This window comes from Patiria miniata, unplaced genomic scaffold (assembly GCF_015706575.1).
Source record: "Patiria miniata isolate m_02_andy unplaced genomic scaffold, ASM1570657v1 HiC_scaffold_29, whole genome shotgun sequence".
In the NCBI taxonomy this organism is placed as follows: Eukaryota; Metazoa; Echinodermata; class Asteroidea; order Valvatida; family Asterinidae; genus Patiria; species Patiria miniata.
This window is the reverse complement of record NW_024037068.1, coordinates 14,651,366-14,795,544: the sequence shown is the minus strand read 5'-3', so window position 1 is coordinate 14,795,544 and position 144,179 is coordinate 14,651,366. Positions and strand designations below refer to the sequence as shown.

At 39.9% G+C, this 144,179-nt stretch overlaps 7 protein-coding genes and 1 long non-coding RNA gene across 11 annotated transcripts in view; 6 read left to right on the top strand and 2 right to left on the bottom strand.

Moving 5' to 3' along the window:
- Positions 1 to 2,622, bottom strand: part of LOC119735198 (vascular endothelial growth factor receptor 2-like) — an 11,716-nt gene extending 9,094 nt beyond the window's left edge. Inside the window, exons 1-4 of the mRNA XM_038208904.1 lie at positions 2,418 to 2,622; positions 1,880 to 2,014; positions 1,224 to 1,610; positions 41 to 292 (exon numbers count right to left, since the gene is read on the bottom strand). Coding sequence (XP_038064832.1) covers positions 41 to 292; positions 1,224 to 1,610; positions 1,880 to 2,014; positions 2,418 to 2,622 — 979 coding nt within the window. The remainder of the gene's footprint in view (positions 1 to 40; positions 293 to 1,223; positions 1,611 to 1,879; positions 2,015 to 2,417) is intronic.
- Positions 2,623 to 18,174: 15,552 nt separating this feature from the next.
- Positions 18,175 to 31,651, top strand: LOC119735197 (basement membrane proteoglycan-like). The gene is made up of 21 exons (XM_038208903.1): positions 18,175 to 18,208; positions 18,875 to 18,931; positions 19,090 to 19,116; positions 19,838 to 19,864; positions 20,726 to 20,782; positions 20,955 to 20,981; positions 21,345 to 21,380; positions 22,348 to 22,377; positions 22,665 to 22,709; positions 22,888 to 22,914; positions 23,283 to 23,318; positions 23,813 to 23,839; positions 24,126 to 24,182; positions 24,297 to 24,323; positions 24,701 to 24,757; positions 25,704 to 25,835; positions 28,511 to 28,528; positions 28,930 to 28,974; positions 29,907 to 30,038; positions 31,161 to 31,178; positions 31,584 to 31,651. Exons 1-21 carry the CDS (start codon positions 18,175 to 18,177, stop codon positions 31,649 to 31,651), a joined length of 984 nt encoding a protein of 327 aa, XP_038064831.1.
- Positions 31,652 to 32,642: 991 nt separating this feature from the next.
- Positions 32,643 to 35,692, top strand: LOC119736098. Its single transcript, XR_005272273.1, has 4 exons — positions 32,643 to 32,689; positions 33,655 to 33,780; positions 35,331 to 35,359; positions 35,662 to 35,692. It is a non-coding gene; the product is annotated as an uncharacterized LOC119736098 (long non-coding RNA).
- Positions 35,693 to 39,221: 3,529 nt separating this feature from the next.
- Positions 39,222 to 39,713, top strand: LOC119735196 (C-type lectin domain family 17, member A-like). Its single transcript, XM_038208902.1, has one exon. It carries the CDS (start codon positions 39,222 to 39,224, stop codon positions 39,711 to 39,713), a length of 492 nt encoding a protein of 163 aa, XP_038064830.1.
- Positions 39,714 to 41,020: 1,307 nt separating this feature from the next.
- LOC119736188 lies at positions 41,021 to 49,384 on the bottom strand. The gene is made up of 5 exons (XM_038210213.1): positions 49,213 to 49,384; positions 46,584 to 46,688; positions 46,068 to 46,208; positions 44,091 to 44,244; positions 41,021 to 41,475 (listed from the first exon to the last, which is right to left on the bottom strand). The coding sequence occupies exons 1-5, from the start codon at positions 49,268 to 49,270 to the stop codon at positions 41,379 to 41,381; spliced, it is 555 nt and encodes a 184-aa protein (XP_038066141.1). The 5' UTR covers positions 49,271 to 49,384; the 3' UTR covers positions 41,021 to 41,378.
- Positions 49,385 to 52,452: 3,068 nt separating this feature from the next.
- LOC119736187 lies at positions 52,453 to 59,083 on the top strand. Its single transcript, XM_038210212.1, has 5 exons — positions 52,453 to 52,801; positions 53,646 to 53,744; positions 54,124 to 54,264; positions 55,251 to 55,404; positions 58,614 to 59,083. Exons 1-5 carry the CDS (start codon positions 52,744 to 52,746, stop codon positions 58,696 to 58,698), a joined length of 537 nt encoding a protein of 178 aa, XP_038066140.1. The 5' UTR covers positions 52,453 to 52,743; the 3' UTR covers positions 58,699 to 59,083.
- An 18,408-nt stretch (positions 59,084 to 77,491) lies between these two features.
- LOC119735488 lies at positions 77,492 to 81,453 on the top strand. Its single transcript, XM_038209193.1, has 4 exons — positions 77,492 to 78,398; positions 79,178 to 79,303; positions 79,696 to 79,785; positions 81,161 to 81,453. Exons 1-4 carry the CDS (start codon positions 78,083 to 78,085, stop codon positions 81,412 to 81,414), a joined length of 786 nt encoding a protein of 261 aa, XP_038065121.1. The 5' UTR covers positions 77,492 to 78,082; the 3' UTR covers positions 81,415 to 81,453.
- Positions 81,454 to 87,278: 5,825 nt separating this feature from the next.
- On the top strand, positions 87,279 to 129,589 carry LOC119735477 (microtubule-associated protein futsch-like). 4 transcript variants are annotated; one of them, XM_038209183.1, is made up of 10 exons: positions 87,293 to 87,624; positions 89,658 to 89,731; positions 91,318 to 91,544; positions 104,690 to 104,954; positions 115,908 to 116,096; positions 116,532 to 117,062; positions 119,692 to 119,769; positions 125,347 to 126,549; positions 126,886 to 127,809; positions 128,164 to 129,589. In XM_038209183.1, exons 1-10 carry the CDS (start codon positions 87,471 to 87,473, stop codon positions 128,365 to 128,367), a joined length of 3,849 nt encoding a protein of 1,282 aa, XP_038065111.1. In that variant the 5' UTR covers positions 87,293 to 87,470; the 3' UTR covers positions 128,368 to 129,589. The 4 variants fall into 4 exon arrangements, with proteins under 4 accessions (XP_038065109.1, XP_038065110.1, XP_038065108.1 ...); XM_038209181.1 differs by having other exon boundaries at positions 87,279 to 87,624; positions 116,559 to 117,062; positions 125,347 to 127,809; XM_038209182.1 differs by having other exon boundaries at positions 87,280 to 87,624; positions 91,318 to 91,511; positions 125,347 to 127,809.
- The last annotated feature ends 14,590 nt before the right edge of the window (positions 129,590 to 144,179 follow it).

Sequence of the window (144,179 nt, the reverse complement as noted above, 5' to 3'; positions counted from 1 at the left end):
ATGGGACCTAAAAATCCCACTGGACGTTGGGTCCACAGACTTCTCGTTGCAGCACACGATATGTACTCTCCGCTGAGTTCTCTTGATGGCGTGAATTCCAGCGAGCTCGTGAATGCAAAGCGATCGTCCGATTGATACGGGCTTGTAGTTGAACCAGTTATGACTGAGCTTCCAATGGACCATACCAGGCTCCAGTCTTGCGGGTAACCCATGTCAGCTGTGCATGTCAGCACGGTGGGCTCATTCTCGGTCACGATTGGGCTGCCGGTTATCACAGGGGTATCAGGAGGACCTAAGGAGCCAAGTTCAATTAGTCTAATTGTACAGCTCACTACTGCTCATTTGACTAATATTTTGGTTTGACTTTTTTCACGTCAATGGATTACGAAAATATAAATGACATTAAACATTTTCTTTTAATCTTTGAAACTATACTGGTACTTTTAACGGTATCACGACCAGGGTATTTTGATTCTTTGCGGGGAGTTGCACATTGTGCCCCTTGCTAATTTCTATAAATGACGGCCCATTCTCTTACAATTTGGCAGGAATGTTGTTTGGCCGCTATAATGTATTCATGGATCGTCCAAAGTCATATCGTGACGAGTTGGTGAAAAAAACATGATTTTGACTCACAAACATGCAAATGTTCATGTTTCTATAATGGAATGACTGACTTTAATGAATATTCATAAATACCTGAGATAGTTTACAAATTCCTATTGACCTGTCGCCGTTTGCGAGTTAGCCACGCCCCTTAGAGAACCCTACGCGCAACGTGCGGCAATTTCCACATAATAGACCATTATCATGTTGTGGCCATCTTGATTTTTTTCCATTCAAATCAACGTAACCAGGGCGAGGCTGGAAGAAAAAATAGTCTGGTTCCATTTTGCACCAAAACCATTATCATTCAGTACTGTTATTGGATACAGGGAACATGACTGAAATGGTGGCGGCATGATAAAGGTCTATTGGCTTTTTAGCACTACGAGTGCGAGGCGCATAACACAGAGATGACCAGAGAAGTGTTTCTAAAAGATGAAGTAAAATTGACAACAAAATCGTTGGCAATTTGCAAATGTTTTATTTGTTCTTGGTTTTTTTTTCTACCGAAATGTATTTCTGAATGGGAATGCATTGTAGTATTAAACAAGTGCGTTTAAAACTAGCTGGAGGTCTGCACGCGGATAATGCCCATTTAAAATAAGAAGACAACATACCATTTACTTCCAATGTGACCATATCCGACGGGTATGGCTCATATGAATCTTCCGTGCTCGCCAGGCATATCACCGTTTGCCCGTGGTTGGCTCGGCCGGGAGTGAATGTCCAGTTGCTCGAAGCATTGACCAGCCAATCCCCTTCTCCAACGGTCGGGCCGATCGTACTCTGTGGGTAAGTGCTCGCACCAAGATTCCACTGGATGGTAGCTGCTGGTCTGGACTGGGCTCGGCATGTAAAGGTGTAGGATGTACCTTCGTCAACAGTCACTGAATCTCCAGCAATTGACACACCGCTTGAGTCAGACAGTAATATGTTGGAGACCTTCGGTGGCACTTCAAAACGTATCATAAAAGCCTTTGTTTGTGGATTACACATAGACTGGACTGAATAACAAATTAACAGGAAAAGAATATTGGAACATTTCAAAGCTTTTTTAAATTTATATGCCTACCTCGAACATCAATCATCAGAATACTCTCAGGTGGCTCCACAGACATTTGGTAAAAAATGGGGGACCCGGGGTAACAGCCGAGCCATGCACCAGGTGAAGTCCATGGTGTGAATGTGAAGCTAGAAGTGACGGTCGTCAAGCTATTGACCCCAAGTTCTCTTCGTAGTGTCAAATTTGAAACTATCCCACTGTAAAACATACCCCAACCAAGATATGGATTGGTGTCTGGTATCACGCACATCATTTGCCGACTTTCTCCCTCTACAAAGTATGCAGTGCCACCTCTGAATGGGTACGCTCCCGTTGAGTCCGATAAGATAACCGTGGTTGGAAAAACTAATGCAGAAGGCAAGTTCATTCAAAAAGGAAAACAATCAGCATATTTCAAGCAAAAAATTGAATGTGTTGAGCTTCTCTTAATCGTTAGACAAAATAGAATATTTCACCTTTGAGGGTCACAGGCATGGGCCTCAGAAGGTTGGTTGGGGAGGAGGGGGGGGGGGCAGAGGCAGGTTTCCCCACCCAACAAGGGTATTCCTTATTTACAGAGGTCCCTTCTCAGTGAAAAGTCAAAGAGTCTCTAAATTGCAAAAGAAAGACCTGACATATCTATAAAAAATACCAAATCAACCCAAGCCACCCTGAGACGAGACAAATTTAAGGAATCAAAACATAATGTAACGAAACACAATTTTCCTCAGAATGTATCGATTGAAATCAACCAACTTTCTTGACTTACCCATTACTTCCAGCATCGTTGAGTTGGAACCCATGGCGTAAAATGGCTCACTGGCTCTGCCAAATTCAACTTTACACCAATATCTGCTTTGATCAAGCGGGAACTCCAATGACGAAATATTCAGCACACTGATGTTACTGATGGTGTCTACAGTCATCGCATACTTATTAGGGTCTGCTCCACCGTACAGATATCCTGACACCATGTTGTAGCTAACTACGGCGGCTGAGGTGTCGTATGTACCGTCCTCTGTACCTTTCCTCCAATAAGCGGCAAAAAACGTGTATCCGCCACCAGAAACTGAACTATTACACACGATTGATTTTGTTTTCCCCTGCAAACTTCTTACGAAAGACTCCATTGTTACTGTTACTGTTTCACTAGTTCCATTGCAGACTGCAAGACAAAAAATGGTGTGTTTTTTGGCAGTGAGAATGTAAAGGCACACATCCCCGAACAAGGGACTTTAGATTTATTTCCAAGACTTATTATTGATACATGATGGGCGTATTGAATGCCTACGTTTGTGGTTCGAAACAGTCACATTTTAAATCACCATACCGGATACCGGACCGGATACATAATCCAGCCGTGTTGTTGCGAAGACCTAAGCGTCGCCGTTGTTGAACAAATGTAATCCTATTACGTACTTGGACACTGTAACAGAGCAGTGATGTTCATGCAACCCCCCCCCCCCCCAAAAAAAACCATTGCTTTTTGAACGTTGTGTTTCTCAGAAAATATGCTCAGTATGATATAAATGTTAAATTATAGCGGAAGAAGAAATTCTAAACTTTATGTCAGTAAACAAATCGCCGTCATCGATGCCGAAACGTCAATACTGGTTACTGGTAAAGCTGACCTTAAAGTTGGGAAGAAATCGTTCGAAAACGTCCCCAAATCTATGTATTTATCTCAACTTCTAGGAACCCCCTCAAGTTGTTATTTCAATATATCGTCTATATTCCGAATTTCAGATCAATCTGTTGTTGCAAACGCTTGTGTAACACCATAAACTATCTCCAAGGGAAATTAGTGACGAGGATTTTTTTTTAAACAAACTCACATGCATGGTTTTCAGCTTGACCGATTTGGGGACAACAGTGCTGACGAAGCGCAGATTTCGCCGGCGAAAATCCACATGTCTGTGTGCATGTTCTTTCATTCAAAATAAAGTAGTACGTAACCTTTAGAAATCGGCCTTCGCAACCACCGTTGATCGGGTGGGCGTTTTTATAAATAAGGGAATAAATGTGTGCTCTGGAGGTTGTTTTTTTTCACTCTGTTTAAGACCACTTAGAGTCTGGGTGCTGATAATTACCCGAGCCGGAGGCGAGGGTAATTATCAGCACCCAGACTCTAAGTGGTCTTAAACAGAGTGATAAATACCGACGGAGCACATATTTATTCCCATTCATAAATACCTTTTCGGTAAAAAAAAATCATATAATTCGTTCAAAACATCCCGATTTTGTTCAACAAATTCACTTTATGCTTTTTGAAACATCCCTCTTGCAAAATAATGGAGTGTTCAGCTGGCGAGTAAGATGTAAACAACCCTTTTAAGGAGATTGACGCGCGCGTATCATGTTCTGCGCGATGTCGCGCAGAACGCACCTTGCGCGTTGCGTTTTGAATTTAGAACTATAAATTTCTGACTCCCTGGTAGTGTTGCGCATGCCTACGTGAGGATTGTGAACGTTCAACCAATGAAACGATAAGAGGTACTGGATTTTTAGGAGTTCACATTTTATTGTGACACTGGAAAAGTGTTTAAGACCAGCTAGCCATGTCTTTATCATCCGTTTAAGACAGGCCACGTGACGGGCTCTCGACCAATAGGAATGCGTAAACTGTCTTAGGTATTTATGAATCGCTGTTAAAACACCGCTGAGAAGTGTTTAAAACCGGCCAGTTATAAAGATGGTCACTCAACAAGAAAATATTCATTTCGGTTTTCGTCTGTGTATTTATTGTTAACGAGAGAGAATAATATGTTCTTCAGAGCAGGGGCGGCGGAACCGGGGGGCTGGGGGGGGGGGGGCGTTTGCCCCCCAGATTTTCCCAAGTGCCCCTTTTGCAGCCATGAATGTGCCCCCTCGAGATACATAAAAAAAAAACACCTTAACCCTAAAGGGGCCGGGTTATTTTGACTATCTCTCAGCCGGGGGGGGGGGCGGAATCCTAAGATCTCGGCCATCGAGTGACTCTTCCTAAACATACCCAAGAAATTTCATGACTATAGGTAAAAGGGTTTTGGAATTATGGCTAATTAATTATTAATATGTACGAATGGCAATTCTGCTCTGTGTACACGACGTATATGCGAAAATTGAGTAGGAAAATTGTTCACTACGCGGCAACCCGTGGTCCGATTTTTATGTTTTTGGTATCAAAAGATGCGCAAAGCCCGAGGCTAAAAAGTCATAACAGCTCGGGTCGCGACAAAATTGAGGCTATCACGGAAAATGTTGAGGGGGGGGGGGCGAATTCCGCCCCCGGGCCCTTTAGGGTTAAAGTATCTTAGTATTTCTTAGAAGTAACCATTTCGCAATAATGGTAGAGATATTTTTGATATAAACGAGGAATATGAAAACGAAGTCCCGAAACCCATACAAGACGCCCTGAAAATGGTCACATAATGTATGTTTAGCATATAATCATTGGTTTTGAAGAGCGCCCCCTATGTTGGAAGATGGAACAAGTCCCCCCCCCCCCCCCCCCCCCCCCCCCCCATTTGATTTTACGGAGGCCAAGTGTCCGGTGTAAAAAACTTGGCGACATTTCAGCACGGGTTTGCAAGTGCCCCTTTTGGTTTGCAAGTGCCCATTTTGGGTGCTGCCCCCACCCCCCCCCCCCCCCCCCCCCCCCCGTTTCAAACCCGTTCCGCCGCTGCTGCTTCACAGTTTGTAGGTGTCAGCGACAAGGTTAATTTTGGATAATGTTTTGTTTTGTTTTTCTTGTACACGTACTCGAATAACAGTACTCGATAAAACAAAGTACTCGTACTCGAATAGCGGTACTCGATGAAAAATGGTATAGCACTTACGTTACCACGGCCTTATTTTATTGATACTTTCAGTTTAAAATGTTCGATTGCAGAGAATCGAAATTTTCTCTATTCTACGTACGTCCGGACAAACACAATCAACAGCTAGCCGTGACTGGTCTGTATATAGGTCTGACTGGGCCTGGGCCAATTACGCACAATGACCCATTTGCCGTGGGCAAAATGACCAATAATTGTACACACTGTACGCCGAGGTGTTCCTCAAAATGGGCGTTCGATTAACTTGGGTGATTGGAGCAAAGCCGTTTTCTGAACCCCGATTTCGGACCTATAATACTGGTCAAGCCCCATTGCCAATTTGCATGACTGGAGAAATAAACGGCTCCTAGTCTGGTTACGGCAGCAGGTCCACAGCAGCCTAGCCTTAAACAGAGTCATATGGATGGAAAGCAGACTAAATGCGTAGACACCAAGAACGCGAATCAGCTGGGGTTTTTTTCACGCACGTTACATGTACTTTTGTATGTGTACCGTCAACATATTGGATGAATGTCCATTGTTGAGGGAGACGCAATGTACACATGTGATAATCGCTGCCACATATCTTGCAGCATGTACAGGCGCGCGCGCCACGCTGCTGCTCTCAGTACCTACTGCATGAGGACACATTTACCAGGGGGACACTTTCACCGTTGGGCAGGGGGACATTTTTACCTGGAGGGGGACAAATCTACCCGGGTAAAAGTGTCCCCCGGACACATTTACCGGGTCACGAGCCGGTAAATGTGTCCGGGGACACATTTACCAGGGGGACAGAATTACCTTTCACACCGTATTCGGAAATACTCGTACTCGGAATACAAGTACTCGTACTCGTACTCGTACTCGGACGTTCAAGTACTCGTACTCGGAGACCTGTTCTTTTCCTCGGAAGCACAAGTACTCGTACTCGGCAACTTAAGTACTCGTCAGTACTCAGTACTCGGGAAAAAAAGTACTCGACTACAACACTGGAGTGCTGACGAGATTGTGTTTTATGGTCAAAAGGTTAACTGTACATGATATCGCACTTTTTTTCTCGAAAAAAAGGTAATGTAATATTCCCTCAACTTAAGCTTCAACGGGTAAGATTGTGACTATTCTTGTTTTGACTTTGAGATGAGTTATCATTAGAAACGAACCAAATGTGTGAAGGGTTAATGATCAAATTTCTATTGAGATCGAGGCTAAAGAGTTATTTAGTGAACAGGTCCCTAACCAGTTTTAAACCAGAAGTTTAAACTGCTCTGCGACTCTAATATTGGTCAGTCAACCGACCTCTCCCTGGCGCCATTCATAGTTATTAAATATGCAAACGAGACATGGAAACAACATTATAATGATTCTCATGTTCCCGGTCCTGGGAACCATAAACAGTATAGTCAGACTACGCGACAATAACATAAGAGTTTAAAAGGTCAGGTTGATAACATATGCACGTACATTCATCCTGATACAGCTCAAATTAGTATACAAGATAAGCAAGAAGGTATGCACCATATCATGTTAAAATGAATACAGCAATAATTTCACTCTATACAACTCATACAAGGCCAAGTTTTCATACATGGGATTCATACAAAGGACATGTTTTCTAACCTTGCGTAAGTAGGCAACACAAACCCGCAATAGTTATGCAGCGTGCGAGGGGCGATGCCATTCTTGATCCAGTCTCGTTAAGTGTTCTCGTTAAGTTGTTTATCGCGAGATTCAAACAAACGTTGCGAAAAACACCGGTGCAAATTTTCCAAGCTATTGCGAGTATGTCCGTTTGTTGGAGTAATTCGAGTTGAATAGTCATCACTCTGACTATCGCAGTGAAAATGTTTGAATATAAGCAAGTACTTCCTTGTGGGAATGCAGGTGCACGTTTAGACCGAGAAAGAAAAACATGGACACAAATGAAACTACCTTAACCCTAAAGGGGCCGGGTTATTTTGACCATCTCTCAGCCGGGGGGGGGGGCGGATTCCGGCCCCCCCCTAAGATCTCGGCCATCGAGTGACGATAAATTTTGAAACTCAGCACATGCATAGAGCAACTCTTCCTAAACATGCCCAAGAAATTTCATGACTAAAGGTCAAAGGGTTTTGGAATTATGGCTAATTAATTATTCATATGTATGAATGGCAATTCTGCTCGGTGTACACGACGTATATGCAAAAATTCAGTTTTCACGGCGCGTAGCGCCGGAAAATTTTTCGCTACGGGCCAACCCGTGGTCCGATTTTTATGTTTTTGGTATCAAAAGATGCGCAAAGCTCGAGGCTAAAAGGTCATAACAGCTCGGATCGCGAAAAAAAAATTTTTCTAGAAGCTATCGCGGAAAATGTTGAGGGGGGCGGATTCCGCCCCCCCCCCTGGCCCCTTTAGGGTTAAAGGGAACAAGGTCGATGAAGCTGGCTGGCTATTTTGAATTACACATTGTTGTCTCTTGCATAGAGCTTTATGCCGAGTTATTAAAACAATACGTGTACAAGGATTTGTACCCGTGGGTTAACAATGTATCGTGTAATCCTGTAGTGCATTCGAAACTCATTGCGAAACCGATACAAAGCTACAAAAAACGGCAATCAAAGAGCTGTGATTAATTTTTGAAATGAAAACGGACCCGGGGAGACATACAGCCGTCGTACAAAGTCCCCCTACTCACCCACAGGCAGTGTTTAAATGGGAAATATTGCACTTCCTCTAAAACTGTTTCCATTTCATGAATTTAATGATAAAAAGACATACTGATCCATAGGGTATATGATCGTTTAGGAATTTTTCTGAAATCAAACACAGCTCCTTTGTTTCGGATGGAGGGGGATGTTGTGATTGTGTGGTTTTGAAGGGGGGGGGGGTAATGGAGTATGTGGTCCAGAAATGTACGCTTTGATTCGAACCAATTTAGGCTCATGTTTTTATTGAATGCTCACTATTAAATAAAATCTCCGTTATTAGTGACGAACATGTAAAATCACATGTTCTTGCCGACGTTTTTGTTATTTCTTGTCTTGTGATTATTGTCGGTTGTCGTCGTTCTGCCTTGTGCAATCGCAACATCATAGCAAACATGCAACGGAAAAAAAGTCCATGCAAATGAACGTCCTCGGCGAACACAATTTTAATTCAAAACAATTTTGAAATTTAAAAAGGTTAAAAAGCAGCATTTAAAATCCGTACGGTAGACCTTGGATTCAATACAATACAATACAGTGAGTTAGTGAGTTATTTCAATCGGCATTTCATTCACAATGTTTAGTTTGGTTTTATATATATATTACAAATGTCGATCAAATGTATGCTTAAGGTTCCACATTCGTGTGTCCTGAAAATAATGGTGCATGTAAACCCCGCCCTTTTTGCCAATTTACAACCGGAATCTAATGCAATTGTTAACACGATCTTCAAGGTTACAGATTTAGCTTGAGAATACCGTTTGTTTAATTATGATTGCTTTTGTAAATCCAAAGATATGCTTGAATAGCCACAAATTAAAAAAAAAAATCTGTGCTACTTTTAGGAAGCGAGCGCTTCAAATATTAGACAATGCCAGAATGGCTCTTTTTAAAACCGTATAAAGGCTTGCAAATGCAAACCAGAAAATGTATTCGGTACAGGACATTATAATTATTCCTTAAAACAATTTCGGAAAAGACTTTTGAAATTGATTGAAAAAGTACGTATATAACAGCTTCTAGGAATGTTAGCGTTTTCTCCCTATTTATCTATTACAAGTTTTCAAACACTGTTTACCAAAACCGTCAGGTGGGCGTTTTTATAAATCGCATTTCAAACACCGAGAAGTTTAAAACCAGGCTGCGATAAAGACGGGCCCTCCATCGGACATGTAACGAAATAGATTAATATATTCTACAGAGTTTGCAGGTTTTGAAATGCTGAAATGTTAGTATATGATAAGTAAATTGATTTTATTTCATTTTTACTCATTCTCATACTTAAGCGGAAGAACAAATTATGCACACGTAGCATAATTTGCATTATCCCGAAAGTAACCTATCGAATTATTATTTTTTTTAAAGACGTTTGCTTGGATTAAAGATATGACTGGTACTAAACAATCAGTGAAGTTGTTCCATCTGGCTAGCTGTCGTTTAATAATATTGGTCAGTCTGCGGTGGACCACAATTAACCTCCTTCCCAACAAGGGCGGATCCAGAACACAATTTTTTGGGGGGGGCAAAAAAAATCCCTTCAAGATCTTTATTTCAAACAAATAATATAAACATATAGGCCTTAACGTGTCTTGAGGTTAATTCATTTCAAATTAGTGTACAAGATAGACAGGTAGATATGCAACATATCATGTTTAAATGTTTACAAAAATAATTTCACTCCGTACAACTCATACAAACACAATTTTTCTTTGAGGGATATGTTTTCTAACCTTGTGCAAGTAGGCAACACCAACCCGTAATGGTTATGCAGCGTGCGAGGGGCGATGCCATTCTTGATCCAGTCTCCACTGTGTTCTCGTTAAGTTGTTTATCGCGAGATTAAAACAAACTCTGCGAAAAACACCAATGCAAGGTTCCAAAGCTACTGCGAGTATGTCTGTTTGTTGGTGTAAGTCGAGTTGAATATTGATTTAATGCTGTCTGACTGTCGCAGTAAAGTACATGAATATCAGCAAGTACTTCCTTATGGGAATGCAGGTGCACGCTTAGACACAGAAAGAAAAAAACATGGACACACATGAAACTACCTTAAAGGGGAAAAGCTCGATGAAGCTGGCTGGCTATTTTGAAAAGCACATTGTTGTGCTCTTCCACAAGACTTGATGCTGATTTATGAACATAACGCGTAGAAGGATTTGAACCCGTGGATTTACAATGCATCGTTTATTCCTGTAGTGCATTCACACTCATTGCGAAACCGAAAGCTACAAGACGACGGCACACGAATCGCAGTAGGGCCTACATTGTAGGCAATCACAGAGCTTTGATTAATTTTCGAATGAAACTGGAATGGGGAGACATCCAGCCAGCGTACAAAGTTCCCCTACTCACCCACAGGCAGTGTATGGATGGTGAATATTGCACTTCCTCTTAAACTGTTTCCATTTCATGAAATAACGATAAAAAGACATAGGCCTACTGATCCATAGGGTATTCATTTAGGCAGTTTTCTGAAATAAAACACAGCTCCTTTTTTTCGGAGGGAGGGTAGCCTTGTCAAGGCGTTCGTCATTATCCGTCTGTACGGTATATCCTCACCGCGCGCTGCCTGCTGATCGCTATGCAGTACATGCAATATAAATTGCACCTTCATCATGCTGCCACCATTTCAGTCATTTTCCCTGTATCCGATAACAGTACTTAATCATGGGAAATGTTTGTGTGCAAAGAGGAACCCGAATATTTTTCCTTCCAGTCTCGCTTTGGTTACGTTGATTTGAATGGACAAAATCAAGATGATTGCAACATGCTGATGTTCTATACAGCGTAACGAGCGACATCATGCGGCCACTATTTATGTATGCAAATCATTTGGATCTAGTTTGATTTGCAAATTGTGGCCGCATGAGGTCGCTGTTCGCGCTTTATTTTTGCACTGCATAGCGAGAATGTGCCGCCGATTACCGTACGGACGGAAGACGAACGCCTTGACGAAGGCTAGGGGAGGTAATGTTTTGGTGGAGTGGATTTGAGGGGAGGGGGGTAGTGGAGTGTGTTGTACAGAATTGTACGCTTTGATTAGTACCAATTTAGGTTCACGTTTTCATTCAATGCTCAGCATTAAACAAAATCTCCATTATGAGTGACCAATGTATAAAAATCACACGTTGTTGCCGAAGTTATTGTTATTTCTGGTCCTATGATTATTGTCGGTTTTCGTTGTTCCGCCTCGTGCAACAATATAATGGCAACAAAATAGCAACAAAATACACACTTTACATTCAAAACGACTTTAAAAATTAAAAAAGGTCATCAAGCAGCATTTAAAATTCGTACGCTAGACCTTGGATTCAATATAATACAATAGTATAATACCCTTCGTCATTCAGTTTATTGCCCCTTAAAATTTTACGTCTTCATTAAACGATGGCATGACTGGACATAAACATACAAGTCGTTGCAATTTTAACGTGGATTTGTTCGATTTTTTTTATGGATATCATATCGGTGGTCTATCCTCACTTTGTTGCGAGTCAATTGTTCGATGAAGTTCTCTTTGCAGCCTGTTGTAAATCGACACTATGTTGTGTAGCGCGCTAGTGAGTTTGATCCTTATTGTCAGTACCAGAAATGCGATTGGAAACAAAGATGACGTGGTAAAATAATTTCATTTATATTTTGGAAAAAAGGTCCTTTTTTCATTTCTTAGCGAATGGCAGTGTTGTAGTCGAGTCCATCACAAGTCCTAACAAATCCTCAGTTCATAAACGGAAAGCTCAGCACGATTCTAGCCTCAGTGAACATCGCTAATTTTTATGTTTATCCGTAAAAAAAAATCTAAATCTCGTAGAACGAGAGGCGGCATACATTTAGCAGCAACAAGTTGAAAAATGGGAGAATCCATCTGCCATCTTGGAAAATCCGCAATCTTGGGGGAGGGGAGGTCTTCTTCCCACTGATCTCTAATAAAGAGCCGCACAACGAATTTGACGCCATATTGGTGAGACCGGCTGGTGATCTACAAAGGACAAGTTGCCGTTTTTATAGACAACATGATTTCTTTTGTAACGTCGCGGTTCACTTGACTTATATTTTGACCACCACCACTGACCAAGGTTAACTACAATTTTTCTAACGTCGTGGTTACTAAAATGCCGCAAATATAACTTTTTCGGCGTTTTGAAATAATAATGACTACGGAAATGTGTCCTTTTTAGAACATCATAAAAATGTGTACGTGACCAAAATGCGCGTCAACTGTTGATACAACGCGCGCGTATTTACGCGTAGAACGTTCGTATTATACGCGGCCATCTTCGTGAGACCGGGGGCGAATTGGTCAATATGCAAAGTCTACTGTGTGAATGTTGTATGCATATCCGCTATCCAGTCTTTATATAGAGATCAGTGGGTCTTCCCCTTCCTTTTTCAAAAAGCCCGGACGACAGACCATTTTTGTTCTTTGCCTAATAGGCACCAACATGCATGTACCGACTTTATCCCAGTCAAATACAATACTAACTACATTAGGCCAAAAAAAAAAGTCTCCGGTTTCTGGTATGGAGCTTGCCCCAAAAGTGGTGCGGCGACCCGGCTTTTTTTTTTTTTTTTACCTGTTTTTTTTTTTTTTTGGCTTCAAATGTCGGCTGATGACTGCAAATGGTGCCCGACTAAACTTAGTGCAAATATATGGGAGTCCAGAGAGGCCACATAAAGCTTATTCTCGATCATAACCCCATCTAAAAACACGTTAAAATTGTGCAGCAGCAGGATTCCAGTCAAACCAGTGAGTTTGGCGGTTTTGAGACATCATCTTGTATTGAAAAAAAAACTTTTTCATTTGCCGACGCGCATGGCTATGGCGACGCGCGCGCGTACCAGAAACCGGAGACTTTTTTGGGGGGGCCTTATATCGCGACCATATACTAAGAATCATATTTCTCTCTTAAATTGGGTTTTGTGGTCAATTTTCTCTTAGTACAGGCATTGTAGCCGAATGTGGTCTCAAACTCTGTGTTTGAACTAATATTTCTGAGAAATGCTGGATAAAATTAGCTGGATAAAAAAAAAGAAATCGCTCTTTCCATTTTATGCAAGAAATAAGTAGGCCCATAATAATTTTTATGAAAAGCAAAATTCATTTTGGAAACAGTCAATTCAGTTCTTCTCCTTGTCTTTTCAAAAAAATGTACAAGTAAAAATTGCAATTACACTGTAATTTGAAGTACTCGTCGTCGCTTATAAAACCAGAAGAAGGTTTTTTTTAATTGTACCTGCGATGTGCAAATTAATGACCGCCGCGGGATCTGTAAAATCCTCTTCTGCTTTCCTTTCCCCTTTTGTTTTAAGATTACGACCTGGGGCAAATGCAACTTTCCTCTCCATCGTATGGCTCAAAGAGTGGATTCGTATTCCCCTATTTTGCAGCCAGTCCCGTGGCAAAGGCGGTTAAGCTACATAGGCTGTGAAGGTATCTGTCAACAAGATGAAACAAATCAAGCCTTGGCAATATTGGCAGCGTTACCCAGGACATTCCGAGCATAGCTCACGCGCATGCATTAGCTTGAGTATATACAGCGTGCTCGAGGTATGCTCGGAATTTCCTGGGTAGCGCTGCCAATATTGCAAAGACTGGACTTGATTCATCTTGTTGATAGCAAACCTGCTTAAACGGACCGGCTGAATAAAGGGAAATAAAATCCAAAATTCAGTCTTGAACAAAGACTATGCCCACCCAATCACCCGCCCCAAAGATTCTGGCAAGGCAGCAAATCTGAGAGAATTGTTGGTTGGGAACTAATGGAATAATGGACGGTGTTGACTGGATTGCAATGAATGCATTGATTAAAACAATCAACATGATACGTATAAAAACTTGCTGTTTCATATGATTGCAGACATTATCAAAAGAAAATTTAGATTTGTGACCCTCACAAAGCACAGGTGCTAAACGACAGGGAAGGGGGCAATGTTCCTCCGCCACTTTTTGAAAACTTTAAAGTTTGCGTCACCCTCTCTGCATCCCAAAAAAGAGTAATCAAAACTACAAAGAGTATGTACAACAAACGTATGCATGACCGCACATACATTAACTATTAGGATGTTCAAACAAACAGCGCCACCAAGTGTTCACTTATTCCTTATTGTAGGCATGGTTTGTAGGCGCGCTGATAACCAATGCAGTAAGTGACTGCTTCATACACGCAGCGCACATTTGCTTTCTAGCTATGGCCGACCGACTGGCTAAACACGCCCCGCCCCTTGTTCTACTTCCAGTTTCAATGGTTCCAATGCTACTCTGTGCGCAGCGGTCGTGGTTTAAGTTGATATGACGTAACACTTACGAACCAGACAGCAAAAAGGATCCCTCACTTGCATTCCTTCACCACCCCCGAAATACTGCACGAATCTGTGGATGGAGAGCGGATGATTAGACTACAGTACAGTTGAAATAAAACAGTGGTCCACAATGGTTCTTTAGTTTTTTTATTTATAAATATATATACTTGCATCATAGCTTTTCACCAGAGCGGTGTCCGAACACACGCCAACACGCTTCTCTTACCTGGTACGATTCCCTGCTTTTACTAATTATCTGACTTGATTTTGCCGTTCTCAGTTGATGTGATGTTTTGTGTTTTTTAACCTGAATACCTTTTGCCCTTTACGGTTTTCTTATGTTGTCTTTTCGGTTGTTTTGTTACTCTCAGGTCTGACGAAGGGAAGTAATACATCTCGAAATGTTACCAATAAGTCAACGCAGCGATACGCAATGTTCTCTTTAGTGTCCTCTTCTTTTTCTACTATATACTTCTTTATGTTTTTTGGGGGGGGGGGTGGAGCATGGCCCGCGCCCCCTTCCCAAAAAAATTCCACCAATGCGTCAAATGAAGCCACGAGTATCACGTAATGGCTGTGACGCACTCGTGTAAATTAAGATACTCGTAATAATACGCGCCCATACGTGATAGGTGGGTTCGCAAAGAATGTCAATTCAAAGTCGACAAATTTACAAATGTTAATATATTTACTCGTTTATGTAGTCGATTTCCATTGATGTTTACTTTTTGTATTTTGTCACCACTATGGATTTTTATAAAACACTGTTCAAACGTAGAGCATCTGGTGAACGAATACAGCCAAACACAATCGATGTAATAGCATATGTTTGGTATCGACCCCCTGATTGCAAAGATACCAAAATAAGCTTCCTTCAGCATGGATTGTGATTTCCGCGTGAACAATAAACTTATAACGAATGTGATGTGTATTAATATTTAAACTGAATTCAAAGAAAGTTGGGGAAAAGCTCGCTAAGTTTTAAAATGTGACATATCGGAAGTCAGTTTTAAGAAAACTATTTATTATGATACTATAACATATCAAGAAAAAGTATCAAGAAAAACTCATACATCGCCAATTGCATTACCAGATTGTAGCGTTACCAGAAAAGCCTCGTCATTAGACACAAAAAGTGAAAGTAAAAATAAAAGAGAGCTGACGTCAATGTTATACTTTCAATTGCACAATATAGACTGCGGGGGAAAGGTTCCCTTTTGCACAAAAAAAGTATCATTCAGTATGTTTTTGGATACAGTAAACATGACTAAAATGATGTTAGTATGATACCGTTCAACCATAAAGGTTAGAAAACATGGGTGTAAAAGACGTGAACGCTTAGCGCAATCATGCAATATCATGTTCGGTCTCGTTTTCAGTTTTAGGTCGTATCTAGCGTTCACAAGACGGTTGTACAGACACAGATTTACAAATTGCCTCAAGAAGTTTTTCTGATTTTTTTTAAATTATGTAACAACAATGATTATAACTTGAACATCTGCCGTAAGAACTGTATGTAGTCACCTTTATCAAAACTCATATCAAAACAGTGAACAGAAACTTGAGCAAATAAACAATTTCTGTACTTTCTTTGGAAGAATTGAGCACTGTTAATGTTACCCAAACTCATAACAAAACGGCAAAAAAAAAAGAAACTAAAACGCTAAACCTTTTGTGCATATTTCTTTGGAAGAATAGTACACAATGAACTTTATCATAACACAAACCAAAGCAATGAAAAAGAAACTGTCTACAAGTTTGTCATTTATTTTTTCCATTAACACGCGTCAGGGAAAAAAAGTTACAAAAGAATCGATTTTCTCTGGACGCAAATGGTTTCGGTTCGTTTTGTAAACCAACCGGAAGCGTGGAACAAACACAAAACTCTGTATCTGCCGTTTAACATACTCAACCCCACGCTTTGTAAATATATTTGGTTAGTGTTTTATTGCGCCTACAGTTGGCAACCGAGGTGGGAAATTTCTATAAAAAGCGGGCTTTGAGGCATCTTCCCATCATTTGTTTGAGAGCCATCGATAACACAGCAGTCGTTCATCATGGAGCCAGTCCGCTTTGCTCTTCTCCTTGGGATCGCCTGCATGGGTGAGTATAGCCTAATATTTTGTGTCGTCGCTCAACTTCGTTACCAGGCTTTTTGTTCTGCCTCCTCTGATAAGAAAATTATCAAGGCCATTGTGGTGGACGATTCCGGCCGTAGACCTTTTCAAAGTTAATTTCCGTATATGCATGTGTGAGACACATCACGTGATAGAAAGAACACATAGCTCATCACGATATTTCAAGCAACGCAGTGCCAAAATGGGTTTAGCGTCCGCGGTGGTACTGTAGATACCAAGTTTCAATTTGTAAGATGGAATTGTTTTTGCGCCGGGGGGATATTGTTCAAATTAGGTTTTGCCCTTCACCGACTTTTTTTAAACACTGTATACTCAGTGTGTTACCTCCCGAGTGAAAGTTGGAAAAACTCACTCGGGTGGGACACGAACCCACGACCTCCTGCTTTCTAGTGCAGATGTCTTACCACTCGACCACCGGTTGGTCGGTTCGAATCTGATGTACATAGCAGCGGGTACCGCACAAACTATTATAAGATGGAATTTTCCAACTCTCACTCGGGAGGTAACACACTGAGTATACAGTGTTTAAAAAACGTCGGTGAAGGGCAAAACCTAATTTGAATAAGTTTCAATTTGCATACATTTTAGAAGTCCATACTCAACTGCTACCATGTACTTTCGTACAGCGCCTTATCCTTAACTCCACTCGGGATTTTAGAGGGGAAAAAAAGCAAAGAGGGAGGTGCTGGTCAGCCAGCAGGGTTTAAATTTTTGAGGTTTGTGTGATTAAATTTTTGAGAGTCTATTAAAGTTTTATTCAACTTCTTCGCGTCCCTGACTTACAATAGAATAAACAATAGCTAAAGATGCATTTGGGAATAACTGTGTTATTTTTTCTTGGGTTTATGTTGATTTTAGTGAGCACGGCAAACGCAGCTCCCCCAAAGAGTAAGTATACTCACTCCTAAATTTATGTGAAGTAATATTTTGTGGGCAAGGCAGGATGTTCACAATGAGAACTAGATTTGGATATTCAAAAGCAAATATGATTAAAACTCCCATGCAAGGCATGCACTGTATAAAACACTCTACACGCAATATCAGAATTTTCCAAAAGTCAATAATGTTGTAAAACATAATTTATTTTAACTACGAACAACACTAACACTAGTGGCAACGGATAAGGCCAAAAAAAAAATTCTCGGTCCCTGGTCAGCGTGCGCGTCGATTTTAGTCATGCGCGTCAACCTTTTTTTTCTTCAAATTAACACGGAAGCTACAACAGCGCCCTCTATTGCCGCGCCTCCTCAAATTTTTGTACCAAGGAGCACCAAAGAATGGGGAAATTGCACCAAGGCAAATGATAAAGGGCACCAAGGCAAATTATGGAGGACACCAATGTATAATGAGGACACAAAAAAGCAAATAAGTACCCACCTTGTCTGTACAATACAAGCTTGAAAAAAAAGCCAAAAAAAAAAAACCGCGTCGCTGCATCAATTCCGGAACTTCGGTCTGACCAGAGACCGACTATTTTTTGTTTTGGCATAATAGAGCCTATAGATTTTACCCAACAAAATAATATAGACGAACAATTCAGGAGTTCTGTGCATCAGAGGGTACAACTCTGTCGTAGAGGTTAACTAGCTTTGTAATGGCTCATAATAATGCAATTTGTCAACACTAACGGAGCAAAACCTTGTATTTTAAGTTGGCAAGTACATTCGTATGTAAACTCTATTTGTTTTACCTTTCATAAAAGTACGTCATGAGACTATGCCACAAATGCTAAGAAAATAACAGAAGGATTAGGATAGAGAGAACTGACAAGATTTAGTGTTGGTCTTTGCAATAAAACGATGCCGCTATTTTCTTGTACTATTTCTGTAGCTTGATATTATATCATGATTTTCCATCAAGAACCTACCCGATTAGATAAGCCTCATTCCCGGATTTGAGATTCTTTTCTTTTCTCACTATCCTTTTCTTTCATTTTATTACAAGGATCACCTTTCGGACCCTCCTATTCGCAGTGGTGTTTCTCAGATTATTTTTGTAAGTAAACACATAGGTAGGATGGGAAACTACGGATGCCGACAATAGACGTTGTATTTGGCTTACAATAGACGTTGTATTTGGCTTAGGGTAGTGTGCTCATGAGTCAGGGCAAAGGAGAAAGTAATCGGCTACAAGAAAAATCAAACGATCTAGCTGTAAAGATCCAATCGAAAGAACCAACACCCTTATTGCCACTACAGAATATCAGACGATTGGTGGCAGCAGACTTCTTTGTTGGAATATTTGTTCAAAATAAAAGTCATAAACATACCACTTGATGAATCTTATGTATCACTGCACCCTTTTTAGGGGGCTGGTCGGATAGTAGTCAGACGGAGAGTATGGTGACTGAAGGATTCACTGAAGGTAAGATGGCGAGTGTTTGATATTTTGGAAACAATTTCAAACACAAATGCTCTCGTGTATGAACGTCAGTGTTGCACGAACATTACCTAATACCTCAATTGTAGACGACCTTTAATAAGATATTAACTCATGTATTAATTTGTGTTTGGTCACTCTAGAGCCGTCGCCAGATACAACAACCATAGGTAAGCCCATTCATTGAACAAGTGTAAGACAGTCGTGATAGATTTCCAATCAATGCTTAATTAAACGCAGAGCATTAAAGCCAGCGTATGGCAAGCTTGTACATTTCTCTAACCTGACTTGTTATTTTGTTGTTAAAATTAAACGAAAAGCACACAATACAAAAGCAAGCCGACGCTTGAAAGAAATGTCCACTACAACCACGACGATTAAGTTTGCAAAATCATGTACATAATTATCATTTACTCTCTTTTACCTTCTTAGTCTGCACGTCGGATTACGATAGTGTGATGACTGAAGACTACAAATGTAAGGAGTCGAATTTTATATTAATTATTTCAACTTTTTTTCAAGGACTTATGTGAAAAAACAGGTGTTGATTCAGCTCCAACTGTCACTTTCAACGGAGCTAAATTTTCTATTTCAAGTTACCTTCGAATGTCAGCTCTATTTTAGTTCAAGTGACTTTTCCTAGAGATAAGTCCTCAGAATTTGCGACAATTTCCAAGACAATAACAGAAGGATGAGGCTAGAGATACAACTACAAAGATCAAATATTGGTCTATTTTAACAAATCAGTGCTCTGTTTTATTTTTAATTATACCTTGTCGCAGTCTCATATCATGAATTGACATTGAGAACGAACACCTGGTTAGCTAAGCATTATTCTTGCACTCAAAGAAATCGTGTTTTTCCCTTCTTTTCTTTGATTTTACCTACAAGGGTCATCGGACTATGGAACTACCGAATGTAAGTAAACAATTTGGGAGGATGGGGAACTATGGATGCCGACAATAGACATTGTATTTACCTCAGCAGGGTTGTCGGATTATGAGTCAGAGCAAAAGTTGAAAATAATCGAGTGCACGAACAACGATCGAGCTGTAAAGATCCAGTCGAAAGAAACAATTCCCTGAATGCAACTGCAGAACATCAGACGATTGGTGGCGGCAGACTTCTTTGTTGGAATAATTATTCAAAAGTCAAAAACATACCACTTGGTGATTCTTGTTTATCATTTTTACCCTCTTCAGGGTATTGGATCGATTATAGGTAGGTCAGCAGGATATACAACAAGTTTTAAGAAAATAACAGAAGAATTAGCATTAGATATACAACTAAAAAGATAAAATGTTGGTCTTTTCAACAAAACGGGGCTCTGTTTTTGTGTATTAAACCTGGTTGCAGTTTGTTATCTTGATGTGACTTCGAAAATCTATACCTGATTAGCTAAGCATCATCCTTGCAGTAAAAATAATCGTGTTTTTGTGCTTTTCTTTTCTTTGATTTGACCGACAAGGGCCATCGGACTATGGAACTACAGAATGTAAGTAAACAGCTTGGGAGGATGGGGAAGTAAGGATGGCGACAGTAGACGTTGTACTTACCAAGTTAGCAGGGTAGTCGGATCATGTGTCAGAGCAAAAGTTGAAAATAATCAAGACATGAAAAACAATCGAGCTGTCAAGATCCAGTCGAAAGAAACAATTCCCTTAATGCAACTGCAGAACATCAAACGATTGGTGGCAGCAGAGTTCTTTGTTGGAATAATTATTCAAGTCACAAACATACCACTTGGTGATTCTTGTTTATCATTTTCACCTTCTTTAGGGTATTGGTCGGATTATGGTCTGACGGATGGTATGCCAACTGAAGGATTCTCTGAAAGTAAGGTGACAAAGTGTTTATTATTTCGGTAACAATTTCTAATATAAATGTTCTCGTTATGAAAGTCAGTGTTGCACCAACAGAAACTACACATTACCGTTTATACTTAAACTGTAAACATCCTTTAATCAGATGTGAACTCTTGTTTTCATTTGTGTTTGATCACTCCTAGAGTCGTCGCCAGATACAACAACCATAGGTAAGCCTATGAATTTTAAAGATGTAAGAGTGTCCTTAATGATTGAAAGAAGACACTCTTTTGTTTTCTCCTTTTCGTTATATTTATATGTTTATTAATATATATTGTAGAGGGGTGGGGTTTCCCAGAAATGCTTAATCAAAAGCAAAGCACTAAAGCCAACGTGTGGCAAGCTTCTACACTTCCTTAATCTGACTTGATATTTTGTTGTTGAAATTAAAAGGAAAGCACACAGTACAAAAGCAAACGAATGCTTGCAAGAAACGTTCACTACAACCTTGACGATTAAGTTTGAAAAATCATGTAGATAGTTTAACGAAATAAGTTGCAAACCTTATTTACTCTTTTTTACCTTCTTATTAGTTTGCACGTCGGATTATGACAATTCGGTGACTGAAGGTAAGCAGACGGATTTAATGTAAATTATTCAAACTTTTTTTACGGAACCTAATGAAAAACGGTGCTGATGTGAAATTGTTTCAACTCCAGCTGTCAACTTCTACGGAGCTAAACTTTATATTTCAAATTCGCTTCGAATGTAAGCTCTATTTTGTTTAAAGCAACCTTTCCTATAGGTCTGTCAGCAGAATATGCGATAATTTTCAATAAAATAAATAAGGATTAGCATTAGAGATACAACTACAAAGGTAAAATCTTGGTCTTTCCAACAAAACGGGGCTCTGTTTTGTTGTATTTAACCTTGTTGCAGTTTAATATCTTGATTTGACATCAAAAACCTACACCTGATTAGCTAAGCATCATCCTTGCAGTAAAAATAATTATTCTTTTTAACAAAGTGGGGCACTTGTTTTTCTTTAATTAAACATAAATTGTCTGATAGCATGATTTGACTTTGAAAACCTGTACCTGATTAGCTAAGCATCATCCTTACAGTAATAATAATCGTGTTTTTGTCCTTTTCTTTTCTTTGATTTGACCGACAAGGGCCATCGGACTATGGACCTACCGAATGTAAGTAAACAGCTTGGGAGGATGGGGAAGTAAGGATGCCGACAATAGACATTGTATTCACCTTAGCTGTTAACTCCAATGTAGAAAAATTTTCTATTTAAGTTACCTTCGAATGTCAGCTCTAGCTTTATTTTGTCTTACGTTACCTTTCCTATAGATATATTCGACAATTTCCAATAAGATAACAGAAGGATTAGGCAAAAGATATATAATATGAATATAAATTAAGGCTCATTTTAACAAAATAGAGCTCTTTCTTTTTCCTTTATTAAACATTGTTGCTGTTTGTTAACATAGATTTGACATCAAGAACCTGTACCTGATTAGCTAAGCATCATCCTTGCAGTTAAAACCTCGTCTTTTGTGTTTTCTTCTTTTCTTTGATTTGACCTAGAAGGGCCATCAGACTATGGAACTACCGAATGTAAGTAAACAGCTTGGGAGGATAGGCAAGTAAGGATGCCGACAAAAGACGTTGTATTTACCTTAACAGGGTAGTCGGATCATGAGTCAGATCAAACGGTGAAAATAATCGAGTGCACGAAAAACGATAGAGATGTAAAGATCCAAGCGAAAGAAACAATTCCCTTGATGCAACTGCAGAACATCAGACGATTGGTGGCAGCAGACTTCTTTATTAGAATATAAAGTATTCAAAAGTCACAAACATAGCACTTGGTGATTGTTGTTTATCATTTTTACCTTCTTTAGGGTATTGGATCGATTATAGTCAGTCGAATGATTTTACAACTGAAGGTAAGTTGACGACCAACTGTTCAATATTTCAGTAACAATTTCAAATACAAATTTCCTCTTAATTTTATTAATGTCAGTGTTGCACGAACAGAGACTACACATTACCTATAACTAAAGTTGTAAACATCTTTGAACAAGAAATGTGCTCATGTATTCATTTGTGTTTCATCATTCCCAGAGTCGTCGCCAGATACAACAACCATAGGTAAGCCTATTCATTGAACATTTGAAGACTAAGTCGTTCGTGATGAAAAGAACGCATTTTTCTGGTTTTCTTTTTCTTTTTAAATGTATTGTTGTACTTTTTGTGAAGAGAATTACCCAGCAATGCTTGATCAAAAGCAGAGCATTAAAACTAACGCGTGGTGACGGAGCTGCTACACTTCCTTAATCTGACTTGATATTTTGTTGTAAAAGTTAAAAGGAAAGTACACAGTACGAAGGAAAAACAATGCTTGCGAGAAATGTCCACTACAACCATGATGATTACGCTTGAAAAATCGAGTACATAATTAACAAAATTACTAAAGTATATCGGTTGTTGGAAATCTTATTATTCTTTTACCTTCTTAGTTTGCACGTCGGACTATGATAATTCGGTGACTGAAGGTAAGCAGACGGATTTCATGTAAATTATTTTAACTTTATCTACGGAACCTAATGAAAAACGGTGCTGGTGTGAAATTGTTTCAACTCCAGCTGTCAACTTCTACGGAACTAAACTTTCTATTTCAAATTCCCTTCGAATGTAAGCTCTATTTTGTTTAAAGCGACCTTTCCTATAGGTAGGTCAGCAGAATATGCGACAATTTCCAATAAAACGGGGCTCTGTTTTGTTGTTTTAAACCTTGTTGCAGTTTGATAGCTTGATTTGACTCCGAAAACATATACCTGATTTATTAGCTAAGCATCATCCTTGCAGTAAAAATAATTGTTTTTTTTTCTAACAAAATAGGGCTCTTGTTTTTCTTTTATGAAACATAATTTCAGTCTGATATCACGATTTTAACTTTGAAAACTTATACCTGATTAGCTAAGCATCATCCCTGCAGTAAAAATAATCGTGTTTTTGTCCTCTTTGTTCTTTTCATTTCACCTACAAGAGCCATCAGACTATGGAACTACCGAATGTAAGTAAACAGCTTTGGAGGATGGGGAAGTAATAATGCCGACAGTAGACGTTTCATTTACCTTAGAAGGGTAGTCGGATCATGAGTCAGATCAAAAGTTGAAAATAATCGAGTGCACGAAAAACGATAGAGATGTAAAGATCCAATCGAAAAAAACCATTCCCTAAATGCAGCTGCAGAACATCAGACGATTGATGGCAGCAGACTTCTTTGTTGGAAAGTTAGTACTCAAAAGTCACAGACATACCACTTGGTGAATCTTGTTTATTATTTTTGCCCTCTGCAGGGTATTGGTCGGATTATGGTCTGACGGATGATATGCCAACTGAAGGATTCCCTGAAGGTGAGGTGACGACCTATTATTTAATATTACGTTAACAATTTCAAAGACAAATGTCCTCGTGTATAAGTATTACGATATGTACTCATGTATTCATTTTTGTTTGATTACTCATAGAGTCGTCGCCAGATACAACAACCATAGGTAAGCCTATTGATTTAAATGTCGTTTTTGATTAAAAGAAGACACTCATTTGTTTCTCGTTTTCTTTTTATTTATATATTTATTTATATTTTTTTGTTTGGGGGGGAGTCGGGTTTCCCAGCAATGCTTAATTAAAGGCAGGTCATTAATGCCAGCGCTTGGAAACCTTCTAATTTATCTCTAATCTGACTTGGTTTTTTTGAGGGGTTTTTGGTGTTAAAGTTAAAAGGAAAGCTCACGGTACAAAGGAAAAACGATGCTTGTGAGACATGTCCCCTACATCCATGATTTGAAAAATCATTTGCAAAATTTAACAAAATTACCGTGTATATCAGACTCAGTAGTTGAAACCATGTATGTTCTTATCTCCTCCTTAGTTTGCACGTCGGATTATGACCTGACAGATAGTATTGGGACTGAAGATTCCAGTATAGGTAAGGAGACAAATTCATATTCAGAGGGGTGGTAACATTGTGAGACTACCACCGCCAAGTCTTCCGAATGTAAGTAAACAGTTTGGGAGGATGATGCGGTAAGGATGTCGACAATAGACGTTGTATTTTCCTTAGCAGGGTATTCGGATCTTGAGTCAGGACAAAAGGAGAAAAACTATCGACTACAAGAAAAACGATCGAGCTGTAAAGATTTTATCGAAAGAAGTAATCCCCTTATGCATCTACAGAACATCAGACTTCTTTGTTGGAATAATTATTCAAAAGTCATAGACATACCATTTGGTTAATCTCTTGCATCCTTCCATCTTCTTTACGGCATCAACTCTTTTCACGCTTTCGTCATGAGCATGCAGAGCCTCGATCGGGCAACCTTACACAATAGATATAGCCGGTTCAGTGATTCCCATGTCGGGGTTCAGTGATTCCCGCGTGTACCCGGGAATCACTGAACCGGCTATATTTATTGTGTAAAATTGCCAGATTGAGGCTCTGCATGCCTATGGTGAAGCGTGCAAAGAGCGAATTGGTCGGATTATTGTCTAATAACAGTTGATATGGTAACCGAAGGATTCACCCAGGCCTGGATTATCCAATAGGCACAGTTAGGCACTGTGCTTAGGGCCTTCGAGAAAATTGAGGGCCTACGAAAATACCACAGTGGGCCAACAGGCTTTTAGAGCTACCAGTTTGCCCTGGCCTGCTTTGTACAGCTTAGCATCAACATGAAACTGGTGTTGGTGCCAAGTGCAGAGTATAGGGCCTACGGAACACTGGAGTCTAGGACCTACGGAACACTTTAATCCGGCCCTGATACACATATATATGTTGCTCCTTTTTGTCTGTTAAAATGGCCTGAAAGTGATTTTGTGCCAACTAAAATGCTGTGACGGACATGATTTATTGGATTGTTTGTTCTCTTGAACAGCACCAACTACACCCGATATGCCTTACTGCACACAAACTGAGTTTCAGTGCAATAACGGACACTGCATTCCCTCCGACTGGAAATGCGACGGCGACAACGATTGTGGAGACATGTCTGACGAAAATAACTGTGGTGAGTTTTTTTCTTAAATCTTTGAAATTGTGCCTACCTCGTCCCCCGGCCTCCCCGCCCCATTTAAGATTTGAGCAACTGCATGATGAGCCGTTTTGCGGATACTGCCATCTTGCTTAAAATCGTGAATGCGCAATGGCGGAGGGGGGGGGGCACACGTGACCCATAATTAATCCGTAACGTAAAAGGCATGGGAAGGTCAGACCTGTTCTGAAAAATTTCTCTTTTTTCCATAAAAATAACACAATTTCGGATACGGAGTTTTAAAAACTGCTAAATGGGACATTAAGCTGTCCATGGTTGAAAAACAAATATTAAAAAAAAATCACATGCAACGGCAGCAAGTTTGAAAAGGGAAACTTTATCGCGAAAAAGTAGTCACGTGACCACGCACGTCGCGGACAATATGGTATCGTACTGACGGTCCGGGCACTCCTCATGTCCGGATCGTGAGTGCGATACCAAACTTTCCGCAGCGTTCATTGCATGCGCGATCACGTGACTACTTTTTTCGCAATAACTTTTCCCTTTTCGAGCTTGCTGCCGTTGCATGTGATAATTGTTGCCACATTTTTTACACCCATGGACAGTTCAATGTCCCATTTATCGGTTTTAAAACTCAGTATCCAAACTTGTGTTCTTTCAATGAAAAAAAAAGAGAGTTTTCCAGAGTGCACGTCAGGCCTGGATTTTCATATAGGTGTAGTAGGCACTTTGCCTGGGGCCTACGCAATAAAAAGGAGCCTACGAACAATTTGAGGGCCAACGAAAATACCACAGTGTGCCAACAGGCTTTTAGAACTACCAGTTTGGCCTGGCCTGCTTTGTACAGCTTAGCATCAACATGAAGCTGGTGTTGGTGCCTAGTGCGGAGTAAAGGGCCTACGGAACACTGGTGCCTAGGGCCTATACGGAACACTTTATCCGGCCCTGGATTCACCGAGTTAAGGAGACGAATCTCAATAATGTTTTGGTAATACAAATGTTCTCATGCATAACATTCAGTGTTGCATGAACAGGGACTAAACATTAGCCTACCTTTTACTAAAACAAAAGTTATCATTTCTGTGATATACTTATTCCGTACCAATTCGTATTTACTTATTTCATTCATTTTGTGTTTCACATCACCAGATTATACAACAGTCATAGGTAAGTCCATTGTTGAAAATATATATATATACATATATATACATATGCAATCCTGTCGTTTATGATAAAAAGAAGATTTTTTTTCTTGGGATTTTTCCCACGAACGCTTCATTAAAAGCAAAACCTTAAAGGCAGCGCATGGAAAGCCTATCTTAATTATCTCCAGTTGGTCTTGTGTCCTTTTCGAAGAAAAGTAAATACCAAATTGTAAAAGAAAGTCGATACTTGCTAAACGTCGACTACGGAGATTGGTGCCTAGGACCTACTGAACACTTTAATCCGGCCCTGATACACGTTTATATATGTTGCTACTTTTTGTCTGTTAAAATGGCCTGAAAGTGATTTTGTGCCAACTACAATGCTGTTACGGACACGGTTTATTGGATTATTTTTTCTCTCGAACAGCACCAACTACACCCTATATGCCTACCTGCACACAATCTGAGTTTCAGTGCAATAACGGACACTGCATTCCCTCCTACTGGAAATGCGACGGCTACAACGACTGTGGAGATATGTCTGACGAAAATAACTGTGGTGAGTGTTTTTGTTAAATCTTTAAATTGTGCCTACCTCGTCCCCCGTCCTCCCAACCCCATTTTAGATTTGAGCGACAGCATAAGCGTTTCGCGGATACTGCCATCTTGTTTGAAATCGTGATTGCGCAATGGCTCGTGGGGGGCACACGTGACCCACACTTAATCCGTAACGTAAAAGGCATGGGGAGGTCAAACCTATTCTGAAAAAAATCTTTTCACAATTGTTCGATACATACGTTGCGGACAATTTGGTATCGCACTGACGTTCCGGGCACTCCTCATGGCCGGATCGTAAGTGCGATACCAAATTTTCCGCCGCGTTCATTGCATGCGCGATCACGTGATCCCTTTTTTCGCGATAAATTTCCCCTTTTCGAGCATTTTGCCGTTGCATGTAATATTTTTTAAATATTCTTTTTTTCACCCATGGACAGTTTAATGTCCCATTTTTCAGTTTTAAAACTCAGTATCGAAAATTGTGTTCTTTCAATGAAAAAGGGAGGTTTTCCAGAGTAGCTCTGACCTCACCATGCCTTTTACGTTACGATTTTCAGTGTGGGTCACGTGTGCCCCCCCCCCCCCAGCCTTTGCGCAATCACGATTTCAAGCAAGATGGCGGTATCCACGAAACGGCTTATGCCCGACTTAAAACACTGTTTACACGTAAGGCCCGGATTATTAAATAGGCACAGTACGCACTGTGCCTACGGCCCACGAAAAAAAATTGGGGCCTACGAACAATTTGAGGTTTAAAGACACTTGTGCCTAAGACTATACAGAACACTTTATCCGGCCCTGGATTCACCGAGTTAAGGAGACGAATCTCAATAATGTTTTGGTAATACAAATGTTCTCATACATAACATCCAGTGTTGCATGAACAGGGACTAAACATTAGCCTACCGTTTACTAAAACAAAAGTTATCATTTCTGTGATATACTTGTATATACTCATTTCATTCATTTTGTGTTTCACATCACCAGATTATACAACAATCATAGGTAAGTCCATTGTTCAAAATAACATATGCAATCCTGTCGTTTATGATAAAAAGAAGATTTGTTTTCTTGGGATTTTTCTCACGAACGCTTCATTAAAAGCAAAACCTTAAAGACAGCGCATGGAAAGCCTATCTTAGTTCAGTTAGTCTTGTGTCCTTTTCAAAGAAAAGTAAATACCAAATTGTAAAAGAAAGTCGATACTTGCTAAACGTCGACTACATTTTTGGTTAAGTTTGAAAAATGAAGTGGATATCATAATAAAAATTACCTAATTCGACCTTGCATTCAATCAAAGAATGCCAAACGCTTGATGGCAACAGATGTTTTTTTTTGTTAACAGTCTGAGAGAGCTGTAATATATCAGTAATATAAACTTGTTTATTCTATTACCTCATTCCAAGCTTGCCATTCGTATCATGACTCGTGGGATAGTGGTGTGACTGAAGGTAAGGAGATCAAAATCATATAGATTATTTCAATTTTTTTCAAGGAACCTCAAGGCAAAATAGGTGTTGATGTGAAATTATTTCACTATGACAGGCTACAAATTCAAAACTTATTCCAAATAAGAAATATCTTATTTCTTTACTTTACTTTTTCAACTTACAAATATTTCTTTTGAAAGCGTTAAATGTAATTGATTCTAAACGGTGAAAAACAAGGTTCGAGATCGATTATTTTTCTAAGCATAGCTTTATACAGAATGAGTTTAAAAAAAAAAGTGACCTGGATTAATGATTTTGTTTCTAATAAGGCAATCGAATTTGATACAGAAAAGAAGTTTAACTTAAAAGAGCATGTTCTTCCAATCAATCTGGAAAAAAACACCAATAATTACTGAAATCGATCCATGCTATCGGAGGTTATTCCTGTTTTCCAAAAAGAACATTTTTGTTTTACTAAAAGAACGTTTTATAGCTGTCCATGGAATGCCATTGGAAGCTGTTGAGCTGAGTGAGAATTACAGATTACACAAAGGCATTCAAATACAAATGAGACTTTAATCAGTTGAGTCAAGACTTAAACATTTTGTTTAACTTCAAGTTTAGAAGATGTGGAACAAGTCAACCCTTTTTTCCGAAATATTGAAAGCGATTTTTGTCCGTTTTCCTTTCAAGTTTTTGATCATTCGTGCAAGTGAAAAAACGTCTACGTTTCATTGTATTTAATGGATATTCATCAGTTCGTAGGACAGTAACTGATCAGTGGTGGACAGATAAATTTTGTGTACGGAACCCTGGTGCCTAGGGTTACGAGACACTTAATCCGGCCCTGGTACACGTATATATGTTGCTCCTTTTTGTTACAATGGCCTGAAAGTGCCAGCTTAAATGCTGTGACGGACATGATTTATTGGATTATATTTTCTCTCGAACAGCACCAACTACACCCTATATGCCTACCTGCACACAATCTGAGTTTCAGTGCAATAACGGACACTGCATTCCCTCCTACTGGAAATGCGACGGCTACAACGACTGTGGAGATATGTCTGACGAAAATAACTGTGGTGAGTTTTTTTTCTTAAATCTTTGAAATTGTGCCTACCTCGTCCCCCAGCCTCCCAACCCCATTTTAGATTTGAGCGACTGCATAAGCTGTTTCACGGAAAACGCCATCTTGCTTGAAATCGTGATTGCACAATGGCTGGGGGGGGGTGGCACACGTGACCCACACTTAATCCGTAACGTAAATGGCATCGGGAAGTCAGACCTGTTCTGAAAAACCTCTCTTTTTTCCATGAAAAGAACACAATTTCGGATACAGAGTTTTAAAAACTGCTAAATGGGACATTAAGCTGTCCATGGCTGAAAAACAAATATTAAAAAAATATCACATGCAACGGCAGCAAGTTTGAAAAGGGAAACTTTATCGCGAAAAAAGTAGTCACGTGACCACGCACGTCGCAGACAATATGGTATCGTACTGACGCTCCGGGCACTCCTCATGTCCGGATCGTGAGTGCGATACCAAATTTTCCGCAGCGTTCATTGCATGCACGATCACGTGACTACTTTTTTCGCAATAACTTTTCCCTTTTCGAGCTTGCTGCCGTTGCATCTGATAATTGTTTCAACATTTTTTTTACACCCATGGACAGTTCAATGTCCCATTTATCAGTTTTAAAACTCAGTATCAAAAATTGTGTTCTTTTAATGAAAAAATAGAGAGGTTTTCCAGAGTGCACGTCAGGCCCAAATTATCATATAGGTACAGTAGGCACTGTGTCTCGGGCCTACGCAAAAAAAATGGGTCCTACGAACAATTTGAGGGCCAATGAAAATACCACAGTGTGCCAGCAGGCTATTAGAGCTACCAGTTTGGCCTGGCCTTGCTTTGTACAGCTTAGCATCAACATGAAACTGGTGTCGGTGCCTAGTGCGGAGTATAGGGCCTACGAAACACTAGTGCCTAGGGCCTATACGGAACACTTTATCCGGCCCTGGATTCACCCAGTTAAGGAGACGAATCTCAATAATGTTTTGGTAAAAAAAATATTCTCATGCATAATATTAAGTGTTGCATGAACAGGGACTAAACATTAGCCTACCTTTTACTAAACCAAAAGTTATCATTTCTGTGATATACTTGTATTTACTTATTTCATTCATTTTGTGTTTCACATCACCAGATTATACAACAATCATAGGTAAGTCCATTGTTCAAAATAACATATGCAATCCTGTCGTTTATGATAAAGAGAAGATTTTTTTTTCTGGGGATTTTTCTCACGAACGCTTCATTAAAGGCAAAACCTTAAAGGCAGCGCATGGAAAGCCTATCTTAATTATCTCCAGTTGGTCTTGTGTCCTTTTCAAAGAAAAGTAAATACCAAATTGTAAAAGAAAGTCGATACTTGTTAAACGTCGACTACATTTTTGATTAAGTTTGAAAAATAAAGTGAATATCATAATAAACATTACCTAATTTGACCTTGCATTCAATCAAAGAATGCCAAACGCTTGATGGCAACAGATGGTTTTTTGTTGCAAGTCTGAGAGAGCTGTAATATATCAGTAATATAAACTTGTTTATTCTATTACCTAATTCTTAGCTTGCCATTCGTATCATGACATGTGGGATAGTGGTGTGACTGAAGGTAAGGAGATCAAAATCATATAGATTATTTCAATTTGTTCAAGGAACCTCAAGGCAAAATAGGTGTTGATGTGAAATTATTTCACTATGACAGGCTACAAATTCAAAACTAATTACCAATGAAAAATATCTTATTTCTTGACTTTACTTTTTCAACTAACAAATAGTTCTTTTGAAAGCGTCAAATTTAATTGATTCTAAACGGTGAAAAACAAGGTTCGAGATCGATTATTTTTCTAAGCATAGCTTATACAGAATGAGTTTAAAAAAAAACGACCTGGATTAATGATTTTGTTTCTAATAAGGCAATCGAATTTGATACAGGAAAGAAGTTTAACTTAAAAGAGCATGTTCTTCCACTCCATCTGGAAGAAAAACTTAATAATTACTGAAATCGATCCATGCTATCGGAGGTTATTCCTGTTTTCCAAAAAAGAGCATTTTTGTTTTACTAAAAGAACGTTTTATAGCTGTCCATGGAGTGCCATTGGAAGCTGTTGATCTGAGTGAGAATTACAGATTACACAAAGGCATTCAAATACAAATGAGACTTTAATCAGTTGAGTAAAGACTTAAACATTATGTTTACCTTCAAGTTTAGAAGATGTGGAACAAGTCAACCCTTTTTTCTGAAATATTGAAAGCGATTTTTGTCCGTTTTCCTTTTCAAGTTTTTGATCATTCGTGCAAGTGAAAAAACGTCTAAGTTTTATTGTATTTAATGGATATTCATTAGTTCGTAGGACGGTAACTGATCAGTGGTGGACAGCTAAATTTTGTGTTCTGTTTATTAAAATAGACATAACCTGGGAACAAATTATGCAAATTGCGTGAAATGTTCACAGTTACTAGTAAATACCATGTTTTTTGTGTAACGTTTATGAAATGGAGCGAGCAACAAATTTTATTTTTTTGTCTATTTCGGGTCACTTTCTTTTTGACTCAGCATGTACAAGATCTTTCGTTATGGTTATCTGTTCTCTTTTTTCTTCTTTGCATTAAACATAATAGAGCCGTCGGAACCTGAGACAACGACCGAACTCTTTTGTGGTGGGCCCCCATGTAAGAATGCATTGTTCATCTTTAAGAAAATTAGGCATGAGTTACTTTAAGATCCAAGGTCTTTAAGATCCAACGTAAGTACTTGTGCATCTCTCTTCAGTTGAGGTTTCTTAATTTCACTTTAAACAACAATTATACTAATTAATGATCAATTAATATTCGGGCGTTTTGCCAATCAGGAAATAGGATTGTTTAAATCTTAAAAGTCGGTCGGAAAATACAGTTCTCATTTTCGCGGCCTTGAGGTAGAAATCGAATTCACTGATAACAAGTCGCGCTTACTGCGCGTGCGTCATGGGTGACCCAAGATGGCGGGTGCTTTTGCACATAATATTATGGACACTAGTGAACAATGTTAAAAATGGTTTAAGAAGTGCATATCAAGCAAACCTTTATTTTACAATAGTTGAATGAACGCGGAAGGTGCGTGCTGCGCCCGAAAGCTTCTGAAGGAATGCAGGATCATCCCTGATATCATTGCACAACTCCTCAATTGCTTGGCACCACACACGATCGAGGAGGTGTGCAATTACATCAGGGGTGGTTCTGCATTCCTTCAGAAGCTTTTGGCCACAGAACACGCCTTCCGCCACCGTCTCCAGCACTGTATCGACATTCTAAAAGTGAGTATTTTTTTCGTATGGCGTAATCTCACCGTGTTGCACAAAACTGAAGAAACTCTCTCCATAACATCTGTCGTGCTTTGTTTACATGATGTTAAATTTGGGTTTAGTTCCATTGGTAAACAAAAGAGTTTCTTTGGATCAAAGCACATACTTTTATACAATTATGCTCTATAATGTGATTACATTCATCTTTATACAGCGCCCTTTATGGTCATAATGGCGTCCAGCCCCAGCCACTCTTTCCCCCTCCCCGTCCCCCCTCCCTCCCTCAATGTTGCCAAGAAATCGCCACAGCTGTTGATGAGATTTCCTTAACTATCCGTCTGATTTTACTTTCAGTAACTTCTTGCGACCTCTATGGTAATTGCCTCAACGGCGGGTGGTGCAGACCGACCGGAGAAGAGGAGTATATCTGTCTGTGTGCCCCGGGTTACTACGGAAAGAATTGCGAGTATGAAGGCGACGGTAAGCCTGGCATTTGATGCAAGTGTAGGGCCCTTTGCATGCTTAAAAGTTCGAAGAATGTCGACGCTTATTATGTAAATCACTCAGCGGGGTCTACCCGATGTTCCCAAATACCTAAGTTTCCCAATACCTTTGATCTGATACACCGTGCCCTCTGGAGACATGCACACAATAGGGAACAGAAGATCGTATACGTCTCCACAGGGCAATTTCTATAGATGAATACGTCTCCACAAGGTTATTACGAAATAGATATATGGACTTTACACCAAAACTAGGAATTTTCAAGGTATGTTGATAGGTCGCAAATCGAAGAGTTTTAGAAAAAGGGTATTAAGTCCGAATTTCAGCCAAGGAAATTAATTCGGGTTAAAAAAGGAGCATTTTGAAACTACAGTTTCAAACTCGAAAACTTTACTACACGAGAACAAAGAAATGTCTCCACAAGGATACAAATTCCAGTATGGGTATTTCCCAAAATCTTTAGGATTTGGATTAGGATTAGGGTTAGGGTTAGGGTTGGGGAACATTATGTATTGGGGAACAAAGGTATGCACCCCACTCAGCGGCATACATGTATTCTGTTTGCAGGGTGGGCGCTTTCTAGAGGGTCCCTCGATCAAAGCATTTCAAATGAAAAGCCATTATTTTTTCTCAAGCTTTTGAGTGGGGGTGGGGCCTCGAACGGGGGGGGGGGCATCCTGCCCCTTTATTTATGCCTCTGATACAACCCCTACAAAGTCATGCAAGACATAACTTCACATCATTTCTAGTTTTTTTCTCCTTATGTTAAAAATGACGCTTTATCAGCCTATGCATTTTCAAAGTGTAGTATTTGCACCGAAAAGAGGATAACCTTCGACTGAATAAAATGTGGCATTACAGTTACATTTGTAATATTACCAAGGTTACAGCCCGGTAGTCCGAAGGTTCATTAGTCCGAAGGTTCTTTAGTCCGAAGGTTCAATAGTCCAAAAGTTCGATAGTCCGAAGGTTCGATAGTCCAAAGGTTCGATAGTCCGAAGGGCCCATTAGTCCGAAAATAGAATAAGGCTATAAATTAATCCGAAGGTTTGATAGTCCGAATAGACGAAAGGGTTCCATAGTCCGAATCGACAATAAGGTTTGATAGTCCGAATGGGCAATACAGTTCGTCAGTCAGACACTTAGGACTATCGGACCTTATTGTCGATTCGGACTGTCGGACCTTATTGTCGATTCGGACTGTCGGACCTTATTGTCGATTTGGACTGTCGGACCTTATTTTCGTTTCGGACTATTGGACCTTCGGACTGATTCAACTTATTCTAATGATTCACCTTATTCTGATGAATGAACCTTCGGACTATTGCATCAATTGGTCGGATTAACGAACCTTATTTCATATTCGGATTAACGAACCCCCTCTTACGGAAAAGTTGGGCATTTGGACTATCGAACTTTCGGACTATCGGACCTTCGGACTATCGGGCGGTCCCCATTACAAAAACTACGAACTACCCAAACATTTATTTCACGGTAAACATTCGTTTTCTTTGTACCATTCCCAGAGCCCTTGTCCGGGACTACCATAGCATAGGTAAGAGACATGTTTAATTATATGAGACGATTGTTTTAAATTGTTAAATTTAAATATGATGATAAATATTCCAGGGCAATTTCCATAAGTTCCGTCATATTTCAAATGTGTGTCACTAATCTGTAGTCATTTAAATGGAATAATAAACGAATTGAATTTAACAAAACTCAATGATTTCTTACTGCTCTTCTTGTTAAAGTTATCCTTGAAAAAAAAATAGTGTCAAAAGTGTACCGGCATGTTGTTTTTAAAGCCGTTTTAACTTGGAAAGAACTAACACCTTTGTATGAATTTCTTTCTAGGTTATTGATCGGATAATGAAGCAATGAAAGGTAAGGGGATACATTGTTGAATACGGCACCTCGGCTAACAAGCCTAAAGAAAAAAGAGAGATAACAACAAAGAAATGTTCACTTTTATACAATTTTATTCAGATGAAACCAACAACAACATGCACTAGAGGGAGCAATACAAAGATAATTAACTCAGTTGATTTCGTCTGGGATAAGCCAACAATGCAGTTGCAGAGGCTCTATTTCCTTTGCGATCCCGAAGAATGTACGAAGAATTGCCCCATATCGATATTTCTGGGAATAATTCCACGGCATCAGGTAGAGACTGAAAGCCAAGCCACATGTTCATGCCGGGCTTCAAACCCAGGTGACAGAGATGGAAAGCCGAGGACACCTATTATGTTCAAATTCGGGCGCTTCACAATGCAGTGCGCCACCAAGAGTTTGTCATGAAGAGTCCATTTTTTTCAAATTTACGATCAACAAAAATGGCCCATTTGAACGAGTGTCATTTAGACAACTTGAGTTAATTTGTTTTAGAATTGGGCATAGCGTTCTGCCGCCTTATATAAACATAATATTGATCAAAAGAAATGAAAGAAAAGGGCATTACTCGAATCATACGCTTACGAAACTATACTGACCGGGAAAAAAATTTTTTCCAATGTCCCGCCCTGCAAAGTTGTCGACCATCTCCCACAATGCACTGGGAAAAATGAACTCTCCGTGGCAAACGCTTGGTGGCGCACTGCATTGTGAATTGCCCGAATAGTGTATTAAGTGACGATAATGCATGGATAATAATATTTCTAAGCTTAAAGCAAAATACGAATTTGTGGTTATTTTAGTGACTGAAATTCCGACGTTTTCTTTTTGCTCTTCATGAATAGGCCAATAGTCCTTGGAGGCGTTCCATACAACTCGTCAGGATAGCCATTCAGCACGCGTACAACTAGACCTGTTTAAAAGTTAGTTTAGGAATTTTTCTATAATTTAAACTGTGATATCAAGCGCTACAGCAGAATCAACGATACGCTGGTGCTTTCTTTAACACAATGTTTCTAGATTGATTTGTTTTTTCTCTTTGTGGAAAATCCACCACTTCTATTAAGAAACAAAATGAAACGTAGTCAGAAAAATAAATTTTAGTAAAGATACTTTATGAAATGAAAAAGCGCAAAGCATACATGAATGTCACTAAACTGTCAATATAGTCATAACTGCAAATGTAAACATGTTGCGAAGTATAGAGGAGAAACATATCCACCTCAAATCAGGACTCTTCAAGTCGAAAGCTTATCCGCAATTGCTAACTACCCTTATAGTGTATAACTCATATTTGAGGCCACTTCAACAATTTCCTAAATCAGACTTTATTTGAGAGTAACGAGTAGCATTACGGACAGCATTTTAACAAGGGCGGATCCAGAACACAATTTTTTGGGGGGGGGGCCAAAAAAATTTGTGTCTCCCAAAAAGTGGGTCAAAAAACCACGGCGTGGGGTTCGGGGCCCGCCTAAGGGCCCCAAACATTTTTTGGATTCTCGATGCTCTGTGGTGCGATCTGAGGCAATTTCTGACCACTTTAGCCAATGTTTTTGAGGAAAAGATGGTGGTGTACTCATCGCCTGCCTTTATTGCGACGTCACATAACAAAAAAATTGGTTCCGTTTTTTTTTTGGGGGGGGGGGCATGGCCCCCTTTGGCCCCCCCCCCCCCAGGATCCGCCCTTGCATTTTATAGATGATACATGGTGTATCGATTTGTATGCATATCTGGTGCATCACTACAGCCTTTTCAAGCGGAACCTTAATCAGACGAATTGTGCACATGTGCAGTTAAAATACCGATTCGTGAATTATTCAGCATCATACAAACAATTGCAATTACATGTTGTGTAATAAAATGGCACAGGAAGGTTAGTGCGACAGTGCAGGCCTATATACCTTCCGGGAGTAACTGTTTCACCTTCGTGGGACTATTTGACTGTTGTATTTCGTTAGACAAAATCGTTTAGAATGGTCTGTAAATTGTTTTCTCCGACCTTTTTCCCATTATTTCTATTTTTGTCTAAATTGTACTGTCAACTTTCATCACCAATGAATTGTAGGTAGGAATGTGTAATCTAATAAAGAAACAAGAGAATAAAAAGCATATGAACAATTTGTCAGGGTGGACACTTTTTGGTTTTCTCGAGCGTTGTTCACAACAAAACACAGAGCCGTTTTTTATGTTGTGTTGTGACGAGTTTGAAAATCTCTGGACAAAATATGACCAAAGTGTGAAATAGCGTTACCGATTTATCAGAGAAAACCTATTCGCCTGTTACTTATCATTTTCAAGTTTGACGTCTAACAATCAAATGACATCTATGTTTTTTTAAGCTGTGGTGCAAAAAATGGTTTCACTCAAAATGAATGGGGGATATATACCCTCCCCCGGATTGATTTACGCCGCTGCAAATGACTTCTGCGATCCTATGTGTACGCTATCAAGTCAGTTTTTAGATCAGTGCTCCCAGCGAACACTTGCAGTGACGTCATAATTTCGCCTTGCAAATGCACTGTACTACGATGAGTACAGTCGGTGATCACTAACATAAGCTTGTAATACATAACAACAAATTCCCCTTCTTATTACCTATAACAAGAATGGTTTCTTCCCTCTAGCAATGGAACAGCCGAGGCAGAGCGTACTGCATCAGTCATGTGCGACCCTAACCGCTCCCAATTATTGCTCGTGCTGACTGATTCGCGCTCGAACTTGACTTTGATAGCTCGTCTCTTTTCTTCTCATGAAAATAAACCATTGTATTAAAAACAAGGATCAATATAATTTACAACAGTCAATTCAGCGCGTGAGTTGCTCACGCAATCAATACTAATGATTTTGCTTGTAATATTTATTAGTAGTTCTTCCCCCAAAATTGACAGATGAAATGAAGTATTCAGTATGTTTCCCAATGCTGTTCCGTTCCCATCACATACAACTGCAGACAAAGGGCTGGTGAATGATTGGTTTTAGACATCGAATAATTCAGTGCGCCTCAAGTATATATCGAATGATAACTCTCCCAGGCTCTTCATAAGGAGAGGCCGTTTGGGATATATTGGATGCACCAAAAGGAGCTGTCACTGTGCATTCGCGATTTCAATGGTGAAAGTGAGAACAGTTCCTGGAACATGGATTGTCAGGTGAAATGGCTGAAGAGGGAAACCCGATTCGTCTGAGAGGAACACATACTTTACTTGATATCGGAGACATGTAAGAGCTGCATTGCTTATAGTAGCACATATACCCGGTTTGAAAAAAAATAGTACAGTATTAAACGTGACTTCAACTCACATCAAACTAGAGATAATACTACATCCACGTCTCTTCTAGAAGATGAACGAATGGTGATGTTTTTTGCCTGTCTTTTATACCAAGCATAACTTGAACATTACTGTGCACCTGCGTCACGCACCAAAAGACAGAGGCCCGCCAACCCGGTTTTAACAGTCTTTTTACAAGATTTGCGCTGCAGAATTTAAAACAGTTGTGTGAGGCACCACTTGTTTGGCTTGAAAATGTCCATTTCTTCGATAAACATCACCATCTTACTAGCTGTTCTAATCGTTCAGCCCACTGTGTATTCGCGGTGTCTCTGCCCCGATGGTTGGGCTGCTCACGGCCAGCACTGCTACCTCTACGTGCCGCAGCCGTTGAGTTTCTACACCGCGGAGAGAATCTGCGTCGCCCGGGGCCTGCCCGGCCGTCCGTCCCACCTGGCCTCGGTGCTGGACGCGGCAGAGGCCTTGTTCCTCGCGGAGTTGATTCAGCAGTCCGGTTCGGCCAGCTTCGCTTGGATCGGCCTAACGGATGCCGCTAGTGAGGGGTATTGGGCCTGGCTGGACGGATCGACATCCCCGTTTTCCCTCTGGAGGCCAGGAGAACCCAATAACGTTGGTAACGAAGACTGCGGAACCCTGCACACCACAGCCGACTGGAATGACTCCCGTTGCGGTAACTCGGCCAGTTTCATTTGTAAAATGCCGCAACGTTATCGTCCTACTAGATAACTCTGCAAAGGGCGGTTATTTAACACAAGTGAGGGCCTAATTACATCGTTTCTGTCTACAAGCAGAGCAAACATCATGTTAATTGAAGCAGTGTAGCTGCTTCACTGTAATCTAAACATTAATCACTGTAAATATAGTTTAACTTAATACCTTGATCACATTTTTTGTGTGACCAACTCTTACAGCTTATCCGCTAGAATGGTTCCCGACCCCCCCCCCTTAAAACTTAATTGGGACCGGTAGCTAGTTCCCATTGAAAGCTATTGATTGGATGACCTCTGTGCGCGTAGTGTGATTGTGTATGTTTATAACTATTCATGTATGCATTCCAGTTTGAAGTTGTACCTCATCAGACCAAAACACAAATTTAACGTTCAATTTAAAAGTAAAGCATCTTTGTGTTGTTATTTTTCAGGGCAGAGTTTTTCCTCATTCAAGACAAGCCCTAGGACCGACATTTTGGGAGAACAAATCGGAATTTCAAACTTTGCATCCAGACCGACTATTGCTGAGAATTAACGAATCAAAAGATCATAATCCTCTCTATGCTAAGAAAAAAACCGGGCTTATTCTACCCTTCTTAGCTAAATGTACGCAATATTCCTCACCAATAATAACATAATTGCAGTGCACAATGTTAACATTACTGGGTTTTTTTTCCATTTCTCTTCGACCATTGTTTTATAAATTGCAATGTGAATTCACAGCGATTGGCCTTAAAGCAGGATTGGTGTTTCCTAATCTCCCGCCTCGACAAAGTCTATGTAAAAGACCATGGCGAAAGCCACGGTCTATAACATGTGAGCATATTTGCTAATTCATTACGCAAGACAACCGCATCTTGACCTCTAGATTTTGACCAATCAGCGGGCTCTTTCTATATCGGGTCTTCGGTCGTTCCCTTTGTCACGTCATAGACATGGCAACACAAAACTACCCTCGACACAGCAACAGAGGCTGTGGTCACGCGCTCTGTATTATGTTACGCGATACCCGCCCAGCTGTTGTTGCCACTACAAACCACTGCATTCAAATTGGCCAATCAAACCTTTAGTCCTTATTTGGGATTGAAATGACTTCACGATTTAGTAAAATTGACTCCGATTGGCCGAGGCGCAAGATGAATCTTTTACATATCAGACGGTATACAGGAGCCTTGGCTCCGTGGATAGCGGCTGATACTCAGACTACCTCAACAAACCTCCACCCCCCCCCAATCCCCACCCCCCCCCCCAAGAAAACACCGTTAAAAAAACTGAAAATGAGCAAATAATTACTAGATAAAAACTTTCAAGCACTCTTTTGGATTCATTGCAGTAATTCAATATTTATTTATATCTGATTTCAAATGTTTAGAGATGCTGGTATGGCTTGTTTTGTAACACACAGACAACATTATAAATCTCAGATGTTCATACTAAAACAATTCGCTTTTAAAACAGGTAAAATGTCTACGTTTACCAAATTGTGATCTATTTTTTCGAAGCAAAATCGAATAGAACTTGTTAAGAAAATGTTAATAACACGAATTCAAACATTAACATTTTTTTATCTGTGTCGTTGGAGGAGCTATATCTTCAATGCTGAAGATGATAAGACATTTTTTTACGTGGATTTTGTTTTTTCGTATGATGATGTCGTTCGCCGGGGCGGTGTTCGTCAGTTTCAATAATGTTTGTCGGACAGAGTCATAGCTGCCATATCGTAGATCTCCATGTGGATCCTCAGGCCAGTGGCGTGCCTCTTCCAAATCATGAAAAAACTGTAAAATAAACAAATTAATATTTCATGCCGATTTTAGACGATTGATGACTGATGAAGGAAAGATTTTTGTACACTCTTGCAAGTCCGGGTAAGATTTGCCCTGGTATCAGGGTCATTTATGACCTAATAAACTTCAGGGTCAATCTGACCCGAATCTGGGACAAAATGACACTTGTGCTATGGTTTTGGGGTCAAAATGACCAGGAAAATGATCAAGAGAGTGGCATTTTGACCCTGCAAGGTGTCATTTAGACGCTGAAATGTATCAGGTCAAATCTGACTAATGGGGTTTGTAATACCTGGCTTTGTGCTCTCCTGTTACAAGGCCGAGTCCAGGACAAATTTTATCTTCTTCTTTTTTAGGGGGAGGGGAACATTTTTGTTTTGTTTCCCGAAAAAGTGTGTCCAACATTTTCTGCCCCAAATTTAATATAAAAAGCAAGTACTAGGACTCTTCATGGCATTGGTGCATGGTAGCGCACTCGTAATACTGTACGAAGAGGCTGCGTTTGTGACGTCACTTGTGGGAATGCCCCCCCCCTCCCTCCGTTGTGGTGTTATGATATTTGAGTGTGAGGTTGGGGGCTCTCCTGGCATGAAGTTCTTGAGCATGATAATGTACAGCTATATTTGTTTTCAATCATCACATTTTTCTAACACGTTTGTCCAAGCTGTCAGCCAAACAGTGTGTGTGTGTGTCTTCTTTTTTTGGGGGGGGGGCACGCGATTTGTTTACACTCCAAACCAGTATCTCTGAATTCGTAGATTACAACTGCAGAACATGCAGCGTTTTTGCGCACTCCCTGACTATAGAGCGCCCTCATGGCGTTAATTGAGATCCAGCTCCTCCAATTCGCTCGTACCCCCCGCCCTGCAAACAGGACGCTGGGATACGATGATGAGCTTCACAGAACCTTGTGAAGGAAGTGGCCTATGACCTATGTATAAAGCATCTGGCTGCAGCTGTTCAAGACCGCAGTTAGACTATGTGCGCAAATGCTATCCGAAAACTTTCCACAGAAATGCACACGTTCCATACCGGATGTGATTTCTGTTGCATTGCGGACCATGTGGACACAATTTTGAACGTCGCATAATGCAATCCGACCGTTCGTGATTCGAAACGGAGCCTGAGAAAGTGACGGGAATTGTAAATTTACAACACAGATAAGTTTTACATAATTTCCTACATTATTACGCTTTTCAATGAAAAAAACGGCCGTTTCAAACCTTGCAGAGTCATGACCGTGATGACGCGCAAGTCACTGGTCACGCAAAATCCAACCAATCAGAGCGTGAATTCATCAGAGTATCCCAGCGTCCTGTTTGCAGGGCGGGGGGTACGAGCGTACTCCTCCAAATTCACCGATCACCCCCTACTTTGTTATCTCGAAATTGATCTAACGATGGCCTATCGGACCTTTGAATAGTTTGTGAGCATTTGTTGCAGATCCGGCCTTGGTGACCCCTATAGAAGAATTTGACAGTATAACTTTTATTCATGAGCTCGGCGGACGGATGTTTGGCCTTTTTACTCGCTTGCACCCGTTAGATCAGAGGAACCTCAGTAATGGAACTATGGCGCTGTATGACTCACTGCACTCCAAAAAACTTCAGAGATTGGTATACTTGCACAATACAGGCATAAAAAAACAGTAGGCAAGCGGCCAGACCACCAGATCTAGTGGCCGCAACAGGAAACAGCGCCACCAGCCGACTGGTGGTGCTTCGTTCTGAGGATGACTAGTGAAACTAGTCGAAACGTAAACGAAACTACGTAAGTAATTGGCTGTGTTTATAGAAAATTTACTTACAAAGTAGGCATACTTATTGTTGGCATTTGAAGTCAACATATCTGTCACAGTTGAGAAGACCACTTGTACGAAGTCCATAGGCTGTATTACGGACTCCGCCATCTTAGTCACTTGGTAACGGGGAGGGGATTGCAATGCTATGCAATATCGGCCCATCATGCGTAGGTTACAATGATATGGTGGGATGCACCATGTATTTATTTCGATTGCCCAAGAGGTTCCCACGTGAGGAGACAGATGGCGATATCCGTGAAACGCTCTAAGGTTGCAGGCCAGTATATAGGTCTAAAATTGCCCTAGCCGGCCAAATCACTATTTGCATGCCCTCAAATTCTTCTGTATTTTAGCATATTTTGGGCCATGAACTCGAGGTTTTGTAAAAAAAAAAAAAAAACGGGTGAAAACCGTGCTCAGGACTGTGAGCTTGTAGTTCTGTGCAATTTGGATGAAATTGGAGCCCTAAAAGCGCTCTATTTTGCAACGGAGTGGTGGCATCGTTTTTAAAATGGTGATGGGCTTCAGGACTATATTAAGGGGTGATCATCTTCGGATGAAAATTTCTCCTAAAAGTCATTAGTTAACCCCCCCCCCCCCCCAAAAAAAAAAAATTGAAAAGAATATGAAAAATGATGAAATAAGCCTTAATTTGATGTGTGTCTCGAACACCTTGGAGAGATGTGAGTGTTTTTCCTGCATTTCTAAAGCGGGGCATTTATCATTGGGGTCTATGGCATTTTTTTTTACTGGTCTGCAACCCTAAAGCAAAGCAATATGGCGTTGGCTGATAACTGCTACTTACTGCCCCTCATGCATGAAGTTTCCTTCGCGGTCAAAACCCTTGGACAAGACGTGCTGGAAGACGAACCTAGCGTCCTTACCCAGGGGTGCGACAGAGAGAGTGGTCATGTTCATGGAGCCAACTCCCTCCAGCGCAGCCAGCACAAACTGGATAGCTGTGAAGTCAACATTAAAAGAAGGTAATTAGTGTTCAAGCTCGTCACATAGTTTATACAAAAAGCAGTCACAATTCGGGCACGTGTGATGCACAATGCAGTGCGCCACCAAGAGTTTGCCATGGGGAGTCAATTTTTCAAGTTTACGGTAGACAAAACATGGCCCATTCAATGAGTGTCAGTAGACAACTTGAGCTAAGTCACTCAACCAAAAAAGAAAGTGCTCCCTACTAATTGTTTTGTCTAACTCAAAAAATACGGGGCACATCTTGCTCAAATTACGACTGATCAGCACAGAAATTCCTTAACAATCCAGCTATACTCTTTATTTGGCCCAAAACAGTGACAATGTGTACAAAAATGATGCAATTTACGACAAGTGGTGTACCAAAAAAAGTTGCACTTTTGTATACGTGCAAGATGAGTTTAAACCACAACTTGCACGTATACAAAGGTGCGACAGCTTTCGGTATGATTGGTCATAGCTTGCATGAATTCGTACACAATATCACTGTTTTGGGGCCAAATAAAGAGCATCACTGGATTACTAAGAAACTTCTGAAACTGTTGAGCGGAAAAGCTAACAATTTCAACTGTCCCTCGCAATTTGTCGACAATCTCCCACACTGCACTGGGTAACAATGAACTCTCTGTGGCAAACTCTTGGTGGCGCACTGCATTGTGAAACGCCCGAATTCAATCAAAAACAACGTCACACATCACGTTACAATTACCGGTGAACTGATGGGAGACGGGAAATCTGAATTACAGTCAGGCCACATTTAATTCGAAATTCGATAGGGATTTATTCCGTAACCACACCTCAGGCAATGTGCTTCGGACGATGTCCCAAAGGTGAATAACTTTGGTATACTGTCATGATGAAGTTTTCATCCGGGTTACTATTATTTAGGTATCAAAGTGGTAAACAGTAAGTTTGTTTCTGCATTCAATAGAGGACGTTGAACTATAGAGGACAATAGGGTGCACAGTTCCCGAGAAGTGCCCAATTTGGATTCGTGTACAAAACATATATGATGTCTTCCTAGTATAAGTTAACCCTAAAAGGGCCGGGTTATTTTGACCATCTCTCAGCCGGGGGGCGGATTCCGCCCCCCCCCCCTAAGATCTCGGCCACCGAGTGACGAAATTTTTTTAAACTCGGTATATGCATAGAGCAACTCCTCATAAACATACCCAAGAAATTTCGTGACTATTGGTCAAATGGTTATGGAAATAATTATGGCATGGAATTATTAAATTATGGAATTATTGCTAATTAACTATTCATATGTACGAATGGTAATTCTGCTCTGTGTACAATGTATATGGGAAAGTTCAGTTTTCACGGCACGTAGCGCGGAAAAATGTTCACTGCGCGGCAACCTGTGGTCCGATTTTTATGCTTTTGGTATCAAAAGATGCGCAAGGCTTGAGGCTAAAAAGTCATAACAGCTCGGGTCGCGAAAAAAATTTCAAAGCTATCGCCGCCCCCCCCCCCCGGCCCTTTTAGGGTTAAAGTACGAACAATAGAGGGACAATATGGGGTCCCCGATTGCGGGCAAATACACACAGGCACAAGTGTAACAGCACAAGTTAACAGCCTTTGTGCGATTCTGTTTAGCAGAACAAGAAGTTGAACATAATGATGTTCCAAAGACATGGATTTTGTGTTGAATATTGGAAATGAATGACACCGTTGTCTCTCTCGTAGCTCTATTAAAACGAATGCACTATTTGTCCATTAAAATACTACAGACATCATGACATATTTACGTGACAAAAGCCGACAAGAAAGCCAGAATATAAGAAAGAGATATCACCTTCTATTCCATTTACGATGGGAGCATCGTGGTCGATAAGCATGACGGCCGGATCATACAGGTTGATAATAGCACCGCAGTTGTTATCCCTGACATATTTGCTGTAAAGGTGGCTCATGTAGTCCACCTCCTCTCTCACCTCTGTAGGAACGAGGAACAGTATCACACGAAATATTTTTTTTTAAAAAACTTGCATTTCTACGGTTAAACTTTGGGGACACAGGCTTCAACAGGAGAGGGGGGTTTCCATCACCAACTCACCGTTGTTGTTTTTTTGACAAAGTAATTGTCGTATTTGCGGGTAACATCATTAAAAAAAGACAAAATATGTGACCTTGAATAGTGTCACCTAGTGTCAGTGACGAATCGAGGTTTTGGTTCCGGGGGGGGGGGGACAAAGAAAATCGCAATGTTGACCTTGAAAGGCGTCAGGCCAAATACATGTAGAACTCGGATTCCTAGTCATATCTTGACAGGGAATTTTGTTAAGAGTGTTTGTCAAAACTGTGGACTCACCTTCGTAGGTCATGGTTTTGTCAACAGCGGCAGCCTTAGCGTTCATCATGGCTTCCACTCGTTCCTCGGTCCATTCCTCTACAGCAATGTCATTGACCTTGGTAGCTGTAAGATAAAATCATAAGAAGCGATCACTCAGTTCCAAGAAAAACAGTGACGATCAGATTCAACCTAGTCCCCCCCCCCCCCGCATTAACCTACCCATTACACTGTCTTCAGGTTCAGCTGACGCGAACTCAAGTCAACAGATAGGCAAGCGGTACGAAACATAGCGTATGGTCCAGGGGCGGATCCAGAACACAATTTATTTGGGGGGCAAAAAAAATTGTTCCCCCAAAAGTGGGTAAAAAATTTACGGCGTTGGGTTCATGGCCTGGCTTAAGGGCCCCCCCCCCCCAAAAAAAATGGATTCTGGATGCCCTGTGGTGCGATCTGTGGCAATTTATTGCCACTTTAATCATTGTTTCTTGAAGAAAAGATGGCGGTGTACTCATTGACTGTCTCTATTGCGACGTCACTTAAAAACAAATTGGGTTCGGGGTTTTTTTTAGGGAGGGGGCGCATGGCCCCCTTTGCCCTTTGCCCCCCCCCCCCCCCCCGATCCGCCCTTGGTATGGTCTTGGGAATCCCCTCTTGTCGAATGGATTTGAGAGTCCCGATCGATCAACACTAGTGCAGCCAAGTACGAGGTTTGTGCGATTTTATAACACACAAAGAGGATTGACAGGCTTATCCGCAAACCAAACAAAGTCTGTGCATTATCGGAGACGCACGATGATGGAGCATATTATTTTGATGTGGTGCTTAATCGAGTTTAGCTGATGTCCTTCAATAAGGATTCAGATATTTTATCAAGCTGAAACTCTGATGTGCAAAGTGTCATCTCTATGCAAATATTGACTGAACGACCTTAGTTTGCATGCAGAGGTTGTCTAGACAATGGCTGTTCATTATCGGTGGTGCGTTCATATCGATACCTCTAAGGCTGATTACCTTCTGAATGTTTTGATTCGTTGTTTGTTTTTCAAGCTAAAGCTGATGACCCCAATAATTAGGCCAGCTAAATGTGGAAAAAAATTTCTAGAAAATAATTTCACGGCATTTTATGGTAATAGCTGGCATGCATGCTAGATCAATTCTTTGAACCATGACAAACAAGATGTGGGTGGATGACATCGTTAATGTTGACCCTTAATATGCATAATTTGCATAAATTGTTAATCCCTGCCGTGTAATAGATTTATTCCCATATTTGGGAATATTCGTAATTTGTTTATTTTTTGAAAATTTTATTTTTGTAATGCAATATACATCCTACTTCAAATAACACTTTCCAAAGCATATAGGTGACTGAATAATTAGGAGGACATAGTAGCGATCCACAATGGCTGCATTATACCCCAAAGTTGCGTGCATTTACCTTGTCTCCAGATATCTTCAAGTAGTCTTGCCAAACCTCAGCATTGATGAGCTTCAAATTCACCAAGTTGCTTACTAGCACAGTTACCCTATTACAACCTTATGGAAAAGCATGTGAGCAATGATAACGTTGTGATATTTAGCCCAGCAAACAAAAACGGGGACAAACGAGGTGTCTGCTAATTGGTCTAATAAGTGATGGGTTGCCTAACGCGGGAGAGTTGAAAAAGTTCCATGTTTTTGTCTTCAATGTAATTATACATTACATTTAAGCCTGACTGTTTTCAATCCGCTCCTGTTTACGCCATTCCATTTGGGCCCTACGATCCAGAAATACAATCAATTAAGTGGCAGGGTGTATATTTTACGTGGGCCATGCACTCTCACCTGTGATGTCACCTACTTCTTTGCCCATCCAATGCCTATTCGATGCTTAACCCAGATTCAGCATGTCCATGTGAGCGTGGCCCAAGTAAAATTCACATCTTTTCACTTAATCGATTGTATTTCTGGATCTAGGGGCCCAGAAATACTGTAACTAGAACCCTTTCTAAAACCACATTCAATACAATCATTGTGTCCAAAGCGTTGTGTCCTGTACAATTGTCTTTCGGATAAAACCATTGCTCGTGAATAACTCACGCAAAGAATAATGATTTAAAGTGTGCCGTATAAAACCCCAAAATATTTAAGTCTTAGGCTACACCTCAACTTCTGGAAAACTTGAAGGATCGTCAGGCCATGATGAACGAAACAATACTCTCGGGTAGTGCTTTCATTTTTACCATTGTTGCGGTGTATCCTGCCTAGGGACAATATCAAGCAGCTGCCCTTATGTCACTGCTTTCACCTTTCTATATAATAGGGAAGCAACACACATCCATTTGTGCATTCGAAAAACCCGTAAAATCGTTTTGGGAAGAAGTCTTTGCTTTAACGGTATTTAGGTTTGATTTGGAGAATTTGAATCATTGTTGCCACCTAAAATCTTCAGCAAGTCTTGGCTGTAGCAGATGTTTCAAGCAATCTGCATCTTGGCCGATCATTGCAAGGGATCGGTCATAACTTCTCTTTTTATTGTGTAAAGCCAATTAAGCCGATTGCCTTTGCAACCCGTCACCCCATAATGAAAAGGCGTCTAAACAGATAAGAAGGCTTCTACACAATAATGTGCCTCTACTTCGCCCCCCCCCCCCTTGAGTTTACCTACCTGATGCGAACATCAGTCCGCAGATCAGGAGAGCACACAGGGAAGCGGTGCGGAACATCGTGTACGAGCTCTGGAGTCTACTCTTGTCGAATGAACAAGTTCTCGGAGTTTCGATCGATCAACAACGGTGCCCCAGGCAGCTAAAAAGAAGATTGTACGAGGTTTGTCTATTTCTTTTTCTAGAGGATAATTCGCAAGCATTATAAAATCAAAGTCCATGGATTATGGTAGATGCGTTATCGACTGCTGGAGGCCTGACGTTTTGTCTCCTTTATTTGATGTCCTTTGCAAAATTTTAGCATTGAGGCTGCTGCGCGCGTTTGAAGTGTCATCGATGTTCAAATACTGAGCGACAGGCTTATCTCTTGCATAAAGTCCAAGAAAAGACTATGCCCAGTCTATGCGCGCATTATTGGCCCTTGGATGACGAAGATGGATTAAAATGCTAACCGTTGGAATTTAACCATGGTGTGGTAAAGGCTATTATTTATTACTTCCAAAATCTAAACAATTTGTACTTGAATAAAGGACCACCATAACTTTTGGATTGATCACTGTTATCTTGTTCACAGAGAAACCAACCAACCAACAAACAACCAACAAACAAACCCCAATGACTTCTTGCTGAAGGTAATTATAGACAATTTAAACATGCGGTAACAGGATTATTAGAGATAACCGATAATGTTATGTCTGTGCCAGCTTGACCAAATACAGGAAAACTTTTGGTTTTTTTCTGTAGTTAGCTATTTCAAGTAAGTTGCACTTAAAATTGACCATACTTTCTTGACTTATTTTTACACTTACAATTGCTGTTCATAGTGATCTAAAAAATAGGTGAAATGTCTTCTTGTAGCCATTGCATTGAAAACCTTCTAGAAAGCACCCAACTGAACATAAACTCAATAAATGAAGTTCGAAAAAGTAAAGTGTGATTTGGTTTTCGCAGTATCAATAATACCCTCCGTCATAATATGGTTACACTGCAAAAACCGGAGTGTTAAATTTACACCATTGGTATCTATATAGGACTATCTGGTGTTGAATTTTATAGATACAGTTTGGTATTAAATTAACACTACAGTTTTTACAGTGTAAAATCAAGCGGGAGCAAAGTGCCTTTAAATGTTGAAACTCTATCTTCACGGTTCGATCACGTGCAAGAGAGGTCACAGATGTGTGCCTGCCATATCTTGTTTTCAATACACCCTCTAAAGTCCGGGTATTGTTGATTGTGTCTGGTATGGCGAGCCTTAGGTGGCAAAATATGTGCAACCTCACTTCAACTATAATATTTATATAATATATTTGAATTCAAAACAAACGTAACATTTGCTGCCAACAACACTTTCAGCAGACTCGAACGTGTGGTCGAAATAATTCCAATCAGGTAACCATTTATTTCAACTAGATTGGTATAATCGAATGGTCGGGGTATTTTTTTATGAAGGGGATGTGAGGGTGATTGTGTTTTTTTTTTCTCGTTTTGCACACATGCAATACAATGATTTGCGTACAGTGGCGCATTATTTCTGCATGCAAAGGGGATGGCTAAAGTGCTAAAGTTATTATTTCGATTATTCCAGGGGATAGATGGATGAAGTGTAGCAAGCAAGATAATGCATATAAAAAGGCCTGAAGCAAAGAAAGTAATGAATCAAGACCTCGCAATTTTAATACAAAAGTTATATATGGTAAGAACCAGGACATTGGCGGTACTTATGTCCCTAAGCAAGCTAGAGCGAGATGCTAAACTCCAGTAAGATTAGAGGCTTTGCATGGTGGAGATACTTAAAAATGAAAGGTTTGCGGAAACACCATGTGCGAAAAATTTCTCAACTAAGAGAATGGGTCTGAAAAGTACCAGAGGTATAATTTCGACGTTCCGGTCAGTATGCTCTGACTCTTCTGAAAACGGTCTGAGCATACTGACCGGAACGTCGAGTTTATACCTCTGGTTCTTTTCAGAACCACTCTCTTAGTTGAGAAATTATTCGCACATGGTGTTTCCGCAAACCTTTCATTATTTATTATGCTAAACTTCGTGAATTAGGCAGTACTACCAGCGGATGGTGTTTTTAAGCAGATATGCGTCTATTAGTTGTTTCCCCCACCCTTCACCCCCGGGCTGCCTCACCGAAGAAGTGGGGATTGTCTGTTTTTGTGACAATCCCCAACGAGGTCCCGACATACATACGTGGGGCGCACTAGTGATTGCCTTTCCATGTAGTAAGCCAATGATAACACTGTAATTTGAGTGACCAAAATCCCCACCCTGGGGCATGAAACACGTGACCAAATCCCGACATCGGGCCTGGGGCAGTGGGGGGGGGGGGGTTGAGGTGGGGTGGGGAAACATTTGAGAGGCGCATTTTAGAGACGTGTTTGTTAAAGGTACATAATCTTTCTATCTCACAACTTTCCGAGAAGTTCAGGTGTCAGACTAAGATATGTTATTACTCAATTTAGGCATTTGTTTTACCAATACACCTTAATTGTGTCGTTATTTTCTCATACTTGAGCAACTGACAGTTGCAACTGGGACTATTCCAAAACAGTCGCAAAACTGTATGTACGCTGTAAGAGTTGCCGTCAACTCCGAGCAACTAATGGCAAGTCATCCAGTGTCAAGTGAAGTGCAAACCTGTTCGCACGGACTGAGTCAACCTCTCAGTCTTCCAAAGAGCGAAACTAAGAACCAGACGATTTAGAGAGAAAAAATCACCCTAATTTTAGATGAAAAATTTTGAACAAGAATACCTGTTCAGTCTACTTTTGATGGAATGAATTTCTCTGTTAAGCGGACTAAGTGAAACTTTACTTTTGAAAATAACAGAGAAGGCATTCCTTCCTCATTAGTTTGTCCACTTTTGGTAGTAAACTTGAATTTGGACTAAGATGGACTTGTTAGTTTTTTAATTACGGACTGACTGGCGATGAATTCGACCACAACACCTTAAAGTAAATGGCATGCCGAATGGCTCTTCGCTGGCATAATGAAATATGAGGTGGTAAGTAGATCACGATGCATGACAAATTCCTGCTTTATTAATTCTGACACTTGCGCACGCCATAGCCATTGGATTATGCAAGGCTTCTTGGAGATCATTTGATAAAAAAGAAAATAAACAAACAAACAAGCTTTAATCGAACTTCGTCAGATTATCCAATAGATATTGCGCGCGTAGGCATTGTCTTTTCTTGGACTTTATGCACGAATTAAGCCTTTCGCACAATATTTTGAACATCGATGGCACTTTATACGCGCGCTGCAGCCTTATTGGTCATTGCTCAAACTACACGAAGGGCATCAAATAAAGTTGACATCGTTAGCCCTCCAGCAGTCGATAATGCACCTCCGATAACACAAGGACTTGGATGTGTTTTTATGTTAGCGAATAGTCCTGTCGAAACCTATATACGCTATAGACAAACCTTGATCTTCTATTTAGCTGCCTGGGCCACCGTTGATCGATCGAGACTCCGAGAACTTGCTCATTCGACAAGAGTAGACCCAAGAGCTCGTACACGATGTTCCGTGCCGCTTCCCTGTGTGTTCTTCTGATCTGCGGACTGATGTTCGCATCAGGTAGGTAAACTCGGGATAGAGTAGAATCAGGGTGCCCGTAAGGTCAGAGCCAAATTCTGATAAATGCACATAAGACATCCGTCAGATATATCAAAAATCTGCCCCAGAATGATTTGAAATACACTGTTAACACTTTAAATCACATGTAGATTGGTAGTATTGCCTTGATTAAGGGTCAAATAACATTATAAACAATCTATAGTCACTTACAGATGTTATGAAGTAATCGCAAAAATTTCGGGCAAAACGCGGATCCAGCCACGACGTAGCCCGTTCCCAGTGAGCCTCAGCACCTAGACCAGCCAACCTGTCCCCTTATGCAAGGTTTTGTTTTAAAGGATTTAAGAATTTTTAGACACATGTACAATTTTTTGTTGTTAGTGTCCAATTAACTGTTTTTCTGTCAATTAACCATTTCTGCAGAATTCTGCCAGAAATCTGCCTAAAAACCCATTCTGTCAAATTTTCTGTCGAACTCTGTTTTTAACAAAAATTCGGTCAAAGTTAGCCGAAAATCGGCTAAAACGGTCATCCTAAGTAGAATCAGCCTTGCCTATTTGTCTGTTTAGTCGCCTCTTTATAGTTCGGGTGATGTTGATATAGCAATATGGCGAGCCACGAGTTTCAAAGGCAATAGACTCACAGGCTTTTACACACATTAGAAAAGAGGTTTTGACCGATCCCTTATAATGATCGACCAAGATGCAAGATGCCTTGACACAAACCGCTATACATCTGTTACAATCAAGCAATGATTCAAGAAGGGGGGGGGCGTGGGATGAATCAGATCGTCATTTATTTTTTCTTGGAGATGAGTGATCGCGTCTTATGATTTATCTTGAAGCAAACAAGGGCATCGCCGTAGAGGAATGGACCGAGGAACGAGTGGAAGCCATGATGAACGCTAAGGCTGCCGCTGCTGACGATGGCATGACCTACGAAGGTGAGTCCATTGTTTATTATACTCATTAACAAAAATCCCAGTCAAGATAAATATGAGCAGGAATCCACGTTCTACATGTATTTCGCCTGACACCTTTCAGGGTCAATATTGACCCTTTCTGTGTCATTTTCAGCCCCCCCCCCCTCCCGAACCAAAACTTCGATACGTCACTATTAAAGGCCACAGGTGACACTCTTCAAGGTCATATATTTGTCTATATTTCTAATGACTTTGCCCGGAAATACAATTATTTTGCCTGACAAAAAAATGGCGAATTTGTGCTGTCAACCCCCTTCTCCTGTCGAAGCCCGTATCCCCAAATTGTAACCGTGAAAACTGAAGTTGAGTTATGTGTGTTCATTCTGCTCCTCGTTTTTAGCGGTGAGAGAAGAGGTCGAATACATGAGTTACCTTTACAGCAAATATGTCAGGGATAACAACTGCGGTGCTATTATCAACCTGTATGATCCGGCCGTCATGCTTATCGACCACGATGCTCCCATCGTAAATGGAATAGAAGGTGATATCTCTTTCTTATATCCTGGCTTTCTTGCCAGCTTTCGTCACTTAAAGATGTGATGTCCGTCCTTTTTTCGTGAACAAATATGCATTCATATGCCTACGAGACAGACAACTGTATAATTCATTTTCAATGTTCAACACAAAATCCATGTCTTTGGAACACCATTACTTTCAAGTTCTTATGCTGCTAAACAGAATCGCACCGAGGCTGTTACAAAACGCACCAAAGTGTGTATTTGCCTGCGATCGGGGCCCCCTATTGGCCCTCTTTTGTTTCTCGGGACCCTATTGTCCTCTATTGTACAACGTCCTCTATTGAATGCAGAAACAAACTCACTGTTTACCACTTTGATACCCAAATATGTATCCTTGATGAAAACAGTATACGAAAGTTATTCACCTTTGAATCGCATATCGTCCGAAACAAATTGTCTGAGGTGTGGTTACGACTAATTCCCTTTCAAATTTCGAATTAAATTCGGCCTGAATATAATTCAGATTCTCCAGTTCCCGGCTCCTATCAGTTCATCTGTAATTGTAACGTGATCTGCGATGTTGTTTTTGATTGAATTCGATCGTTTCACGATGCAGTGTGACACCAAGAGTTTGCCACGGAGAGTTCATTTTTCCCAGTGCATTGTGGGAGATTGTCGACAATTTCGCAGCGCGGGACTTTTGAAAATTGTTAGTTTTTCCGGTCAGTAGTTTCGTAGGGGTATGATTCGAGAATCTGTTTGCCCTTTTCTTTTCTTTTTATCAATATGGTGTTTTTTAGTAAGGCGGCAGAACGCTATGCCCCAATCTATTATCAGCTCAACTTGAGTTGTCTACTGACCTCATTGAATGGGCCATGTTTTGAAAAATGGACTCTCCATGGCAAGCTCTTGGGGGCGCACTGCGTTGTGAAACGCCCAAATAGTGACTGATATTTTTTTTTATATGTGACAAGTTTGAACACTACCCTGTTTAATGTTGACTTCACAGCTATCCAGTTTACGCTGGCTGCGCTGGAGGGAGTTGGCTCCATGAACATGACCACTCTCTCTGTCGCGCCCCTGGGTAAGGATGCTAGGTTCGTCTTCCAGCACGTCTTGGCCAAGGGTTATAACCACGAAGGAAACTTCATACATGAGGGAGAGTAAGTAACAGATAGTCAACTTAATATTGCCTTGCGGTGGACCGTTTCCACAGTACTGTCATCTTTCTGCTCCTGTGGTTACCTCAGTGGCAATCGATAGATATACATCTCACAAAATCATTGTACACTGTTAAAAATGCCCGTAATTTACGGACTCTGTAAAGTGAAATATTCCGTATTTTCGGCGTAATTTTACGGACTTTCCGTAAATGCAAATATATTAATTATGCTAATTAGCGTGATTACAATCAATCATATCGGCCTAAACACCTACACATAATATAGTACATCTAAGTACATATTGTGATTTCACCCACAACCGTGTACACATTTCCAAACTCGTACTTAGGGTCTGTTTATTTCACGGAATGAAAACACTTTTCCGGAAATTTGGCTGCAGGAATACGGAACGCAATTTTTTTTTGCTGGCAGCAAAATTTCCGGAAATGTTTTTTCATTCCGTAAAATAAAGAGACCCTTAACACGAGTTTGGACATGTGTACACGGTTGTGGGTGAAATAACAATATGTATTAGATGTACTATATTATGTGTAGGTGTTTGGGCCGATGTGGTTGATTGTAATCAGGCTAATTAGCATAATTAATATTTGCATTTACGGAAAGTTCGTAAAATTACGCCGCAAATACGGGATATTTCACTTTATACGGAGTCCGTAAATTTACTGACATTTTTAACAGTGTAGTCAACCTCGACCCCAGGGTGTCGAGCAGTACGCGCCCACCACTACCTGCATTCCCACCCTGTTATTGGATCATTTGCATGTGAAAGATTTTTGAACACGTATGCAAATGAGGAATAGTCTGGTGCCTGCCTGTGTGTAACATTTGCATTTGTTTTGGTATGCGGTGTCTGGGGTATAAACAGAATCAATTCGTCGTAGCGTGAGCATGGCATGAGTTCTGAACATACGATTTTATTTCAATGAAACTGTTACGATCTTAATGAGACACCATGCGGTATCACATTTCATATTGATATAAACAAATTGGAAAGGAAATGGCACATCTCTAGACCATAGAGAAAGTGTCGGTTTGGCCCTGCAAAGTACAAGGTCAAGTTGGACCCTCATTCAAATCTAAGAATAAGAATGTACAAAGCCTGTCATTTTTTTATCAGTCGTTTATCATCTAAACGGCATGAAATATAGCCTTGACCAAGGCTATCAGCTTGTTCCCATATGAGCTTGTTCCCGCTACCGCACACCGCGCGCGCAGCGACACAATGTTGTACTGTACCGTTAGCCCCAACGACCCTTGCGTGTGCTTTGTGTGCATGTACATGTTGTACTTACGCCCCACACACACTTCCGCAAACAGCCGTACAGTAAGTCGAGGCGGAAGATAGCCTTGACGCAACCGTGTATGCCGAATATGATAATTAGTACGCGCTATGGTAAATAGTCTTGTCTTATTGGATAACGGCTGACAAAAAAATGAATATTTATTGCATTACATAATACGACCAAAGGTAGGTTTATAAACCAGACGGCCTGTGGTAACAATAATTATTGTAAACACCCCCTTAAAATCTTAAATAATAGTAGAATAATATTTATAAAGTTACACATAGTTTGGGTCGAAAATGAAATGAAAAAGGATGAAAAATTAGACCTTCCAAAAACGGCAAACGGTACAAAACCGCACGCCGGCAAAAACGATGTCACCATGCACAGAGGCCACGTTGGGGCCGTCCACTGTAGGCACCGGCCCGGCTGGCGCCATGCAGTAAGACACGCTGCGCTTTCACGTTCAGCGGCAAAAAAAGTGCTCACACTATTGAGTATATCTACCGCTGACTTTTTTTTGGGGGGGGGGGGTATTTCTTCTAAGCTGTCAAGGGGATATGGGAAAAAATATCTCTCCTTCAGCAAACTTATTCTGTAAGACTGATTTTAACTTGTATGAACAACTTATAAGTTATATGTCGTATGTACGACTAATATATCGACAGGGTACGACATATTTCGACAGGGTACGACTAATATCATCGACAGGGTATGTCGACAGAGTATGACATATCAAACATGTGACATAATGTCGACAGGTGCCGGTACAACATATATGTCGTGCATAAGTCGAGTCGACAGGGTACGATATAATTTTTCGCATACGACAAAGTCGTATATAAGTACGACTTAATATCTCGTGTGTACAAAATATGAATTGTAACTCGTATGTTTGACTTGTTTGTCGATTATGTGGTACATGCAACATATCTTGTGAGAACAACTTGTATCTCGTACGATTTACATCTACGACTTACATGTCGTACGTATGTCGTAGGTACGACATATACGATTCATACGTACGCGTTAAAATACATGTGTCGTACGTATGAGATGTAATTTGCACATGGTACGTATTCAGGGAGAGTTTTGTTTTCACCATGTACCTGACAGTTTCGTATATTTCCATCCCAAAGTCAATAGCTCGTTTCTTGCAGTTAATTCATACGAGTGCTTATAGATACGAGTTAACCTGCATTCGATTAAATGGGTATGATTTGACTTGGGTCCGAGTTGACCTGTTCCCTACATTCGCTGTCAGAATAGCACGGGCAGGTAGCGGCGTGATAATGTACGCTGTTGCACAGACAAAACGCCGGCGGACTGTCTTGAACTGTCCAATTCGCAATACATTGGAAATAGTATCATTTTGAACAAATTGTTCACTCATATAGCGGCATGTTTCATTTGTTTGTAATAAAACTGGAGAAATGGTTTAAAATGGGATTGAAATACCTGGACATACCTTGGTTTGAGTGAACATACATGTACATGTACATGTACGTGGTGTATACAGTAATTTGTGGGTCATGAATATGTATGTCGCAGGTCAAAGTTTACGGGCTTTGATTGGATATCGTGTAATATATGCGCATCAGAAATTTTCGGCCGATTTCGGTCGAAACTATAAAGAAACACATAAGGAATTCGCCACGGTTGCGTCAAGGCTATCTTGCGCTTCGACTTATTGTACGGCTGTTTGCAGAAGTGTGTGTGGGGCGTACGTACAGTACATGCACACAAAGCACACGCAAGGGTCGTTGAGGCTAACGGTATAGTACATGTACAACTAGTGATTGTGTCGCGGCGCGCGCGGTGTGCGGTAGCGGGAACAAGCTCGTATGAGAACAAGCTGATAGCCTTGGTCAAGGCTACATGAAATATTGATTTATTTATTTGCAGGACTTTCCTGATTTGGAAGAGGCACGCCACTGGCCTGAGGATCCACATGGAGATCTACGATATTGCATCTATGACTACTGTCTGACCGTTTTATTGAAGGAGACAAACACCGCCCCAGCAAACGACCTCAATCCCCCCCCCCAAAAAAAAATAAACCAAATCCACCTTAATGTCTTTTAATCTAAAGCATGAATGATGAAGCTCCTTCAAACGACACAGATAAAACAAATGTGACTTTTTGTTATCTTTTTTTTGACATTTTCTATCAGTCATATTCGATTTTACTTCAATAAATATATCACAATTTGGTAAACGTGGTCATTTTAGCTGTTCTAAATACGAATTGTTTTGGTGTAAACATCAGTAACAAAAAAAGAGAGGTCGACACAGAACCAATGCATTGCTGGCTGGAGTGGGTTTAATCGACGTTTCGAGACAGTAAAACTGCTCTTCTTCAGGAATCTATACAATAAAACTTAAAACAAAATGAACTTAAACGACAATAACAGAACTTAAACAAGGGTGATAACTGTAGTGATTTAATCAAGTCGAAATGGGTTGATGGACTTACTCCAAGGGCATGTGGAGGATGTTGTCTGTGTGTAAAACAATCTTTAAATGTTAGAAACTAGATATAAATAAATACTGAATGACTGCAATTAATATAACATAGTGCTTGACAGATTCTTTGTTTAACACAAGACATAACTTATGTCTTGTGATGTATTTTCTAACGAATTCAAGTATAACTTCCGATTGAAAAGTTTTGGGCATGGATCGGCACATGCATATCACAAACATACATTTATTATTGAGAGTGTACATAATTATCAGGGTGACCAGACGATATTCGTAAAATTCTGCTCAATGCATTTCAATAGGCCTACTCTGCTGGATTTAACAACAAAACTGCCTCGGTTACACCAAAAACAAGTTGTATGAGCGCGCGCGCGCTGACCTGAAGTTGCACTTTCCACGTGTTAAATACATTGAAGAGTGTTACTTCGTGAAAACGAAAATTTACAGTTTCGCAGCTTTTTCGGTTTCACGAACTAACACTCATCTTTTTTCTCTTATTTCTTGTTAATTTAATACACAAACGAGTGAAAAACAGCAGATTTAATAAATTCAATTCATCAAGTGTCCACAACGAGAAACCCAACTGAAAATACTCTGTCGTTTTGACGCAAAGTGTTGTTTTAGAAGGCGTTCAACTTTAGTTGCCGTTTTCTCCGATTGCTAGTTTTTACTGGTATGTAGATGGGTGTTACTTCGTGGTGTCGGTGACGAAATGTGCCAGATTCGGCAGAAAATCTACTAAAACGGTCATCCTAATTATTTTTTTCGTACGGGACACAGTGAATTGCAGAAGTGTGTGTTGCGTGGAAAACGTTACGAATTAAATTACATATCCAATAATAACGTCTCCCAAATGCAACTTTGCTTTCAGAAAAAAATATATATTCTTTTTATCTGTATATTATGCCAAACATAAAGCCAGTCGGACTTGTGGGTGTCTATAGATACATTCTTTTAAAGTATTCAAATTCAACATGACATCACATGACCCATTATGACGTCATCATGACGTCAACTCAACATATAACACTGTCTACGTACGTACATAATTCAACCAAATCAGACTTGTAGTTCTCTAGATGTCGGACTTTAGAATGAAGCCAAGAGAAGAGTTATTAAAAGTTTGGTGGGGCAACTCCTCATGTGGCCGAAGGCTGCTTTTTACGTTAATGAGAATGTGAAGCAAGTGGACTCTGAGATATGGTTATAATTTCTGCTACGATAATAACTTATTTACATATGACGACGCAGAATGTAGTTCAGTCGAACAATATATACAAGAAAAACGACAGTTAATTGGACATAAGTCTGTGGAATTAAAGAAAACAATTTGAACATTTCCTTAGTTCGTTATTTAAAATTACACAGCAACTAAATTCAGCATTTAGAGCTTATAATTTATCTGCAGTGTAAATATATGCATTTATGTGTAAAAATTGTACCATACCATGCTGAAAGAGCTTCGAAATATTCTCAAAGTACAACAAAGTTCCAATGATATGCAACAAATGTACACAGGACTTCTAAAAAAAAATCAATAATATGCACCTTTCAGATGACGTCAAATGTCATGTGATGGCGTCATCGTGACGTCACTTGTCTATGCGTCCATCGACTAAGTTGTTTTGGTCTGTGTCAAGTTTGGAGTCGATCTATGTGTCTAATGTGTGTAATGAGAAACAAATTTGTGTAATGAGAAACAAAATGTTAACATTTCAAAACTTCGTTCAAAAAGAAAATCAGTCGATGACGTCATCGTAACGTAATATCAGATTTTGCATATTATAATTATTATCAAACCGTCAACCAAGTTTCGTGACGATCAGACCTAACCTTATGTGTTTTTTTATTTCAACCTAAAATAGGACCTACATTTCTTTAGATATAACATCTTAAATATCCAACTTCAAGATGACGTCACATGACCATTGATGACGTCACTTGTCTAGGACCCACTTTAGGCCAAAAAAAAGTCTCCGGTTTCTGGTATGGAGCTTGCCCAAATAGGTGGTGCGGCGACGCGGCTTTTTTTTTTTACCTGACTTTTTTGCTTCAAATGTCGGCTGATGACTGCAAATGGTGCCCGACTAAACTTAGTGCAAAATGTACGGGAGTCCAGTGAGTCCACACAAAGCTTATTATCGATCATACCCCCATCTAAAAACACGTTAAAACTGTGCTGCAGCAGAATTCCAGTCAAACCAGTGAGTTTGGCGGTTTTGAGACATCATCTTTTATTGAAAAAAAAACGTTTTCATTTTGCCGACGCGCAGGGCTACGGCGACGCGCGCGCATACCAGAAACCGGAGACTTTTTTTTGTTTTGGCCTTACAGTACAGAATGTATCTGTGCGTAGTTTAAAGTTAATCTAATTGCACTTTATGTCTCATTTTGAGAGTTGAATAATATACAAAATAGATAAACTTTTATATTAAAAATATCAATTTATGACGTCATTATGACGTCACTATATGAAGTAACAACAAAACGACCGGACTTACCATTATAATGTGATTTTAAAAAATCGCAAGATTACGCATAAATAATAGCGTCAAACACTTTGACGTCAAGAATTTCGCTTGTTTTTTTTCTGTTGATGAGATATGGCTTAAAGTTTCAAAAATTCAAAAATCGTCATAAAATTACACGATGAAGTTATCATGACGTCACCTACATTCTATTCCAGTATACCCACATACCAAGTTTGAACCAAAGCGGACATACAGTTCTCTAGATGGGACCTTAAAATGTGCACGTTTAAGATGACGTCACGTGATCCAAGATGAATTTAGCATGACGTCACTGGTCGAGACACGACTTTGCTTTGTGGTTGATGACTAGGTTCCATACCCAAAGAAAAGGCGTGTACAGAGTCTACGGGATAAGAACGCCCACGAAGAAAACAAATATTGAACAAAAACAAAGACTTTAACGCAACTATGCAGAAAAGCCGATGAAGTAATATGTTGCGAAGCTTGCTTGCCTCAGCAATTACAGCACTTCATTAGCTGAAATGTCTCTAGGCGTTACATCAGCACAACGAATATGATTACTTCATTCGTACGCGTCCTGGGGATACGTTGTCTGTAGGCTAACTACAAGAGATGCCTTTGTTTAAATTTGCATTGTTGGTTATTGTCAGTTCGATACTCGAGACCGTTTCTCTGTAGGCCTATTCATATAGTATTCACCTAGCAGTGTTGCATCATTGCAGTGAAAATATACGGAAGAAAAAGTGATCTTCGCAATGGCAGCGAGAGGATATCATCTTGTCGGAGGTTGCGCTGGTTTGATTCTGGTTGTTCTGTTGGCGTACTGCAGCGAACGTGGTCACTGCGCACTAACAGGTAGGTGATGTAATCTTATAGTCATATAAGAATCATTCACAGTGATCCAAAAACTACCCTACCGAATCATTATCAAAGCTTACCTGGATTAAAGATCGCACTGGTGCTGAACACCCCCTGAAATGTTTCTGTCTGACTGACGTAATTTAGTCTAAGAGGAAATCCAACGATCAGTAATACATGTAATTGATTCTTTGTCTGAAAACAAGTGTGTTATCGACTTAATCGTGCGTGTTTTCTGATCAAAAGGTTGTGCATTTGCCTTCTGTTTTGAAAAGTGTAATTTTCCCTGAGCTGAAACTTTAAAAGGTTAATAGGTTTTGGACATTCATAATTAAATTTTGAGTGGTAATATATATTATTGAAAACGAAAAAAAAATGATGCTATATGCATTTAGAGGTATTAAAGTGCCCACATAGGATTAAACAAACGTATTTCTGTTTTTTTCTGGAAACATCAAAATTGTTGGAAATCATTCATTTTGCAGACGTTGATTTCCCCACTTGATGATATTCAAATGTTTCCCTGCCACTGACCGTAGCCCAGACCCCACCACCCCAGAGTTGTAATGACTCGAGTCAATGACTCGACTCGAGTCCGACTCGAGTCACAATTTTTGGTGACTCGACTCGACTCGAGTCCCTAAGGGTAAATTACTCGACTCGACTCGAGTCACTGCCAGCAAATGACTCGACTCGACTCGAGTCCCTCATCAAAAGACTCGACTCGACTAGAGCGAAGGCTAATAAGACTCGAGTCCCAAAAATAAAAGCACAACTTTGAGAAAAGTATTTGCCATGACTTACGGTGCAAACTTTATGCTTGCTTCGCTTTGCGAATAGCAGTCATGTATAAATGTACAACATGTCACAGACTCCCACCTCATGGTTCTAGAACGCACAAAATACTATCCAGGAACCAGATTTGTAAACACATTTTCTTATTTGCTGTTTCATCATTGGCTTTAGGCGATTTCTTATAAAGCTCCTTGATTCGAACGCTGGCTAAACGTATGGCCTCCTTCTAATGTTGGTATTAGTGTTCAAATATTCGTGACTCAAATTGACTCGAGCTAAATATTTGACTCGACTCGACTCGACTCGACCTTTGGACCTAATGACTCGACTCGACTTGAGTCACTTCTTTAAAATGACTCGACTCGACTCAAGTCACAAAAATCAGTGACTCGTTACAACTCTGCACCACCCTTGTTTTCCAAGAACGTACAATTACCAAAGTATTTCAACGGAGTTAGGTTCATAGGCACTGTATTTTCCACTAACAAATTGACGAAATCGATGCTCATCACCCCTGGAGTATTCAAACAAATGGGAGGGTCAACCTTTCATGACCCATGGGGGGCCGGAGTGCTCCCCCCCCCCCTCCCGGTTCCGCAGCCACTGCTTACCGTGAAGTTTTAGCCCACTGGATGCAATATTTTTACAAAAACAGAACACATATGCACCTTTTCGGGGGTCGTGGGTAGACTTTACTGCCACTGCTTCCGGTTAAAATGATACATGTTTAATCGCACTTCTCGTGCGCAGTCGTTTAATCAGCAATGCATACCGTGCATGCGTACTTGTAAACAACACCTTTTCAGGCAGAATAATTTCAAATGGTAGGTCCGCCGTTACGTATGATGTTATTCACGAGGTGCATTAGCGTCGTAGGTACACTCTAAAAAGTCCAGGGTCAGAATTGACCCGGAAAAGGGTCATGTGGGGCCTGACCCTTTTCCGGGTCAAAAATTACTCTTTTCTGTGTCAAAATTACACTGTGTGACTTATTTTTCGGGTCATTTTGATCCAAGAAAGTGTCATTTTTGACCCGGAAAAGGGTAATTTTTAACCAAGAAAAGGGTCAGACCCCACATGACCCTTTTCCGGGTCAAATCTGACCCGGGACTTTTTAGAGTGTACGAGTTATAGGTCATACGTACGAATGTGCTAGGTTGTGTAGGTGTTAAGGCGCATGTCCGACATTGTGGTGTCGTAATTCGATTATGTTGCTACTGCTTCCGATTCGAAATATGAATTTGTATTGTACTTAATGTGTACAGCCTGTAAATTAACCGCCGTTTGGCTACTTTGAAATACTTTTATGCAAGACGAAAACATTCACATGATTCTTTGAAAGCCAAACTTAACCTGTAAATTTTTAAACCGCCGTCAAGTTCCACGTGCTTACCCGGACACGTGACGCACCCCGGATGCTGACACGTAAAAAAACTAGCACGAGCGGCAAAGCCGCGAGGGCCTTCACCATCTCGTGGAGAACGCTTATGTTTTTCTTTACATTTCCCTACCGATTTGGTAGACATGCATAATGCATTACCCGTTGTGAATTGACCAATGAAAATGCAGAATTACTAACGTAAATCAGCCGTCGTCTGGCGCCAGACAGCACGCGCGCCATGGCGCGGGTGCTGTTGCAGGTAACCGCAAACCACCGTTAGATGATTGGTTTATATTACTTGATTTATATTACGTGAATAAATGAATAAGTGATTAGTTCCACGAGATACTAAAGGCCCTCGCGGCTTCGCCGCTCGTGCTAGTCTTTTTACGTGCCAGTATCGGGGTGCGTTACGTGTCCGGATGGTCCGGGTATAGGCGCGTGGGACTTGACTAAAGGCTACCTCTAAATCAGCACTCTATCGTGTATGAACGGATAATATATCTACATAAAAAAAGTGTGTCCACTGGGACTTTGTTTTTTAAACCTCCTTCAATGATTGTGTACTTTCAAGCGATACCAATTCAGGCAGGATGATTTCACAGGGTATTTGTCATTTCCTCACTCTGAGCTAGGATTTTCTCATTAACTTGGTAGATCCGCCGTTTCAGAATAATTGCCAATGTTCCTTCATGCATGCCATAGTTAGAATAGTGACTGGTGTCACTGACTTCCTGTGAACTAACTAAACGTCTAGACGAGTAGACGGTAAGAAAAACACACTCGCGTATCGGTTTTCAGCTTCAAACTCTTCATCGTTTCAAACTTTTCTCCATAGGGTTTGTACACGTTTTTCTTCCACCAGTACACTATGACACTTTCGTAAATCTGATTGACGTCAGACTCGGCACATACATAGACCACTGCCCACAGATGGTCCTTGAATATTTTCGTTATCATGACGCCATCATAAGTACGTCACATAAAAGTTCATTTTTTTTATCCATAGGTTTTGTACACGTTTTTTTTAAACCATACACTTTGGCACTTCCATATGTCTGATTGGCTTTAGACTAATTGGCAGACACTTAGACCACCTGCCGAAGATGGTGCCCCATGATTTTCGTTATGACGTCAACGTGTGTCACGGGACGTTATATTAAAAGTGCATTTTTGGAATCGCTATCACTTCGGACCACCCGTCCGATAGGCTTCAATCTTGGTATGCATGTAGACAGGGATGTAGTACATATGAAAATTGAAGTGAGGTCATCTCATGTCATGTAACGTTTCATTAGAGGGGCATTTTTCTAAGGCCTATATCTCAAGAACCATAGATCCGATTCAGTTGTCACTTGATATGTACCGATACCGGGATGTGTTGTAGATGAAAACACAAGTGGCCTCAAAATGATGTTAGCAAATTGCATGTGACGTCACATTAAAGGAACATTTTTCTATTAGTGGCCTATATCTACAATACTGTATGTTCGATTTGGTTGTAACTTGATATATACGTTTGCTGTGATGTGTTATGGATGAAATTTGACGTTACGTCATCATTATGTGTCCATCACGTCACGGAGTCATTTCAAACATCCGAAACAGCTGGGGTTTGTCCACAAACACATTTCTAGTTATGTTTGTGGTTCTTGGATTTCTATTCACCCTATAGATTTCCGTAGCCAATTTCCTTTACTTCAAAAGCGCAGTTGTTTTCATTGATATCCAGTTGCAACCATAATCAGCTGGAAGTCAAGAGTTGGAATAATTTTTTTGATGTTGTGTATGAATCTGTATTGGTAAACGAACATGCCTCTTACTTCTGCTAACCCGTATAAGTTTGCCTTTTATTAGAAAGGCCCACACCACGCCTTACAACCCGTACGTACGTCTACGTGTACGTACGCCTTATCCGCTCCGTTCACAAGTACCCCGTCACCGGCAAAGAAAGTACAGTCGAGGTGACCGAACGACGCCATCGCGGAACGCAGACACTGCGTGTACATAAGTACAAATCCCTTGGTGTACGTGCGTCACACACAAGGAACGTTGCGCGCGCTTCAACCAGCAAAATATAAGTGGCCCACCCATGGGACGTCGTTGCTAAGTAAAAGGGCGCCCTCTTTTGTTGGCGCACGGAGCCCATAACCCGTATACGTACGATATACATTATCGGTTATAAGTCGTTAGTACGATTTATAAGTCATCGAGTTACAATGTGTGTACGTCAAGGCGTATGTACGGAAATTCTGGTGTCGTAAGTTGATTTTGTTGCTACTGCTTCCAATTCAAAAGTATATATATATATTTTAACGCGCTTCCCGTGTACAGTCTCCAGATCAGCACTTTATCGTGTATGTTTCGTAAGTCCAAATGGACGGTTCATCTTCGCAATATTTAACGGATAATATATCTCCCTAAAAATAAAAGTGTGTCCCCAGGGATTTTAGTTCAAACCGCCTTCAATGTTTGCGTTTTTTTCAAGCGATAGCATTTCAGGCAGAATGACTCCTCAGGTTATTTGTCATTTCCTCACTCTGAGCAATTTTTTTGTTTTCTCATTAACTTGATAGGTCCGCCGTTTCAGCGTAATTGCCAATGTTCCTTCATGCGTGCCATAGTTTGAATAGTGACTGGTGTCACTGACTTCCTATGAACTGACTGAAAGGTTGGACAGCCAGAGAAACACATTCGAGTCGGTTTATGTTTATGTTTACCAGTTTTCTTGGATCTCTATTCACCCTGTAGATTTCCACAGTCAATATCCTTTACTTAAGAAATAAGGTGTTTAGAATGATCTCCAATTGCAATCATAATCAACCGGAAGTTAAGCTTGCTCATTGTTTTGATGTTGTGAGCATAGTATGATGTATCGTACTATAATTTTTGCTTCTTTAAGGTGGCATGATTGGTAAAGCCTGTTCCCCTACATCATTACAGCGCATCAGGCTACGCAGCGTTTGTTTTTCCGTGGCATGAAATGACTAAGAATGTTTCTGTCCCATCTAGATAGGATGCCAGTCCGTCGAAGGTTACTTCCCAGCAACTTTTTTTTTTATTATGAACAGTCTTACTTAATCCAAATGGCAAACCAATGGACCGATCCAGTAAGCTCCGCCCAGTGCGAACGTGGGCAAATTAACACGTGCTCTTCTCCAATGCCACACTGTATTTTCCTTCCGCGCGCATCATACGCGCGTGCACTTAATTAGTGCACGCACGTCGGACATAAATCACGGCAGTGATTGGTCAGAATACCATGGGGCGGTGCTTACTGGATCGGTCCATTCCTTCATTCCTATCACAAATTAAAAAGAATTGTAAACATCAATCAATCAAACATATACACGTGCGGTAATTTTGATAAGCTCAGTATCACGTGATATAGGTGTCTCACTTGCGTAGAATAATCACTATACTTGGTTACAGAAAATAACAAAGCGTCCAGCACATAACATCTGTCCAAATATTTCACAGGGCTTGCTACAGATCTTGGAGAGATGTCATGAGTAATAAAATATGATATAAGTAATAGTGCTAATCAGTGTTGTAATAGGGTACATCGCCATGCAACCTCGTTCCCAGTAATCTCTCACATCTACCTGCTCTCTCAGTCTCACCCTGGAATTAGATTATTCTTGCATGTTCAAATATCTTCCACATCTATGGAAATTAGTCTGGAGCCTGGCTGTGCTTTAAAACATTGTTTGTTTTTGTATGCGGAGCCGTAGGTGAGAATCCACTCGTCAAGACGTGAAATCCGAAAACAAGATTCTCTTCAAAGTGAACACGTTAGAATCTTATACAGCCAGTATGCAGTGTCTTAGCGTAATTATGGAAAAGGGGAGTGTTTTTGAGCATTTGTTCCCGTGCGAGCCACTGCGCGCGGCAAGATACATCAGCCTGGACACCGACACAGCCAGTACTGGGGGCGAATACTTTATTTACACAATAGTACAGGGTACTCGTTTTCAGGCAACTTGAATCAAGGTTACAGGATTGTAGAGCGCCGCGTGTGTGAAAGTATATAATTTATGAATTGCAGGGTTTGGTCGAGCACCGCCGTTTCCTAGTGGTTAGGCATGCTAGCTAATACTCACAGGTTACGAGATCGACTCCCTGCTCTGCACTTAACAGATTTTGCTCTTGCTCTTTTTTTCAACAATGTAAAGATTTATCTTAGAAACGTTATTTTTCAGTCGGATACTTATTGTATAACAGCAATTTTCTTTTTCTTTTCAAATCCGAGGATCTGGAAGATTTTTTTAAAAGGGAAATAAAGTCCGAAATCCGCACCAAGTTTAAAAATAGTAGCCTCCACTCAAGCCTGGTAATTTTAACCATGCTCCATAGTAAAGCGCACAAAGTACCCCAGATAGTTGTGTAAAAAAAAAAAAATCCCGTCCCGGGGTATGGAGGCGATTTTACATTACGGCTGAGGTGTGATAGCGGGGGAGTTTCCACATGAAAAATGTACCTGTAGGGGTATAATGCATACCTATTGCTGTGATCGTTTTAAAATGTTTACGTGATCCATACTGCATATGCCCCACTCTCGGAAAAGAGGATGGGGGGGGCAAGTGGGCAAAGGTAATTAGATGGAAGACAGGGTACTCCTACTGCCTATTCGTGTCACTTCAGGCAAAAAAAAGAGGTAGAGAAGGGAACAATACAAATTCCAGGGAAGGCACAAAAAAGGGGGTCTACCCGAAGTTCCCCAAAACCTATGTTCCCCAATACTGATGTTCCCCAAAATCCTTAGGATTAGGGTTAGCGTTAGGATTAGGGCTAGGGTTATATGGTAAGGGTTTTAGGGAATATCGGTATTGGGAACATTGGTATGCACCCCGAAAAGGTATTTAGGCCGGAAAATATTCAGTTTTTGTTAATTTGTTGTACACAAAAATCGGTGTTAATCATTTTTATTTTCCCTCCCCCTTTTAAACCCTGGTGCTGACAATTTAGATTGTGATTCCAAGTCAGTAATCTTCAGGAAGTTAAACACGGGAGCCGTGATCAGTAACTCCCAGTCCCTGACGAGCAAGAGGGTTGATTCGCCCTTGCAATGTGCCGGCTACTGCCACCAATGGGCCGGGTGTGTCTCCTTTGACTACGCGGCGGGAAACGGCCAGTGTCGCCTCCATGGTCTGGCCTTGACCGATGCCGAGTTTACTCCCAGCAGTGACAGCTATGCCTATGGTAAAGTGGAATAAATTACCCCACGACGAAAATGACGAGTTTCCATCACGGTAGAGGGCGTTATAGACAATATGAATCAAGTCTTTGGAACTTTGGCACTCGGAACCAATTAATCCCGAGCACTACTACTCATCCTGTCCAGGCATGTACTTATTATGGCGCCCATGAGATAATCGGAATTCGTCTAAAGACATGACTAGATTGTTCTTGTTTATAGTGCCCTCTAGCGCCGAAGTGGCAGGGATTCGCTTCACTAGGGAACAAAATCTAAATACAGTCTGGGAACAAGACTTTTACTGATTACCTTAACCCCCCCCCCCTCCCAAAAATGAATTAATAATAATAAAATAACTAGAGGCAATATTCGGACGAAAACAAAAGCTGTTTTCAATTAAAAATTGGAAACACTAATCACGCCTATTTGTTTGACAAGTTTCATTCTTCTTATATACATTACTGCACTGATAATTTGTAGAATACAAACCCAACTTTTAAATTAATATGTCTGGTAGAACTAGAAGGCAGGAGGTCGTGGGTTCGAGTCCCACCCGAGTGACTTTTTTTCCAACTTTCACTCTGGAGGTAACACACTAAGTGTTCAGTGTTTATACGTCGGTGAAGGGCAAAACCTACTATTGATTTACATCACCCTGACGAAAGACTCCATCCAATGAATGTTTGGTGTAGTTAATGATTTATAGAGATAAATCGTAAAGAGTATCATGTATGTACAAAGAACGTAAAATGAATGACTTTTCGTGATGTTTGTTTAATGATTATATAAATATTGGATGGGTTTGAGAAGTATGAAAGAATTTCTCTTCAAGCAAACACGTATCCTCGATCCCGATTGGTCGATCCATGGCAACAACAGTGTGATATTTAACAATTGTTGACTGCTGTGATCTGGGATATGACGTTTTGAATACCCGAGGGGCGCATAGCACCCGAGGCGACGCCGAGGGTGCTATAACAAAAAAAAACGAAACCCAAATGTGCCGTAAAAAAAAACACGAAACCCAAATGTCGGGACCTTTGTTTTAGTAAAGTTCTGCATGTATAGCTCTCTTTCAAAATCTGGGGTATAAAAGCCCAATTTTTAAGCTTTCTTTTAGCACAAGAATCATTTATATCACTTATATAATGTTCACGTAACGGAATCTTAAACACAACCACCGTTTTAAATTTCTGTCCACGAATCACGAAAAAGTAAGGGTTCTTTCAGCAAAACGAAAACAAATCACAAATTGTTTTCGTTTTGCTGAAAGAACGCACACCTGTTTGGCGAACGCACACCGTGGGCGATGTTGGTTGGTCGTGATAGCGCCCTCTTGCGGCAGCGTCTAAAACCTAGACTAGGCCGTGAGGTGATATATTTCCTGTTTGATTTCTTTCGCCTCGCGAGGCGAAAAACTCAACATGTGCGGTCAACCCGAGCTACGTGCCAAGCTAAAAAAATTAACTGGACAATGAAAGTACAATATTCTTGTTTGTCGATGTATTTTGGTTCTAAACTGCAGGACCTATATATAACTATAAGTACGCAACTGACACAAAACAGACTGGAAACACGATTAAGGAAAGATAGCTTTAGGGAGTTGATCGTCATGATAACATACTTTTTTAGGGATAACTACTTGATGCAATGACGTCAGCAGATTGACTACAATAAAGGCTTTGTGCAGTACATAAGTCGTTGATTCAAAATTCACTCATGAGGGCGATCTCTGATTAGCCTGAACCAGCGGCAAAGTGGGAACATATGTAAAAGCTGGGCACGAAAACAAAAAAAATGTGATCAAGTTATTAAGTTAAAACAAATATTTATACAGTGTTTGATGTTTAGATTACAGTGAAGCTGCTACATTGCTTCAATAAACATGATGATGTTTGTTTTGTTTGTGCACAAAAACGGTGTCAGTGTGCCCTCATTTTTGTTGCCCTTCCAGAGTAAATCTAGTTGGACGGTAACGCTGCGGCATTTTACATATGAAACTGGCCGAGTTACGGCAATGGTAGCCGTTCCAGTTGGCTGCGGTACGCAGTTTCGCGCAGTCTTCATTGCCAACGTTATTGGGTTCCTTTGCCCCCCAGAGGGCGAACAAGAATGTCGATCCGTCTAGCCACGCCCAAACCCCCTCAACGGCGGCATCTGTCAGGCCGATCCAGGCGAAGCTGGCCGTACCAGACCGGTCAAGCATGTACAAAATTTGTTGACGCTTGTTGACGCACTTTAGTAGGACCCTACCAGACTGCTGAATCAACTCCGCAAGGGACAAGGCCTTTGCTGCATCAAGGACCAAGGCCAGGTGGAACGGCCGGCCGGGTAGGCCCCGGGCGTCGCAGATTCTCTCCGCGCTGTTGAAACTCAACGGCTGCGGCACGTAGAGGTAGCAGTGCTGGCCGTGAGCAGCCCAACCATCGGGGCAGAGACACCGCGAATACACGGTGGGCTGAATGATTAGAACAGCCAGTAAGTAAGGTGGTGTTTATCGAAGAAACACACATCTTCAATCCAAATAATGATGTCTCACACGTCAAAGCTTGCGCTCAATTCTTAAGTGCAGCTCTTTTCAAAGGGAGCTTGTAAAATCCTGAAGGTGCGTGACGCAAGAACACATTAACATTCGCCCAACTTCTCGAAAAGTTACGGAAGAAGTATGATATCCATTTGATTTGATATGAAGTACAACCCTGGTGTACACTTTCTAGATGCATCTCTTAAATGTTTTCGACATGACGTAGTGTATGTGTTGCTCTCACACGAGTCGGGTTCTCTCTTCAGCCATTCCACTTGACAATCAATGTTCCAGGGAAAACACTGTCCTCGCTTTCACTATTCACATCGCACATACACAATGACAGCTCCTTTTGGTGCATCCAGTTTAGTCCACTCTCCAAATGATGAGCATGGAACAGTTACATTCAATAAATAGGACTACTTGGGGCGCATTCAGATGCTCGATATATGACCAGTAATTCATCAGTCCTTTGTTTGACATTGTGTCTCTTGTTGATGGGAGCGGAGCAGCATCGGAAAACATGTTGAATGTTTCATATCATCAGTCAGTTTTGTTGAAAGAAAACTACCAATAAATATTAAGCAAATCCACATAACAATGTTATTGATCCACGTGAACAGCCCACTCGCTGAATTTATCTTCGTTAATGAAATAGATCCGCGTTCCAAATGAAATTGTTTTATGGGACGAAATAGAGACGAGCATCCAAAGGCAACTTCGAGTCAAATCATTGGTCGAGTAAACACAAAGGGCCTCACGTGACTCGATGCATGAATGCGTGACTCAGTGCGTGACCCAACTTGCCCCCAGTTTTATTCAAGTGCCCTCTTGCGGACACAAATGTGACCCCACGAGCATAAATATGACCCATCGAGATAAACACGATCACGAAACTTGCCCCCAAAAAATCGGATATTTTTTTTTTTCAGTAACCATTTCCCAAAATGGTACAGTAGAGCTCTGATGAATACGAATATGAAAACCATGCCCCAAACCCTGAAAATGCGCCCTGAAAATGGGCACATACAAATAATGCGTACTTTGTGTAATGGCCCATTTTGAAGAGCGCCCCCTATTTTTTGAAAATGGTACAACATCCACCACATCCCCCTTCTCCCCCTTCTCCCGTTGTTTGCGGTCGTTATCTGATCGATGGCGGCGGGAGACATGGCCCGTTTGATCTGTGCTTGTGCTAAACTCCTTCTTTTCCTACCTCCATGGTAAGACAAATACATTGGTCGTTCATTCAAATAGTCTCATGAGGGAGCTCTGTGACAAGCCAGAACCAGGGCCCAAGATGGCATTTGCAGGCGCTGTGTAGGAGAAACTGTCATCGAGTTATTAATAACAAGTAATGTCACCTACAGGTAATATTACTGAGCAAAGGAGGGCAGTGTTGGGACGTCGTTGCCAAGGGCGGATCCACGGGGGGGGGGGGCAAAGGGGGCCATGGCCCCCCAAAAAAGAAACCAATTTTTTTTTTTATGTGACATCGCAATAAAGGCAGGCAATGAGTACACCACCATCTTTTCCTAGAAAAGCATTGGTTAAAGTGGTCAGAAATTGCCTCAGATCGCACCACAGAGCATCTAGAATCAAAAAAAAAATTCGGGGCCCTTAGGCGGGCCCCGAACCCCACGCCGTAATTTTTTTGGCCCACTTTTTGGGGGGACCCAAAATTTTTTTGCCCCCCCCAAAAAAAAATTGTGTTCTGGATCCGCCCTTGGTCGTTGCAGAGGTACAAACCATAGACATTTATCAGAAGTCTACGGTACAAACAGATGCGAATGACATGTTGATGATCTACATGTAAAACGTTATTCACGTTGCCACAAAATACTACAGTTTGCAGTGTTTAATGTAACTAAAGTTGTTACAATGCTTCTATTAACTTGAAGTGTTTTCTGTTTGTAATAGGGACGGCGTCATTATGCCTTCACTTTCCACAGTAATCAAGTTGAACAGTACCGCTGTGGCATTTTACAGATGAAGCTGACCGCATTACCGCATTTGTAGTCGTTCCAGTTGGCTGCGGTGTGCAGGGTCGCACAGTCCTCGTTCCCAGAGTTGTCGGGTTGATATGACCGCCAGAGGCTGAGTGTGAAAGGCGACCCGTCCAGCCACACCCAATTGTCCTCAAAGGCTGCATCCGTCAGGCCGATCCAGGCATAGCTGGCCGTACCAGACTGCTGAATCAACTCCGCGAGGAACAAGGACTCTGCCGCGTCCAGCACCGAGGCCAGGTAGGACGGCCGGCCGGCGGGTAGGCCCCGGGCGACGCAGATTCTCTCCGCGGTGTTGAAACTCAACGGCTGCGGCACGTAGAGGTAGCAGTGCTGGCCGTGAGCAGTCCAACCATCGGGGCAGAGGCACCGCGAATACACGGTGGGCTGAACGATTAGAACAGCCAGTAAGATGGTGATGTTTATCGAAGAAATGGACATTTTCAAGCCAAACAAGTAGTGCCTCATACAACTGTTTTCAATTCTTGAGCGTAACTCTTGTAAAAAGGCTGGCAAAACCGGGTTGGCGGCAGGCCTCTGTCTTAATGATGCGTGGCGTAGGTGCTCAGTGAAGCTCAAGTTTTGCTTGATATAAAGACGGAAAAAAACATCATCATTCGTTCTTCTTCTAGAAGAGACGTGGATGTAGTAAAATCTCCATTTGATTTGAGTTGAAGTCACGTTTAATTCCGTACTAGATTTGTTTTCAACCCGGATGTACATGTACCACTTTCTAGATGAACAATGCAACTTTTAAATGTCTCCGATGTCAAGTAAAGTTTGGTTCCTCTCAGACGAATCAGGTTCTCTCTTCAGCTATTTCACCTCATAATCAACATCCCATCCTCCCAGGTAGTAAACTGCTCTCGATTTCACCACTTATATCGCATAATACAGAGTGACATTTTTGCTGCATGCAATGTATTCCAAAATGGCATCTCCTTATGATACGCCTGGAAGAGTTATCAATCGATGTATACTTGGGGCGCACTGAAATGTTCGATGTCTAAAACCAATCATTCACTGGCCCTTTGTTTGCAGTTGTATATTGTGATGGGAACGGAACAGCATTGGGAAACACACTGAATATTTCATTCCATCAGTCAATTTTGGGGGAAGAATTAGCAATAAATATTACAAGCAAAATCATTAGTATTGATGCGCGTGAGCAACCAACCCGCTGAATGGACCTTTGTAATAAATTCTATTGATCCTTGTTTACACTAATACCATTGGTTTTTCATGAGAAGAAAAGAGACGAATTTTCAAAGGCAATTTCGAGCGAGAATCATTGATCGCAAGCAATAATAATAGTCTGAGTATCATCCGTTATCAACAGAGCCAAGTCTCCTGTATAACGTCATATATGTCTAAACATACAGATCAGTGTTGAAGTCGATTGCTTTTTTCCGAGTTCCGAGTACTGCCGAGTACTTAGGTTGCCGATACGAGTACAAATACGAGTGCTGTACTTCCGAGTCCAAGAACAGGTATCCGAGTACGAGTACTTGTGCTTCCGAAAACGAGTACGAGTACTGAACTTCCGAGTACTAGTAAGAGTACAAGTACTTGTATTTCCGAACACGGCCATAAGGCAAATGGTGCGTAATTGGCACAGGCCCATCCAGACCGATATACAGACCCAATCACGGCTAGCTGTTATATGTGCTTGTCCGGACACTTACAGAGGGAAATCAGGAAACTTTGACTTCTCCACAGGCCAAGCAACCATTTCAAACTGAACGTATCGATAAAATAAGGCCATGGTATAAAGTTAAGCTTTACCAGTTTTCCCCCGAATACTGCTATTCGAGTACGAGTACTTTGATGATCGAGTACAATGTTGACATGTCGAGTACGAGTACTTGCTGCCCGAGTACGATTACCGTCATTTCAAGTACGAGTACTTTGACGTTCGAGTACGAACACGGGTGCGACCAAACAAGTACTCGAGTAGTTCTCGAGTACGAGTACCGAGTACGAGTACTACAACGCTGATGCAGATATATGTAAGCCGCGCGCCAGCCAATTGGTTATAATCTACAGGTCAAGGTGAAGTTGTATTGCCTGATTAATCAGCAATCAGTTCATATGTAATAGACCGTGGCTTTCGCCGCTTTCGCCACGGTGTATTAGACTAGCTGTTCCATTGCTAGAGGGAAGAAACCATCCTTAAGGTTAAAAAAGGTCCATATTGTGATGTTTATCAGAAGGGAATTTTTCATACAATATAACAAGTTATGTACGAGATCACCGGCTGTATTGATCGTAGACTGGTTCTTAGTAAGGTACCTGGACTTCGACAACCGGCACTAATGCTTTTGCAACACGTATTTATGGCGTAACTGCAAGTGTTCGCTGGGAGCACTGATCAATATACTGACTGGATAGCGTACAGAGGATCGCTGCAGAAGAAAGTCATTTGAAGCCATGATGGAGATACCGTATGGTGTTCTATAGAGAACAACTTGCCCTCTGATTGGATCTGTTCTCAAACGTTGTAGGATTCACTTTTGCAGCATCATGGTTCACCTGATCACCATTTGTCCTCCACCCGTTCAAAGATTTTTTTTCAAACGTTTGTAGTTTGCTTTCTGAATGTCCCAGTTCATTTTTTTGCGAAGGTTGGAAATAGAATCAAGTCGAAAAATGTTCCCTTCAGAACATCATACTTTGTTATATCGTGTGCTTGAATACTGTAATTTTAACGGTCTGGGACGGCCACGTGTCTAAACAATAGAAAATGCATGTCACACACAAAGGGTGATATGCGTTCGCGTTAAGTTAATATTCTGCTTCACCCAATAGGCCATTATCACGTCACGGCCATTTTTTTTTCTCATTTAAATCAACGTAAACAAAGCGAGGCTGGAAGCAAATATAGTATGGTTCCTATTTGCACAAAAAAACATTGTCATTCAGTACTGTGATTGGATACAGGGGATATGACTGAAATGGTGGCAGCATGATAAAAGTTTATAGAATGGTACTATGAATTGGATGCATCGTTATACATGTATTACTACACATCCAAACCCATCACAAATCCAACTTAGTTAATTAGTGCTGATGAAGAGTCTTACGACCTTCAAGCAACTAACCCTATCACAAATTACCGTGCACGAAGGGAAGCTTGACTAATGAAAGCCTCACGCACAGCCATAACACGCGCATTAATCTCTTTTATATCCATTCGGTTGGAACTAACACTTTTATACTAGTTACCATGACAACTAGATGAATCCTCATCAACAACAGATGCTTGTTTGTTTCGCCGCTTGATAACTGGGGCACAGTAGCTGCAATGCAACACTGGCGCGCATCTGTGTTGGCAAAATTGATCACAAATCACTTTGAGAATCTTCTAAATCTCTCTCTGCCAGTTATATGCACGTTTGTACCTACAATCTGTCCGATTCTGCATTATTCAACTTCAGCAAGTTCGTTGTAAAGACCTGTTTTGACACTGACTTTGAATGGAATCTGCGTCCATTGAAAAAAAGGGAATTTCATTCGGTCATTTTGACTTTGTATTAGGTATGGGTGTCTAAACAAGTGCAAAAACCGTCGACGAAGTTAACTAGCACTGCGTAGGTAGGAAGGTGATCAGTTCAAATTTCAAGATTCATACCACAATATGAGTCCAGCAGGGATTTTTCTGATTCTTCTCGTGAAAAGCTGCCATGCCCAGTGTCGACATTGGTTGACTCCCGAGTTCCACTTTGCAAGTAATCGAATCCTGCAGGGTCATGTGTTTCAGACGAAGACTGTATCTTCTGCTGTGGGCTGTGGGCGAGACTGCTCTATGGACCAACAGTGTGCATCATTCAATTACAATGCAAGCAGCCATCTTTGTGAGCTCAACAATAAAACAAGACTCCAGAGCCCATGTACCTTCGTAGAGAAGCAAGGAGTTTTCTACTTTGAAGGCAAGAAAACTTCAGCAGGTGCAGGTAAGATATGGATTCACTACAAAACAGTCTCGTTCAAATGTTTGCATATTATAAAAAAAAATCTCTTTTGATCAAAATAGGCACAAGTAATTACATAATCGATTGAACGAGTAGTCTGCGTATCACCCATTATCCACGGAGGCAAGTCCTGTATCACGTCTGATATGTCTAGACATTATGCAAGCCGCGCTCTTTTCACGCTCCGGCTATGAAAATAGCCGGTTTTGTGATCTGATGCCCGACACAGGAATCACTGAACCGGCTATTTTCCTTGTGTAAACTTGCCAGATCGAGGCTGTGCATGCCTATGGCGGAAGCGTGAAAAGAGCGAATTGGAGTCCACTTTACTAAATCGTGACGTCATTTCATTCCCAAATCAGAACTAAATGGTTTGATTGGTCAATTCGAATGCAGTGTTTTGTAATACAACAGCCGGGCGCAGTATCGCGTAACATGATCCACAGCGCGTGACACAGGTTTTTGTTTATCCATTGTCTATGAAGTGCAACGGTGAATTACCGGAAACCCATTATAGAAAGCGCCCGCTGATTGGTAAAAATCTACGAGATCAAGAGGTGGGGTCTTGCCTAATTAATCAGTGAATCTGCTCGCATATTATAGACCATTGGATGAGTGGATACTTACGGTTTTTATAACTCACAACCGCTTGTAATGCCCGCCATTGTGGCAAATGTTGTAGAACAAATCTTGAAGTTCTCCAAAGGTCTAATTTACACGAAATATTTGGTTTCTTATATTTACAAAATAATGTTTTACAGATGGTTCTCGGGCGTTTAGCATCGTTGGTCAGCCGGCCCAACAAAGTTCAAATTACACCAACTGGTTTGCTGGTAAGGCAGTGGACGGCAGTAGTTCAACAACCAAGAATTATTGTTCGCACACCCGTAAGTCAGATGAGCCTTTATGAAATTTGGCTTGGAAAGGCCCGGGGGTGGGGGAGCGAAAGTAATTTCCATTGCAACTTCCTGCGAGGTGGTGGTAAACGATAATAATAATTGAAATATAAATTAGCTCGGTATTGGAAAATAGAATCCCTTGACACATCAAAGTGTTTCGACGTTTGGAAACAAATCAAGTCAAAATGCATATTTTCCTCACGAATAACTTAACTCATTATTGGAGGGAGAAAAATGCATGGGTTCTTGGCATTGATTAAAACCAGTCAAAAATTGTTTTTAATAAAAAATAAATTAAAAAAAACCCAATAAGCGCTGATTTCTCACAAGCGACTTTGTATTTAAATTGTCTTGACCCTTTCTTTCTGGGGTCAAAATAGTTGACGAACAGGCTCCGTGGTGGAGAGTCGATCTTGGAGAGGACCACTGCATCAGCAAAGTCCGAATTCTGAATCGTGCAGGCAGCACCAGTAAGTCATGAGCATTACAACTATCAGGACCTGGGAGTTTGGGGTCTTAATTCTTGGGGCTGCCCGAAGGTTGGGTTGTCTGAATTTAGAATACGTTTAATTAGTCCGAAGGCTCAAAGATAAGGTTCACTAGTCCGAAGGTTCATTATTCCAAATTGAAAATGAGGATCGATAGTCCGAAAAAAACTGTAAGGTTCGATAACCCAATAGTCCGAATTGTCAATAAGGTCAGATAATCCGAAGCGTCTGACGAACCGTATTAACCATTCGGACCGTCGGACCTTATTGGCAATTCGGACTATTGAACCTTATTGTCCATTCGGACTATCGAACCATATTGTCCTTTTGGACTGTCGAACATTATTGTCGATTCGGACTTTCGAACCTTATTGTCCTTTTGGACTGTCGAACATTATTGTCGATTCGGACTTTCGAATCCTGTCGTCTATTCGGACTATCGAACCTTCGGATTATTGAACCTTATTCTATTTTCGGACTTATTGGCTCTTCGGACCATCGAACCTTCAAACTATCGAACCTTCGGACTATTGAACCTTCAGACTAACGAACCTTTGGACTAACGACCATTCGGACTGACGAACCTTCGGACTAACAAACCTAAAGACAGTCTGACTGTAACCTTAATTCTTAGGACTGGGGAGACATTACCCCCACCGTAGTTGCTTATTCTTTGGCCGATTTCCCCAATAAGATACAGAAGTGCCTATAATTCAGGAGCCTATTTCATCATTATCTTCACGTGGTCAATGTGCAATAACTGCACGACAATGGATATTTCTAGAAAGCTTGTACAATACCAATTAAATGCACTCAAAATTTGCTACGTACATTCCTTGAGTCATTACAGTAATTCAAGTCATCTACAGGATAGACAAAGTTTATAGTTTATGCAGTAGCCGCTACTATGTACATCAGATTCGAACCAGCCAACCGATCCCGTTAGCTCGGTGGTCGAGTGGTAAGACATCTGCACTAGAAAGCAGGAGGTCGTGGGTTCGAGTCCCACCCGAGTGATTTTTTTCCAACTCTCACTCGGGAGGTTACACCATTAGTATACAGTGTTTAAACGTCCGTGCAGGGCAAAACCTAAATTGATTTATATCACCCCGACGCAAAATTCAATCTTATAAAAGTTAATTTTGTAGGAAAAATATTTGTCGGTATATGAATTCGTCAAAAAATTACGGCATCCATTTTCGACGAGAAAGAGTCACAATAAAAATGCACTGCCAAGCGCCGGTTTCTGTAACACACTATCAACATGGAATGTCGGAAACGCTTTCGAAGCCGACAACATGTCTTAAACGTGTGTGGAGTTTTAAACCAAATGTGTGGATACCTTTCAATTGTGTAGGCCGTCGATTGACAGGCGCGGTTGTTCGCGCTGGTGACAACACCACTGTCACCAACAACCCGACTTGTGGTTCACCTGTCACCGCTGCCCAAGCCAAGCCAAGCGGTGGCACCATCGAGTTTGATTGCTGTCCGGAGTTGAGGGCGCGCTACATCAGCGTGGATATCCCCAGCAAGAGCATCTTGCAGCTTTGCGAGGTCACGGTGGAGGAAATACCCATTGACCACTGCCCGGGTAAGAGCAGTGGCGAATGAGCTAGCCTTAGTCAAGTCCTACGCGCTTACCCGGACGCGTGACGCACCCCGGATGCTGACACGTAAAAAGACTAGGACGAGCTGCGGCGTAGCCGCGAGGGCCTTTACCATCTCGTGGATAACGCTTATGTTTTTCTTTACATTTGTCTACCGATTTGGTAGACATGCATAATGCATTACCCGTTGTGAATTGACCAATGAAAATGCAAAATTACTAACGTAAATCATGCAGCCGTTGTCTGCCGCCAGACAGCCATGGCGCGCGTACTGTTCCTGGTAACCGCAAACTACCGTTAGATGATTGGTTTATATTGCTTGATTTATATTACGTGAATAAATTAATAAGTGATTAGTTTCACGAGATAGTAAAGGCCCTCGCGGCTTCGCCGCTCGTGCTAGTTTTTTTTACGTGCCAGCATCCAGGGTGCGTTACGTGTCCGGATGGTCCGGGTATAGGCGCGTGGGACTTGACTAAAGGCTACGAATGAGCTAGCAAAACTGCCAGTACATGTACAAGCAAATTATGGCGTATCTTATTTCATCTCTCTTCAGCAAAGTGTTGTTTTTTTAACTACGTCATTGATAGTGACCTTGCATGGTATTTACGATTAACAGTGGAATGTATCCGAGACATAATTTCATTCAGTCCTTTGACCACGGATCCTAGACACCAGGATAAACGACTGTTCTGAGCTCTAGCACAAAATGCACTGAGCGGACTTGTCTTAATTGGTTAGACGCGTGATAACGGGCATTAATACCCGTTGGCGCGTAATCGCGAATTTTCCAGATATGCCATTGTGTTGGGTTTTTGCATGACATCTAAAACGGAAATATGCATAAAACTGTAAGCAAAACTACTTCTTATTTAAGATATAATTGTTCTAAATTATTTAAGAAATAAATACTTCAGGATATAACAGATGGTATTGTGCAGTTTTTGTCGTCATACATATATGAAGTATTTACCCGGGAAATAAAAGTCAAATTTCGAGGAGAACACCGTTTACCCAAATTTCGTTTTTAATGAGGCTTTTATTAAAAAGTTTTAGAGAGATAGGATGCCGAACCGATGAAAGAAAAGCGACATTTCATTGTTCACCTTAAAGCTAAAGATATCGTGTTCGGAATTACCATGGTTATGTAGTTATCACTTATCAGAATTCAATAATAAAGACCAAAACGTAGACTCATGAATATTCAAAAATATAATTCGCTGGCTTGACAGACTTCGAGGCCAGATCGGGTGCAGAGCCTTGCAAATCTGAAAGCCACCACGCGCAGTGGTCTTTGTTGAATAGTATTCATGATATGTGCCACCACAGGCCGTTATCACGCGTCTAACCAGAAGTTGGGCCGAGTCGTTTAACCTGGTGTCTAGGATCTGTGCTTTGACTAATGATTTGGTATGCGTGTACAAACAAATACATTCTACGAGGTCAACAACTGCAGTATTAATTAATTCATATTTATTAATTCATTCATTTAGGGTGCAAAGGTGACCGTTGATTGTATAAAGTGATCATGCCGACTGGTAGAAAGACTTCGTTCAAAACATAAAACACCCAATTTCTGTAGGCCCTTTTTTGATTTTGAAAAATCTTTGTTGATACAAAATTTAGATTTTCATTGTACCCTGATATTGAATCTGTAGATTGGGCTACATGTACTTTTTCATCTACAAGAATTTTTCGTAGCTTTAAAAATACAAAAAGATGGTTTTAGACGTATCGAATAAAGGACAAAATGTCTTAGGGACCTTATGGACTTTATGCGTGTAAATATATGTTTTCATTTCTGAGACCAATGATGAATGCAACTTTGTTCAGAAACCATTTCGTGAAAAAAAGAAATCATTTTGAAATTACTACTTTTTCAAAATAAAAAGAAATAAGAAAACATAAGAAAGATATAAACTTGGCTTGATTCTTCAATGATCTTATTTTTTTTATTATTCTAGTTTATTCATGTAAAAACACGAGGTAGGCAGCCACAAAAGAGTCGCTGATATAACCACGTTTACACTTTATGAGAATTAAAAATGGTTACATAGCAGTTTAAAGGAGTAGAAGCATAAAATTACAAAAAAAGTATAGGGTCATATATATATACAGCACAAAACAGCACAATATAAAAAAATGATTTATAAACTTAAAAAAAAATCAAAATTGAAGACAGATCATTCAGGGAAGTTGGTTTAATAAAAAGTACTCACTTGCACCTACATTGTAAACAATTAAGAATTGCAAAAGTTTAGCTAAGACAGGAATTGTAGACTTCATGTATCTATCAGTTTTGCACTTAGGTACAACTAGCGTAGACGTGGAACTGTCTCTGAGTATTCTGGTAGTGGTGTTATTCAATTTAAGAGGGGGGAGCATATTTCTAAATCTGGGGGAATATAATATCATAGTTTGTGCCAAAGTTCTACAGTAAGGTGTCTCTCCTAGTTTCAAGGCTAGAAATACCTAGAACGTCCAAAGCATTGGAGTAACTGTGATACTGATGAGAGCCTAACATAATGCGACAAGCACGTTTTTGTACATTTTCAATTCAATAAGCCAGTTGTTTACTTATCGAGGTATACCAGACTTGGCTTGCATACTCTAAAACTCGTCTGATGTAGCATATGAAGACCGAAACTAAGTCAGCCAAGGGAGCGTCATATTTTTTTTCTAAAATACACAAGGTAAATAATCTTCTAGAGGCTCTAGAGACAATATCAGCAACATAATGTCCCATTTGAGATCACCCTGAATCGTGACTCCCAAAAGTTCCATGTGGTTGACCTTGTTTAGGGATTATGTCATTAAGAGTAAACATGGGGTTCGGGTGTAAACATGGAGTTCGGTATTTTGGGTGCGATTGGAAAAGAAGCCGCAGACAATTGGAATAATTGAACGTCTAACCCCAAGGTTTATACGTTTCTTGATAATAATATTAAGCTAAAGTTTATATGAATTGTCTTTATTGTTAAATGTTAGAAATAGTAAAATAAAATTAATAAAAGTAAAGTAAAAAAAATAGTGATAATAATAATTTAGATGTTATTTCATAATCAATTTTTTCGGAGCATAAATTAGCTTAATCCATGTGAGGCGCCATCATTTTTATTTAAATTGTAATCAACCACAGTACTGAACTTTTCAGTATGATGGGGCGTGGGTGTTACGATCTAACAGAAGCCCTTCAGTAGGCGTTATGATGATGAACATATTCCCTTCTCAGTGTTTAAATAGATGGATAGAGGTCCTCTTTGCTCATGAAAACAATTTTAAGCCAACAAAATTCAGTGTATACATGCCCAGATTACAATTTGGTCAGTTCCCATGCGAAAGAAATTCGCGTTTTATCTCTTTGTTTTTGCCTGGCCATCCCACCAGCCCACCACAACAGTCTGAAGCTATATGTATACAGCTAAAAAAAGAATGAGGACTACCTGTTTTCAGGTTCCAAGACTGGGTTTTTTGACGGGACAATTGATGGCCTTGTGATAACAGCAGCTATAGACCTTTCTGCGCTTGGTTGGCAAACTGCATTTTTGCCAACCACGGCCTGCAAAACTATGATATGTGTTTTTTTTTTCTCGAAAAGACACTGAAAAGAACTATTCTCTCCGATCTACTTGATTTTTAATTCAGAAAACGCTATTTGGCTATCTGGTCATTCTGAGCTAAACAATTAAAGACATTTGTAATTCGGACATCTGTAATTTACAGTGCTGTTAAACCCTCCTTCTCTTATGTTCTTTAAATATCAAAAGTAAATCAGCAAAGAACTAGTGTTTGGTAGCAGATCAAACTGTTAAATAATATATGCAATATAATAGTGCATAACGGAGTGATTATTAATATATTTTTTAATTTTTTTTAAGGGGGGGGGGGTGTTTCAATATATTCCGGTCGCAGAACCCCAACTAGAAACGTCAGTAGGGGTAGGTTTAGGTGGATGCACCCCCCCCCCCCCGTTCAGCAACTGTCGTATGTTACGATACTAGTAAACTGTGGCTACAAAATATAATGCTTAAGTCTCTAATTATATTCTTAAAGTGCCTTAGAATGCAGAAGAAAGCATCGTAGATGTATAATGTTTTGCGGTAAATTACATGTGTGCACCAAAATAAATAAATGTTTCACACGAAATGAATGAGCTCTGGACTGACAATTTTTGCAATCAAAGGGTAATTTTTATTATTAAATGGTAAATCGCTGGATCAAACAAGAAACCTTTCATTGCATAATTCCAGAAAAAAAAGCCTACGAGACCAGGCTTTCGGCTACGCTTTGAAGAGAAAAGTAACACAAAATCAAACTTTTAACGTAACCCTCTTTGTTCTTTGGAAAGTCTATTTCGTGATTGGGTTACTCTGGAAATTAGACATTGAGAAACGTTAATGCACAAACTTAATACAAAATATTTAAAGTTACAGGGCGAGTCAAATAAAGCGGAGCCCAAACCCCATAAAATAAATTTTATATTTGCAAAAATAGCACCAAAAATACTAATGACTGGAAAGCCAATTTTATACGCTACTTTTGGATGAAGAAAATTACTGAAACTGCTCATTTAAAGAAATTCACCATTTAAACACCAGGACCCTAGAACCGGTCTCGTCCCAAAAAAAGTCATTGTGTGTTTTGACTGTTTGGAACAACAAACAAAATGACACAGAATACTGTTTCAACAACTGTAGTACACAATATCTTTTAAACAACCATATACAAACAATATGATTTATAGAATCTACTCTTTTTTTTTAAAGGACGGGCCTTCAAAGGGATTCTGTTGAATTTTTTAACGTTTAAACTGAGATTTTATCGCTGGTGATGTTCGGAAATTGCGACGAAGATTCTTGAAATAGCATTTTCTTTTCATTTGACAATTTGAAACTAACCCTAACCCCTAGTGAAGCGAGTCCCTGCCGCTTCGGCGCTAGAGGGCGCTTTAAACAAGAACAATCCACAGTCGTATATATATGGAGAGAGTTGCGAAAACTTCGGTAGCATAAAATGGTACGACAGTAGAGCGCGTAATGAATATGCATGACTATGACGTCACTAGAAGCTCATGAGTAATATATCACAGTAGAAAGAGGACTTGTTAAATGTGATATCATCGGTAAAAAGGGACGACACTAGAGGGTTGCGGCGCGACAGTAGAAAGAGGACTTGTTAAATGTATCATCATCGGTAAGTGGGACGACACTAGAGGGAGGCGGCGCGACAGTAGAAAGAGGACTTGTTAAATGTGATATCATCGGTAAGTGGGACGACACTAGAGGGTGGCGGCGCGACAGTAGAAAGAGGACTTGTTAAATGTGATATCATCGGTATTAATGGATGCAGCACATACAGTGTGCATCCATATATCTATCAGTACCGTGCGTGATATATTACTCATGAGCTTCTAGTGACGTCAAAGTCATGCATATTCATTACGCGCTCTACTGTCGTACCATTTTATGCTACCGAAAACTTCAGACGGACTGTTGAACCATAATGGCCGTATGTGTATTTCATGATATGTACGTGCGCCGTTTTGATGGTGCTCTATGGTTAAGGGGTGTAAGTATTATGATGTACAGGTGTATCATGAACAGCGCCCTCTAGTGTCATGTAGTACCCCGTACCACCCCCCCCCCCCCCCCCCCCCCCCCCCCCCCCCCCCCCCCCCCACCCCCATCCCCGGCAACCACCTCTGGCTTTTCGAATTTCCACAACCGGGAAATTTGGTGATTTCAGTCATCCCCATCCTCCCAGTCCCCGGCACATATATACGCCATTTTATTATAGCTATTCCTCACGAAACCATAGTTGTTTGATGTCAGAAAATAGACGGACATAAAACAGCCGCCGGGAAAATGCACCTGTATTCCAAAAGAGGGCGCTATTGTATTATTACTCCTTAGCGACCACGTAAACGCACACTTCGAATGTGTACACTCTGTGCTTACAAATCACCGAGAAATCTCAGTTTTATGCCTCATTCTGAGAACCCATTTTCCTGTGCCAGACAATAGAAATATCCTTTGAGTGTTGTACCGCCGGTGACTAGACATGGCAGTGCCGTTCTCCAACACAAAGCTGCGAGTTCCGAGAGGGTTCCAAAATCTCCTGGAGGGTCTCGCCAGGGAAACGCTGCGTAACCAGCCGGAGAACATCTACGCGTACGCGGCGGCCTATTTTGAGAATCTGCTCAAAATCCGCGAAGGTAAAATCAGCAGTACAGTAGTCAGGTAGACTTGTGCATCCAAAACAAAATATATAAATGCTTGTGCTGTTCAAGATCGGATCCAGAATAGTCCGAGTAACTTGGACCCAACTTATCGCCTTTTAAAAATTTGGACATGGTCTGGCGATAGTAGGGTCCAAGCCCATTCCTCGACCTAGACAACACAGTCACTGACAGTCCCAAAAACCAACATTTTCCAACAAAAAACATCAGATTTCACCTTCAAAACGGCCTCCAAATTACTAGGTATGCCACCTGAGGTACAAGTAGACATCGATAATTAAGATAGTTGTACTGAAGTTTACTTACGATCCGGAAAAAAGTGAAATTTTCCGTTCATTTCGGAGAGCTCCCCTCGCGATCTTGAACACGTTAAATTTGCGATCGTGTTTAAAGTTTGAACGACGCGATTTCTTCTACATGCCCAGCGTACATTCGATGGTCCCCGTATCCCGTATGCGATTCCGTTACCGAGCGCGCGCGATGCATCGATTATGATAATGATCACGTTTGTAAACACATACATGTACATGTGCATTTCGAACTGTAAAAGGGAATCGGGAACCAGCTTGAACTGGTACCCGCTATAAAAGCTGCGCTAGTTCCGGACTCCCTATTATCGTTTGAAATGCACATGTGTTTACAAACGTGATCCAGTCTACTCATTATCATAATCGATGCATCGCGCGCGCTCGGTAACGGAATCACACTCGGGATACGGGGACCATCGAATGTACGCTGGGCATGTAGAAGAAATCGCGTCGTTCAAACTTTAAACACGATCGCAAATTTAACGTGTTCAAGATCGCGAGGGGAGCTCTCCGAAATGAACGGAAAATTTCACTTTTTTTCCGGATCGTAAGTAAACTTCAGTACAACCATCTTAATTATCGATGTCTACTTGTACCTCAGGTGGCATATCTAGTAATTTGGAGGCCGTTTTGAAGGTGAAATCTGATGTTTTTTGTTGGAAAATGTTGGTTTTTGGGACTGTCAGTGACTGTGTTGTCTAGGTCTCGGAATGGGCTTGGACCCTACTATCGCCAGACCATGTCCAAATTTTTAAAAAGGCGATAAGTTGGGTCCAAGTTACTCGGACTAGATCCAGAACACAATTTTTTGGGGGGCCAATTATTCTTTTTGCCTTTTTATTTTGGTTCCCAGAAAATGTGGGTGCTAAAATTTTCCACCCAAAAAATTTAAAGCACCCTAGGCCTAGACCATGTAGGCCTAGACCTGCATTGGTAACGTGGCTATATAGTCGTGTTCCCTAACGTGGCACACTTCAAAGCCTACCCGACTTTCTTCGTGTAGTGTTGCCAAACCTCTTTGTTGACAAACCTCAAATTCATGCAGTAAAACACTAGTACTTTTACCTTATTAATGCTTGCTATTTAACCTCTGTGAACAATTTCAGTTTCATTAAATTTAATCCGAAATTCAAAAACGGTGGTGTCCGGAAATTGGGCACAAATTGGCGGAGTGTTCCCTAACGTGGCGCACTTGAATAAATCTAGGAAAATTCCAATTTAACATTTAAGAATTTCTGTAAACTTGATAAATTCTTATAAACATTTATTATCTCTACTTACATGCCCAGCCAGATGTTTGGTAGAAAAGTATTTTCTTATTTTTTGGGGCATTTTTAATGCTCTTTTTAATATGCTCGTTAAATTTCTGGACTGTACATGTATGATGTAGGCCTAAAGTGGAAGGTCTCCAACCAGGATTTACAACACGTCGAAAGTCCAGAGAATAGGCCCTATTAATAAATGAACCATGGCTATGTATAGTCACGTGTACAGCCCTCGAGTTCGGGGGGGGGGGGGGGGGCACATAGCCCCACTTGGCACAGGCATGCGATGATATTGCTGCGCTATAACATCATCCAATCAATGGGCCTAAGTGAGGTTGTGGCCATCCTAACTGTAGTTAAGACTGATGCAACAGTTGGGAAGTGCAGTCAGACAAAAGTTTAAGTTACGTTATTCCTTTTTTGTATTGCCTTCCAGAGCAAGGTATCGACCCAGCAGACATTGGGGCCAGACATGAGGACCGCTACTACAACAATCAAAGCTTCAAAATGGTAGGCTGATCTGTTTGGCTCATCCTCGCCGTACGTCGTAAAACTGTTCCCTGACAAACCGAGTCCATATCTTTCCTGTTTTGACCTTGTCTTGGCCCGACAAAAATGCAAGACGTCAGTGATCAAGACAATGGTTGCATTGTTGTGTAACGCCCTTACATAATTGTTTTTTTACTTTCTCGCACTTTTATTACGTCTTGGTCATTTCAGAACAATGGGGAGGGGCCATTTTATGTAAAAGACCGTCTGAATAAATTTGTAACAACACTTTCCTATTTATAGCTCCATACATGTACTTGATCACCGCATGTATGACGGGAATGTTTACAACCATCAGGTGAACCATTGAACCTTTTCTCGATCACTGATTGGTTCCCTAGGAAAGCGATGATGCTTGATCACGTACAGTAGGGGCTGTTACAACCTTTGGGTGTGAGCCATTGAACCTTTTCTCGATCATTGTATGGTTCCCTGGCTCCAGGCGCCGTTCTAGAACCAATAGTTTTTGGGGGCTAGCAGGGTGGATCCATAATTTTTTTCAGGGAGGTGTGCTGAAATGTAGACCGGTTATTTTCCCCAGACACTTAGGCCTCCGAAAATCAATAGGTGGGGGTGGGGGGGGGGGGGGGGGGGGGGGGGCTCATGCCATATTTTCAATGGGGAGCGCCAATAAAATCCTAAAATCATTCACACTATATTAACTACAAATGCTACCTTGTCACGACTATTTCTTTAGGGGGGGATTGTTCGCATGTACATCACAATCCTTCTTTTTGCTAATGCAATTTCTTTTTACGGAATTTATTTTGGGGGGGCTAGACAAAATTGTCTAATTGTTGTGCCAATTGAGGGTGCACTATGCACCGTCCACTATTGCCCTTTTTATGTAGTTTTCATGATTCGTGTCTACATGCAATTAGTCAGGTCTCTGTGCCAACTGCGAAAGTGACTTTGTTATATATCATAGAGCTATATTAAATTACTAGAGCGCTGACTCGATGTACAAAGTAATGCCTGATGGGCGCATCCAAGTTTGTGCACAAACCTGCGGAAAACTGGAAATTTTTTACGGCTTTGTACGGCTATTTGCATATCTGTGTTTGTATTCCATACCGGTGCGTCATCAAAGCCGATACGCCCAAAACCGAAACGTACAATCAGCAAATGAGCGTTTCATTTTGCTCTACGCAAACAGCGCAACGTGTGCGCGTCCTTCCTCTGCAGATGCTTTTCGCCGTGACGTTTTTTTGAACCATCATGATGCGCTTAAGTTGATTGCATATCTTCTACTTGCGCGTTGCATTTAGAGCACACTTTTAAAATTCAATACATCCATTTTGATTATGTTCTACAAACACGCACATAAATTCAAAATGTCTGCGCCCAGAGTGGCTTCAAAGCGTCTCCGCGCGCAAGAATGAAGAGGTAGCGCTCCAGTAATTTAATATAGCTCTATGTTATATATCCATCAAGTTACCACTACGTGGTTTTTCGTAATTTTTGAATCACCCGAAGAGACTGTTTGTCATGTACTCTGGAACAAGCATTACAAGGCTTGCCGTGACTCGTTATATATTTATACCCAGGGTGCCAAGGCCAACATAGGCGACATCAGCGACCCGCAGCAGCAGGCCGCCGCCGTCACCCTCCAGAGCTCCGTCCGAGGTCACCAGGACAGGCAGGCAGTAGAGGGCGACAAACAGACAGTAGAGGGCGACAAAGAGCCGGGCAGGACAGACGAAGAAGCAGCCGCCCTCAGGATACAGACCAGCTTCCGGGGGTATGAGGCCAGAAAGCGTGTGAATGCTCTGAAGTGCGTAACTAATACACTCCTTTCTCTTTCTCCTGCATTTCTCATCCTAAGGGCCATGTCGCACGAGGAAATCTCCAAGAAGAAAATGGCAGGCAAATTATACTTGCCTGTATTGTTCTGAGGAATTTCCATAAATCATTGGGAAAAATGTGGTTTGTTCGTCCGGGGTTCGGTTAAGTCTGAGGGGGAGTGGTTGCCTCCAGGCTGCTTGTGAAAATAATTGTCTCGTGTGACTTGGTCCTATAATTCCCAGGGTTAAATGTTGTAGGAACCTTCCCAAATCCTCCAGAATCCATCAAATTCCACCACTGGTCATGCAGGTATCAATGGCAGATACTTTGAATTCGCATTCCATTTTTTTTTTAACCCAGTGGATTCTGCAGGATTTGGGAGGGTATTGGGTTGGCTAAAGCAATCAGAAATGATTGTGTTTACTTTTGTGTAGGTTAGAAAAAGTCGAATTTTGAGCATGGGCATGCGCGATTCTCTGCACTGGCTCATTAAATGGAGGGTTCAAACCTATCTGTGCCCATGACTGTACAAATCAGCCCGATTGTGTGCTAAGGTATTAAAACAAGATAAGGCAAAAAAAAAAAATATTCGGTCTCTGGTCAGACCAAAGTTCCGGAATTGACGCGGCCACGTGGCTTTTTTTTTTTTTCTTTTTTTTTTTTCTTCAAGCTTGGATTGTACAGACAAGGTGGGGTACTATTTTGCTTTTTTGGTGTCCTCATGTACATTGGTGTCCTCCATAATTTGCCTTGGTGCTTTCGATCATTTGCCTTGGTGCAATTTCCCATTCCTTGGTGCTCTTTGGTAAAAAAAAATTGAGGAGGTGCGGAAATAGAGGGCGCTGTTGGAGCTACCGCGGAACATTTTGGGGAAAAAAAAGATCGACGTGCATGATTAAAATCGACGCGCGCGCTGACCAGAGACCGACTTATTTTTTTTGGCCTAAGTTTGCGGTAGCACCATGTGAATAAATCTCTTTGTGAGTATGTGTGGTTTTTAAAAGAACCAGAGGGACTCAACGTTTCGAACAGTATGCTCTGCCCGTCGTCAGGAGAATGAGGGATTCCAGGTCCTCAGGTGAATTTGTGTACAAACCTTATGGGAGCTGTCAAGAAAAAGTTAAAGTACAAACAAAAAGGGAACAAACGAAGCAGGGATCAGGTCCTCATGAGTATAGTAAAAACGAGCTGGGTGTACATGTACATGTACATACATGTACATCTTTTATGTACATGTACCTGCATGTTCGAGAAGTTCCCCTGAAAAGTTTACATTGAACTCGTGTGCATACATGTACATTATTAGTTGTCCTGCGAGTGCTTGTGGAACACGGAATAATGTAGTGCGTCTGTGTCCCACATAAGGCCTCGTGGTATGTGGGACACAGACGCACTACATTTTCCGTGTTCCGCAAGCGTTATAACGAATTTATCTTCAAGCAAACTTGACGCATTAAAACGCGCGCAGTGCACAAACTTTTCAGCTGTTATCCTATTAGGCACAAAAAAAAAAGTCTCCGGTTTCTGGTATGCGCGCGCGTCGCCGTAGCCGTGCGCGTCGGCAAAATGAAAAAGTTTTTTTTCCAATGAAAGATGATGTCTCAAAACCGCCAAACTCACTGGTTTGACTGGAATCCTGCTGCTGCACAATTTTAACGTGTTTTTAGATTGGGTTATGGTCGAGAATAAGCTTTATGTGGCCTCTCTGGTCTCCCATAATCAGATAATATTTGCACTAAGTTTAGTCGGGCACCATTTGCAGTCATCAGCCAACATTTGAAGCAAAGCTCCATACCAGAATCCGGATACTTTTTTTTTGTGGCCTTACACATGCGTGTTTGTACGAAATGGCGCGCGCATCTTGAAATAGCGTGATACGCAGAGTGCCGTATGGCCGTGCTAAATGGTTATGTGTACCACGGCTTGATGCCATGGATCGACCAATCAGGATCGAGGATACATTTGAACCCTTCAGCAAAGTTCTAGCGATTCTTTGTTTGAATTCTTTTACCATTCCAAACTTTTTTTTATCAATGTTTCATGGTTTTCCTGTTTTTCCAATTGGACCTGGGCTACTGCAGCTCTTACACACTTTTTGCCGTGTTGGAGCTCATGCACTAGTGTGCTGTTGAACTAATATATGCAAACTTGTCTCACTGTGTGGTGCTTTTATAGCGCTTTCCACCATTCATACTAGTCCGACTAACTAGGACTCTAGGGATCGCTTTTTAACATTTGGACATGTTAAAAAAGCGATCCGTAGAGTCCTACCGTAGTTACTCGGACTACATTCGTAAGTCTCAATGTGTTTCACAATTATGACCCAGTTCCACAGGCCATGGGACGCTTTTCTGCAGCCGAGATCAACGCAATCTGGTCTCTTTATACATGTACTCCTTGAGGCAGGGAGGCAATTAAAGTAAAGTGTCTTGCCCAAGGACATCGGCATGCATGTTCCCCATTACAGTTCAAACCCACCTTCCAATTGGCACATTGGTCGAACACAGTTGGACCACATACATGACATACATGCTTGCGAAGTACATGTACACGTGTATGCAGCATTTGTGTACAGTGAGGAAATTTGATTAGTCATAATTAATTCATTGAGACATGTTAAGAAACTTTTTCCATTAACGATGTCACATGAAAATCCAACTCCTATGAAAATCGGACCCCTATTTCCCTATAGACCGCTTGCAGACGCGTTCGATAATCGACGCGCGAAGGCGCGCGACGCCATGTTGTGGGACAGGCGTATATCAATTCACGCACATTTTGTCCCATAACATGGCGTCGCTCACCTTAGCGCGTCAATTATCGAACGCGTCTGCAAGCGGTCTATATTATTGGTTGATCCCTCGCACGTGACAGGTCACTCTCCCGAAACGATCCTAAAAATAGCATAGTATCGTACTCACGCATGCGCAGTACTACCAATGAGTCCACATTTCATGGAGTCGGATATTCACGCTACACCGGTACTCTCATTATTTGCCTGAATAGTCACCCTTTGCAAGTCTGTTCAGTTGCCCAACAGAGGGCGCTGTTCATGCCCTCTTGCAATCCATATATTGTACTGGTGTGGATAATATATATTAACGGTACATTTTCCCATACATGTGTACACACATGTATACTATGTACACATCACATGCACACACAAAAAACCATATACTGGAGAATACATTTAGGTAAATGTGGATGAATCTCGGATCTCTTTGTTCAATGTCACATTAAAAAGTGTTCACTTTTGTATTGCCTTCAATTAATTTAAAAACAAAATCTATCTTTCGTTATGAAACTCGAAAATAGCATCGGGAGCAAGTTTAACTCCGTACTGTGGAAATATACAGGTGTATTGCTCAAATTAGCAGCCACTTTTAAAATGGACATTATTCCTACAAACTACCCTTTCATTACTAATTAATTCAATCAAAGTCCATAAAGCAAATTATAGTGTAATTGAGCATGTAAAGTGCTTTCACTATAAAACATTTTATGGGCACTTAAAAAACCTATCATCACTGTACCAAAGAACCACAGACAGGTGGTAAGAATTCCCCTCCCCCCTCCTCCCTTTGACTGTCACTCCTTTGAATTATAGATGAAGGAAATTTGACACGCTCTTTTGACTGAATAATGGCCCTAATGTGCATCAATTGAAGCTTTTGGCGATCTGTGAAATCTGCCACATTGTACTGGATTGATGACTAGAAAGTTAAACAATTTTTTTTTAGATACCCAAGATAACTGAGAGTGCGGGGTTGTCACTTTCAGGAGAGGGGGGGGGGGATGTTCATTAAAAATTATTATAATTTTTCAAGATCTTTAATTTTTTTTTTCCTGAAGAATTGCATTCATTCAGGCCTTATACAGGTTTGAGTATTTTTCCTGAATGAGCAATTTTTGGAAGATTTTGGAATTTCTTTATATACAAGTGTGGGGAATTTTGAAAAGATTTCAGACATTTTGTTATTCCAAAAGAAAGAAAATCGCTACATAGTCCCTCATGCTCATCCGGAGCCACACTGGATTAGACTTTGTCAATTTTAAGTATATGTGATGAAACTGAGAATGACATCTGACATGTCTGATTCTAATCTAAATGAAAAAGAAGGAAAAAAGGAAATAATAAATAAATAAAAAAGGTTAGTCGCTGTAGCACCCGACATGCCCGAGACCACCCTGCCTATTACTCACTGAACTGCCCTTAAGCACTCGATGGTTGTATTAATTCTTCAGTGAATTTAACACAATGTAATACAATGTAGTACAGATGCTAATTAATAATGGGTTAAAATCTTTCATGAAATTTAGATTTTTTTTTTTTTATTATAAATATCAAAATTCAAGTGGAGTAAAATTAACATTTTAATTCAAATAATGAAAGAGAGGTATTACATTTTTAATTTGAGTTGCCCGAGATAACGAGGCTGCCCACACCGAAAGACCAAGGGCCACCCCATGATATAAAACAACGTCATCGCTCCCCGATTAACCCTCCATCACAGATGACAGCCCTCCATTCCAGTACTGAGAAAACTCCCATGATTTAATTATAGTCTCCCTCCCAGCCCTAATCTGACCTTGTCCATTGATAGTATTTTGTTTTCCAGATTATTTCTTGGTGGGTTTTTTTCTGTTAAGCACGTACATGTTTCGTCTTTGTTTTCTTGGCTTCGGTTGTTCCTACACTGATGACGTTTTTTTTTTTCATGCATGATAATTGGACAATTGAAAAAAAAATTAAAGAATAATGGATCTGTCTGGCCGTTATATTATGAAAAATTTTGTCTAGCTCTAGGAGACTCTTTTACCTTGGCTGAACATCATCAAGTACGCTTGTCGTAAAATTGGGCAAAAGCTTTGTTTTGGGATGAGCATCTATAAAACTCCATAGCTCCTCTCTTGTGGGTGAAAACCAAAAAGCTGTAAAGTACTGCGAGCAAGCTCATTAATATTTTGTGATCCCACAGGTAATGTAATTTTGAATAAGAGGTCCTTGCGGCCTATACAGGGTGAGTAAAAAAAAAACGAAACCCAAATGTCGGGACTATTGTTTTAGTGAAGTTCTGCATGTAGCACTTTCAAAATCTAGGATATGAAAGCCCAATTCATTCAAGCTTTCTTTGAGTACACAAGTCATTCAAATTACTCATGCACTTTTCAAGTAACGGAGTTTTAAAAACAACCACCGTTTTAAGGTTCTGTCCACGGATCACCAAAAAAGGTGTGCGTTCTTTCAGCAAACCGAAAACAATTCACACACATCCCTACATGTATGTGATTTCTTTTCGTTTTGTTGAAAGAACACTGATCTTTTTTTGCGATCCGTGGACAGAACCTTAAAATGGTGGTTGTGTTTAAAATTCTGTAACTTGAAAAGTACAGAAGTGATTTGAATGATTATTGTACTCAAAGAAAGCTTAAGAATTGGGCTTTCATATCCTAGATTTTGAAAATGCTACATGCAGAAGTTCCCCAAAATAATGGTCCCAACATTTGGGTTTCATTTATGTTTACTCACCCTGTACTTGGGACAGATTGTAGAAATATTTCTGGAGATCAAGCATTTGTGACTTGTAGCTTCCAACTTGGGCGATTTCATTCACAAATAAACCCAACTTGTGGGTCTATTTCGCATTGAGGCAGGGGGCTACATTTAGACGTGGGCCCAGGGGGCTACATTTAGACTTGGGCCCAGGGGGCTACATAATTTAGACTTGGGCCCAGGGATTGGCAACCATTTTTGGGGAGGGGAAAAAAATAGATGGGGCCATCTCTGGTAAAATTGAAAAGAAAATTGTCCTGGAGGTTGTAATCTTAAATTTTCAGGGGAAAACACATATTGCCACTTTGCTCCTGAGCGCCACACGAAACATCGCTTTTTCTGTCCGATTTTGTATTGTTTTCTATGAGCGCATATTTGGTGGAGTGGAACCTTGTCAATTTTCCTTTTGTTTGTGCGTGTGCGATTTTTGCTTGAGTGTTTGTTAATATATACTCACTGTAGGGCCGCGCCGGACATTCAAATATTAGATCATCAACAAAATTAATAACCAACTAAATAGCAGTTGTTTTGTTTTTTGATTCAGACATTCAACACTTTGAGATGTCATGAGAAGATGATGAAAGTTTTAAAATCAGGCGTTTCATAATGCAGTGCACCAGAGTTAATTTTTCCAGTGCATTGTGGGAGATTAATGTGGTCGACCACAGTAGTTTCGTAAGCGTATGATTTGAGTAGGCCTATATGTTTGCCCTTGTCTTTTTATGGTGTGTTTTTTTTGTAAGGCAGCAGAACGATATGCCCCAATCTATAACAAATTAGCTCAAGTTGTCTACTGACACTCATTCAAATGGGGTCTTGTTAAGTATATCTCAAAAGTATTATTATGATATTTTTCCCCCTAAAAACATTCTTCAGTGCATTTAAATTGTTTTAAGACAAAAACATTTCCAGGTCATGCAAGTTGCAGCAAGTCAAGATGTTAAAGCTAATAAGTTGTTGCTAAGTGTATAAAGCATCGTGGACTAGAAGTTTTGGTCCTAAAGCAAATGTGAAGCAGGGTCAGTGATGGATTTTGGCGAACCTGGCCTAGTAGGCCTACTTAGTAAAAGACACTTGGGAGTTAAGGTTAAAACAACATTTTCAGGTCATTTGCACAGCCCATCCTTCCCATTAAAGGCTTATTTTCAAGGAGGTATGATTTTCTTTTACAGCCCCTTGGCCAGGGTTTCTTTCTATTTGTTCTGCGTGATATAATCTTGTTTACCCAGCATTTGATGAGGCATGTGGCTAGTATTACGGCCTCCATCCCTTCTGCAGTACTGAAAACTCTAATCTCCTTGCTGCATTCCCTGTTGGATAGATGGGAAATTACCATCTCTTCGCTCTTTAATTAACCCTTAGGCATTCACTAGATAACAAGAAAATAATAATTAAAGGGACACAGCGTCCTTGAACAGCCCAATTGGATTACAAAACGCGCTTTGAATTAAATAATGTTGATCAGAAAGAACATTTAGAAGTAGGATATAAACACCTACACAACTTTATCCTTTAAAAAGTGGGCATTTTTGTGTTATTTTATTATGCGCGCGAGAACGACTTTCGGGGTCCACGTTTGCGACCCCAACAAGTTGAGCTGTTTGGGTGCTAGTTGTGATTTCATGCGTAAAGTGTTCGCTTTTTGGGGACGTTGAAGAAACCACATTTTGTGCAAATGGTTGCTCACCACTGTTCCCGAGAATGGTGCTGTAGGCCTACACGTAAACACACAACGTAATATCGTACGTTATAATAGACACACACAACGTAATATCATATATTGACTGAACGACAGTCAGTGTACGAACGACAGTCAACATGTACGATCAATGTAATATCGTACATGAACAACAGGAAAAACATATTCGTCCTCATTCATGTCCGATGTAAACAGGCAGAGTTTTTTCATCTTTTCGCGGGAACGGTAAAACATTACATGTAGGTTGGTTTCCTTTTAACAGATGTTTGAAATAAAAGTAAACAATACAAAACATGACATTTTCGGGGATTTCAGGAACTAGAACCCCTTTAAAGATGATACCCTGTCCACCTTAAATAATATATTGTTGTCTCCTTTAACAGAATTTTCAATCTGTATGGTTGTTTCAATTAATAAAAACAAAAAATAGTCTGATTATAGGCGTGTAGCCGCCAATAATTATAATATTGTGAAGTTAACTTATCAGTATTAAACTAAACCTTGGTGGATTATTTTGTTCAATGTCTCACTCAGAAGTGATATATTACTAGGAAAATAAAAATTGAAATAAACACATTTGTTATTCGAGATGAAACTAAAATATAGCGAGGGTAATACATCTTTAAACAACTCAGAAAATAAATGAGCACCTACCGGTATAATGTAGGGAAAAAAATACGATATTTTTGGATCTAGGAGAAATTCCAAATCTTTAATTACAGGTATTCATTCCCAATTTTTTTTTTTTTTTGTGAGGGAGTGACATTTAATTGGTTCATTACTGAACCATTGTTTGTCAGTGTTGATGGAGTAGGCCTATTGGCCAGTTGAGCACCCCTGCTTTTTGAAATGGAGTGGTCTGCTATCGTCGTTTTGTGCCATGGTGTAACTACTGTACATATAGATCAGTTTTGTTGTTTAATCCTGCATTATTGAGGAGTCTTTCAGAAATTTGGGGGTTTTTTTGGGGGGGGGGGGTTGTTGTTGATGTTTTGTGATTTTTTTGGTGGGGGGAGGCAGATTGCCGTACATAAACTGTAATGCAGTGCATTAATGTCCTTTAGAATTTTGGTTTTGATTTTGTTTTGATGGTGTTTGTTTGTTTGTTTGTTTGTTGTCGTCGTCAATTTTTCTTGGAGGGGGAGGGGGGTTGGGTACCGGTACATGTACATGTAGTACCATGCCATACATGTACTTTGTACAAAACACACTGTATGTACTGCATTGATGGAAGGCCTTCATCATTTTTGTTTAAAGACAGACAAAACAATTACTTTGCCTTTGGAGGGGGTGTGGTCTGGTTGTGCTAGGAGCCAGAGGGCCATCATAACGTAGTGGAGAACAACTTGAAGGAATTGTTTCTAAATTTAATGTTACCAAAGAAAACTGTCTAAGATGACTACTGTGCATTAGGTCTTTCCACTAGCTGCATTTGTTTGTGTCATTTTAAGTAGAACTGTGTACGTATCAACCATTAATTAGTTTGCATGGAGTTTGTTTTATTTTGGAGTACGAACAATGTGTACATATTATGTACAGTACCAAAGTTGTTAAATTATTACATGCACATTGTAGGCCTAAGTGTTGGATCTCGCTTATACTACGCTGCATCGGGAGTCCTGTTTATTACGTCACAATTTACTATGTTTTGTTTGCTGCCCCCAACGACGACTTTTACACAAATTGCACGTTTGGGTCGAAACAGGACCTGAAAAACAGCTCTCAAAAGTACATTTTGTACTCATTTCATGACAGACACAATAGTTGTTTTTATTTCATCACACCTTAGGCTACATACATGTATACCCGAAAAATGATGGAAATGTCTTCGAGCATTCCACAACCTCTTACAACCATACATGCATACACATTGTACATAGTAGTCTTATCAAATATCATATTCACTTAAAGTGTTGATTAGGACAGTTAAAAGTCAAAAAAGGTATTAGATACCGGTAAGCTGGCATAAAACTGAAATATGGTAATCATGCATAATTCATCATTGCTTTGGGCCGATCCATTGTTTCCCCTGCAGTAATACACTGTACAGTGTACATGTACTTCATTAAGTTAAATAGCCAATCATGGTGATTTGGTCATGCATAAATCATTAAACAAATTCTGGTCCTTCAAAGATACATGTACACTGCAGTATGCAGTCTTGACTCTGGCAGTTAATTGCAAAGACTGGTCCATTTTGCTTCTTGCAGGGTGACATACATGTACATGCACAGGTACATGACCAAAGATAATATTGTCCATGCTTACCAGTACATGCAGTACTTGTATCGGTATTTATGAGGTTGTGGACTAATCCATTAAAGCTTCAGGCTGGGTGACGTGAATGGCCAATGAGAATTACTGGCCTATACCGGTACCTTGTCCATTTGATGCACATGTACATGTACCGGTACAATACCGGTATGTACATATTGATGAGGTTCCGGACCGATCCATTTTGCTTCAGGCTAGGTGGATGACTTGGCCAATGGGAATTAGTAGCCTTGTCCATGTCATGCATATTTATGAGGTTGCAGACTGATCCATATTGCTTCAGGCCGGTACATGTAGGATATGGCTCAGCCAATGGGAAGTGCAGTATTGTACATTTTTGTGCATAATTCATGAGTTAGAGTTTTTGTAAAAGGGCTGTGAAATTCTCAGAGAACTTAGGGAACAGACACAGGACGAGCGGGGTGCTTCTTTGGAAAGCAGAAAGTGCATAATAGCATTGTGGGAACTCGGAACAGTTTCGGATAATTTTTTTGACAGGATTCTGGCAGGTATGTACCAGTTCTTATGTGCGAGTCAATGTGTCATTTACATGTAAATTATTCAACGTATTCAAGTTTGGCATTAGCTTTCCACAACATGTCTTCCTTGCAGGACTTGGTGTACACTTTGAAGAAAAGATGATGTTCACGGACCGTACGGCTTAATACTGATACTGAACTGGCAGGCGTTGTTGGATTGTAGACATGTAAAGATGTTGTCAAATTTTCGGAAATACACGTAAATTGGACATACATATGTACCGGTACATGTACATGTACAGTGGCCTATGTATTAATACAATTTCTTAAATTATGCACTATTGAACTTTAATAAGTTTTTGTACCTGTAGTATAGATATTGGTGGAAGTAAAACTGCTTAAATTTCTTTTCAGAAACTGCACTCTTATTCTGTTTTTATGGTTTGTTTTTGTTGCATACATTTACATGTATGCACAGTGTGTACATGAACTGTATAGCACAATTTATACAAAATAATTTGATCTTTCTTTTTGACAATTCCCCTTTTTCTCCTAATTGTCAGTATGAAAGTTATAGTTATGTCGTTCGGTCACCTTCAGTCATCTGTTTTCATTCTAAAGAATGAAAATAGATTTAGGTTGTCGCCTACTGGTAGCTGAAACCAAAGAAAAAAAATCGTGTATTTTTTTTCTTATGAATTTTTTTTTTTAAACATTAATTTCAAACCTGAAATGGATGTCAGGACTCACATTCCAAAATGGATGGCACTAGGATGTTCAAACATATTTTATCAGAGCAATTAATGACGTGTGCCGGTACATGCACGTTGCCTGTGCTTTGTACAGATAACAAAAGAAAACATTCATGCCATTAACATTCCTGTCCTTCGGCTAAAGATTAATTCCATTAGTTATTCCCAGCAGTTTGATTACGCACGAACGACGTCCAGTGCTTCATTTCGCCTTCCCTCCCCCTCCCTACTCCCCCCCCCCCCTACTCCCCCCCCCCCCCCCCACTATCTCTCCTACACTGTAAATTACAAAGCGGTCCAGACTCTCTAGGATGTTAGTAAATGGCCCTGGCGTCCTATTAAGACATTTTAAACATTCCACTGTGAAGCTGCATACATTAATACCCTGTGCCGTTCTACAGAAAGTAGACTTGGTAGATTATGGAATCATAGTGCACGCCATGTACAAATAATTTAATTAACGCTTGACTTTTTCTACGCAGCATCTGATCTAAGACTCTTTTGAGCAGAATTTTAATTTTTGTTTTTCATTTTTTTAGTGCCCGCCTTTGTAATTTTTGAACGGTGAAAGATTCACATCATGTCCAAGCGTTTCGTTTTTGCTGAATTTTTCTGACGGCATGTCAGATTTTGTACAAAGTCTTGTGTGGTTTGGAATTTCCTCGTTTTTTTCCTCGTTTTTTCCCCAGTTTTTTTGCAAATTGCCTGTGAATCATGATGCAGGCAAAATTGAAAGTTTGTTTTTGGTTATTGCCAGAAAAAATGGTGACGAAGCAGTCAAAAATGAGCACCTGTTTTTTTTTTTTTTTTTTTTTTTTTTTTTTTTTCAATTTTGAAAACTAAGGCTTTGTCAAGTATACCAAATATTATTATACCGGTAGAATAGAATAAAATAGAATAATTTTATTAGTCACCCATTAAAAAAACACATGAAAATTGTTTTCCTGATACTGTACACACACAATTATAAACATTATTTAAAAATTGTATTTAACTATACATGGACAATTACAGTAAAAACTCAGATACAACTACAATTACAGTGTATACCGGTATATCCCAAATGCACAGTAAATTTTGAACAGGCAATCAGGGTTTTTTTTCAATTAAAATTTTCAAAAAAATGTGAGAGGTTTGGAGGAGATGATGAAAAACATCCACGATGTTCTTTTTAATCGTGTGCGTCAAATATGCCACGTTTTTATTTTAGAGCTGCCATGAGGAACTTAAGCTCAAAAGTCTTCTTGAAAATGGGTCAAATACCGGTATCAGCCATTCTTCTACCTTTTTAAAATAATAATAATAACTAATTCTTGTATGCTAGCGCCAAATCCGTCAAATAATTGACGCTCAAGGTGCTTCACATAAATACAAATAAACCAGTTAAGATTTTAAAACAATTTAAAATTGTACAATAAAAACCTTTAAAAAAAAAAGTGGGTGTACATTAATTAACTCTTTCAGTGCCCGCGAAATTTGAAAAGTTTAACCCTAAAGTGCCCAACTTTGAGCGTTTTTGTTAATTGTTCGAAATTCTGTAAAGAAAAAAGTAAATAAGTTTTACTCACTAAATTTGTTGTTGTTGCTCTCTGGTATATCCTTGATATAGTCAAAAGTAGTCACAAACATAGTGATACACCCTGAAACACGCCTGAACACAGGGGAATTCCGCACTTTTTGCAGAAAATACGAGATTTAGTGCTGCGCCCTCTCGCAAGAACTCGAATGAAAAAATATACAGGTTGTACATGCATGAAAATGGTACCATTAGAAAGAACGAGAGCGCCCCCTTTTGATAACATGTTTACTCTACCTCGTACATGTACGAGGTTTGGCAATTTTAAGTACGAACATTACCTCGTACATGTACGAGGTTGGCGCTTTTGTACTAACAAATATACCTCGTACATGTACGAGTTTGGCACTGAAAGAGTTAAATTGTCTAATACAGGCAGATATAAATGGACAGCCACAGAACATCAAGCAAAGTAAACAGCGTGACAGCCACTACAAAGAGACTTAAACGACTACAGCAAAGAGACTTAGAAAAGACTTACATACTAATTATCTATGTAAATCTTCGACAGCCGCATGAGCGCGCAAATCCTCAATGGCGGCCAGTTTAGGCGCATACTTGTATTGCTAATGTTGATCATGATCAAGATAGAATAATCAAATACTTAATTATTCAAAGTGCACAGCCAAACAGATGCATTGGCATCAAATTCAGGGGCATAAGAAATATTCTCAATAGCTTCGTGCCATGAAACTGGAGATAAATTCCTGCCTGATGAGCCATGTTGGCATTAGAGAAAATGACACCGGTATACATATAGACAAAACTTTAAAATATATTTGTTTGTATTATCTCTTCAGAGACGAACAAGCCAAAGAGTCAGAATCCGTCACCGAGACTGCCGCAGCAGCAGCAGAGCCAGCACCGGCAGCAGAACCCACACCGGAAGCGGTGACAGAACCCCCGACAGAAGCCCCCGGGGAGGCAACAGCAGAGGAGGAAGAGGTGGACATTGACTTGGAGGACCCGGAGGTGCAGGCCGCTGCCGAGAAGATCCAGGCGAGCTTCAAGGGCTTCAAGGTCAGGAAGGAACTACAGGAGAAGAAATCGGCCGAGGAGGTTCAGGTGAGCAAGAATTAACCCTTACCGCCCTGAATCCTTCAAAATCCTCTTTGCCAAAGTGGAGGAATTTGGAGGATTGAGGTTACATGGCAAAAGTGCATTACTGATTTCGTAGGATGCACTTTGTCAAGGTCTTGGGCCGGACCTTGTGTTGGTTTTGCTCAGCAATGCATAAATATAGGCCTGGGTTATACTTGAAATTCTCCGTACTGCTCCAGGATGTCACTGGCCAAGCCTCAACATATATTGACAGTCACTTCGGCAGGATTATGCAGGTTTCAGGCAGTGGTCACCCCACCACGGACCATATTCAAGAAATAGTGGAAGAGTTTGCAGGATTGAGGCTACATGTACATGTACATCCTAGTAAAATGGCTGAGGGAGTTAGGGTTAAAGACATGTTTGCATGGGGGCAGATGGGTCATGCTGTAAATTTAGGGTCCAAATTGTGACATTTTTCCCCGTTACCTCGGTACTTTGTAATTTGCCATTCAGCTCCCTGACGTAGCTTCCTGACCAATGCAAACGCACTGTCAATGTTATCACAAAGGCCCCCTTCAGTGGCAAAAGCATTGTATACAAATACCAGTATCGAATGCTTTGAACGATGTAGTAAAACTATAGCCTCCCGAAGTGATCCACGGACATTCTATTTCGCCTCGAAAAAATAGAATGCTCCATGGATCACCGAGGGAGACTAGTTTTACTTCACCACAAGATACCGGTAAAGCATTCAATATTTGTTTTGTAACACTTCACCCACAGATTCTGCTTGGTTTTAATATTTTAAACTATTTAAATCTGAACACTGTTAAAATAAACTTCCGTATCCATACAAAATTGGTAATTGGTGGGAAATGTATTTCTCTCTTTCAAACCACCCGTTCACGAAATGTTTGAACCCAACTCTGTGGCGCGCTCTCTTGGGAACAATACGCGCGGCAACGCGCACACCAGCATGCATTTGCACACAAATACTGCGCCATGGGTATAGTACTTTAGTTGCTAATGGTATAGTACTTTGGTTGCTACGGGTATAGTACTTTTGGCCATGCACTGAAAGATAGCAAAAATGGAAAGTACCATGTGACTCGCTCTCGGCCAATCAAGACACAGAATATGTGGGTGAGGTGTTATAATAGTAGCTATTGTTGAGACAATCTGTCACAGGGCAGTTGCTTTGTACAATAGCATGCACAATGGTTTCTCCATTGAAGGGGGCCCCGTGAGCATACAGTGATCACGTGCCCAGATTTGCTGTATGTCCATCCATGTAAATCATGCGTTCATGAAGATTCCACTAACCTAGTTCCAGAGACCTACATTTTGCTACGGTCTAAGGATGACACACAGGAAAAGTGTCTCTGTTAATTAAGTTCCATTGATTTTCCAGTATAGAAACCAGGCCATATTTTCCACACGAACACCCACCGACACTGCATATCCCCTGGCTGTATTTACCATGACACCAATAAGCTTTGCACCCCCAACAATAACAGAACTCCATTTCTATCAAAAGCACAAAGTCATATTGATCGCATATCATCTCTCTTCACATATACTGGTACCCCATCCTGACAGCAGCCCCTTCTATTTTTTTAATTAAAAATTTAGCCACTTTATAGCCACGGTGTGTGTATTACGCAGCTCGGTGGATCCATAACTGGTCGATTGGCTCGGCTGGGCTTCATCAGTTTGTTTTCCCCTGGGGGCACACAGTGGATTTAGATACATATTTGGTAGATTGAATACGCCAGGCCGCGCTGACATAACAGAATTAAGTGGCGGCCAGGCCTGTTGGTGCCGGCAGCACAACAATTGACGTGTGGCATTTGAGTGCACGCAGTGGTCGTGGGTGGACGGACAATTCAAAGCAGAACGTTTGCTAGAGCTCTTGTTTGTTTAGTCTTGTTTTTTTTCTTGGAGGATTGTCATTTGATGCGTCGGCTTTTGTCAAGGTAAGACTGGAAACCTGTTAGTGCCACTTTGGGATTTTGAAACTAAGGATTTTTCAGTTGTTGGTGACTTGTCGTGCAATTATTAGGCCCCAAAACAAAATGGAATTTTCAATGGAATGTTTGCATGAACTTATGCAGTGAGACACCAACTGTGGTATGGCATGGAGCTTTTATAGCTCCATGGGTATGGCAACCATTTTAGTGAATTTTTATGAACACTAAAAGCCTGGTTCACAATCGGCGCGAAAGCGAGCGCGAACGTGAATTTGTGACGTCAGGGCAACTTTTCACGCTGCGAATTCGCAAAAGTTGAACACATTTCAACTCTGGCGAATTTCGCAGCAAGTACGACATGACGTCATATTTGCATTGCATTCGCATGAAGTATGAACAAGCCTTAACTCCCTGGGGTTTTTGAAAAATTTAATTAAAATTTGAGGATTCAGGACTGAATAGGGTTTATGATATAATGGAATTTTCAATGAAATGTTCAGAGGGAGGAGTCAGAATTAATTTGGAAGGTACCGCAAATTAACCCTGTTTTGTTAAATGGCAAATAAGGCAGTGGCTGTACAATTTGGCTTTTCAAAACAAACTTTGGGAGATGTGTTGTGCCAAATGTTATGTTTACACGTATACAGGGTGAGTCAAAAAAAGCGAAACCCAAATCACCCAGGGGCTGCAAATATTTAGCAGTTTAAAACCTCAACTGGTCTTGCAGTCTAAGCTTCTGTAATGTGATGAGCAGTCTACAAACTACAGGGTAAGTAAAAAAAAAAAAAACGAAACCCAAATATCAGGACTTCTGTTTTAGTGAAGTTCTGCATGTAGCACTTTCAAAATCAAGGATATGAAAGCCCAATTCATAAGCTTTCTTTTAGTTCAAGAATCATTCAAATCACTAGTAAAGGTACTTTCCAAGTTACGGAATTTTAAACACAACCAGTGTTTTAAAGTTCTGTCCATGGATCACAAACAGTGTGAGTTCTTTCAGCAAAACGAAAACAATTTACACACTATCCGTATGTGAATTGTTTTCATGATCCGTGGACAAAACTTTAAAACGGTGGTTGTGTTTAAAACTCTGTAACTTGAAAAGTACATGAGTGATATGAATGATTCTTGTACTAAAAGAAAGCTTATGAATTGGGCTTTCATATCCTAGATTTTGGAAGTGCTGTATGCAGAACTTGACTAAAAACAGAAGTCCCGACATTTGGGTTGCGCTTTTTTTTTTTTGACTCTGCAAGACCAGTTGAGGTTTAAACTGCTGAATATTTGCCGATACATGTATTCTACGTTACAACGCCCCTGGATGATAATTAACCTTTTTGACAGTTTTTACAATTTGGCTCCAATGGGCACAGCTGGTAGCAACGCTCAGGTTAATTAAATTGATGAATTTGATTCCTTTCTCTTGGAATTCTTGTCCATTTCCATACTATTATTCATTGATTGGAAAACACCTGCAGTATATTGGTATCATCGCAATTATCCACACACCCACTGACCATTAGTGCACAGAATCACACATTACGGTCTGGACAATGGAAAGAAATAACATAATGCACAGTGGTTTAAGACCCAGACATCGGGTCCACTTTTTTTTTTAATTTTAGTAAAAAAAACCTTCGATTGGAGTCTGAAAATCAAGTTTTTAGTATAAAAAAAACTATTTTCAAATTTAATGCACTGTTTTAGAGATATAACAATTGTTATGTACATTGATGTGTAAGTTAAATGAAATAAAGGATTCATATCTTGTTTAAATATAACGTGTTTGCCAAAGCATATAAAGGCTCGTTTTCAATTTTAATATTGCTTTTAATATTGCCCATCTCATACCCATTCGAATGGTGTATAGTATAATATGGACCAATTATTGGATGACACTGAAACAAAACATTGAAAAAATCGACTAAAATGGAACAAAATGTAATATTTTCATACATTTACGATCGCACATTTTGAAGAGTACCTTCTAGTACCCACCGTAAAATGTCATAAATTGGTAATATTTTGAATGACTAAACATTCCTTGTCAATATTAAATCGCGGAAAATTATCGGAAATGTTCCTTTTGGCCGTACAAGACGAATTTCTGAACGGTGTTTTCGACAGAAATTCGAAAGAAATATCGCCTCGTGCGCGAAATTGCGCCCTCTGTTGATACGCATGGTCAGCAAAATCGAGCAATACTTCCCAGTTAGTTTGTACGTCCGCATCGCGTCGTGTTTGCATACAGAGAGGAGACTTTTGCGACGAAAGCGAAGTATTTCGTGCATTTACAATAAAGTACGCATATTTACTATCGATTGCATGGATTGTAGGGTAGGTTATTTAAGAAAATTTCGCAAAAACAATGACAGAGAAACGTGGTTTTTCGAATTTTTTTTCTTTGACAATCGACACGGGTTGCAATTTATTTTTCGGGCAAAGGAAAACACAGGGGAAAAGTAAAGACCATCTCAGCCAACCAGACGTGTTTTCCCGACCCAGGGAAACCCGATATTCAAGGACTCTGCAACCAACTCCAGACCGGAGCTGTCATTGTGATTTAAACCAGACTTCTTCAGGATTAATTGAAAATAGAGATCTTAATATTTCTTAGAATATTTTTGTTGACATCGACGGCCGTCCATTCCTTTTTGTCCTGATGGAATGTGTACCGGAAAGAGGTCAAGACAGAGCAAAACTTTCACAGATCGTGTCGAATATGTCGATAATTCTCCGTCTGGTGTCATCTACAGAATTTGTCAACTCCGAAAAATTAGATACGCTTTGCAAAGACACAAGCAGGATGCTCCCTAGAGAAGTTTCCAAGCTTCAGATTTACGTGCTCAGTGCACCAGCTTCTTGCACATAGTGCGAGTTGGTCGCAGCGAACAAAAGCCATGGCCTGGGAACACTTTCCGAAGAGGCGCTTGAAAATAACACACAAAAAAACATTCGGAAGTACAGGGAACAGCTATCCAGGAAACCACACAAGAGGACAATCTAAGTGACGTATTTCATCGTCTTTGGTTAAAAGCAGATCCAGTACTCCGCAAGTTTCCTGTCCAAAGAGTGAACACCGAAGATGACCTGTTTAATTTCTTCCTTCAATAAGTCACAAATAGTACCAGCAGGTATTCCATTCAATTCACGAAGATTGAATCAATCTAATACTCAACAACTGATTACTACATTCAGCATTTTATTATGAAAGGTTTTTAAAGGACGGTAGAAATATCTTGGGGAAAATTGATTACTATTTAAGTAGTATTTTGGGTCACAAACCAACACATAATGTAAAATAATACCACAAAATCACTACCTTAGAACCGTAAATTTGCAACCTGGTATAATCTTTATTTCATCCAGTAAAACAAAAATTAACGAGGAAAAAAATGTGTCAATACCGCGCCGGTAATAAGCCGTATGGACGTGTGAAAAATATGAATGCAGAAATTGTCGCAAGAGGGGGCTATGCATAAGTAGCGCCCTCTTTAGAATTTTGCTCCGGATTTTTGACAAAATTGGCGAGTTACGTTTTATATAATTTCCAACCTAGTTTTCTAAACCCAGAGATGGCTTTTGAACATGCTTCGTGTGTTTTATATGAATTTTGACCGTTTATTATCCTTAAATGTACTGATGTCTGGGTCACATATGGTTTTAAACCACTGTGTAATGTAGAACCAGATGGGGTTCCTGTTATAACTGTTGTGTAATTACCAAAAATGGAAACTTGAAAAATTAACAAAACTCCTGGAAACTGTTAACTGACTGGATAGACCTGAACATACAAATCATAAAAGTCAAAGTGCCCCCCATTTCGGTAATGGCAGAAACTTTTTCAAGGGCAAGAATAACACATGTTTCAGTGTACATGTACATGTACCGTTAGATTTTGCATTTTTGTAGATGATCCTACCAGGTTCAAAACGTCAGACTCCCTTAGTTTTCAAATGAAAGCATGTTCAAATATTTGGTACACGTACTGGTATGTTGCACCTGAGCTACCGGTACTGTATAGTGTAATAATTAAAATCAACTTTAGAACTCCAAGATTGCCTTTTACAAGATTTGCGTACAATTATTGCCTTGTTGAATTCTTGAAAAATGAGCAAAAGACAAATCAATGTGTATTCATATGCAGAGCACAGTGGTCCAACATGCCCAATGGTATCAGACTCGTGTCATGAACATGACAGAGAACAAGGCGAAATTTGGTATTGTTATGACAAGACTTTTTTTGCTGCAATTGTGTCTCTCTTTCCATGAGTATAAATGGATACTTTTGAGGGTAGACCCCAGATCGCACTGACTTCAAGCTGCTGTAGAAAACTGGCCTCGATCATGGCCTGATGAACATGAGTAATAAGTGTCAAGCGCATTCAGACTTTGCTAAAAAGCGCTACTATGATACCACAATACGCTTTGGAATAATACAGGATATTTAACAGCAAAGATGCCCACATGTACCGGTATATGTGTCCTTTTTCTGAATTTTTTTTTTCACATAAAATATTGCGTGATGTCACTCTCTAAATAGACCATTCTTCGTAATAAAAAGAGACCCAATATAAGACACTGTAAAGTACATGCCAGCACTTTGCAGATTAAATTTCAGAACCAAACAGACAATTCTTTACAGATCCGTTATTGCTCGCTACGTTTTGTACATGGCTTGCATTTCCTCAAATTACTCAGTACAATGTTCCTTTTGACTTTCGATAAAAACCGAGTCCATTCATCTCTCTAGTTGGTCGGTGTAGCCTTACGGCACTTCTTTTCATCTCTGCGATTCTTTTTTTTAGTGCCGTCGCTGTCAGTGCCTGTCCATTCTTCCTGTTCTTTCATGGAATCTTTAATCCCCCCCCTTTCCCTCCCCCGGAAATGTTTACCTATTCGTACTTCAAAGTCGTCTTTGAAAAAAATAAAGGAGTAAAGAAAAAAGTGTGAAAAGGCCTGGAGCAAAAAAATATGTTTATTCAAAAAATCTATCTTACATGTACTTGAAATTGATGCCATAGGGGCGTAGAGCCACCCTCACCACTTACACAGTTATTTGAAATTGAAACTAAGCCGTGAAGTGGCCGTGACTATAGCTGTGTTGTGTAAAATAAACATGTTTATGTCTGCAGGCGACATACAGGGTTGCATTATACATGCACATGAGAATTAATAAACAAAGGATTGATCGATTTTGCCCCTAGCCATGTTGTGAGCACGAAGGAAATTGGGTCTTTTGAACAACAAATTGAATTTAGATGAAGTCTGCTTCAGCGGAAAATAACAGAATTGTTTCTTCCTCAGATATAAACCAGTGGCCAAGCAGATTTTGCCCCCCCCCCCCCAAAAAGAGATAAACTGCGAGTGTGGGTACAGAAAGATAAAAAAAAAAAAAAATTAAAAAAAGACAATAAAAGTGAACTATCAGTTTAATAAGCATGCTCACTATTAAACTCAAATCCCAAATTGGTTCATGAAAAGTGACACAATATAGGCCTACCGGTACCTGGAATCATGGAGCTATAAAATTGGAATATAGTCTCCATATATTTGTAAATGTATGTTCACCAAAAAAATTGCACTGTGGAATACCAGTGCTTTAGATGACTACAATTTTTAGTACTATACCTGTATACAGTCGCATAACTTTCCTGTTTACTGTGTAGACCATGTGACATTAGTTTTAAATACAAAATTGAATGTCGTGGTCACGTGATGCCAACTTTCTGTTAAAATGAAGAGTATACGTGTACATTGTATTCCCGAAACGCAATTTATACGCCATTTGTTCCCTTTAGAATCCTGCTCTCTCGATCCTGGCTTCCAAAAGCAGTTACTTAAACACAGTGGATGACGGCTGTTACTTTTAAAAACACAACTGTTGTACATAGCAGCCAAAAGAAATTATAAACACTGTATACATGTACATGTAGACCCTGATGATCCAAAATCAAATGTACATGTGTACCATAGACCGATGGAAAAGATGGTGGGGAATTGAATCCCAGGAAACACAATAAGACTCAGCTGGAAGAAGTTGAGAGCACTGAATTTTTTTGGGGCCGTCCTTCAATTTCAGTGGGATGGAGGGCAGTGTTTCCAGCGTCCGTCCGTCTGTGGCGTATCCATTCCACCCTTGATTGGCCTCGGACACCTAGCCGTGAATTGCCACACCAACCCATGAATATCTGAGCTCTAGCTTTCTCAGCTTCTGGCAGACTTCTGTAAACGGTCCGGGGGGGGGGGGGAGAGGGGAGGGGTGGGGGAAGGGAGGCACGAGAGTGGAAAATTGGAAGTAGTTGGACTGGGAGTTATAAGATGCATCACATTCACAACAATGTTCTGGGTGACTGCTTAAATAATTATCCACAGAGTTGTCAAGTCAGCCAAATTGATTTATTAAAATTACAATTTGCTAGGTTTCTTCTTCTTACTTTTTTCGCAGTAATAATAATAATCTGCATTTAAGAACGCTCTTATTAGTAAACTAAATCACAGTGCTTACAGTATTATTATAACCCCTGATCATTGGGCCAATGAAACATTCCAAATACCATCTCAGCTCCCTGGGGAGTATACAGCTCGATGCTGCCTGTTAGGCGCAAGCAAGCTCAATCACAGTAACCATCTCTGCCCTCACAAAGTGCCTTGCCCAAGGGCACTCGCACCATGACCCGGGCTGGACTCGAACCCACAACCCGCAGCTTTACCCACAGACCACGAATCCAGTGCCCTTAACCATGAGGCCACAGCAATGTGAAGAATTTCTGGATTCAAAACTCTCTTGATCTTTGTGATTTGTTTTCCATGATTCACACTTAAGTTAAAGCATCAATTCAGTCATGAGCTTGCACAAAGTAGCACATTACAAAACAGGGATCGCGTGTTACATGTTTAGGGAGTGCGGACATTTTTGAATTTTTTTACAGCAATTGCCTTATCTGGCTCCATGACTCATTTTCATGAAACTCAAATGTATTTTAGTCCAGAGTGTCGAATGGTAACTCCTTGCAACCGATAAAAACTGGTGTGCAAATAAATAAGTGTTTTTCATCAGCTGACGTACCGGTTATCCCCCCCCCCCCCCCACCTATAACATGATCCTCCCTTGCCTTGCAAAGATTGTCGAGCATCTAATCACTCATCTTTAAAAAAAAAAAAATTAAGTTCGAAAAAAAAAATAACATGCATGCAAAAAAGTGAACATTTTCCAAGTTTACTGTCAACCATCATGTTTTGGTTTCACATGTCCATCAGTAACAAACTGCGAGACGTGAAACCGTAAAAAGCACAATTTCACCACAGAGAGAGTAAATAGTACCACACAGATTTCTTTTCAGCACTAAAATTGCTTTTTACACTTTATTTGCTCACACAATGTAAAGTAATTCCACAGCTGGAAGCATTTAGCACCAGATGTATCAAGAAAGAAAAAGCTTTCCGAAGTCTCTCACACTACGGTACATAAAACATGTCAAGAGAGAATCTCTCTCATGGAACGACCCTGAACTCAGCTGGCATTGGCTGCCCACTGACAGATAAGCACAATATATAATTACATTAAGATTGTCGTATCGGCTGCTATGACGACACTGCATGCCTTGTGCTCTGACAGGGAATGATCGTGTTTGACGCTTACGCCGTGATCGCCGGAATTTGCACCTGTCTCTTTGATGTCTTTCTCTGGATGAGGAAAAACGAGTGGACAGTATTCAGAAAAGGCATTTAGCTGAAAGGGATAATATAATGTGCATGGTGCTCTATGGGAAAAAAAACATTGTACCATTGTACCATCTTTTGTAGGTGACAATAACATTTCTTGATTTGAAAATTACAATATGTATGTTGGCATTATGGAGTGGTGATACATGTACATGACTTTTATATGGACAGTATACATGTAAACATACGTATAAAATTATCTGTAATGCTTCGCACAGAGATGCTACATTGATTTGTGGAGATCTCGTGGTAAATTGCTAATATTTTTTTGTTTAACCACTCATTTCCATAAAACTTATTTATTTTGACAAATTTCAATGCATTTTGCAGGCTTCTACATATACATGTATGGGGTATTACATTGTCATTACTCTCTTTATAGACCTCAAGTTTCAGTGCGACGAAATTAAAGAATAAGGCCAAATAAAAAAATGTTCTTGTCCACGCTTCTTCAAAAAAAGGATGGATGAGGCCCTTTTTTATTTTTTCCAAATTGGCAGATGGATTCTTCTATTTTCTTGACTCTTTTGTCGAAATAAGCCTTCGCCCATTCTACCAGCTTTTGAACAGTTTGCACATGTACACAATACAAATGTTCACAGGAACTATTTTACTGGAAATAAATAAAAAGTCAAGTGTATGGTAAAAAAAAAAGGAAGCAGGCGGGGACGAGAAAGCTGTTTATTTTTTACTTGGTTTACAGTTTTGTGTGCTTGGCTGGTTTTAAACACTCTGTTTAAGACCGGTTGGAGTCTTTGACTTTTTAGTCCAAAAGTCAATGCAAGTCAAAAATTATAAATTTCCGACAATTTTGTTCAATTTACTGCATGTTTTCGAAACATCCCTCTAGCTAAATTATGGGATGTCCATCTCGCAAAAAGTTGTAAACAACTCCTAAGATTGGCGCTCGCGTTGAGTGTACTGCGCGATGTGGTGCAGAACACAGCTGTGCCGGTGTATTGAATTAATTAGGACTATGAAATACTGACTCACTGGTAGTGTTGCATACATGTACAATGTACATGTATGCCTACGTGAGGATTTTTAACGTTGAACGGTGAAAGGCACTGGATTTCGTAGGAATCTAAATTTCAGGTGACACTGCAAATGTGTTTCAGACCGGCCAGCCGGTCTTTAACAACCGTTAAAAACCTGCCATGTGGCAGGCTCTGGACCAGTAGGAATGGGTAAACAGTCTTATGTACATGTATGAATGTATTTTTAATGCATGTAGGGGAGATTTTGTGATTAGAATTCCATTTATTATTGGCATCCCCAGGAACCACCATCAGAAACAGTCGCCGAGCCTGTAGCAGAACCAGAACCAGCCGCAGAGCCTGAGGCCCCCGCAGAACCACAGGACACAGCCCAGGACACAACCCAGGTCGCAACCCAGGAGGAAGAGACAGAGCAACCCGCTGCCCCTGCCGAGACGGTATCAGAGGAGGCACAGCCCGAGCAAGCAAAGGTAGCGTGTTATGTACAAAATGAGAATCGTTCTGGAACCCAAACTTACTTAAAATTTTTTAAGGAGCCTTTGTGGTTCCAAGTACATGTTCCCCAAAGTTCAATAATGTACAGTATACAGGTGTATAAAAAACACAAGATCGTCTAAAAAAAAAAGGGTCAATAATAAGCTTCAACATATCCAAAATTCCCCCCCCCCCCCTTCAACACACTTGTCCAGAGCGAAAGTGAATTCTTTGGCTAGCTTAATTTACCACTGAGTTAGCAAACTTGGAAACAGAGGGTATTTTTGGCCTTTGTTTTGAGATCAGTGGTGCTCGGTCATCCCAGACTGAAGAGAAGCAAATATTAACAAAAAGCTAATGAACTACCCTTTTAATAATAAAGGGAACTTCGGGTGGTCAGTTATATATTTTTCCTTGATGGGTTCCTTTAGACTGCTGAGGAGGCAGAGCCAGTGCAGGAGGCAGAACCAGCACAAGAAGCAGAGCCAGCAAAAGAGGAGGAGCCAACACAAGAAGCAGAGCCAGCTAAGGAAGAGGAGCCAGCACAAGAGGCGGAGCCAACACAAGAGGCGGAGCCAACACAAGAGGCAGAGCCAAAACAGGAGGCCGAGCCAACACAAGAAGCAGAGCCAGCTAAGGAGGAGGAGTCAACACAAGAAGCAGAGCCAACACAAGAGGCGGAGCCAACACAAGAGGCGGAGCCAACACAAGAGGCAGAGCCAACACAAGAGGCGGAGCCAACACAAGAGGCGGAGCCAACACAAGAGGCGGAGCCAACACAAGAGGCCGAGCCAACACAAGAGGCCGAGCCAACACAAGAGGCCGAGCCAGAGGCAGAGCCAGCACCAGAGGCGGAGCCCGCACAGGAGGCAGAGCCTAAACCAGAGGAGGAGGAAATCGATATCGATCTCAGCGATCCAGAAGTGCAGCAGGCAGCACAGAAAATCCAGGGAGGCTTCAGGGTGAGAAGGAAACATCAAAATCAGTCCCCCAGGGCCGTTTTTAAAAAAGCTGCTTAGGACAGACGTTTACAAAGCACAGAAAATAGTTGCTAAGCAAAAACAGGATACCAGCTAAAATGTCGCACATACATACTACTTGTGACTGATGCTAAGCACATAATTATTATTATTTATTTCTGGTAATGAAACCAAGGATTCCTCAAAAGCTCATTAAGCACTGTAGCTCGCAAGCCTGAAGAAATCTGTAGAGAGAAGACAGTGAGAAGAAATTACAGTTTTTTTAGGTTAATTGGAGGAAAACTCCCAGAAGAATATTCTGGGAAAACCCACGGAATCAGGTAGGGACTGAAAACCCAATCCACATGTTGGCCCAGGCTGGAATCGAACCCAGGTCACAGCAATGGAAGGCGAAAAAAGTACCTGACCCCTAAGGCCATGTCCAAAAGTTGTGGCTGCGGCTGGAAATAACAAGTGCAACTATGGAAGCCATTGGCTTGTGGCTACAGCCACTTCCCATAGACGTGTGTGCTACTCCCAGCCGCAGCCAGTTGATTCGGACACAGCCTAAGTTTGCTAGGCAACATTTCAGCTTATCAGCTCCATGAAATAGGGCCCAGATGCGAAGAACCCATAGAACAGCAGCAGCATCACTCTGCAGTGTCACAGCCAGCATGAAGCTTGCACATTGAACCAAGCACACTACAGGGTGTTTCAATAGAAAGGAAACCCAACTTTGAAGAACCAGTATGGATCAGACTAAATGTTTACTGGCAATAAAACTGGTATCATCTCTATGCTTTTCAATGATACCTTGTTTACATTTCCAGGGTCATGCATCACTGAGCGCCATTGTCTTGAGATTTTGATGCAAAATTGCAGTCGGTTCATTTTCATGTCAAACACAATAGGCATGGTGTGCATGAGAATAAGTATTCAAGAAGAAGAAACGAGTGCATAAAAAGAAACCCCAAAACAAGTGGGGTTGGTTTCAAAACTGGATTTTATTGTTTGTCATGAATTTCTCGTTTTGACCAAGCCACGTTCAAAACAAAGTGCCATTTTCCTGAGGATTAACATTCAAGCCATTTCACAGACATATTCGTAACAATAGGCACACCGTGCCCAGTGTTTTTTTCTTCTATGAAAGTGAACCAACTGCATTTTTGTGTCCAGTTTTCAAGACAATGATGCTCAGTGATGCATGACTCAGAAAACCTAAACACGGTATCATTGAAAGGCATAGAGATTACGCTTTCAGATGGTACCAGTTTTATAGCCAGTAAACGTACCGGTATCGTCTGTCCATACTCATTTTTATGCCCCGCGGCGAAGCCGAAGGGGCATACTGTTTCCGCCTTGTCCTTCCGTGGGTGGGTGGGTGTGTGGGTGTGTGTGTGGGTGGGTGTGTGTGTGGGTGTGTGTGTCCGGACAAATCTTGTCAGCGCGATAACTTGAGAAATACTTTACATATGAACTTCAAATTTGGTTTGTGGATTGTCCTTGGTAATCCTAAGAAGCCTTTTGCATTTGGGGCCGAAAGGTCAAGGTCACAGTGGCTGAAACAATAGAAATTTTGTCAGCGCGATAACTTGAGAAATACTTTACATATGAACTTCAAATTTGGTTTGTGGATTGTCCTTGGCAATTCTAAGAAGCCTTTTGCATTCGGGGCCAAAAGGTCAAGGGTCAAGGTCACAGTGGCTGAAACAATAGAAATTTTGTCAGCGCGATAACTTGAGAAATACTTTACATATGAACTTCAAATTTGGTTTGTGGATTGTCCTTGGCAATTCTAAGAAGCCTTTTGCATTTGGGGCCAAAAGGTCAAGGGTCAAGGTCACAGTGGCTGAAACAATAGAAATTTTGTCAGCGCGATAACTTGAGAAATACTTTACATATGAATTTCAAATTTGGTTTGTGGATTGTCCTTGGCAATCCTAAGAAGCCTATCGCATTGGGGGTCAAAAGGTCAAGGGTCAAGGTCACAGTGGCTGAAACAATAGAAATTTTGTCAGCGCGATAACTTGAGAAATACTTTACATATGAACTTCAAATTTGGTTTGTGGATTGTCCTTGGCAATTCTAAGAAGCCTTTTGCATTTGGGGCCAAAAGGTCAAGGGTCAAGGTCACAGTGGCTGAAACAATAGAAATTTTGTCAGCGCGATAACTTGAGAAATACTTTACATATGAATTTCAAATTTGGTTTGTGGATTGTCCTTGGCAATCCTAAGAAGCCTATCGCATTGGGGGTCAAAAGGTCAAGGGTCAAGGTCACAGTGGCTAAAACAATAGAAATCTTGTATTTATTCTGAGATCATAGGGATTAGGGGTTAATTCATATAAAACCTACAGAAGACACTAATGCTGTCAATGAACGTTCCATTTGACCAAGGTACATGTAAGTTGATGTTAGAGTGGTGTTATGTCATGGAAACAGTCACGGTTGCGGGGCATTTGTGTTTGTAAACACACCTGACTTGTTTGAAGTTGAGTTTCCTTTTTTTTTTAAAAACCCTGTATAACCAGTTCTAATTCCTCCTTACGCACTACGAGTGCAGTATGATTATATTTGCATACTACATGTAGATATGTAATACCTTCGATACTTATGCCTTTTTTTTTCAACAGCGTATGCAAGCTAAGAAGTCCCAGGAGTCCGTCAGTGAAGACAGCAAAGAGATGGAAGCCCCAGCCCCTGAAGAACAGGTCAGTTACAGCACTTGGACAATTTGTTCATGAGCTTTGTATATCACAGTTTGAAATGGGCAAATAAGGGTGATGCAAACAAGTCATCAACCACAGACTGATTATAGGCAGTGTTGTGCTTGAAATGATAGACCTATTTTTCTATAAACCTTTGTTGTGTGTGATCAATATCTATTTTACTTGGTAGTATTGAATTAAGCCATTAAAAACACCTGGTTCACCTATAGCAGAAGACAGTGCTAAATTTAGTGTGTACATTTACGGACTTATATGCATACGGGTGTAAAGATATTCCTCTTGTTGCATCAGTACTCGGAGCACATTTCCGTAAGCGGACTTTATTATTATTATTTATCATTTCTGGTAATGAAACAAAGGATTCCTCAAAAGCGCCCTGTGCACTGTAGCTCGCAAGCCTGAAGAAACCTGTGGAGAGAAGACAATGAGAAGAAGTTACAGTTTTAGAGGTGGGAGGAAAAGCCCAGAAGAATATCCTGGGAAAAACCCACGGTAGGGACTGAAAACCCAATCCACATATTGGCCCAGGCGGGATTTGAACCCGGGTCACAGCGGTGGAAGGCGAGGAAAGTACCGCTACGCCAACCTGACTCCCCTGTCATTGTTGTTGTGCTTACTGCTACACTGGTATTGTATGTTACTTCCTCAAATTTAACCAGAAAGTAGGTTGTTACTTTTTCATGTAAACCATTTTCAATGGACTTTTATTGCCTTTGCCTATTGCCACAGCCACTAATCTTGGAAGGGCCATCTGACCAAAATTTGAACGAAGCAGCAACTAAGATTCAATCAGTGTATCGCGGTCACTTGATCCGTAGAACCAACGATGACGCCATCGTGGAAGGTTCAAGCGACCAAAATTTGAACGATGCTGCAACTAAAATCCAGTCTGTTTATCGTGGTCACTTGGTCCGCAAAACCAACGATAACACCATCGTGGAAAGTTCAAGCGACCAAAATTTGAACGATGCTGCAACTAAAATCCAGTCTGTTTATCGTGGTCACTTGGTCCGCAAAACTAAAGACACGGCTTCCTCAGAAGGGCCCACTGGGCCAAAATTGATCGAAGCTGCAACCAAGATCCAGTCAGCCTTCCGTGGCCACATGGTCCGTAAAACCAAAGATGCGGTACGAAATTTACTATTCTGATAATAGATCATTGCGCATCAGACGGCTTAGAATAGAGGAAAGCTTACGCGGCACACTCATCCAGGTGCACACAGTTGTGTTTTGCATAACTCTCGAGGACAAGGCATTGTCTTTCCCTTAGTCTTTATTATATAAGACTCTCCCATAGACTAAGCACACAAACTCACGATCGAGGACCGTTTTCAACAAAAGATGAACTATTGAGGACAACAAAGAATCTGTTGTTCTCCCTTTGTCTGTCCTCAGGGTGTAGTAATTCACACACATAAACATACATACCGGTAACATGTGCGTGTACCGGTGCATGTAAAGTCACAGTAGAAAATATATCTAGTCACAGTAGAAAATGTAGTCACAGTAGAAAATTTAATACCTAGCCATGGAGTATTGGAAGTATCACACAGTAGATAGAATTGACAGTAGTTTTGCCGGCATCAATTCAGTATATTTGCACATAATGCATTTTATAGGGAAAAAAATCCAAGTGACACCGATTACACACCCATGCCACTTGTAAAAAAAAAACACTGGATGTGACCTTGGATTAAAAAAAATAATAATAATGTAGAAATTGTAAACTTTAATGTAGAAATTGACGGGAATCCAGAATCGCAAATGACGTTGTATCCTGTCATACAAGCCTTGTCATTGAGAAAAAAAAGGACAGGCCGTTCATTTGTAATAATGTTAAAATAAAAAGAGCATGCTTGCCAACTTGCATGCGAACAGTGTGTACTTTTTAAGGGGCACTTCGGCCATACTGGGAGGGCAAGCGGCCAATGGCCTCGGTGGCCTCGGTTAATGCCGAGGCCTGGTCATTGTATCCTTTGTCATAGTTCACTGTTGTAGTCTACTACAAGTCCAGTCACAAGTCCATCACAAGTCCAGTCACAATTACAGAGGATGAGCATTAACAAAGGAATGCTTTCGTCAAAGTTCTTTGAATAGATATTGACTTGACTTGTGACTTGATAGGGCTGTTCATTTTCGAATAATTTAGTATTTGATTATTCAAAACTTGACCGAATATTCGAAACTCGCTGAGCAAGTTTTATACGTGCTTGCTGCAACTGCGTGCCGCGCCGGTCAAAAGTTGCACGCAAAGAGCGCCAGTTAAAACTCGCGTGCGATGCGCTGATCGATATTATGGGCCGCTGGAGCATTTTGCAGCTAAGTATTTCATAACTGTCAATGGCTTTAACCTTCTAAAAGGATGAGAACAATGAACCGCAGTTGATAAAAAAAAAAAGTGGCATCTGAAAATAAAGCGTCGCAACTTTATGATAATGTTTTTTTTTTTTTTTTTTTTTTTTTTAAATATTCAATCCAGCCAAAAACAATTCAAATATTTGGTTGATGATCAAATATTTGAATATTCAGTATATTCGGGACAGCTCCCTGACTTCACTTGAGACAGGCTATTGACTTGACTTGAGACTTGTGATTGACTTGTGATGGACCTGACTACAAACAACTCTGTAGTCATTTGGCATAAACTTCAGTTAATGTAGATATGTGAGTATTTGCACTGTACTTAATTGCAACATCCTCACCAAATACAAAAACACCTGTAGTATTACAACAGTCATTAGATAGTTCAAACAGAGCACATACATGTATGCATGAACACCCATGGAAAATCTGCACGTCCATTTTGTTGTACTGTGAAAAGTGGTAGTCATGTTGTGTTTGCATGCAACTCCTTGTTTTTAGGAAAATGCAACGGAGGAAGCACCAGCAGAGGACGATGCTACGCAGGAAAACACAGAATAGTTGTGGTTCGTTTGTCCCTGTTTTTAAGTTGCATCACCAACATGCACACGGGAGGCTTTCCAACGCATTTTCTATTGCTTTGGTGTCTAGAGGTTGCACATTTCTTGCATGGTTCAGGGTGTACTTACTGTGGCTTTGCGTTTGCATGGGTTATATGGACTCCGCTTACCCCCTCAACGGTTACAAAAGAGAAAGTTGGGAGGGCCGGACCACTGGGATATGGGTCCGTGCGCCAACAAAAGAGGGTGCGTTTTTACCACTTTTAAGAGCCCCTTGGACGTGACATCGCGTGTGCGTTCTGTACTGGTTTGTGCGCGAAGTTCGCAAGACTTACTTATCCTGAATGGGTACAACAATTTGAGCTTAGCCAATAGCGTCTTCGCGCGTGAGCATCAGGCGTCGTAGGTGCGCAAATACGGGTATGTTGAAATTTAACTTGCGATGGTCTCCCAGACTAATCCGCGCCCCCAATTACATGTACTGGTATTTTGGATCATTCAAAATACGCAGTGGATGGATCGAGAACCAGTCTAGGTCTCCCCCAACTCTCCTTTGCTGGCCGTTAAATGCATTAGTGACAGCGCCTGACACTCACGCGTAGACATCCTGGGTTTGTGCACATTTAGAATAAAAGGAGTCGTATGCTTTGCGTCATATGCATGCAAACCAGTCCCAGAGCTTTCCTGAGTGGCGATGAAATGCACATCTACTACGCTCATGCACAGAGTTCATAAGCTTGTCCTTCTTTTTCTAGCTTGTTTCATTGCATGACGCCGTATCACATTTGTTGTTTGAACATTGCACCACCATGAAATGCAGTGTGACTGTTGAACCCTTTGCATGCATGAACATTTGATCACAGTGATTTTTGAGTCGGTGATTAACAGATTTGGAGTTTTGATTGTGAAAATTCGAACATATAGGTTGTAGGGTAGCATGAGCATTATTCCATGGGTTTCAAAACATGTGTAACGCTGTATTACCATAGCGTGTATAGGATGGAAAATACATGCAGCTCATTCTTTAAACATCCCTACGTGTATTTTCTGCCGGGATATGGTAGTCCATGGAATATCCGCTTGCACACAAGCGTCTATGATATTCGCGCAGATTCAGCGTGTAATTATGCAAAACTAAACTGCGTCTTGACCCCCAGATTCTGACCATTCAGCGGGTGCCTTCCATCTGGTCTTCAGTAACCCGTTGTACATTGTATAGCAAATTTTATGGCAGCCAAATTTACCAATCAACAGCGTAGTCCACATTTCTGATCGAACACATCACAATGTCTAAAGTTGACTCTGATTGGCTGGTGCGCAGCTCGCATAAAATTTGCATGCTCTTCTGACTGATCCTCTGACTGCAGCAAATTAGACTTTTTATTTCTAATAATGCAGTGCAGCTTAACAATGCAGCTTAACAAGTGCACAGCCCTATATTCACCAGAAATACATTGCCAAAATATCAGGAATTTCTTTGTGTGGGACGAATTCACACAGCTGGTTGATAGACTTTCAGATCCACTAATAAATGTACACTTTGTCCCACACAGAGATTTCACACATTTTGTGTTCATAGTGTAAACTCTGTTATTTCCATACACGTACAATATGCATTATTAAACACAGAGAAGCTCTTTGTTTTGTGTTGTTGCCAGGCATACATAGTATGTGTACCGGTAGCATCCATCTTCAACAGTCAAACATATCTGCATTTAATTTTTAAAAATGTATCTATCTATCTAATACATGGCCTGCCTAGAACAAACTTTCAATACGCTAGTAACTTGTGCTGAGTGACTGCAGCTGAATTCCCATAATGCTTTTATTGAAGACAATCATGTGTAGCGCCATGACATGATTGATTGATTTCATTGCAAAGATCTCACTGCATCAAAGATCGTCACTAATCATGATTTTCTCACCCACAGGAGTATAGCCTTCTTCTTAAGCCCGGTTCATACTCGGCGCAAAAGCGAAAGCGAAAGCGAACGCGAATTTGTGACGTCATGGCAAGTATTCGCGCTGCGAATTCGTAAAAGCTGAACATAAGTAAAAGTTGAACATATTTCAACTCGGGTGAATTTCGCAGCGGATGTTTCATGACGTCAAATTCGATTCGCATTCGCATTCGCGTGAAGTATGAACCGGGCTTTAGGCTCCAAACGCCTTTTCTTCTAGCTACATGTATATGTAGTATTAAACACAGTGTGCAGTTTATAATTCTAGACTAGAATTAGTAGAAAGGAACAACAGTTTATGGGTACATGTAGGCAACATAGTTGTAGGATATGGGCCATTGTGGGTTTTTTTGGTGGGATTAATTGGATATATATGCCAAACTGTTTAGGATAGTCATGTATGTACCATATGTCATCATTTTTGGAGTTCCTATTCAGGAATACTTAATGTATTATAGGTCATTATACATGCAGTTACATGTGTATCACAATTTCAATTGTTCAATCTTAAACATGCCAGCCCTCTGCAGTCTTAATCCGTGTTCTCATAACCACCATCCATAACTCTTCATCAAAATCTCATAACCCTTCCCACGCACTCTTATTAACCCCAGTATACATGCTAACGTATCCCCTCCCTATCACCCATGTTTGTTGTGTATGTTGTGTCTCCATAGGCTGTACCTACCGTACTCCATGACAGCACCCCAGGACAGGAAGATTTGGGACAGACAGATAGTCAGGGGGAGGGAAAAGGGGTAGATGAGGATCACAGGTTCAGGATTGTAGGAACGGAGGTTATTTTGGCTAGTCATGCTTTAGAGGGGATGCAGGCTATTCAGGATATTATTCAGGGGGGTGTTAGAGAGGAAGGTGCTCAACCAACTTCAGAAGCCCCTGCCGCTGAGGTTGTCTCTGAGGTTACCCCTGAGGTAACAGCAACTGCTGATGAATCAGATGTTGAAAAAGTCAGTGAAGCTGTTCAAGAGGTAACAGAGGCTTGTATTGCTACATCTGAAGCACCCACAGAGACCTTGCCGGAAGCTTCCACTGAAATTTCACCTGATGTTGCTTATGCCGAAAAGGCCAAAGAAGAGGACACCCTGGCTGAACTTGGTGTTGAAGATGTTCAAGATGGTGCAAAACTTGAAGCTGAGGCAGCTGCAGACGCTGAGACAAAAGTGGCAGTGGAATTAAGTTCTGAAGGCCCTCAAGAGTCTGGTGTTGAAACCCAAGCCACAGCTGCTTGTGACGTCCCTCCCGAGGTTGCTGTTGAGGTAGCTGCAGAAGATGTTGAGGATGGTACACCTGCTCAGGCAGAGGCAACTGCTGATGCCAACACTGAGGCAACAGTTGTAGTGTCCGAAAGCATTCAAGAATCAGGTACGGAGAGTACAGAAACAGCTCCCGAGGCCACTGTTGAAGTTGCTGTTGACATAGCTGTTGAAGAAGGTGCATCAGCAAAAGCTGAGGCAGCTGAAGGTGCAGAGACTAAGGTGAAAGTTGAGGATAGTTCCGAAAGTGCTAAAGATCCTGGTGCTGAGACTGCATCAACAGCTGCTGAAGATATTGAAGAGGCTGCTCCAGCAAAAAGTGAGTCAGTTGCCAAGGCTGCTACCGAGATGACGGTAGATGTAAGTTCTAAAGGTGCTCAAGAGTCTGCTGAAGCTCCCACTGCTGAGGTAGCTGCTAAAGATTTTCAGGAAAATGCATCAGCAAAAGCAGATGCAGCTGCAGATGCCGAGACTGAGGTGACAGTTGAAGTAAGTCCTGAAAGCACTCAAGAGTTGGCAGCCACTGCTGTTGCTGATGCTCCTGTAGAGGTTGCTATCGAGGAAGTTACTGAAGCTGTTGGAGATGATGTATCGGCTAAAGCTGAGGCAGCTGCAGATGCTGAGACTGAGGGGAAAGTTGAGGATAGTTCTAAAGGTGCTCAAGAGTCTGGTGCTGAGAGTGTAGCCACAACTGTGATTGAGGCTCCTGTAGAGGTTGCCATCGAGGAAGCTGCTAAAGTTGTACGAGATGATGCATCAGCTAAAGCTGAAGCAGCTACAGATGTTGAGACTGAAGTGAAAGTTGAGAACAGTTCTGAAGGTGCTCAAGAGTCTGGTGCTGAGAATGCAGCCATGCCTGTTGCTGAGGCTCCTGCTGAGGTTGTTGTTCAGGTAGCTGCTGAACCTGTTGAAGATGGTGCATCAGCTAAAGCCGAGGCAGCTGCAGATGCTGAGACTGAGGGGAAAGTTGAGGATAGTTCTGAAGGTGCTCAAGAGTCTGGTGCTGAGAGTGCAGCCACAACTGTGATTGAGGCTCCTGTAGAGGTTGCCATCGAGGAAGCTGCTGAAGTTGTACGAGATGATGCATCAGCTAAAGCTGAAGCAGCTACAGATGTTGAGACTGAAGTGAAAGTTGAGAACAGTTCTGAAGGTGCTCAAGAGTCTGGTGCTGAGAATGCAGCCATGCCTGTTGCTGAGGCTCCTGCTGAGGTTGTTGTTCAGGTAGCTGCTGAACCTGTTGAAGATGGTGCATCAGCTAAAGCCGAGGCAGCTGCAGAAGCTGAGACAGAAGTGAAAGTTGAGGAGAGTTCTAAAGGTGGCCAAGAGCCTGGTGCTGAGACCCTGGCCACACCTGCTGCTGAAGCTCCAGTTGATGTTGAGGTATCTGCTAAAGATGGCCAGGATGGTTCACCTGCTAAAGCCGAGGCTGGGGCAGATGCTGACATTGAGGTGACCGTTGAAGCTACCTCTGAGGTATTTGCTGTTAACACATCCATCCCCGAAGCTACCCCTGCTGAGGTTCTGACTGAGGTTAAGGGTGATGAGGTAACCATTGATACCAGTGCTCCTGAGGTCAAAGATCCAGAGACATCCAATGAGACCGCCCTTGAGAATGTCACCACTGAGAACAAGAAATCTCCTGTTCTTGAAGATCCCAAGAAAGAGGTTGCTGATGATCAAGAGAAAAACATAGCTGAGGATTCTGGGAAAGATGTAGCTGAGGATTCTGGGAAGGATGTAGGTGGGGATTGTGGGAAGGATGAAGTTGGGGGTCCTGGGAAGGGTGACCAGGAGGACTCTGGTGAGGCAGAGGCTCAAGATTCAGATCAGGCCAACTCTGTTAACACAAAGGAAGAGGCTAGTGAGGTAGGGCTTAGTAATACATTTAAGGATGTGAAGTCTGAGTTTTAGGGGTTTTTTTTAGGGTTTCTTGAATGTTCCAGTTAGGTTTTGAGTAATTTTTTAACTTGCATATACTGAGCAACCATAAAAGCTCCATGTAGGATAGGGTTGCCTGTCATAGTCGTACTTTAGTTTGATCAAAATTTTTTGTAGTTGGTGCCTTTTATGCAGCTTGCAGCTTTTCCAGCTTCAAATTCATCTTGAAATCCATGTGCACTCAAGTCGAATCTTACAACAGCTGTTTTTCTTGTGTTCAGCATTCAAACTTATACGTGCACTTGTATTTTACTCATGTGTTCATTGTATACAACTTCCCAGGTCAACAGCAAACCCGCTGAGGCCCCTCAGGATGCCACAAAAAAACAAGAAGAGGAAGAGGAGATTGACATTGACCTCAACGACCCGGACGTAGAGAAGGCCGCCGTCAAGATCCAATCCAGCTTCAAGAACCTCATGTCCAAGAAGAAGAAGAGCAAGGAGGTAGTGGATACAGCCGACGGAACGGCCAGTTCTGACCAATAACTTACCTGTATAGGGTCTGATTTGGAGGTTTTGAAATATCCTAGTTTTTATAGTGACTTTAAGGTGGTACTTATTATAACAATATATTTATTTTGAAAGGGGTGTGGCTTTGACAAGAACCAAAATTTTATCAGATCTGCAGCCTTTTACCCATATGAGCATAGAACCACCACAGAATCACCTCTAACACTGCATTTGCACTTCGACTAGCAATACATTACGTACAGATTAATCCAGTGGTTTTGGCATTTTCAAAATTTGTTACAATATCAAGAGTGTTGTGAATACATGTTTATGAAATATTAGGAATGTTGTGACAAGCACATATGTGATATTAGCAAAAGTGTTTTAAACAATGATGCGGTGTGTGTCTGTACGTTAACACCATGTACTTTAATAACACATAGAACATGACCTTGTTAGTTTCACCTTCACTTTTTAGAGCTCATATTTCAAAACCTCCAAATCAAAGTGTTTTTTTTCTATGCACCTCTGTATCACTCATATTCATATATTTCCTGGAACTGTTTTGATAGAAAAACAAAATCATGGTTATAGATGGTAGACATTTGTATTCACTGATGTTGTATTCTTATCAGTTAGATATTTGATACAAGAAGATGAAAATATCGACAGATCAGTACTTTACCTCAGAGTCAGATAGTTTGGATATATACTATAGAATATTTATAGAATAGTTCTATAATAGCGAATATTTTTCTCTTTTAAAATTCAGTGATTGTGGTCTTCACAGTGTTTTTCAGCACAAAATTGTTCTGGTAGAAATGGAAAACAATTTTTGAGAGTCATGATGATCAGTTGCCTTGTAAATTGCTTTTTTCCTTTTTGCTGTTTTAATATGGTTCTCAAGTTTAGCGTACCTCTTTGTCTCTAAAACAGAAATGCACAACTATTTATTACAAAGAATACTGCGTATTCAAAACCTGCACAGAAAAGTATAAAGTGGAGTGTAATTACACCTTGTCTTCTTAAATACATGTTAATTGTGATTGGTTAAAACACACAACTGTTATTCACATTGTCCAATAAGGCCACAGAATTGACCAATAGCGTTCAGCAATACATACATGTATTGGCATACATACAAGGTCTTCCATGATAAGGCATTCTATTGGTTCCTCGTTCAGTCACTACCTTGAAAATTTCACCGAATTTTTTGAAAACAAAAACACCCTTGATGCACACACAGCAAATTATGTCCAACATGTTATACTTTATATTTTTTGTTGTAAAATATTAAACTTTGGTTGCCTTCTCTCCTCGTATTTGTGTACATTTATGCGCTTAATATTTTGGTTCAGTTTATGGTTGTACATAGATGTATGTTTATTTTAGTTTTAATTTTTGAAAAATAACGGTGGATTTTTTTTTTTGTATCATACTTTAATTTGAACACTTTGGTGATTGCTTTATCTAAGCAGCCCCAACACCTACCAGAATTTGTTTCAGTTCAGTTGCGGCAATCACATGCAGATATGTTTCAGTCGACGCTGTCTGCACCTACAGTAATGCCACTGATATGCTTTTATAGGCTGTCCCCACAACCTTCCACTTCTGTGTACTATTTTGTGAAATCTTGATTCCTTGGTAATAAATAAGCATACATTTAAATGTAAGCTCTCATTTTGATGTCGTGAATGTGTTTACCTTTGTGACTATCTTCAGTGTACTTGTCAAACTGCATTTGCTGCGTTCCAAACGCAGGGTGATTGGGCAGACATATCGTATTGGTAGTTTTGTTTTGTATTTATCAGAATACAAAAAAAAGAATCACGCAATTCAGCCTTTTCTAGTGGAACCATTGGTTTTAATTTGGAAAAAAAGCTTTTAGTTGGATAATTTTCAGATTACATTTATTTACATGTACAACTCATTTCCGGTTTGATGAAATCATGCAGAGTGAATACATACATGGGGCGTAGCAAGGTCATTTTATTGGGGGGGGGGGGTTCGCAAAAAAATGTGTTTTTGTCCCTTTTTTGATAAAAATGCAAGGCCAACCCCTTAACAGTTTGAATTTGTGATGAAAACTTAACTTTCCCCCATTTTGATAAAAATGCAAGGCTAACCCCTTGTTTTGAATTCGTGATAAAAATGTGTTTTCGTCCCTTTTTTGATACGAATGCAAGGCTAACCCCTTACCTTTTTGAGTTGGTGATGAAAGTTGTTTTTGCTCCGTTTTGATGAAAATGCAAGGCTAACCCCTAACCGGTTTGAATTTGTGATGAAAACTTAACTTTCCCCCATTTTGATAAAAATGCAAGGCTAACCCCTTGTTTTGAATTCGTGATAAAAATGTGTTTTCGTCCTTTTTTTGATACAAATGCAAGGCTAACCCGTTACTATTTTGAATTTGTGATACAAACTTAACTTTCCCCCATTTTGATAAAAATGCAAGGCTAACCCCTTACCGTTTTCAATTTGTGATAAAAGTTGTTTTTGCCACTTTTTGATAAAAATGCAAGGCTACCCCCTTACCGTTTTAAATTTGTGATGAAAACTGAACTTTCCTCTATTTTGATAAAAATGCAAGGCTTACCCCTTACCGTTTTGAGTTTGTGATAAAAGTTGTTTTTGCCACTTTTTGATAAAAATGCAAGGCTCACCCTTACCGCTTTGAATTTGTGATGAAAACTTAACTTTCCTCCATTTTGATAAAAAGGCAAGACTAACCCCTTACCGTTATGAATTTGTGATAAAAGTTGTTTTTGGCACTTTTTGATGCAAATGCAAGGCTAACCCCTTACCGTTTAAAATTTGTGATGAAACTGAACTTTCCTCCATTTTGATAAAAATGCAAGGCCAACCCCTTACCATTATGAATTTGTGATAAAAGGTTTTTTTGTCCCTTTTTGATTAAAATGCAAGGCTAACCCCTTACCGTTATGAATTTGTGATAAAAGTTGTTTTGCCCCTTTTTGATAAAAATGCAAGGCTAACCCCTTACTACTTTGAATTTGTGATAAAAACTTAACTTTCCCCCATTTTGATAAAAATGCAAGGCTAACCCCTTAGCGGTTTGAATTTGTGATAAAAACTTAACTTTCCCCCATTTTGATAAAAATGCAAGGCTAACCCCTTACCGGTTTGAATTTGTGATAAAAGTTGTTTTTGCCCCTTTTTGATAAAAATGCAAGGCTAACTCCTTACTATTTTGAATTTGTGATAAAAACTTAACTTTCCCCCATTTTGATAAAAATTCAAGGCTAACCCCTTACCGTTTTGAATTTGTGATGAAAACTTAACTTTCCTCCATTTTGATAAAAATGCAAGGCTAACCCCTTACCGTTTGAATTTGTGATAAAAGTTGTTTTTGCCACTTTTTGATACAAATGCCAGGCTAACCCCTTACCGTTTTAAATTTGTGATGAAACTGAACTTTCCTCCTTTTTGATAAAAATGCAATGCTAACCCCTTACCGTTTTGAATTTGTGATTAAAACTTATACTTTCCCGCATTTTGATAAAAATGCAAGGCTAACCCCTTACCGTTTTGATTTTGTGATAAAAGTTGTTTTTGCCCCTTTTTGATAAAAATGCAAGGCTAACCCCTTACTATTTTGAAATTGTGATAAAAACTTAACTTTCCCCCATTTTGATAAAAATGCAAGGCTAACCCCTTACCGTTTTGAATTTTGGATAGAAAATTTGTTTTTGCCACTTTTTGATAAAAATGCAAGGCTAACCCCTTACCATTTTGAATTAGTGATAAAAGTTGTTTTTGCCCCTTTTTGATAAAAAATGCAAGGCTAACCCCTTACTATTTTGAATTTGTGATAAAAACTTAACTTTCCCCCATTTTGATAAAAATGCAAGGCTAACCCCTTACCGTTATGAATTTGTGATAAAAGTTGTTTTTGCCACTTTTTGATAAAAATGCAAGGCTAACCCCTTACTGTTTTGAATTTGTGATGAAAAGTTAACTTTCCTCCATTTTGATAAAAATCCAAGGCTAACCCCTTACCGTTTTGAATTTGTGATAAAAACTGAACTTTCCTCTATTTTGATAGAAATGCAAGGCTTACCCCTTACCGTTTTGAATTTGTGATAAAAGTTGTTTTTGCCCCTTTTTGGTAAAAATGCAAGTCTAACCCCTTACTATTTTGAATTTGTGATAAAAACTTAACTTTCCCCCATTTTGATAAAAATGCAAGGCTAACCCCTTACCGTGTTGAATTTTGTGATAAAAGTTGTTTTTGCCCCGTTTTGATACAAATGCAAGGCTAACGCCTTACCGTTTTAAATTTGTGATGAAAACTGAACTTTCCTCCATTTTGATAAAAATGCAAGGCTAACCTCTTACCGTTTTGAATTTGTGATTAAAACTTAACTTTCCCGCATTTTGATAAAAATGCAAGGCTAACCCCTTACCGGTTTGAATTTTGGATAGAAAAGTTGTTTTTGCCCCATTTTGATAAAAATGTAAGGCTAACCCCTTACCGTTTTGAATTTTGGATAGAAAATTTCTTTTTGCCACTTTTTGATAAAAATGCAAGGCTAACCCCTTACTATTTTGAATTTGTGATAAAAACTTAACGTTCCCCCATTTTGATAAAAATGCAAGGCTAACCCCTTACCGTTTTGAATTTGTGATACAAGTTGTTTTAGCCACTTTTTGATACAAATGCCACGCTAACCCCTTACCGTTTTAAATTGGTGATGAAACTGAACTTTCCTCCATTTTGATAAAAATGCAAGGCTAACCCCTTACCGTTTTGAATTTGTGATTAAAACTTAACTTTCCCGCATTTTGATAAAAATGCAAGGCTAACCCCTTACCGTTTTGATTTTGTGATAAAAGTTGTTTTTGCCCCTTTTTGATAAAAATGCAAGGCTAACCCCTTACTATTTTGAAATTGTGATAAAAACTTAACTTTCCCCCATTTTGATAAAAATGCAAGGCTAACCCCTTACCGGTTTGAATTTGTGATAAAAGTTGTTTTTGCCCCTCTTTGATAAAAATGCAAGGCTAACCCTTTACTATTTCGAATTAGTGATAAAAACTTAACTTTCCCCCATTTTGATAAAAATGCAAGGCTAACCCCTTACCGTTATGAATTTGTGATAACAGTTGTTTTTGCCCCATTTTGATAAAAATGTAAGGCTAACCCCTTACCGTTTTAAATTTTGCATAGAAAATTTGTTTTTGCCACTTTTTGATAAAAAAAAAGGCTAACCCCTTACCATTTTGAATTTGTGATAAAAGTTGTTTTTGCCCCTTTTTGATTAAAAATGCAAGGCTAACCCCTTACTATTTTGAATTTGTGATAAAAACTTAACTTTCCCCCATTTTGATAAAAATTCAAGGCTAACCCCTTATCGTTTTGAATTTGTGATGAAAACTGAACTTTCCTCCATTTTGATACAAATGCAAGGCTAACCCCTTACCGTTTTAAATTGGTGATGAAACTGAACTTTCCTCCATTTTGATAAAAATGCAAGGCTAACCCCTTACCGTTTTGAATTTGTGATTAAATCTTAACTTTCCCGCGTTTTGATAAAAATGCAAGGCTAACCCCTTACCGTTTTGATTTTGTGATAAAAGTTGTTTTTGCCCCTTTTTGATAAAAATGCAAGGCTAACCCTTATTTTTTTGAAATTGTGATAACAACTTAACTTTCCCCCATTTTGATAAAAATGCAAGGCTAACCCCTTACCGTTATGAATTTGTGATAAAAGTTGTTTTTGCCCCATTTTGATAAAAATGTAAGGCTAACCCCTTACAGTTTTGAATTTTGGATAGAAAATTTGTTTTTGCCACTTTTTGATAAAAATGCAAGGCTAACCCCTTACCATTTTGAATTGGTGATAAAAGTTGTTTTTGCCCCTTTTTGATTAAAAATGCAAGGCTAACCCCTTACTATTTTGAATTTGTGATAAAAACTTAACTTTCCCCCATTTTGATAAAAATGCAAGGCTAACCCCTTACCGTTATGATTTTGTGATAAAAGTTGTTTTTGCCCCTTTTTGATAAAAATGCAAGGCTAACCCCTAACTGTTTTGAATTTGTGATACAAACTTAACTTTCCTCCATTTTGATAAAAATGCAAGGCTAACCCTTTACCGTTTTGAATTGGTGATAAAAGTTGTTTTTGCCACTTTTTGATAAAAATGCAAGGCTAACCCCTTACTGTTTTGAATTTGTGATACAAACTTAACATTCCTCCATTTTGATAAAAATGGAAGGCTAACCCCTTACCGTTTTGAATTTGTGATTAAAGTTGTTTTTTGCCCCTTTTTGATAAAAATGCAAGGCTAACCCCTTACCGTTTTGAATTTTGGATAGAACATTTGTTTTTGCCACTTTTTGATAAAAAAGCAAGGCTAACCCCTTACCATTTTGAATTGGTGATAAAAGTTGTTTTTGCCCCTTTTTGATTAAAAATGCAAGGCTAACCCCTTACTATTTTGAATTTGTGATAAAAACTTAACTTTCCCCCATTTTGATAAAAATGCAAGGCTAACCCCTTACCGTTATGATTTTGTGATAAAAGTTGTTTTTGCCCCTTTTTGATAAAAATGCAAGGCTAACTCCTTACTGTTTTAAATTTTGGATAAAAAAAAATTGTTTTTGCCACTTTTTGATAAAAATGCAAGGCTAACCCCTTACTGTTTTGAATTTGTGATACAAACTTAACTTTCCTCCATTTTGATAAAAATACAAGGCTAACCCCTTACCGTTTTGAATTTGTGATAAAAGTTGTTTTTTGCCACTTTTTGATAAAAATGCAAGGATAACCCCTTACCGTTTTGAATTTTGGATATAAAATTTGTTTTTGCCACTTTTTGATAAAAATGCAAGGCTAACCCCTTACCGTTTTGAATTTGTGATAAAAGTTGTTTTTTGCCACTTTTTGATAAAAATGCAAGGCTTACCCCTTACTGTTTTGAATTTGTGATGAAAACTGAACTTTCCTCCATTTTGATACAAATGCAAGCTAACCCCTTACCGTTATGAATTTGTGATAAAAGGTTTTTTGCCACTTTTTGATAAAAATGCAAGGCTAACCCCTTACTATTTTGAATTTGTGATAAAACCTTAACTTTCCTCCATTTTGATAAAAATGCAAGGCTAACTCCTAACCGTTTTAAATTTGTGATGAAAACTGAACTTTCCCCCATTTTGATAAAAATGCAAGGCTAACCCCTTACTGTTTTGAATTTGTGATGAAATCTGAACTTTCCTCCATTGTGATAAAAATGCAAGGCTAACCCCTTACCGTTATGAATTTGTGATAAAAGGTTTTTTTGCCCCTTTTTGATAAAAATGCAAGGCTAACCCCTTACTATTTTGAATTTGTGATAAAACCTTAACTTTCCTCCATTTTGATAAAAATGCAAGGCTAACTCCTAACCGTTTTAAATTTGTGATGAAAACTGAACTTTCCCCCATTTTGATAAAAATGCAAGGCTAACCCCTTACCGTTTTGAATTTGTGATGAAAACTGAACTTTCCTCCATTTTGATAAAAATGCAAGGCTAACTCCTTACTGTTTTAAATTTTGGATAAAAAAAAAATTGTTTTTGCCCCGTTTTGATAAAAATGCAAGGCTAACCCCTTACCGCTTTGAATTTGTGATAAAAGTTGTTTTTGCCACTTTTTGATACAAATGCCACGCTAACCCCTTACCGTTTTAAATTGGTGATGAAACTGAACTTTCCTCCATTTTGATAAAAATGCAAGGCTAACCCCTTACCGTTTTGAATTTGTGATAAAAGTTGTTTTTGCCCCTCTTTGATAAAAATGCAAGGCTAACCCTTTACTATTTCGAATTAGTGATAAAAACTTAACTTTCCCCCATTTTGATAAAAATGCAAGGCTAACCCCTTACCGTTATGAATTTGTGATAACAGTTGTTTTTGCCCCATTTTGATAAAAATGTAAGGCTAACCCCTTACCGTTTTAAATTTTGCATAGAAAATTTGTTTTTGCCACTTTTTGATAAAAAAAAAGGCTAACCCCTTACCATTTTGAATTTGTGATAAAAGTTGTTTTTGCCCCTTTTTGATTAAAAATGCAAGGCTAACCCCTTACTATTTTGAATTTGTGATAAAAACTTAACTTTCCCCCATTTTGATAAAAATTCAAGGCTAACCCCTTATCGTTTTGAATTTGTGATGAAAACTGAACTTTCCTCCATTTTGATACAAATGCAAGGCTAACCCCTTACCGTTTTAAATTGGTGATGAAACTGAACTTTCCTCCATTTTGATAAAAATGCAAGGCTAACCCCTTACCGTTTTGAATTTGTGATTAAATCTTAACTTTCCCGCGTTTTGATAAAAATGCAAGGCTAACCCCTTACCGTTTTGATTTTGTGATAAAAGTTGTTTTTGCCCCTTTTTGATAAAAATGCAAGGCTAACCCCTTATTTTTTTGAAATTGTGATAACAACTTAACTTTCCCCCATTTTGATAAAAATGCAAGGCTAACCCCTTACCGTTATGAATTTGTGATAAAAGTTGTTTTTGCCCCATTTTGATAAAAATGTAAGGCTAACCCCTTACAGTTTTGAATTTTGGATAGAAAATTTGTTTTTGCCACTTTTTGATAAAAATGCAAGGCTAACCCCTTACCATTTTGAATTGGTGATAAAAGTTGTTTTTGCCCCTTTTTGATTAAAAATGCAAGGCTAACCCCTTACTATTTTGAATTTGTGATAAAAACTTAACTTTCCCCCATTTTGATAAAAATGCAAGGCTAACCCCTTACCGTTATGATTTTGTGATAAAAGTTGTTTTTGCCCCTTTTTGATAAAAATGCAAGGCTAACTCCTTACTGTTTTAAATTTTGGATAAAAAAAAATTGTTTTTGCCACTTTTTGATAAAAATGCAAGGCTAACCCCTTACTGTTTTGAATTTGTGATACAAACTTAACTTTCCTCCATTTTGATAAAAATGCAAGGCTAACCCCTTACCGTTTTGAATTTGTGATAAAAGTTGTTTTTTGCCACTTTTTGATAAAAATGCAAGGATAACCCCTTACCGTTTTGAATTTTGGATATAAAATTTGTTTTTGCCACTTTTTGATAAAAATGCAAGGCTAACCCCTTACCGTTTTGAATTTGTGATAAAAGTTGTTTTTTGCCACTTTTTGATAAAAATGCAAGGCTTACCCCTTACTGTTTTGAATTTGTGATGAAAACTGAACTTTCCTCCATTTTGATACAAATGCAAGCTAACCCCTTACCGTTATGAATTTGTGATAAAAGGTTTTTTGCCCCTTTTTGATAAAAATGCAAGGCTAACCCCTTACTATTTTGAATTTGTGATAAAACCTTAACTTTCCTCCATTTTGATAAAAATGCAAGGCTAACTCCTAACCGTTTTAAATTTGTGATGAAAACTGAACTTTCCCCCATTTTGATAAAAATGCAAGGCTAACCCCTTACTGTTTTGAATTTGTGATGAAATCTGAACTTTCCTCCATTGTGATAAAAATGCAAGGCTAACCCCTTACCGTTATGAATTTGTGATAAAAGGTTTTTTTGCCCCTTTTTGATAAAAATGCAAGGCTAACCCCTTACTATTTTGAATTTGTGATAAAACCTTAACTTTCCTCCATTTTGATAAAAATGCAAGGCTAACTCCTAACCGTTTTAAATTTGTGATGAAAACTGAACTTTCCCCCATTTTGATAAAAATGCAAGGCTAACCCCTTACCGTTTTGAATTTGTGATGAAAACTGAACTTTCCTCCATTTTGATAAAAATGCAAGGCTAACTCCTTACTGTTTTAAATTTTGGATAAAAAAAAATTGTTTTTGCCCCGTTTTGATAAAAATGCAAAGCTAACCCCTTACCGCTTTGAATTTTTGATAAAAGTTGTTTTTGCCACTTTTTGATACAAATGCCACGCTAACCCCTTACCGTTTTAAATTGGTGATGAAACTGAACTTTCCTCCATTTTGATAAAAATGCAAGGCTAACCCCTTACCGTTTTGAATTTGTGATTAAAACTTAACTTTCCCGCATTTTGATAAAAATGCAAGGCTAACCCCTTACCGTTTTGATTTTGTGATAAAAGTTGTTTTTGCCCCATTTTGATAAAAATGTAAGGCTAACCCCTTACTATTTTGAATTGTGCATAGAAAATTTGTTTTTGCCACTTTTTGATAAAAAAAAAGGCTAACCCCTTACCATTTTGAATTTGTGATAAAAGTTGTTTTTGCCCCTTTTTGATTAAAAATGCAAGGCTAACCCCTTACTATTTTGAATTTGTGATAAAAACTTAACTTTCCCCCATTTTGATAAAAATTCAAGGCTAACCCCTTATCGTTTTGAATTTGTGATGAAAACTGAACTTTCCTCCATTTTGATACAAATGCAAGGCTAACCCCTTACCGTTTTAAATTGGTGATGAAACTGAACTTTCCTCCATTTTGATAAAAATGCAAGGCTAACCCCTTACCGTTTTGAATTTGTGATTAAATCTTAACTTTCCCGCGTTTTGATAAAAATGCAAGGCTAACCCCTTACCGTTTTGATTTTGTGATAAAAGTTGTTTTTGCCCCTTTTTGATAAAAATGCAAGGCTAACCCCTTATTTTTTTGAAATTGTGATAACAACTTAACTTTCCCCCATTTTGATAAAAATGCAAGGCTAACCCCTTACCGTTATGAATTTGTGATAAAAGTTGTTTTTGCCCCATTTTGATAAAAATGTAAGGCTAACCCCTTACAGTTTTGAATTTTGGATAGAAAATTTGTTTTTGCCACTTTTTGATAAAAATGCAAGGCTAACCCCTTACCATTTTGAATTGGTGATAAAAGTTGTTTTTGCCCCTTTTTGATTAAAAATGCAAGGCTAACCCCTTACTATTTTGAATTTGTGATAAAAACTTAACTTTCCCCCATTTTGATAAAAATGCAAGGCTAACCCCTTACTATTTTGAATTTGTGATAAAACCTTAACTTTCCTCCATTTTGATAAAAATGCAAGGCTAACTCCTAACCGTTTTAAATTTGTGATGAAAACTGAACTTTCCCCCATTTTGATAAAAATGCAAGGCTAACCCCTTACCGTTTTGAATTTGTGATGAAAACTGAACTTTCCTCCATTTTGATAAAAATGCAAGGCTAACTCCTTACTGTTTTAAATTTTGGATAAAAAAAAAATTGTTTTTGCCCCGTTTTGATAAAAATGCAAGGCTAACCCCTTACCGCTTTGAATTTGTGATAAAAGTTGTTTTTGCCACTTTTTGATACAAATGCCACGCTAACCCCTTACCGTTTTAAATTGGTGATGAAACTGAACTTTCCTCCATTTTGATAAAAATGCAAGGCTAACCCCTTACCGTTTTGAATTTGTGATAAAAGTTGTTTTTGCCCCTCTTTGATAAAAATGCAAGGCTAACCCTTTACTATTTCGAATTAGTGATAAAAACTTAACTTTCCCCCATTTTGATAAAAATGCAAGGCTAACCCCTTACCGTTATGAATTTGTGATAACAGTTGTTTTTGCCCCATTTTGATAAAAATGTAAGGCTAACCCCTTACCGTTTTAAATTTTGCATAGAAAATTTGTTTTTGCCACTTTTTGATAAAAAAAAAGGCTAACCCCTTACCATTTTGAATTTGTGATAAAAGTTGTTTTTGCCCCTTTTTGATTAAAAATGCAAGGCTAACCCCTTACTATTTTGAATTTGTGATAAAAACTTAACTTTCCCCCATTTTGATAAAAATTCAAGGCTAACCCCTTATCGTTTTGAATTTGTGATGAAAACTGAACTTTCCTCCATTTTGATACAAATGCAAGGCTAACCCCTTACCGTTTTAAATTGGTGATGAAACTGAACTTTCCTCCATTTTGATAAAAATGCAAGGCTAACCCCTTACCGTTTTGAATTTGTGATTAAATCTTAACTTTCCCGCGTTTTGATAAAAATGCAAGGCTAACCCCTTACCGTTTTGATTTGTGATAAAAGTTGTTTTTGCCCCTTTTTGATAAAAATGCAAGGCTAACCCCTTATTTTTTTGAAATTGTGATAACAACTTAACTTTCCCCCATTTTGATAAAAATGCAAGGCTAACCCCTTACCGTTATGAATTTGTGATAAAAGTTGTTTTTGCCCCATTTTGATAAAAATGTAAGGCTAACCCCTTACAGTTTTGAATTTGGATAGAAAATTTGTTTTTGCCACTTTTGATAAAAATGCAAGGCTAACCCCTTACCATTTTGAATTGGTGATAAAAGTTGTTTTTGCCCCTTTTTGATTAAAAATGCAAGGCTAACCCCTTACTATTTTGAATTTGTGATAAAAACTTAACTTTCCCCCATTTTGATAAAAATGCAAGGCTAACCCCTTACTATTTTGAATTTGTGATAAAACCTTAACTTTCCTCCATTTTGATAAAAATGCAAGGCTAACTCCTAACCGTTTTAAATTTGTGATGAAAACTGAACTTTCCCCCATTTTGATAAAAATGCAAGGCTAACCCCTTACCGTTTTGAATTTGTGATGAAAACTGAACTTTCCTCCATTTTGATAAAAATGCAAGGCTAACTCCTTACTGTTTTAAATTTTGGATAAAAAAAAAATTGTTTTTGCCCCGTTTTGATAAAAATGCAAGGCTAACCCCTTACCGCTTTGAATTTGTGATAAAAGTTGTTTTTGCCACTTTTTGATACAAATGCCACGCTAACCCCTTACCGTTTTAAATTGGTGATGAAACTGAACTTTCCTCCATTTTGATAAAAATGCAAGGCTAACCCCTTACCGTTTTGAATTTGTGATAAAAGTTGTTTTTGCCCCTCTTTGATAAAAATGCAAGGCTAACCCTTTACTATTTCGAATTAGTGATAAAAACTTAACTTTCCCCCATTTTGATAAAAATGCAAGGCTAACCCCTTACCGTTATGAATTTGTGATAACAGTTGTTTTTGCCCCATTTTGATAAAAATGTAAGGCTAACCCCTTACCGTTTTAAATTTTGCATAGAAAATTTGTTTTTGCCACTTTTTGATAAAAAAAAAGGCTAACCCCTTACCATTTTGAATTTGTGATAAAAGTTGTTTTTGCCCCTTTTTGATTAAAAATGCAAGGCTAACCCCTTACTATTTTGAATTTGTGATAAAAACTTAACTTTCCCCCATTTTGATAAAAATTCAAGGCTAACCCCTTATCGTTTTGAATTTGTGATGAAAACTGAACTTTCCTCCATTTTGATACAAATGCAAGGCTAACCCCTTACCGTTTTAAATTGGTGATGAAACTGAACTTTCCTCCATTTTGATAAAAATGCAAGGCTAACCCCTTACCGTTTTGAATTTGTGATTAAATCTTAACTTTCCCGCGTTTTGATAAAAATGCAAGGCTAACCCCTTACCGTTTTGATTTTGTGATAAAAGTTGTTTTTGCCCCTTTTTGATAAAAATGCAAGGCTAACCCCTTATTTTTTTGAAATTGTGATAACAACTTAACTTTCCCCCATTTTGATAAAAATGCAAGGCTAACCCCTTACCGTTATGAATTTGTGATAAAAGTTGTTTTTGCCCCATTTTGATAAAAATGTAAGGCTAACCCCTTACAGTTTTGAATTTTGGATAGAAAATTTGTTTTTGCCACTTTTTGATAAAAATGCAAGGCTAACCCCTTACCATTTTGAATTGGTGATAAAAGTTGTTTTTGCCCCTTTTTGATTAAAAATGCAAGGCTAACCCCTTACTATTTTGAATTTGTGATAAAAACTTAACTTTCCCCCATTTTGATAAAAATGCAAGGCTAACCCCTTACCGTTATGATTTTGTGATAAAAGTTGTTTTTGCCCCTTTTTGATAAAAATGCAAGGCTAACCCCTAACTGTTTTGAATTTGTGATACAAACTTAACTTTCCTCCATTTTGATAAAAATGCAAGGCTAACCCTTTACCGTTTTGAATTGGTGATAAAAGTTGTTTTTGCCACTTTTTGATAAAAATGCAAGGCTAACCCCTTACTGTTTTGAATTTGTGATACAAACTTAACATTCCTCCATTTTGATAAAAATGGAAGGCTAACCCCTTACCGTTTTGAATTTGTGATTAAAGTTGTTTTTGCCCCTTTTTGATAAAAATGCAAGGCTAACCCCTTACCGTTTCGAATTTTGGATAGAACATTTGTTTTTGCCCCTTTTTGATAAAAATGCAAGGCTAACCCCTTACCATTTTGAATTGGTGATAAAAGTTGTTTTTGCCCCTTTTTGATTAAAAATGCAAGGCTAACCCCTTACTATTTTGAATTGGTGATAAAAACTTAACTTTCCCCCATTTTGATAAAAATGCAAGGCTAACCCCTTACCGTTATGATTTTGTGATAAAAGTTGTTTTTGCCCCTTTTTGATAAAAATGCAAGGCTAACTCCTTACTGTTTTAAATTTTGGATAAAAAAAATTGTTTTTGCCACTTTTTGATAAAAATGCAAGGCTAACCCCTTACTGTTTTGAATTTGTGATACAAACTTAACTTTCCTCCATTTTGATAAAAATGCAAGGCTAACCCCTTACCGTTTTGAATTTGTGATAAAAGTTGTTTTTTGCCACTTTTTGATAAAAATGCAAGGATAACCCCTTACCGTTTTGAATTTTGGATATAAAATTTGTTTTTGCCACTTTTTGATAAAAATGCAAGGCTAACCCCTTACCGTTTTGAATTTGTGATAAAAGTTGTTTTTTGCCACTTTTTGATAAAAATGCAAGGCTTACCCCTTACTGTTTTGAATTTGTGATGAAAACTGAACTTTCCTCCATTTTGATACAAATGCAAGCTAACCCCTTACCGTTATGAATTTGTGATAAAAGGTTTTTTGCCCCTTTTTGATAAAAATGCAAGGCTAACCCCTTACTATTTTGAATTTGTGATAAAACCTTAACTTTCCTCCATTTTGATAAAAATGCAAGGCTAACTCCTAACCGTTTTAAATTTGTGATGAAAACTGAACTTTCCCCCATTTTGATAAAAATGCAAGGCTAACCCCTTACTGTTTTGAATTTGTGATGAAATCTGAACTTTCCTCCATTGTGATAAAAATGCAAGGCTAACCCCTTACCGTTATGAATTTGTGATAAAAGGTTTTTTTGCCCCTTTTTGATAAAAATGCAAGGCTAACCCCTTACTATTTTGAATTTGTGATAAAACCTTAACTTTCCTCCATTTTGATAAAAATGCAAGGCTAACTCCTAACCGTTTTAAATTTGTGATGAAAACTGAACTTTCCCCCATTTTGATAAAAATGCAAGGCTAACCCCTTACCGTTTTGAATTTGTGATGAAAACTGAACTTTCCTCCATTTTGATAAAAATGCAAGGCTAACTCCTTACTGTTTTAAATTTTGGATAAAAAAAAATTGTTTTTGCCCCGTTTTGATAAAAATGCAAAGCTAACCCCTTACCGCTTTGAATTTGTGATAAAAGTTGTTTTTGCCACTTTTTGATACAAATGCCACGCTAACCCCTTACCGTTTTAAATTGGTGATGAAACTGAACTTTCCTCCATTTTGATAAAAATGCAAGGATAACCCCTTACCGTTTTGAATTTGTGATTAAAACTTAACTTTCCCGCATTTTGATAAAAATGCAAGGCTAACCCCTTACCGTTTTGATTTTGTGATAAAAGTTGTTTTTGCCCCATTTTGATAAAAATGTAAGGCTAACCCCTTACTATTTTGAATTGTGCATAGAAAATTTGTTTTTGCCACTTTTTGATAAAAAAAAAGGCTAACCCCTTACCATTTTGAATTTGTGATAAAAGTTGTTTTTGCCCCTTTTTGATTAAAAATGCAAGGCTAACCCCTTACTATTTTGAATTTGTGATAAAA

Bases quoted from the DNA above. Each gene is read 5' to 3' on its own strand.
- LOC119735197 (XM_038208903.1), top strand. From the start codon at position 18,175: ATGCAATTTGTCAACACTAACGGAGCAAAACCTT. The intron at 22,710-22,887 runs GTAAGTTGACGA...CATCATTCCCAG, and splicing joins GAATGATTTTACAACTGAAG to AGTCGTCGCCAGATACAACA. The intron at 24,758-25,703 runs GTAAGGAGACAA...TCTCTTGAACAG, and splicing joins GACTGAAGATTCCAGTATAG to CACCAACTACACCCGATATG.
- LOC119735196 (XM_038208902.1), top strand. From the start codon at position 39,222: ATGTCCATTTCTTCGATAAACATCACCATCTTACTAGCTGTTCTAATC.
- LOC119736188 (XM_038210213.1), bottom strand. From the start codon at position 49,270: ATGTTCCGCACCGCTTCCCTGTGTGCTCTCCTGATCTGCGGACTGATG. The intron at 46,689-49,212 runs GTAGGTAAACTC...TTTATCTTACAG, and splicing joins CGGACTGATGTTCGCATCAG to CTACCAAGGTCAATGACATT. The intron at 41,476-44,090 runs GTAAGTAGCAGT...TTTATTTTACAG, and splicing joins AACTTCATGCATGAGGGGCA to TTTTTTCATGATTTGGAAGA.
- LOC119736187 (XM_038210212.1), top strand. From the start codon at position 52,744: ATGTTCCGTGCCGCTTCCCTGTGTGTTCTTCTGATCTGCGGACTGATG. The intron at 53,745-54,123 runs GTGAGTCCATTG...CCTCGTTTTTAG, and splicing joins CGATGGCATGACCTACGAAG to CGGTGAGAGAAGAGGTCGAA. The intron at 54,265-55,250 runs GTGATATCTCTT...TTGACTTCACAG, and splicing joins CATCGTAAATGGAATAGAAG to CTATCCAGTTTACGCTGGCT.
- LOC119735488 (XM_038209193.1), top strand. From the start codon at position 78,083: ATGAGTCCAGCAGGGATTTTTCTGATTCTTCTCGTGAAAAGCTGCCAT. The intron at 78,399-79,177 runs GTAAGATATGGA...AATGTTTTACAG, and splicing joins GAAAACTTCAGCAGGTGCAG to ATGGTTCTCGGGCGTTTAGC. The intron at 79,786-81,160 runs GTAAGTCATGAG...TCAATTGTGTAG, and splicing joins GAATCGTGCAGGCAGCACCA to GCCGTCGATTGACAGGCGCG.
- LOC119735477 (XM_038209180.1), top strand. From the start codon at position 87,471: ATGGCAGTGCCGTTCTCCAACACAAAGCTGCGAGTTCCGAGAGGGTTC. The intron at 89,732-91,317 runs GTAGGCTGATCT...ATTTATACCCAG, and splicing joins ACAATCAAAGCTTCAAAATG to GGTGCCAAGGCCAACATAGG. The intron at 119,770-125,346 runs GTCAGTTACAGC...GTGTCTCCATAG, and splicing joins CCCCAGCCCCTGAAGAACAG to GCTGTACCTACCGTACTCCA.